The sequence below is a fragment of the Hyperoodon ampullatus genome (assembly GCF_949752795.1).
Source record: "Hyperoodon ampullatus genome assembly, chromosome: 6".
Classification (NCBI taxonomy): domain Eukaryota; kingdom Metazoa; phylum Chordata; class Mammalia; order Artiodactyla; family Ziphiidae; genus Hyperoodon; species Hyperoodon ampullatus.
Window position 1 is genome coordinate 112,449,213 of NC_136919.1, and position 143,860 is coordinate 112,593,072.

General features: G+C 52.3%; 1 protein-coding gene across 3 annotated transcripts; it reads right to left on the minus strand.

Moving 5' to 3' along the window:
• Positions 1–3,212: 3,212 nt before the first annotated feature.
• Positions 3,213–99,408, minus strand: GFRA2 (GDNF family receptor alpha 2; the record flags this gene model as incomplete). Of its 3 annotated transcripts, XM_079705947.1 has the most annotated exons (9): positions 3,213–3,335; positions 4,245–4,298; positions 14,298–14,470; positions 16,642–16,782; positions 17,490–17,599; positions 59,849–60,203; positions 87,829–87,912; positions 93,733–94,047; positions 99,369–99,408. In XM_079705947.1, 9 exons carry the CDS (start codon positions 99,406–99,408, stop codon positions 3,213–3,215), a joined length of 1,395 nt encoding a protein of 464 aa, XP_079562073.1. The 3 variants fall into 3 exon arrangements, with proteins under 3 accessions (XP_079562073.1, XP_079562074.1, XP_079562075.1); XM_079705948.1 differs by lacking the exon at positions 93,733–94,047; XM_079705949.1 differs by lacking the exons at positions 87,829–87,912; positions 93,733–94,047.
• Positions 99,409–143,860: the final 44,452 nt, after the last annotated feature.

A 143,860-nucleotide genomic window follows, 5' to 3' on the forward strand; every position in this document is an offset into this window, starting at 1 on the left:
AAGCTTCCCCAGGGAGGGCAGAAGTATCCCTATAGGGTTTCAGTCTTGACAACATACTAGAGCTTAGAAAACAGGATAAGACAGCCTTGCAGACAGATGCATATCCCAGATCAGCAGTCCCCATGGGGCTGGTGGCAAAAAGAAAATCTCATTTTACAGACTGATGACTCTGCAGTAAAGGCACAGTGGGCCTATACTTCATGTGGATGACTCTCCCCGAAAGAACGCGAAAGTAATTTCAGATCTCTGGTGGCCCCTACCAATCTTGTCTCAATTCCTTTCCTGCTTCTCTCCACTTATCTGTCCCCCTTAGCCTAATTTCAAAGTGTAGGCTCAAATGCCTTAATGTTACCAAGATTCATTCAAACCATTAAACTAACTAGCATTAGGATAGTGAAACTTTATTCTTCCCAGTTTTATTTACATATTTTGAGAGGATCGTGGAGAACAGGAATCATCTCAACCAAAGGAATGAATATTTAATGGTAAACTTTCCTCTCTGTGATACCTGGGTGGGGAGATGTTTTAAGGCAGAGTAAAGCTGCCCAGCCTCTGTTCCTCCTTCATAATGCCACCTCCATTTCCTTTGGGGAAATTTTCTCTCCCCCATGATGCAAGCCAAGGGCTTATCTCCCATGAGGGAGGCCAGACGTGACATACAGCCTCCTCTCCCACCCAAGTGGGGCAGGAGGTAGGCACAAGGCCCCAGCTGAGCCAGCTGGATGACAATGGTTGGTTGTCGTTCATCACAGAGACAGTGGCACGCTGATCCTGTAGACTGTGCTTTCTGTCCCTTCAAATGTCCTTTGGTCCCTGCCCGAGCCTCCCTTGGTCCTCCCATCTCCCACTGACTCTATAAGCCAACTTCTCCCAAAGCCTTCTAAGTGAATCAGTCGTTGCTGTTTGCAAAGAACACGGATTGCCAGCTGAACGCCACAGCTGTTCTATGTTGCTCTACCCACGTAAGGCCAGCGGTGGCTGGGGAAGAGGGCGGGCTGGCTCACTGTCCCTCCATCAGAGGCTGGAACATAGCACACCAACCTCATCACCACCAGGGACCCATGTTCCTAGTGCGTGTGCAGCCAGGAACAAGAGCCACTGGGGGGACCCAGGATTGGGAGAGAGAAGCATCTCATCTCCCAGGGGTGACAGGATGGGATCATGTGCAGCCCTGAAGGTCATGCCGACACAAGGACCATCCCTCCTCCTGGCAGTCTTCCCTCCTCCCTCCTGCTGTGCGCATACTCACGCATACCCTGAACACACACGAGCCCACACTCGCCAGCACGCGGGCACGCACACACACGTGCACGTGCACACACACACACGGCCAGCACACATTCCCCTAGTATTCTCTGAAGGAGAGTCTCTCCAAGAGAATATGGCAGGCCCAATGTCCAGGCAGAGCCTGGGTGGCAAACGGAGAAAAAGAGAAAAAGGATGGACCACAATTGTCTTCCTTCTCTGCTGGGACCCAAGAGGCCAGGTCTCTGCCTTCACAATCACATACCTTAAAAAAACCAGGAGTCCCAGCAGGAAGATACCACCCACCCTACATAAGACAAACTGTGCCGCCTCACAGGGCCACCCAGGCAGCCTTCTAACAAAAACATCCGCAAGATGTGGTGTCAGGTTGTCTCCACCCCCCCATCCCCACGGCTACGTTCATTCTCTTCCAGTTTGGGACCAACGGGGGGCATCGGTGCTAATTGGGAAGGGAGGGAGGCGATGACAGGTGAACAGCCCGCAGGCTCAGCACAGCTGGGACCTCAGCCCCACCGTCTCCTAACAGAGCTCTATCACCCACACCGAGGACACATGACAGACACACGTGTGCACACGCGGACACACACGCTCTCCCAAGGCCCACCAGGAGCCCCCGGGGAAGCAGCCAAGAGTTTGGCACTGGGCCAAGAACAAAATAGGGGCAAAGGCACACCCAGAGTGAGGCAGAAGGCAGACTGCTTCCTAGTACGTTTATTGGAGCCTCTGCTAAGCGTGATATAGATCAGGTACCCTCTTCCGCTGCCCAGTCAACCCGACTGCGGCGGGGACACAGGGAGCCAACCTCCTTTGTTTCCCATTATAGACAACATTATTAAAAAAAATAAACTTTACAATAATACATTTTCGCTCAGCTGTGAGGGTATTGTTTCGTTAGTTTTGTTCCTTAAAAAAAGGAATGGAGGGGGAACCACACGATATATGTATACGGACGTGTATATACATATATGTTGAGAAAGGAGCCGTGTTATGTACATACAGTGTGTGTACGTCTCAGAAATGAGGAAAGAGGAGAGCGAGGCGGAGAGAAAAGAGTTGGAGAGAGCCGCAGAGACCAGAGTGTGGTGCAGGTAGACGGGCCACGGTGGTCTTCTCTGCCCCTCTCAGCGCCAGCCCCTCCCTCCCAAGGGAGAACCACCAAATGGACCCAAGAGAAAACAAGGGAGTGGACAAAAAATCATTTCTCTTTGATTTCAAAACTCCTGCCACCAAGCAGGAAGAATCAGCCTCGAGGTGGTATCCAAGTTTTGCTCCCAACCCCCAACGGGATATCCCAGGCGGGCTGGGCTCCCAAGCCCCCTGGAACTGCCCAGCCTTCCACCATGTGCTACAGTGGAGGTCAAGGGGGCTCAGCACCACAGCCCTCCACAGGTCAGATCCAGCCCTCAGAGAAGGCAGGCGAAATAACCTCCATCCTTGAAGCCAACTGGAGGTGCTGAAGGTACCCAGCTGGACCCCAAGGGGGGCAGCCTTGCTGCTCTGCTGCCCGACGCACCGCCCACCCCCCCGCCAGCCCCCGGCAGGCCCCCGGAGTGGGGAGCTTGAGAAGAGTGGCAACCATCCTGCCCCAGCCCATGTCCCCTAGGCAGTGGGGATGTCATCCTGGTCTCTCATGTCAGCAGGGTCCAGAGAGGAAAACACCAGAAGAAAGTGAAGGGCTTCTCTAGACCCTTGTGCCCTCCTCAGCACTGGGTTTCCCCTGCCAGGGGACCTCTGGGCCAGCTCTTAGGCTGCCCGCCTGCTTGTCTGTTTGGTTTAGAAAAACTTCTCCAGAGAAGAAACCTGGGAGGAGACAGGTTCAGAGACAAGGTGGGAAAAGACATTTTTTTTTTGCAAGGTGTGTGTGTGTCTGTGTGTGTTTCCATTTTGTCAGGCGGGTGTTCTCGTCCGTGTAGCTTTCGGAAATCTCCCAATGCGATTCCCAGAGCCTACAAGGTCAGCTTCAGCATCAGGAAGGAGACAGCGGTCAAGGCAGCCGATGGTCTGGCTCTGTGGGGGCCTGAGTTAGGTTTGACCACCCTTTTACTCCCTGGGATGATATTGGTCGTGAGCTGTGGCCAGGCAGAAGCGGGAACAGAAGCAGAGAGAAGGACAAACGAGTCAGTAGGGCTGGGATCAGGCAAAAAAAAAAAAAAAAAAAAAGACTCTGGAAGTGGAGCACTAAGGCCCCTGCCCTCCTGGTCACCCAGGGGACCCTCTTTCGCAGAGCCAGGCTTCCACGGAGCTGGGCTATGCCTCAGCTGACTACTCGGGGAACAAGGCAGCAGCCCCCAGGGCAACGGGCGGCTCTCCCTGCCTGGCTGACGCAGACCAGCGAGGACGGGGATGGTATAAAGATCTAAAGGAAGAAAGTCCCGGGGTCCACAGGACCTGCTTCTGGAGGGGGGAAGGCGGGGGTGGCGAGGGGAGAAGAGAGAAGCTCCGTTCTCCGGGTTCCTAAGTTTGTGGGAATCCCTCCTCCACTGTGGAGCCTCCGCTGCACACCCCTGTCTGAACTCTCTCTCCTTCTGCAGACTCTTACACTAACTTTACTTCTCCTCTAAGTTATATATATGCTATACATATACATAGTCACAGATCTACTCCTGGGCTGGGGCTCCTTCAAGGAAGGGCCCATGTCCTATGCCATGATTCCACCGCCTCAATGTCACAGAACCAGCACAGAGCAGGCTGCTGCGGACACCTGTGTTAAAGAGTCAGGAAGCCTTGCCAGGACCTCTGCTCAGAGTAGCTTCTTGCGTCTCACCCAAGAGACAAGTAAGGGCCCTGGCTGCAACATCTACACCCACCCACCCTCACCCCCAACAGAGTGAGCACCTTCCCAGGTCCAGGTGGGCTAGAAGCTCAGCCAGCCCAGTCCATGCAATGGAATCTGGGAGCTTCAAGTCCAAGGCTCTCCTGGAAAACAACCCACTCTGGCCCAGCCCCCGGCACCCACCCCCACTCAGGCCCTCACTCACCTCTGTGAAGCACATGCTTAACTCTTTGGAGTTATTGGTCTTCAGCCCCTGCTCCTGTGGGAGAGAAGGCGCTCGTAAGGATGGATCACCCGGGCTGGGTCTCTGGCCGGGCTTTGTCCCGTGACTCAGATGAGACGACACATTCCGTGGCCCTGCCATCCACCCCTGACATCACAGTGTACATGCAGAGGGCACTGGCAGCACAGAGACCTTTGCCCTTCTCTGACACTCTCAGTGGTTAGGGCTCTTGAAGAAGCGAGTTCTAACTCTGCTCTCCAACTTACAGCCTAATAGAGTAATAAGCCGCTCCCGGGTCCGTCTACCATACTCAGAGTTCCTCTTGATGAGGCAGGGACCATGTTTCCTTTCCTTGTATAACAGCAGCTCAATAAATGTTATACTCAGTTACTGTTTGTTAACCATGATTCATTAACATGTCTGTGAATGAATGAATGAATGAATGCCACAGATCAGAACTAGCATCCCAGTGCCAGCTCCAGAAATATCATGAGTCCTCATTGGGCTCATGGGGAAGAGAACTGTGATTGATTAGTGATGTCTGCCACTGGGGCAGGTTAGGCGGACATCTGGCCATGGTGCCAGGTGTTGGCTGTTCCATCCTAAACAGTTGTGTGGCACCTGGGAGCTCTGTGGTCCAGGTGAGGAATGAGGAAGGAAAGCTGGCTTGGTGATGACTCCAGGGTTTTCCACCCCTGGCACAGCCACCTGGATGAGGACCAGAGGGTATGTGTGATAAGCAGCCCTTTGTTGTCATCCTCATAATAGTGATCCATGGGAACCAGCTGGGAGATGCGATGTTTCTAAACTGGCCTCAAATGGCTCTGGCCACCAGAAGCAACTGGGAAGCCCAGGAAATTATGCCTAAACCACTGCTCTTGGCCAGAGGTATTAATGATGCCTTGAACATCACAGGCAATCTACCACCCAGGGCATCTGGTCAGCTAAACAAGGCCCCAGCTGTCACACAAAGGCCCCAGCCAAGAGCAGAGTCACTACCGAAGGTAGAAATGTGATCATGGGGACAATGAGTGCAGCCAAGACAGAATCAAGGACTCAACCAAGGAGGATCCTGTATAAGACCTCAGCACCAGTGACTCTGGGTGCCAAGATCTAGCCCGGCCAAGCCACCAACCTGCATCCCTGCAGAAGGGTGTGTGCTCGGAGGCCCTTGCAGACCCAAGGACTGGATTCCACTGCCCAGGACCAAGTGCAGCTCCAGATAGGGCTGTGGGAGGTCACTGCCTGATGGAGCCTGCCCACCCCACCTCAGAGGCTGCGCTGTCACCATTAGCTTACACCTGACTGCCCCCCACCATCCTCACTCGGTCACATCCCTGAGCAACTCCCAGCCCCAGCTGGGTCCCCACCTATGACATCCTGTAGCCTGTCAGGGTCTGTGCCACGCAGCCCAGCACCTATATTTCCTGGCAGGCTTTCCAGCTCTAACTGTTGCAGGTACAGCAGCTGTGTCTCCGCCCCCTCCAGGGTCCCTGTCTTCTCCCTGGCGCCCCCTCCCACAGTGCTCACTAAACAGGAGGCTGTGTGGAATCACAGGCAGACAGCTGGGGATCCCAGTCCTCACGCCCTTACCTCAACCAAGAAGCTCCATTTTGACTTGTTTTATATGTTGGAGTTATATACAGAATTATTTTTAAAAATAGTCTGTGCTTTAAAAATAAATAAGCTTTGAGAAAATAGCTAAACTAGATGACCTGTTGGCCTGACCTTCTGTGACAGGATGCCAGCTCTCAGGGAACCCCGGGTCCTGGACACAGACCTGGACACAACTTAGCCTGGTCAACCACACAGAGAGGAGCCGTGGGGGGAGGAGGTGGGATCTGAACGCTCAGCTCTGGAGCCGCCTGGGACTTGAAAGTCTCCTCTTAAGAGGGAAGACACAGGAGGGGGTGTTGGCAAATATTAGATAGGAAGCGAGAGGAAGAGGAGAAGGAGGAAAAGAATAGAAGTAAGAGGAAATGACAGGAGGGATGAAGTAGAGAAAAAAGGGAAAGACAGCACCCAAGGAGACTGGAGCACCAGGTAGGGACGAGGGGGCGGGGAGGGAGGGAGCATCGGGGGAGGGGAAGGAACAGGAGAGGACCCCTTCATCCCGTCCTCTGACCCATATTATCGTGAGAGAGGGATGCCACCTCCCAGGACCAGGGCCAAAGGAATCCGACCCACTGTGTGCTCTCTGACAGGCCACAGGGACCTGGTGGGGGAAAAGGACTGGGCTCCATGAAGATCAGGACAGGACCTCTCCCCATGCCCCTTTAGTGACCCACCTTGGATCCGTCATCCACAGCACTTGCCCAAGCCCTTCTGAACCAATGGCATTTCCATCTGGCAGGCTCCAGGGCTGACCTGCCACACACTGAACACGTGCTGAGTGGCCAGGTGACACACTGGGCTTCCTCTCACTGTCCTCAAGTACTTCCTTCAAGTGCTACAACATCCAGCTTACAGATTTTTGTCCTCAGAGACCCATCCCAGCCTTTCCTTTTTAGACTGCAGGGTCCTAAGCCTTGGTGCCCATCCCCGTGGAACAGCCCCTTGATCCAAGGAAGGACCCCAGAGGCCAGAGCCCAGGGCTCCAGTCTTGGTTCAGCCACTGACCCCCGGCAAATCCCTTCATCTACTGGCACCTCAGTTTCCTCATCTATAAAATAGCGATAGTCAAGCGAACCTCACGGAAGCACCGTGAGATACATAAGACCGTGCATGTGGCGCAGTAAAGCTCTGGACAAGTATAAACGCCCCTTAATCCCCAAGCATGATGCAGAGCGAAGCAGAGTTTGCATCCAGTAAACTCCCAGGACTGGGGCTGCAGGGTGAGACCCAGGTCAGCTGGTAGCCTGGGGCTATCCTGCTCTACCCTGAGAGCTCAGCAAGCAAAGCCAGGGAGAAGTCTGGGCCCCCAGTGGACCCCTCCACCTGACTTCCAGAAAACACAGAACAGACAGCGAAGAGGAAGTCTGCAGTAATCTCCCCCAACAGCAAGCCCAAGACCTCTCCCCCAGTCCTGGGCACACAGAACAGTGTGGGTGTTTGCCAGTCAGCCAACCTTTTCTGAAAGTGGCAGATGGGGGAAGTGCATAGAGAAAGAGGTTCCACTACCTAATGCCCAGGCCTTAGGCTCCAATTCACCGTCTCCTTCACCATTAACTCCCCCACCCCCCACCATTCCCCGCAGGGTGTTCCAAAGATGAATGAGTCACAGCCCTGCTCACACCCAGATGAGAGAAATAAACATCCACAAGGTCACCTCTACCCCAGTTCAGCAAATGGGAGGGGAAGAGGCTCTGTCTTTCCCAAGCCCCCCACGGTGCAGCTGTCCTCTGAGGTCACACACACCCCAGACCACCCTTGATGCCTATCTCACCCGATTATCTTGGTGGCAGGAAGGGAGGATGGCAGCAAAGACAAGGTTCATCCTTCTAGAAAGTTCTCCCAGAGGGGCCCTTTGCTCAGGAAGTTAGGAGGAAATTATCGTCTTCCTCCTCTTCCTTGCCATCTCTGTCCACACTCCCGAAACTGGGTCTGGCATGTCCAGGTGCCAGGGACCAAGTCCAGTGTTGTCTCTATGGGAAAACCTCTGGCCGGGGCTGGCAGGCCCTCTCCTGTGTCCCCTGCTTCTGTTCCAGGCCCCATCCCCAAATCTCAGTGGCCTGCACACACCCACCCCCAGTAACACACCTCGCCCTCCTCCACTCCCCACCATCCCCTAGTACAACCCCTCTTTTCTTACCTCTGATGACCATCGACTATCACTGACTATTGCAAAAATCTCCTAACAGGTCCCCCAGTCACTCTCCTTCGACAACCAATCTCCACCTGCTGTCAGATTATCTTCCCAAATCACACTTCTCATCACGACATCCCTGTTCAAAAGCCTTCAGCGGCCTCTCCACACTCACCAGTTCAACCTGAAAATTAGCTTTGACTTCCCACCTGCTCCTTCCCATATCAGAGCCCTGCGTTCTCCCAAACGCATGGCCTGTGTTCCTCTAGGTCAGGGGGAGGCAAACATTTCCTGCAAAGGGCCAGAGAGTAACAATTTTAGGCTCTGCCGGCCATAGCATCAGTCCCAACTTAACTGTGCCTGCAGCACGTGGACAATACATAACAATAGGGTGTGGCCCGTGTTCCAATAAAACTTAATTTCTTCAAACAGGCAGCAAGCCAGATTCAGCCGGCAGGACCCGCCCCCCTCCTCAGCGGCCCTGTGCTGTCCTGACTCCCCGTCTCTGCTCCCTCCTCGCCCACCCCTCCCAGTTCTACATCTCTGCATCTCCGTGTCCTCAATTCTCTCTGTTCCTCCAGGCCCAGCAGCAGGGTACACCTGGTCCCTAAGTCCTGTGCTTCCACTGCCAACCCAAAGCCGCCTCCCCGCTCTGCGTCCATAACGGCTTATCCAGCCCCCTGGCGCACCCATCACCCCCTGCCCCGTAATTCTCTGAGCGTGCACCCTGTCCCTCCTGCTGGTATGAGGACCAAGGTACCGGCCTCATATGCTGGTCAGCCTCAGTGCCTGGAACAGAGTGACGTGTGGTAAGAATTTACATTGAATAAATGAGGGAATGCACGGACGGATGAATAAATGAATGACTACAAGGGAGAGCCAGAGGGAGGGAAGAAAAGAAGGAATGCATCAGCCTCTCAAAGCTTTGAAACGAGCCGAATTTGTAAATCAGAAATGTATGCCTAATAGGCATACGGATACACTGACCAGCCTCTGGGTTGCATGCTCTGACAGCTACCGGCCTGCGTGCTGAGTAAGAGACCCGTCCAAGGAACAGGCAGGGGGCTGAGGAGACGGACGTGGCTGCCGGCTGCTGAGCCTGTGGCCAGCATGTGGTGAGGAGGGTTCACGGCAAGCCCTCCAAACTCATTTTTAATTCCCCCAGATGTGATGGGCACTAGCAAGGGGGAGAGCAGAAATTGGCTGGTGGAGACAAGGAAAGCAAAGGAGATTGCGTTACTAGGGCACCGCAGCCCTGCAGAAGGTGATATGACAGGGTCCCGCAAACTGGCCCAGAGCCAGTTTTTTTTTTTCGATACGCGGGCCTCTCACCGTTGTGAGAGCACAGTTTTTTTTTGTTGTTGTTGTTGTGTTGTTTTGTTTTGGGTTTGTTTTTTTTTTTTGCGGTACGCGGGCCTCTCACTGTTGTGGCCTCTCCCGTTGTGGAGCACAGGCTCCGGACGCGCAGGCTCAGCGGCCATGGCTCACGGGCCCAGCTGCTCCGCAGCATGTGGGATCTTCTTGGACCGGGGCATGAACCCCTGTCCCCTGAATCGGCAAGCGGACTCCCAACCACTGCGCCAGCAGGGAAGCCAAGGACACTGGAAACAAGCCAAGTCCAGGGAAAGTGGGAAGCCACTGCCAGTCTGCCCCGCCCACGCTGCACTGCCCCGGTCCAGGCCCCATCTTATGACAAAAGAGCCTTCTAGCCAATCCTCCTGCATCGTCACCTACTTCTTTACCTTCATACCTCACGGCACACAGAGGGCATCCATGAGAGGGAGGAAAGCTGAACAGAGTTGCCTGCGAGTCACAAAACAGACCGTTTTCTAGAACAAAAAGCAGGAAGTTCCCATAAATCCAGGAATCGGGAACTCTGGGCTCTTTCTCTTGACCTGTGTGGAGCACTCCCTCGATGCTAGGCGCTAAGCACTCGGTTATAAGGGCTCCCAAGGGGGGTGATGCGGCCCCTGCCCTCCAGGGATGCTTGTCTGGTGCGGGGAGCAGAACACGTCGTGATGGGGGCTGAAGGGAGGCAAGTGGGAGCCCTAAGCAGGGAGAAGGCAGTTCTGCCAGAGCAGAGTCAGGAGACCACGCAAGAGGTGACATCCAAGGAGGATTCAAAGGCAGAGAGCTGGAAGATAAGGAAGAGAAGGGAAGGAGACGTCCTTTGCCCAGAGGAACTGGTGAGGACAAGGGCCAGCATCTTGCTCAGCCTGGCCCTCGGGCCTACACCAGGGGTGCCTGATGGGCTTCAGAAACAAAGGATCTTAGATGAGGGCACAAGATTGATGGCCTCCTGTAGATTCCTCGCTTTAGGGACCACTGGGAAGGAGGGGGGGAATTCACACAAGGGGTGTGTGTGTGTGTGTGCGTGTGTGTGTGTGTGTGTGTGTAGCAGGGACAGAGGGAGACGCTGTTCTGCAGATTCTGCCACACTTTCTCCAAGTTCCAGAGAGCCCCAGGCTGGCAGGCCCACCCAGAGAGGGGACCACAGCCAGGAACGGAAGCATAGGAGAGCCAGACTCTAGGGAGCGTCAAGGACCACAGACACAGGGCCAACTCGGGGTCTGCCCAGCTCCCGGCTGCTCTCTGGTACCTAAGACACCCACATTTCTGCTCAGCAGCCCCTCGGTGGAGACAAGAGTCCCCCAATTCCAGACCACGCCTCACTGTGGGAAAGTCCTTTGGAGGAGCGGATTTGGAGGAAGAGTCAGCACAGTGCAGCCAGAAGAAAACTGTCCAGGAGCCGGGGGCCGGGGGTGCTGTGGACAAGTCACTGTCCTCACTGGCCTTCCATCCTTTGGGATTTGGGAAGGAGCTCTCAGAGGGCCCATGGATGCTAACATCCCATCACTCATGTGAGGTCCCCACCTGGCTACCATCTCTGGGTCAGTGAAGGAGGTTCCTAAGGCTTCCCCCCGGGTCCACCTGTGGATAAGAAGGGCAGAGGAAAGTGATCTTGCCTTTCTCTCCAGGGGTGTCTGGGGTGTGCGGCCTTCCTCTCCCTCCCTCCCTCCCTCGCTCAGCTCCCTGTCTCTGCCCTCACTCGGAGACTCCCTTCTGTGGCCATGGGTTGCTGTCATTCCCAAGGGCCCCACAAGGGCCACCACAGAGCCCTTCCAAGCTAGCAGAGCTGAGGGAGGGGGCACGGGCTGGGGAGGGACAGACCACCCATATAGCCTCCAGCCAAGCTGAGGGCAGGAACGCGGGCTTATTCCCTCTGCATGCCCAGCACCTGGCACAGAGTAGTAGGTGCTCATTTAAAAGACCGCAATTAGGACTTCCCTGGTGGCGCAGTGGTTAAGAATCCGCCTGCCAATGTAGGGGACACGGGTTCGAGCCCTGGTCCAGGAAGATCCCACATGCCGCAGAGCAACTAAGCTTGTGCGCCACAACTACTGAGCCCACGAGCCACAACTACTGAGCCCATGAGCCACAACTACTGAAGCCCACGCATGCTCCGCAACAAGAGAAGCCACCGCAATGAGAAGCCCGCGCACTGCAAGGAAGAGTAGCCCCCGCTCCCCGCAACTAGAGAAAGCCCACGCACAGCAACGAAGACCCAACACTGCCAAAAATAAAATTAAAATAAAGAAATTTTTAAAAATGAAAGAATAAAAAAAATAGAAGACTGTAATTAAAACAGAATCAGAGGCACTTCCCTTTCAGTTTCTGTAAGAAAGAACAGGGGTATGAGGGTGATGGTGGGTGGGTCCCTCTGAGGGTCTGCTTCTCTTCCATTCCTCCTGGGAGGTCCGCCCCTGCTGTCCCACCCAGAGTGACTTAGTCAACACATCCGAGTGGACGGACCCTGGGGCTAGGCCTGAGGGAGCCCCCTGCCAGACAGCCCTCCAGGATTCAAAACACCTATCACGTGTGTAAGGTTCCTCACGTAAGTCATCTCTCATGCAGATCGTGTGTTAACCCCACTGGAATCAAACCAAGTGTAAGACAAGCCCCCAGATGGTGAGTCTGCAGAAAGCCAGGCTGGGGCTGAAAGAAACCAGGCGATGGTTTAGCAAACCACTGAAGGGAAACAGCGGGGGGGTGGGAAAAAGGGAGTCTGAGTCATCAGGCACTGAGGGGGCTGCGGTGGGCATGAGACCAGGGCTTTGAACTTCTCCACGCCCACAGTGACTCTGTGGGAGTCTTAGGAAGGGTCCACAGCCCCTGCTGAGTGGGCATCTCCCCAGTGAGCCAGCCCCAAGGGGCTGGGGAGGAAGGTTGGCAGTGCCCAGAGGGACCACGCCAGAGCCTGCTCACCTGACAGGTGGCACAGCCCTGACCTGCCGAGCTGCCCGCCACTCTAGCATGAAATTGAGCTGGCAACCGTCTGTGGAGTGGCCCCCGAGCCCCGCCAGCAGCCGCTGAAGCGAGTTGAGTGTAATTAGGAGCCACCCAGGGGTGACACGGGCACCTCAGCCCAAATCAGGAGGGGCGGCCTAATGGAGGGGAGCGGGGCATGGAGGGGCCCACGCTGGGCCTGACCTGAAGGCACTTGGAGGTCAGCTGTTACAGCACAGGGTGCCCACCGGGAAGGGAAGGGGGAGAGGGCTTCCCAACCAGGACAGGCACCAGCAAGGGGTGCCTGGGGTGACCTGGACACCTCTGCCAGGCCCCATCCCTGCTCAGGTCTCATGCCAGCACTCTGAAAGCCCACTGCTCTTCATCTCTGGCTGTATTGAGGTTATATCGACCATCAAAAATTGTATCTATTTGTGAATTCCCTGGCAGTCCAGTGGTTAGGACTCTGCGCTTCCACTGCAGTTGCCCGGTTCGATCCCTGGTTGGGGAATTAAGATCCCTCAAGCCGAGCGGTGCGGCCAAAAAAAAAAAAAAAAATTGTATATTTTTAAGGTGCACAATCCAATATACATAAATATTGTAAAATACTCACCACGAGTCAATCAACACATCCATCACTTCACACTTCTACCATCTTTCATTTTTTTACTTTTTTTTTTTTTGCACTGAGAACACTTAAGGTCTATACAAATTTCAAGTACACAGTACAACACTGTCAACTACAGTCACATCACTGTAACCAGTTCTCCAGGACTTACTCATCTTGCAAGATTGAAACTTCATAGTGAGTGCCCACTGGTGATCCCACGAGCCCGCCCCACTCAGACTGGCGTCTTCATTGCCACAAGCAGCCGGGCCTGTTCCCCCGCCCCCCAAACCTATGCTCACGTTGTGCTCCCACCGACTGGACTCCAGACCCCACCCCTCCTTGGCAATTCCAGCCCCAATTCCTGCCTGAAACATCCCCTTATCCCCACCTGCACACCCTCACTGTTTCCCCCCTCCTCTGTTTTCCCTGATATTCTGCACAAGGTCTTCTTTTAAACTCTTTGTTCTATAGTATGAGTGTGTATATGAGTGTGTGTGAGAGTGTGTGAGAGAGAGTGTGTATGAGTGTGTGGAGGGGGGCTGCGTTCTGATTAGAACCAACATCCTAAGCAAAGAATCTACTGTAGCAAATGGTGTGACAGCATGAGGATAGCTCAGCAGAGAGAAAGGCTGAGTGGGGAGCCCTGTGATGTGTCTCCACAATGCCACCCACATGGTCTCCTCTTGTGGCACTGACCGCAGCCCACATCTGGTGCTTGTTGAACTGTCTGACCCTCGACAAGACCACAAGGACCACAAAACACAGGACTGCATCAGCCTCATTCACCAGTGTCTCCCTAGCATCTCACATAAGACGTCAAACTCAGTGCATGCATGACACACGTTGGATGGATGGATGCATGCATGGATGGATGCATGGATGGACGGATGGACAAACAAATGAAAATCACAGGTTTTGGAATCAGATGTAGGTCTGAAATCTTATTCCACCACTAACCAGCTGTGTGACATTGGGTGTGTCGCCTAACACCCCTGGGCTAGTTTCCTGCGTGTAAAACAAGAATCCTAACAGCGCATGGTGTGAGAATCAATGAAATAGGTAGAGTCTACTAGCGCAGTACCCAGTAATTAGTAGATGGTTAGTAAATGGTAACCATTCCATTTCTCCGGCACCCCCGTGGTATCTAGTACAATCCTGTGACAGAATAGATGTCTGATACTTGCAAGGTGATACTTAGTGAATTAATCATGAAAAACTAGCTCCCATCAGCTCTTCCTACCTCTTGGGTCCTGATCCAAAGGGAGGAACTTGAGTGCCCCATCCCTGGTCCCCAAGCTGTAATTTCCCACCTCGTCTCTGGCATCAGGTGCTTCTCTAAGCCCTCAGACTGCCCCGGCTCCATTTCCCCAGCGGCAGAGCTGCATCCCCTTACCTGGAGAGATGTGCAGGTAGTGATGACGCTGGTCCCCAGGCTGGTGCTATCACTGAGGTCATCTGGCAAAGAAGGCGTTTTCTCTACCCGAGGGGCCTGCGTGGCCTGGAACGAGGGGTTTTTAGGGGACAGGTTCACATCTGTGCCATTGCCAAAGGCCTGGATGGCGTTCCCTGTGGGGAAAGAGAGCAGGGAGACACAGAGAAATCAGGGGCGCCTCCATCACTCTGCCCCTTGCCATCCCAAACTTGACCTTCCCTGTGACAGCCCAGAGCTGGGGGCGGGGTGGAACTCGTCCAAACTAACTTGGCTGAAGCTCCCTTTCAGATAGCTACCAAGGTCTCATATCGAGAGAAGAAAAGAGCAGGTAGTGTATATATGTCCATGCCACTCTCTCACACTACCAGACATAAGGTAGATAGCTAGTGGGAAGCAGCCGCATAGCACAGGGAGATCAGCTGGGTGCTTTGTGACCACCTAGAGGGGTGGGATAGGGAGGGTGGGAGGGAGGGAGACGCAAGAGGGAAGGGATATGGGAATATATGTATATGTATAACTGATTCACTTTGTTATAAAGCAGAAACTAACACACCACTGTAAAGCAATTATACTCCAATAAAAATGTTTTAAAAAAAAGAAAAGAAAAGAGCAGGAAGGAAGTTGAAAAAGAGAAACCGGAATAAAGGAAATGTACTGGATGCGGAATGAAGAGGGAAACAGGAGGAGAAGTGGGGTGTGGGGAGCCGGGAGGCGAGGGGCAGGCAGCGTCCACGCAGTGCCCACCTTCTCTGCGGCATTCAGTATTGCAGACCACCACGCTCACGTGGCCCCCCGACGTAGTCCCCCTCCCCAGGTGGCCTCATCCACCTCCCACTCCGTCAGTTACACTAATCCACTCAGGACCAACTAATGGGACCTCTTGGACAAAACTGCGTCCCCAAGCCAAGAGCCTAAATGAAGCTCCACCTCCAAGTCCCAGGTGCACTTCAAGCTTATCATGTCACCACCTGAACTAGGCACCACTCCTTCCACTGCAACATTGCCTCCCGCTGCGTTTCCAGTCCTGACGGTGACATCTTTCTCCACCCAAGTCCCCCAAGTCAGAAACCTGGGTTACTCAGGACACTTCCCTAACCACCCGCTTGCCATCAACCAAGCCCACCTCCCCACTCCGCCCCCCGCCACTGCTCTGGATCAGTGGGTGCTGTCCTCTCCCGAGAGCGCCTACAACAACCTCTAGTGGACTCCGTGTTGGGTCACCTGTGAGAACCACATCCTTACCCCCACCCGCTCCACACCGGAACCAGAGAGTGAGCCTTCTGAAATCAGATCTGGCCATGGCACCACCTGCCGACAACCCTTCAGCGAGCTTCACACCACCTCCACTACCTGCAGGACCCTAAGATCCAAACGCCTTCAGATCTGCAAGGGCCCTCACCAGGAGGACTCTCTCCACCTGTCCAGGTGACCCTGGGCATCCTTATGCAGTGTGGCAAGGCTAAGTGGTCTGCAGTTCCTGAAACCCACCTCTGCCCAGAGCGGACTAGCAGGCCCTCCCTGCCCCTTCAGCTGACCGGTGGCCAGTGATCCCCACGTGGGTCAGCTTCTGAGATGCCTTCAGGGGGCCCCTCCTCCAGGCTGACTCGGGCAGCCCCACCCTGGGCTTCTGCAGACCCCTCTGCAGACCTCCACCCTAGCACGGTTCCTCCCCCACCCTACCGTGATGGCTGTGACCCCCTGACGGTGCACCTCCTTCAGAGGGTGAGCTGCTCAATGACAAGCACTGTGACTTCCATCTATAACCCCCCAGTGCTGTCAGAAAGGCAGGATGGACAGAAGGACGGAAGGAAGAAAAGAGGGCAGGAAAGGGGGAGGAGATCTCCACGTGGGTGTGGATAGCGAGGGTGTCAGACTAGAAAGATCAGGCAGGCAGAGCTTGTAGCTGACCTTTCCTTCTCTCTAGCCTTCAGATTAGGAGTTTGATGAAACTCCAATGCCAAGGGGAAATCGATCCTTAAAGGGAAAAGTGACAGATGCTAAGACCTCACCACAGGGCTGTGCCTGAAGGAACCTGGCTGAGACTGTCAGGATAACAGACCAGAAACCTTCAGCCTTGACTTGACATAGGTGGAAGGCCTCCAGTGGCCTCCAGGCAGCTCCGGGTGAGTCTCCAAGAGCACAAAACCCATGGTCTCCGCAGGCAACCCCCCTGCTGGAGAAGCCCCGCAGGCATCACTGGCCACTGCCCGGGGGAAGGAGGGAATGGTCAGGCAGAGCTCCAGGGCCCCCGGGGATAGGAGGGCTGGGGGTGGCTGCTGGCTGGGGAGGACGTGGCAGGACTCACGGAGGCACGGGTTCTCAGTGAAATCCCTCAGGAACTTCTCACACTCCTCCTCCATGTTTCCGCTCCCACGACAACTGCACCAGGGGGACACCACGATGCCAGTGGGGCTGGAGTCCACGTAGTTGGGTGTTATATCGAACCCTAGGCAGGGAGAAAGGGAGGCAAAGGAGAGAGGAACAGTAAGGCTTCCCCTCGGGCCCCCAGACCCCAGGCCCATCAGAGAAGAGGCTTCGGACATCCCCCTCCCTCCCATCCACCTGCCCCTCAACACACATATATCCCAGCTCACATTCCAAACCACGGGGGTCAGCAGGGGGCCATGACATAAAGGACAGACCAGGGTGGCAGAGGGGATACCCAGGAGCCCCCCCACCCCCGCACCCGAGAGCACGGGCCCTCGCTTTCTCTTTCGCCAACAAGCAGGGCTTGTGTCCTCCAGTCAGGGAGGCTAAGGCTCTCTCTTGGGTTTGGATCCCAGTGCCAACGTTGACCAGCAGGGTGAACCTGCACAAGTTACTTAGCTTCCCCAAGCCTCAGTTTTCCCATCTGTAAAATGGAGCCCCACCCCCTGCCTAGTAAGGGCTGCCGTGAGATTTAAATAAGACAGTCCACGTAAACTGCTTAGCACAGCGTCTGGATTGTTGCACAATGAATGTTACCCTTTCTTCTTATTTTGGAAGCTTCAAAGGCCCCTGGGGCCTCCTCCCCCATGATAAAGCTCCGGCTCCCATCACAGCAGAGAGGGGCCAGCTCAGGCTGTCCACCCGCCAGCCCTGAGCTGGGCCACGGTCCCTAACTGAGCTTGGGGCAGCCGGAAGCCACCGAGAGCCCGGGTGGGGGCGGCTTACCGATCATGCCGGCGTAGGAGCCCAGACACGCCTGGTAATTGTCGGTGGGGCAGCTGGTGAGCGTCCGGTAGGAGGCACGACAGTTGGCGTGGAAGTCCGCCAGCCGGGACCTGGGGTCAAGAGAAGACCCATCGGACAGCAAGTTAGTCTGGCGGCCCTCCCGCTTCCCCGGCGGCAGAGCGGCTCCTCCACGGCCTCCCAGGGTGGGAAGAAGCCAGGAAGACAGAGAGGAGGAAGATGGAGGGAAAGAAGCTTGGAGGGCTTTAGGCTAGGAGCTCCTTGAGGACAGGACTTCTTGGAGACCCAGGCACCCAGGTTTGGCAAGGCCTGCTCTGAATGGGTCTCTCCGTCGGAGGAACACAGAGGGAACCCGGGTGGGTTTGCTGAGAATGCCTGGGACCCAGGCAGGAAGGCCAGGCCCTGCTTCCTGCTCAACCCACTGCTGGTGACCTTTCCCAAGTCCTCCAACACAGCACCACTGCCACTCACAGAATGAGCACAATAATCCCCGCCCAGACACTTCATAGAATCCATCTGGGGGTCAAAGGGGACAGCCCCCAGGGAGGTTAAAGAAAGAGTCCCCTTAGGACGAGACATCCCCTGGGCATTCCTGACCAATCTCTTTTGCATCAAATCAGAGCAAAGCCTCCCCTGCCGTCCCTCCACCAGCTTCCCCATCCTGCAAAGCAGAATCAGCCTTTTCTTCCCCTGGTGATGTAAGCTGTCATCATCCGTTCCTCTCTGTCAGTGCAGATAAAGCTGCTTTGTAACCACCTGCACACAGCTCTGTGCTCCCCACTCGACCATGAGCTGCCTAAAGGCAGCTGCTGTCTGACCCGGTCTGTCTCCAGCCCCCAGCACCTGGATGCCGAGGTCACAGGGAGCCCAGGACACCCAAGTCCAACCTGCACAGCAATTCCCATTCCTTCTTCTTCCTGCCCTAGCACCCTGGCCCCAGGCTGTTACCATCAATCAGCCCAGGCCACCGCCCACCTCCCCACCCACCGGGGCTTCCTATAGGCGAGCGCACTTTGCCACAAGGTCCTCGCCATCATATCCCGAGTGTCTCACAGCAGCTGCAGGCAGCAAGTACCAAGGTCTCGTTCACTGGTGTTCTCCCGGTGATGGGCACATAGTAGGACCTCGACAATACGGGCTCGGTGAGAACACTACAGTAGCCACAGGAAGGACCAGAACCCAGGCCATCTGCCTCCCTGCCCAAGCCCTTTCCATACCGTGAGATACCTCACAAAGCCATCCCAGAGGTCACCCCGAATTCAGCTCCCTTGCTTCTCCACTGGAACTCTATCTGTATCAGGAAGGAGCAGATAGACAGAAAGACAAGAAGTTGAGAGAGACAAGGACAGCCCTAAGAGGAATGCTCTCAACACAGAGGCGGCTCCTTGGGTCCCACCTGGTTTGCCTGGAGGCCCCACAGTCCCAGGAGAGGGGGTTTAGGAGACCGAGGAAGCTCTCCAGAGTGATTTGACCCCAAAGGGACCTTGAGTGTCCCTGGATCCCTGCAGCCCGCAGAGGCAGCAAGGTGCTGGAGATGGAAGGTGAGCTCCCAGCTGAGAGCTGGGGGCGAGGTCTCACTTCAGCTCCGCCCCATCTTGCTGCGAGACCTCAGATGAGTCCTTGCTTCTTGGGGACTCATTTGCCTTATTTATCCAAGGAATAAAAAGTATTTTCACAGTCAGGGAAGATGAAAAAGTTCTGGAGATGGATGGTGGTAATGGCTGTATAACAATGGGAGTGCACTGAACGCCACTGAGCTGTACATTTAAATATGGTGGAAACGGTCAATTTTAGGTTGTGTGTAATTGACCGCGATAAAAACGTGACTTAAGAAGAGGTCCTTTCACATCCACCTTTTATCACATAATCCTCACAGAAACTTTGCCAAGATCTGCCAAGCAGTTGTTATCACCATCCTCCTTCACAGAGGAGGAAGTTGAGCCTAAGAGAAGCTGAATAACTTGCCCAAGACCCCAGAGCTTCTGAGCAGCGGAGCCCAGACTCCAGCCCAGAACCCCAACAATAGGGCTACCCCTTCCGGCAGGTCCTCCACCCACATCCTGCTCCTCTATAAAAGTATCTTGTCCTCATAGGAAAAGAGAAGGAAAGTGTCTCCGCCCTCCCTCCTGCCCGTAAATCATACCCTCTATCTCCTCACCACCCAGTCCCCAAAACAGGGAAAAGCAGCATTTCCAACCAAGCCCCCAGCCCCTGCAGAATGACACTTGGTCTTGAATGGCCAGACCGGAGTCTGTCCTGCTCCGTGAACTAGCAAATGGATGAAGGTCAATGAGAGATGGTCTCTGCCCACACCCCGGACCTCCAGAGACCTGTCAGGGGGCCAGGAGGGGACACAGACTTAATAGGTAAAGGAGACTGGGAGGCCAACAAACCAAAATCTCTAAGCAGCTATCGTGGGTTGAACTGTGTCACCCAAAGAGCTAGGTCCACATCCTTGGTACCCGTGAACCTGACCTTACTCAGAAATAAGCTCTTTGCAGATGTAACCAAGATGAGGTCACCGTGGATTAGGGTGGGCCCCCAATCCAGTGTCTGGTTTCCTTATAAGAAGAAGAGCAGAGACACAGACACAGAGTGAGAATGCATGTGAAGACCAAGGAAGCATTTGGAGCGAGGCGCCTACAAGTCCAGGAATGCCAAAGATTGCCGGCAACACCAGAAGCTAAGAGGAAGGCATGGAACAGATTCTCCCTTCAAGCCTTCACAGGGAGCACAGTCCTGCCAACACCTTGATTTTGGACTTCTGGCCTCCAGAATTGTGAAAAAATCAGTGCCACCCACTTGTGGCACTCTGTTCCAGCAGCTAGGGAAATGAATACAGCACCTTCAAAGATTTCACTGTTTGTTTTGGCTAAATTTCTCCCTCCAGAAGGAGCCAAGGGGCTGTGGTCAGGCCCTGCAGTGAGGAGGACCATAGGGGTCAGCATGAAGCCACATCCGAGCTCCTGCAGGGTGTGGGGCTGCGAGATGACAAGCAGAGCTGCTAGGGGTCATCTCCTCCCCACCAAAGAGACGTTCTAATAGGATCTCTTAGCCAAAATACAGGAGTCCATTCTAATGTCATTTGATCACACAGAGAGCCCAAGCCCCTCCTACCACCTCCCCAATGCTCACCATCAGTCCAGCCCGTGAAGCCCTGTCTGCCCCTCCAGCCACATGGACTTCATCTACCTCTGTATTCCAGCTACACATATAGTCTGGACCAGTCAATTGCATACTTAATTGCATACAGATTAACTGATATTGCCCTGTTTGCTCTCTCCAACTGGAGCACACATTCCCAAAGTGGCAGACTCTTGTGATTTCTTCATCCATATCCTCCAAACCCCTCTGGGCAAGTGGTAGATATCCATTCATCTTTTCTCCAAATACGTATTGAAGCCCTGCCATGTGACTGACAGAACGAGGAGAACGATGGGAACGGCACGCATGTCAGTGCCATGTCAGGAAGATAATTCCAGCTGATGGGGTCAGGGCTCCACAGAGATCAATGCCGGCTCACCATCCCGGAGGAGCGTGCCACCTGCTGCAGCAGACCTGAGAGCCCAGCTCCAACCTCACGGAAGCTCCGCTCCCCACCCTGCACGCAGGGCCTCACCTCCCTTCTGCAAGGCCGGTTCTCCAATCGCTGACATTAAGAACCTCAAGGGTCTTGCTGTCCTCACCATCCATGAGGCTCCTTAAAATATCACTGGAGGGCTTCCCTGGTGGCGCAGTGGTTGAGAGTCCGCCTGCCGATGCAGGGGACGCGGGTTCATGCCCCGGTCCGGGAAGATCCCACATGCCGCGGAGCAGCAGGGCCCATGAGCCATGGCCGCTGAGCCTGCGTGTCTGGAGCCTGTGCTCCGCAATGGGAGAGGCCACAACAGTGAGAGGCCCGTGTACCGCAAAAAAAAAAAAAAAAAAAAAAAAATCACTGGGTCCCAGGCTGGAGACGGAGGGAACGTGTGAAAATGGGAGTATGATGCCCGCAGAGAGAGACAAGGTCATCCAGAGAGAAGGGGTGGGTAAAGGAAGTAAGCCAGGACACAGAAAGTGAAAGAGTTCCAACACCAGGTGCAGTGGAACAGTGAGACCCCTCAGTGAGGAGGGGAGGGCAGATCCAGCTGCTGGGAGAGACGGGAGCAGCTGTCACACAACCGCATTCAGTCTACGGCTCACCTGCTGTGTGACCTTGGGCAGGCCTGGTGTGTCTCTGTGCTCAGCGTCCCCAGTTATCAAATGGGGTGGGCTGTGCCTGCCTACCTCCCTCACGGGATACGTGGGAGAGCTGGGGCACAGAGTGGAGACACCGTCCTTATCTTTCTTCTCTACCCAGATGTCTCATCCCCAGCACCGTGCTTGCCACAAACAGGGAGTAGTTTTTCCTGTGTCTGATGTAGAAGAAAAATACCTGTTCACCCCTCCGAGGCGGGTCTGGACCCCTCACAAGGCAATGTGAGCCTATCGGGGAGAGACAGCTCCCTCTCTCTCCCCACCAGGCTCCAGAGTCACCCTGCTGGACCGAAATGAACAATGGCCTCCCTGCCCCACGTCATTCTCCATGCCACGCCGAGGACACAGGAGAAGCAGCACAGACCCCTTTGCCAGACCTTGGGCGACCAATGGGGAAAGGCCACCTCGCTCCTGGGAGGCTACAGCCTACGTCCTTTACAGCAGCCCTGTGGCTCTCCTCAGAGCACAGGGTGGGGAGGGAGAGGAGCTAAGGGCAAGGGTGGAGGGAGGGGAGGCAGCCAGGCCTTCTGTTGCCCCATTTCTCTGTCCTCAGCATCCAGGCAGTCTTGGCAAGCCAGAGTGACAAATGGGGCCGCTTAGGAGGACGCCGTGTCCAAGTCTCCAGGAGGCCTTTGCTTGCTCAAGTTCCCTCTGTCCCTTAAGTCACACCAAAGTCCATAGCAGCCGGCTCCCTCCACCGGCAGGCGAGACCAGCGGGGCCAATTTCCTTCAAGCCCATGACACTCTCAACTCCAGCCATGAGTGAGTCAGTCCCGTCCTGGTAGGTACAGTCTCCAAGGCAAATGTTATCCTTTTCATAGTGCACAGTGAGCCAGCTGGGGACCTCGGGCCAGATGCCACTCGTCCCTGCTGACGCCAGGAGGTCCCCAGTCTCTTGGATTCTGTTCTCACTTCCAGGAACAGCCTTTTCCTAGACCAGCCTCATGGCTTCTCAGATTTCTGCCTTGAAGAGCCCCCATAGGAGGGATGGCATAAAAGAAAGCATGAGAGAGAGACAGACAGACAGACAAAGAGAAAAACAGAGAGCCAGCAAGAGAACCAACAATGAACACGAGCCAGGTCCATCTCAGCAAGATGGAGTAAAGACTGCCAAATGAGCTCAGGACAGCAGGTGGATCTGTCCAAAACACACAGACCCTCTTTGGGCTTGTTCCATCAGCAGCTGTAGCCTATTCAATGACAGGAAAGTGGCAAGAGAGGTAGAGAGAGACATCTGACCCCCAGTTTTATTAAACAGTCACCAGATTAAATGCAGGACGTCCATTTAATTTGAATTTCAGATAAACAATGAAGATTTTTTTTAGTATAAGTACATCCCATGCAATATCTGGGATATACTTATACCAAACAGTTTTTCGATGTTTGTCTGGAATTCAAGTTTAACTGGGTAGCCTGTATTTTTATTAGATCTGGCAACCCTATTTGATGGGCAGATGTGTTCCTGAAAGGAAAAAAGAGGCAAAACTGGAAGTGCCAAGGTCAACCCACATAAGCAGAATCATCCAAAACTGGAGGAGTGGGGATGGGAGAGGGTGGACTTCCTATAGCTCAGTGGTTCTTAAAGTGTGGTCCGCAGACCCACAGCATCAGTGTAAAACTGGGGAATTCTTAGAAATGCAAATTTTCCAGATCCCACCCCAGATATAACAGATCTTAAATCTAGGGGCAGGGCCCAGCAATCTTTATTTTAACCAGCCCTCCAGGTGATTCTGATGCAGGTAAAAGTTGGGGTACTGAAGCAAATCTGCACAGGCTTCAGAGCTGGGATTGTGGGAACCCTCCAGACTCCACTCCCTGGTCTCAGCTTTAAATATACCTACGATATAGCCCAGCCCACAGAAGAAAGTAATGCTGCAGGCTGTAGCCCAAGAAGGTTCACAGTTACAAGACTGTGCATGTTTGTACACACACGCGCACACACACACACACACACATTCCTATCCCCATACAAACACAGTTACACTTGGGTACACACCTCTCACTTCTTTTCTTTGGCCTTAGCCAAGAAAGTACAGGTACTTGTTATCAACAAATCTCTCCCTGGGTGCAGATTGTAAACACCTTCCCAAGCACAAAGACCCTTCTCAAATCTGTCTGGCCTAGAATAATACTATGGTAAATTGCTCCCCCGAACTCCAAAGCGTTCCAATGCTGGCCAATATGTGGCTTTAGGGTCTGAAGCTCTTGGCCAAGTTCCCATTTATCAGGTTATACCTGTTATGCTGCTGCCACAGAAACCCATGGCTTTCTACTGGTTTAGAATTGGAGGAGGAGTAAAGGAAGCTAATATTTACTGAGGATACACCGTGTGCCAGTCGTGGTTATCACATTTCACTTTCTGAACAATCCCACAAAGTAGACATATTTCACAGTGAGGACACGGCCGCTCCAAGAGGTAGGTCACACGGTCACACACCCTACAGCCAGCAAAGCAGGGCCAGGCACCTGCCAGTGAGGACAGGGTCTTTCTCTGGCTCTGCTGCCATGACCTGCCCCCACTAACAATGCTTCCAGATGGCTGCCACCAGCACTGCTGCATGCTGATGAACAGGGCACTTGAATATCTTATGGAGGAGAAAAAGGGTTCCCAAGAAATGCAAATTACTCATGATGGTCTTCAGAGACAATTTAGGGGAACACAGAGGAAATGGCTTTCATAGACCCAAGACCCTCTGGAATGGCTTTCCGAGGTCCCCTCCAGTGGCGCAGGGCATGGTTAAGTAGGCTCAATGTTACGTGACACTGAGAAAGGGGAAAATGGATTTACCCCACGTGCCTGTTTTCTGACGCCTCCAGGGCTCCCTGTGGACAGGCTGAGCCCCCGTCCTTTCCTGCCTGTTCCCGAGGACTACCGCCACTGGTCTCATGAAATCAAGAATCCACTTGGCTTCCTTCCCTCCTGTTTATTCTTTAAGTGTACATGGATACTTATTCTTTCTGCCTAGAACAGCAGCTCCCCTTAGGGGGTGGGTTGAGGACTTCCTCCTCAGGCCAGGTAGTTCGTACAGGCTGTCCACCGTGGCACTCCACCATCCGGGGCCACAGGTGGACACGTGACCCAGGCTTGGCCCACCACACAGCTCTCTTCCTGGCCACACTGACTAGTCTAGGTATAAGGAAGTAACACAAGCCAGGCCAAGCAGAACCCTGCCCAGAGACTTTCCTAATGGAGCAAAGAAGAACATTCTTTTCTTTCTGGTTATAAGACACTATGGATGTGAGCCCAGATAAATTGGGACCGTAGATCTAGCCTCGTGGTCACAGTAAGGATAAGCATGCAGCTAACCTGCAGAGAGAAACAGAAACTAGAGACAAGGAGAGACAGAGGGAGACCTATTTGTATGAGTCCTGGAATACGCTCCTGCCCTTTCTTTTTTTTTTTTTTTTTTTTTTTTTTTTTTGCGGTATGTGGGCCTCTCACTGTTGTGGCCTCTCCCGCTGCAGAGCACAGGCTCCGGACACGCAGGCTCAGCGGCCATGGCTCACGGGCCCAGCCGCTCCGTGGCATGTGGGATCCTCCCGGACTGGGGCACGAACCCGCGTCCCCTGCATCAGCAGGCGGACTCTCAACCACTGTGCCACCTGGGAAGCCCTCCTGCCCTTTCTATATTTTATTGGAAGCCAACAGATTCCTTTTTAATTTTTCTTAAGGTAGTTGGGTCTCTGTCACTTAAAACAGAAAAATTCTTGGGAATTCCCTGGCAGTCCAGTGGTTAGGACTCCGCGCTTCCAGTGCAGGGGGCCCAGGTTCTACCCCTGATCAGGGAACTAAGATCCTGCAAGCCACGTGGCACGGCCAAAAAAGAAAAAGAAAAAAAGAAAAATTCTTCACTACTGCTTAGCTTTGCTCTCTGATTTTATCTGATCTTCTTTGTCCAAGTTCAAAGCAAATAAAAAAGGCACACACTGAAAGGGACACACACCAAAAACCAAACCCACAAAGGGTCTATCTAATCCACATGAAAGAGACAGGATCACAGGAACACTTCAGTGGGAGTAACTTGGAAAACCAATGATGGTACAATTCATGAAGGAAGACAGACCTGGCCTTGGATTCTTTCCTAGAGAGGAATGGTTCAGATGGGTAAGCCACAGAAAGCCACATCGCTATTGAAAATGACAAGGACATAGAGGATACCAACATGTGAAAATTTAAACATGAAATCATGTTAAGGGATAAAATGCAGGAGACCAGATACTTTATGCACCCTGGTTACGGAACAGGGGAACATGGTGAGTGTGTGAACTGACACGATCCAGAATTAAATTTCAGAAGATGCTAATAGAATACACTGTTTATTACGTGCTCTTTTAATAAAGCTGCTTTAAGATGGTAATTATTTCTTTACATTTAATGGAATGAGGCCCCAGGAATCCTGCGTTTTTATGAACAATGATTTCTCGAAGGCTTTGGTTAGAGAAAATGTTATTGGTTCCAGAAGCATCAGCAAATGCGACTGACCCTAGATCCCAAAAGAAAGAGGCTGAGAGAGAAAAGTTACCCATCTCAGAGCACTGGCCCCTCACTCCAGGGCAGCTCCGAGTCCTAGGAGCTTGCAGGTGAGAGAGCTTGACGCCACACTGGCAGATGCAGACTGATGCCACACTGGCAAATGCAGGTTAGAACCCTTCTGGACCTGACCAAGAGCTCAAGGCAGACTACTGCAAGGAGAAATGTTTGCTCCCTTTCCCCAGGAGGTCCTGAACTCTGAGAGAACCCCACCCCTCTACAGAAGGAGGCCCACCCGTGAGGTCCAATTTCTGACATCTTGTCATCCTTGTTGGGTCTGAATGTTGGCTCAGCTCTGTGGCCTGGACAAGGTCATTAAACATCTCCAGGTTTCCTCATCTGCAAAACGGAGGTTATAATATACTTACCTCCTCGTACAGCGGGGACGAGGATTGTATGAGCAAATAGATGATGCTGCCCCCTCAACCCCTGCTACACTGTTATCGAGATTAGGGGACTGCTGAGCATGGGACACTGTGTAGAAGGCATGAGCTCTCCCTTCAGGCCAAAGGAGTATAATATCTGTGATCTATTAACAAGCATCTCCTGCATTTACCCCGAGTCACACAAAGTACTTCCACTAACACCACCACACTTTACCCTGACAACAATTCTCTGAAGTTAGCATGATTATCCCCGTTTTACAGGTAAGGAAATAGAGGCATAGAGAGGTTAAGTAACTCACTTAATAACACAGCAGCAAGGCACAAGACTTAGCTTCAAATCTTAGCTCCAAAGCCCGTGGGTCTTCCCCGCCACCCCACTGCCCCCACCCTTACCCAGCCCTCTCTTTTCTCAACCCACTGCTCCCTCCCCTTCTCCCAGCATGTGGCAGCCGCAAAAGGAGAAAGGCTTATTTCTCTTCTGGTGTCATCCGTGGGAATCAGTGAGGTGCTACTTTCCTCCTTGGCCCCCCTTTTTCCATCCAGTCTGGAGCTCACTCAGCATCTCCTCTCTCCTCCCAGTGAGCTATGAGGGCATCCAGAGGAAATGACCTGGAGATGGCTGTGGTTGGAGCCACTGGACCCCAGATGACCAGAAGCAATCAATTAGACCCAGGCCACCATCAAAAGACTGGCATGCAGGCTTCCCTGGTGGCACAGTAGTTGAGAGTCCGCCTGCCGATGCAGGGGACACAGGTTCGTGCCCCGGTCCAGGAGGATCCCACGTGCCGTGGAGCGTCTGGGCCTGTGAGCCATGGCCGCTGAGCCTGCGCGTCTGGAGCCTGGGCTCCGCAATGGGAGAGGCCACAGCAGTGAGAGGCCCGCGTACCGCAAAAAAAAAAAAAAGACTGGCATGCCAACCGGAGTGGCCAACAGAAGCCTGCTTCAGGAGAGGATTGGGAGGGTCTGGATGGGACAGAAGCCAACCCGAGCCCACACGGATCTCCCACCCAGGTCCCAGAGATGGGAGCCAAGGCCACATCCTTCTTCTAGACACCACCATGGGATATAGCCCTTCGTGTTCTCTGAAAACACAGGCAGATGGGCAGATGCCCTTTTCCCCAATTTCCCCCAATCCCTTCACCTAGGTTCCAAACCTATTATTAGCTGGTAAGAGGACAAAAGAATTAAACGTATGCATCATTGGATTTTAATTGAAGGACTGTTCTATTTCATTGAACTGCTAAGTAAGCTGAACAAGAGATTGTGTTTACATAAGCAAACTCAGAGTCACTATAGACTTGCTGTCACGTTAAGTCAATACTTATGAAGGCTCTCTATTTAATTATTCAGTGAGAATTGACTTATTATTGTGTTAAGAGTGTAGTTAGCCTTGAGCTAGGTAGCCAGCCAGCTGAAAGATTTCTTTCAACTTTCTCCAAATGCTGATATGGCTCCTGCTGGTGGTATGAGGTTAGTTTCTTCTCTCTCTCCCTCCCCACTGCCACCCTCCCTGCTGCTCCAGAGCAAAAAGCTCCAGGTCCACCTCCTTTAAGTCCTTTAAGTCAGGGGTAGCAGGTGATCCTGTGGCGGCCAGGAAGCAGGCAAGACCCCCATGGCCAGTGGTCGGCCTCTCACGTGATCTTCCTAACTCCAGGGATTTGTCCTAAGATTCTGACACTTGAAGTCTCATGAGCTAAGTTCAAGCACTTTCAACCTGTATTCTTCCCGTTCCAGAAGCTGAAGACCTTCCCCTCAAAGACCCAGATCACTCCCCACCTTTGCAATTCCCCTCCCTCCCACCTCCACAGAGTGTTTCTCAACCTTCACAATCCATCCAAACCCTATGATTCCACGGCATATTGTTACAGAGATTCAGATAGGCTCTGACATCAAATCATATTTCATAAAACATAACATACAGAGGAAAATCCAGCCTAAACTACAGACCAGTACGAGGGGCACAGTGACTAAAAGCAAAATCCCAGGCCTCAAACAACCTGGGTTCAAGCCCCAGTTCTGCAAATCACAAAGGGGACAAGTTTGAGCAAGTTACCCCACTGTGAGAATCCTCATCCAGAAGAAAGGTCTAGTCATTTCTGGGAAGTGTCACCAAGATTCCTGTACAGCACCTAGAACTGTGTCCAGCACGCTGGCCTCAGCTTTTTGAGGGACTTATTCTGACTCTGGTGACTATGGCCCCACTAATGTCCCCAAAGGAGGACTTCCTGGGTTTCAAGAGCCCGTCATTTGCCACCCTGACCCTCACCCATAATCGGGACCGTGATGACCTCTCCATCTCATTTCTCCCCCTCCTCCTCCTCTCTCTCGCCCAAACCCTCGTAGCAACAGCAAATGGCATGAGTTCCCCAACCGTGATGCTCCCTAGAGCCTCACCCCACAGGCTCCTCCTGCCAGGACTGCCTTCCCCTGACCACACGCTCCTTATCTCCTCTTCCAGTTCACCCTTCCAAACCCAGTTCAGGAGGTGTCGGCGCTTCCAGAAAACTTTCTGAGAATGATGCCTTGCCCCAATTCTGAACGTGTTTCACAAACACCAGTTATTATGTTTTCCCCACCAATCATATCATAATTTATATTTTTTGTATCTGTTTCTCCCATTAAAGTATGAATTCTTTCAGAACAGAAATGACTTTATTCATCTTTGAATCCTCAGTGCCCAGAGTAGTGCCTGACACTGAATACAGAGCCTTTTGGATGGAAGGGGGAAGGGAGGGAGGGAAGAAAGAATGGATGGATGGATGGATGGATGGATGAGTGGATGGATGGATAAGTGGATGGATGGATGAGTGGATGGATGGATGGATGAGTGGATGGATGGATGGATGGATGGATGGATGGATGGATGGATGAGTGGATGGATGGGTAAGTGGATGGATGGATGAGTGGATGGATGGATGGATGAGTGGATGGATGGATGGATGGATGGATGGATGGATGGATGGATGAGTGGATGGATGGGTAAGTGGATGGATGGATGGATGGATGGATGGATGAATGAGTGGATGGATGGATGGATGGATGGATGAATGAGTGGATGGATGGATGGATGGATGGATGGATGGATGGATGGATGAATGAGTGGATGGATGGATGAGTGGATGGATAGATGGATGGATGGATGGATGGATGAGTATATGAGTGGATGGATGGATGAGTGGATGGGTGGATGAGTGGATGGATGGATGGATGGATGAGTGGATGGATGGATGGATGAGTGGATGGATGGATGGATGGATGGATGGATGGATGGATGGATGAGTGGATGGATGGATGGATGGATGGATGAGTGGATGGATGGATGAGTGGATGGATGGATGGATGGATGGATGGATGGATGGATGGATGGATGAATGAGTGGATGGATGGATGAGTGGATGGATAGATGGATGGATGGATGGATGGATGAGTATATGAGTGGATGGATGGATGAGTGGATGGGTGGATGAGTGGATGGATGGATGGATGGATGAGTGGATGGATGGATGGATGAGTGGATGGATGGATGAGTGGATGGATGGATGGATGGATGGATGGATGGATGGATGGATGGATGAGTGGATGGATGGATGGATGGATGGATGAGTGGATGGATGGATGAGTGGATGGATGGATGGACGGATGGATGGATGGATGGATGAGTGGATGGATGGATGGATGGATGGATGAGTGGATGGATGGATGAGTGGATGGATGGATGGATGGATGGATGGATGGATGGATGAGTGGATGGATGGATGGATGGATGGGGACTATATCTGGAGGCACAGAAGATTTTCCGCTAAGCAGGAAAAGAATCAAGAACTCTCCAAACACCTCCCCTTGAAAAATAAAATTACAAGCAGATTTCCAGGTGGCAGCAGGGTAAAATACATCAGGGTCACATTAACTTTGGCACTAAGATAGGTCAGCCCCCCAAAATGCCCTTGGGTGGGTCTGTCTCTGTCCCCTCCTCAGACACTGCCTGGTGGTTGTTAGGAACTTGGAAACGTATCTTTGCTATCTCTGATACCAGCCATTTGCTAAAGGAGGCCCCAGTGGCCTAAAAGAATTAACACAAATCCTTAAGCACCACTCTTAACATGAACAAGTGCCTTGGGGACCCACAGAGGAAAATCCAATGGGTCCCTGTGGAGAAAGGCTGGGTAAACTGTCCATTCTCAAACAAGCGGAAGGGCAAAAGGAATCAGTGTCAGGGTGGAGTATTTGGATCAAAACACCTGCTGCTTATAAGCCGTAAACCCTGGAAACATCACGGTTATTCTTAGTGCCTAAATGGCTCTGACACCTACACAGAAGAGTGTGGAAATGAAACCACATATGCAAAAGTAAACAGTGAAATCACATATGCAAAAGTACTTCCATAAGATAGAATTCACTCTGTACATGTTTATTCTTTTCTCCCTAGGAATGATGCAAAGAGAATAAGTGCAGGGGGCCAGAGCAAGGGACAGGAGGCTGATGTGGCAGAGAGGGAGAGAAGCCTGCATACCGCAGCCTGGCCCCAGCAGGACGCAGGAAGGACCGGGAGTCCGGGTCTGCTCTCACAGAGGACTGGGAGAACCCACACTCCCTCGGGGCCACAGAGGCTGCAGGGGACCTTGGGCCTTCAGCCTGGCCCCCCCGCGTCCTTCTTCCAGGCCTTCTAGAGCCCACTGCATAGACAAATATTTTTCCATTCAGGCAAATATCTGGGCAGCTGTGCCACCACTAGGAGTATTTCTCATTATATAGACTAATGAGAACGCTGTGCTTCCTGGGAGCTATTTATCAAGGCAATATCTATTATAAATGACATTTTCCCTCAACTAACAAAGGATATGAGGCTGGGGAAGCTGGTTAAAAGGAAATGTTTAGCTGATTCCAGAAACCATTCAGAAATTAATGACCCACCCCCTTGCTGGCCGGTGCTCCCTTCTGTGCTCTGCCTTCCACTTGGACCCCTGCCCCTGGCCGCCCACCTCCCACCACCCACCGGAGCCAGCAGGTTGGGGAAGGGGAGTGACGCTGGCTCCAAGGAATATACTGCCTTAGGAGGAGAGTCGAGTCTTAAGCAGCAGCATCACTGAAGCATATAAGACCAGATTATTTGTGGTCCCAACTTGCTGATGCAAGATGAAAAATACAGCAAACTACAGCTGCTGAACTCAGCTTTTTTTCTTTTTCTTCTTTCTCCTTCGCTGAGGTTAGTGTTTTACGAAAAAGGCTTTAAAAATAAAATCTATAAATTGAGGGACTCCAACCTGTCAGCTTAAGGTCAAGCACACAGAACACAGCATCCAGAGAGGAAAGAACTGAATCCGGGCCCTCTGTCTCACCCGCAAGCAGGATGGTCGCTCACATGTGTCCCCACAGGCACGCCCATGTGAAGGCCCTGACACCCTGACGGACGCAGCACACGCAAGGCCACACACACCTCCAGGCAGAACGTCCGCATCCCTCCCAATCACAGGCCCTTTCCCTAAGCCTTGATTCTTGGGCAGGCCCTTCCTGCTTCTACCCTCCAATTCCACAACAGGTGACAACTCCAGGTTGACATCAGAGGGCTGGGAGCCATGCCCCTCCCGTGTGGGTGGTACTTGCACCAACGCTGATTACAGGGAGCTGCAGTCCTGCAATGGGTCCAGTGCCTCCCGTGAGGAGTGGGCTGGATGGAAATCAGAGGGGACACGGCAAACCACTCAGGGAGAGCAAGTGGTCACAAGGTCCCAATGGATTTGTCACCAGCTCTCTGAAAACTTCTACCGTAAATCAATGAAACATCAGAAACTTGGAGCTTCTGAGATTTGAACTGGAGTTTGGCTTCATCCAAGAAGACAAAGTGTGAAGGTAGACTGTTCCATGTGGCAGAAAAAAGATGGTGACTTCTACGTGAAGACATAACACCAGGCAAGGAGTGAGAAGAATCTTAAGTGCTCATCAAGTGTTTGAATGCATTGATCTCAGAATAAGCAGTTCCTCACTGCTTCTACTGAATCTCTCACACATACCCTAAAGGGCTCTGCTAAGGCCAAGGTCCAAGAGATAGTAGACAGGACACAGGAGTACAAGGTACAAAGGGAAGAAAAGCCTGTAAGTGGAAATTGAGACAGGAAGGAGCAGACCCAGGAAGAGAGGAAAGGCCATCATGGCAACAGTGCAACAGAGAGGGAAGTGGACCCAGCAATAGGAAAGGATGAATGAGTAGGTTCTTGAGGCAGAAACAAGAGTAGCATTTGTTCTGGATGCAAAGAACAGAAGCCTTTCCAGGACACCTGGGCAGCCCAGGGCAAAAAGATTCCCCTGAGGGGCCTGCTGTAGGCTGAATGTTTGGTCCCCACAAAATTTATATATTGAAACATAATCCCCAATATGATGGTTTTAGGAGGTGGGGCCTTTGGGAGGTGCTTAGGTCATGATGGAAGAGCCCTTGTGAATAGGATTAGTGCCCTTATAAAAGAGATCCAGAGAGCTTGCCCCTTCCACTTTTGTTGTTATACCCCCTAGTATATGGTATTTCTGTTATAGCAGCTCAAATGGGCTAGGACAGGGTTCACCACCAAGCCCTCATTCTCTCCCATGAGTATAAGGGGCAGGGCTCCCCAGGAGAATTCTGAAGTGAAGGTAGGTTCCCCCCAACTGCTCACTCTGTCCTCTTCCCAGTCGGCTGGAAAGTGGGTTGGCCATAACACCATCGGACATCCAGCACTTCCTGTAAAACACATTCCAGTTCCTGCATCCTGCTCCTGTGGTAGGCATCTGGGGTCAAGGTAGGGGGCAACATCTCAGTGTGTCAGCCAAGGTGGATCCCCACGGCAGCTGGCAGACGGCAGGGGTGACTCAACAGGTATGGCCCCAGTGCAGGGAGTCAAACAGGGCAGGAGAAATGGATGCTGATGGGCACAGTGGGTAGAAAGCTGCAAACTACAGCCCAGACCTACCAGGACACAACAGGGGCCATGTGCCATCAGGGTCTGCTCAAAGAAAGCCACCAGAGGACACCCCATGAGGCACAGAGCCTGAAGACATCAGTCAATCAGGCTGAGGATGTCTGAGCCCAGGCCCCAGGGAGCGGTCCTCCAGCTTCTGGCACAGGAAGGTAATGTGTCCCAGCAAGACAGCCTGACAGTGTCCCCCCATAGATGGTCTTCCATGGGGGCCTGGCATTTTGCAGTGGTCCTTCTTGTTGCCCCTTGGCCTACTAGATGTGTACTGGATGTCCTTACAGGCAACGTGAATTTCATTTGGGTATTGCTGGTGGTGATGTTGGTGTTCAAAAGAAAGAGTAGAACCTACCATTGCACTGGAATGGGGTACAGTGGGTTTTAATATATGGAAATGAATGTGGCAAGAGGAAAGTAGACCAGTTGTCTAGCTGATAGGAAGGCCATCCCTTGAATACCCAGCTGCACTCCTCTGAAGTAATAGGTCTGCAAATAGTAGGTAGATAGACAGGCTGTTGGAAGGCCTTAAGCAGAACCCTTCCAAACCAGGAGGCAAACTGGGAATGGCAATTAGAGATCAGGTGGCTGGTGATCTGCAGGGAAAGGATCTGTAACGGGTGATGACTGACATTTTAATTAAGGTACCCAGGACCCCAAGACAATGGTAAGTCCATGTGCATAGAACTGAACATAAATGAAATAAAAAATAACTATGTTCCGGTGGACATTCAGAAGTTGGCAGAGGATACCCCTGACCCACCCTCTAGGCTCAAATCCAAGTAGCACACATAATGGCATCACACGGAGTGTCATTCCTGGTGGAAGTCTCTGTGGGACACACTCAATGTGTTGACCAGGCTACAATGGCCCGCTGCAAAGGAGCCACAGCCCAGGCACAATCTCTGGACACCAGGCTTCCAGGCTAGGACTTTCTCCCACTCACCCTCATACAGCTGACCTTCTCAAAACCCATCACTTTTGACCCCTCCTGCTCAGAAAGGAAGCAGAGGGAGGCAGCAACAGCCATGAGAGAACACAGGATGCCACCCAAGCTTCCACATTCAGAGCAGAGCCAGCCAGCTCGGAGAAGTTGGGGAGTCAACGATTAATATCAGTTAGTTCATCCCAAAGGAGGTTTCTGAGTTTCTCCCCAAACTGAGACCTCAGAGCTGGGTCACTCCAATCCAGCTCCTGACAAAGACCACGACCTGCAGCCTCGCTCCCACCACCAGGAAACAGGCTGCTGCCACCAGCAACGACACACTCAAGAGGCCGAGAGGCTCCAAGGCAGGCGGCCGGGTGGAAACCTTCACGGAATTCCGATGCCCAGCCCGGGGAGAGCCACAGGGATGCTGAGCCAGCCCACACACTCGGGATCTGAAATCTGCACCATGGAAGCCTGTTTTTTTTAATGCAGTTTATGTTTCCTGTATTTTTATGCAGTTTATGTTTGCTCTAATTATTTCTATTTCAGTCCTGTCTTTGCAATTACTGAGACCTACCAAACTAATAAAAAGTAATAATAGCTAACAATTTTGAGCATTTGCTGTGTGTCTGCTAAGCACCTCTAAAAGCATTAACGTGTTTAATCCTCACAAAATCCCCCACCAGACAGAGAAGGAAACTGAGGCTTGGAGAAATGACTGTGGCATGCCTGGGAAGTGCCACAGCTGGGACTTGAACACTGGCCTGTCTGGGGTGCAAGCCCAAGGCTGCCAGTCCTCTCAGAGCGGCAGAGGGGCCTGGGCCACTGCTCCCATGTGGAAGGGACATCGCCCTCTGGGGTTGGGTATGATGGTGGCAGCAGAATCTAAGAGAGAGGCCCCAAGGTGCGGCCACAGCCACCAGGGCAGATCCAAGTGCTGCCTGACCCTAAACACGCTCTGCCTTTTTTTCCTTCCCCCTCAAGAGTCACTGGGCTTTGTTGCCACGAGGAAGGCTCGCCCCTTACAGACCTACAGCACACCTGCTTTTCTTTTTTTTTTTTTTTTTAATGTTTATTTCTGGCTGCATTGGGTCCTCGTTGCTGTGTGCGGGCTTTCTCTAGTTGCGGCGAGCGGGGGCTACTCTTCGTTGTGGTGCGCGGGCTTCTCATTGCGGTGGCTTCTTTTGTTGTGGAGGACGGGCTCTAGGCATGGGGGCTCAGTAGTTGCGGCGCCTGGGCTCAGTAGTTGTGGCGCCTGGGCTCCGTAGTTGTGGCTTGCAGGCTCGGTAGTCGTGGCACACAGGCTTAGTTGCTCTGCGGCATGTGGGATCTTCCCTGACCAGGGCTCGAACCCACATCCCCTGCATTGGCAGGCGGACTCTTAACCACTGCACCACCAGAGAAGCCCCACACCTGCTTTTCTTGATCTCTGCCCTCAAACTCGTGTCTTTCCCCAGCTCCTGTCTCTGCCTAGGAAACCATAGAACCCCTCACTTACCCCAGAACAGACCCAAGCCCATCCTCTCCCAACCAAGTGCCCTGGAACCCACCATCTTACGGCCTCTCCCCTTCCTCAGAAAGCCCCCTCCCCTTAGCATTTTCCCATCTTTCCAAGCAGCACCTGCCCACTTGAGGTCCCTCCTACCCGCCTCTCATGGGAAATCAACTGTCATGAACTTTGCCAGGGCCCACCAGCCTTGGGGGTCACAATCTTCCTCTAGCTAGGGATGCCCCTGGAGAAGTGTGGGAGACCCTGCCTCGGTGTGTTCGTGCCCCATGGCCCCCACGGCAAGTCACCACAAATCGAGGGGCTTAAAATAAGAGAAATTGGGCTTCCCTGGTGGTGCAGTGGTTGAGAGTCCGCCTGCCGATGCAGGGGACGCTGGTTCGTGCCCCGGTCCGGGAAGATCCCACATGCCGCGGAGTGGCTGGGCCCGTGAGCCATGGCCGCTGAGCCTGCGCGTCCGGAGCCTGTGCTCCGCAACGGGAGAGGCCACAACAGTGAGAGGCCCGCGTACCGCAAAAAAAAAAAAAAAAAAAAAAAAAATAAGAGAAATTATTCTCTCTCAGTTCTGGAAGCTAGAAGCCTGAGATCAAGGTGTCAGCAGGGGCGTGCCTGCTCTGAAGGCAGCAGGAAAGGAGCCTTCCTCATCTCTTCCCGCTGCTGGTGGCTCCAGGCAATCCTCAGCGTTTTTTGGCCTGAAGCTGCGTCGCTCCAGTCTCTCTGCCTCTGTCCTCCTCCCTATATGTCTATGTCTTCTCTCTCCTTCTTATGAGGACACCAGTCATCGCATTTAGGGCCCACTCTAATCCAGCATGGCCTCATCTTAACTAATTACATCTGCCAAGACCCTATTCAAATAAGGCCACATTCTGGGGTTCCAGGTGGACCTTCTGGAATTTGGGAAGGGAGGCTATTAACCCACTTGCACTCATCAATCCCCTCCCCTTTATAGCCGGCACTTGACCTTGCCGCCCCCGACCCCAGCTTGGTTCAGATGCAGGCTGAGACCCTCTTTGTCTGGCCTGAGCAGCCACTCCTCCAGGACCAGGCTTTTGCTCTCCAGGGTCTCAATCTCTGCACGGGAGAGAAGCAGGGCCTCCCCTGCCCATGCTGGGGGCCTTCTCTGGGTAGGTCCTGGGAGAGAGGATTGGGGCCGCTCCAGCACAGTCCCCAGGACCTGCACCGGCAGCCATGATGCCCTGGGGGAGCGATTCCCACTGTGCTCTCCCCCTGGCAAGGACAGCTGTGGGGCCTAGGCCTCACTTCCTCTGGTGCCCAGACTCCAAGCCTGCGTTCCCCAGGGCCAGGCATGCCCCAGCGTGCGAGAGGGCGAGGCCGTGCGGGGTGCTGCACTTGGCAGCAGACTCGCTGTGATGGGAGTCAGCCAGACCCACGCAGGGGTGTTGCCCATCCTTGTCTGGCCACAAGCACCAGCCTCCATGCTGGGCCAAACCCCATCTTCAAGGCTCAGGCCCACCCGTGCATTCCATTCCCACCACAGTGGTCCCTCTGCACTGGCATCCCACTTCCAGCGACTGTGTGGATTCACGGCAAATACTTTGATTGTTTTCCAAAGGATAAACAGACAGGGGTCATTTTAATAGTAAAAAACGCCAGCTGGATATTAAAGCAAAAGTTTTTGGATGCTCCACACAAGCAAATGGCAGATGAGGGCTTCCCTGGTGGCGCAGTGGTTGAGAGTCCGCCTGCCAATGCAGGGGACGAGGGTTCGTGCCCCCATCCGGGAGGATCCCACATGCCGCGGAGCGGCTGGGCCCGTGAGCCATGGCCGCTGAGCCTGCGCGTCCGGAGCCTGTGCTCCGCAACGGGAGAGGCCACAACAGTGAGAGGCCCGTGTACCGCAAAAAAAAAAAAAAAGAAAAACAAATGGCAGATGAACCTGGGCCACTCTCCGGCCCAGGCACACTCCTTCCACCATCAGAAGAATTGTAGAGAACACAGAGAAGGAGAAGACACCAGCAAATAAACTCCTACTCACAGGTGAACCTAAAAAGTGGATTTGTTTGTCAGGCCGCACATCCAGGACCTTCTCTGCAGGCCCCTGTACCAAACCGACTCCAGGCATGGGCCCCAGCAGCGGACCTGGCACCAGGGTGCCTGCAGGTGTCAGTTCTCAAATTTCACAGTGAAGATAATCATCCAGGGAGCTGGGGGAAATTGGATTCCTAGGCCCCAAACCCAGGAAGCTGTCTCAATAGGTTTTAGGGAGGACCTGGGAATCAGCATTTTAATAAGGGCCGCAATTGATGGAGATGGGGGCCCACGGGTCGCATCTGGAGACGCTGCAGAATAACTGTGAAAACACAGCCTCTGGAGCCAGCCCTGCTTCAGGGTCCATCCTATAAGCTGTACAGTCTTGGGCAAGTCACTTAAAATCTCTGGCCCTCAGTGCTCTTATCTGAGCATAGAGAAATAATAGTAGGGTTGTAAAGAGCACTTGAGGCTGAGTGTGACAATTCCTCAGAGTGACAGGCACCTAACACACAAGCACTCCATCAGTGTCACCTGCCTTGGAAGGCCACATCCTTCTGGGCAAGCCTGGTCTCCCTAGGGAATGGCATTCCCAGCGTCAGCGACAAGGGGAAGGGACAGGTCCCCTCCAGCAGCCTTGCCTTCTGGGATCTGGACAAGGAGTCAGGCCTGTGCCCAGGGAAGCAGATGCCAAATGGTGCCTACCACACGGGCAGCCCAAGACCAGAGTACGATGGGGATGGGGGTGGGTAGCCACAGAGAGCGTGGCAGCCCTCGGAAAAACAGACAACCTGGGCTCCGGGTACCCTCCGTGCCTACCTCCCTTTGTCTCCCTTTAGTTAAGTGTCATTAACAGCCGATCCCGGCTGTGCGTGAGGTTTTAGAAAGTGGAGAGGCATCTCCACTGGAGCCTGAGTGTTAAAGGGGAGCAGCGCTGCCCCCACCCCTTCACACTCGGGAAGTGGCAGTGGTCATCCCTGAGAGAGCCCCAAGGGAAGGGTGCCCCAGGAGAGGACAGTGGAGCCCAGGAGATTTCCCCCTTTTCCTGTGGAGAGCCTGGGTTTCGTTATTATTAAAGCCGATGGCAATTTCTTTACAGCGGTAGCACCTACAGTGCAGACACTTTGAGGGAGCGTGCTGATAAAATCCACAGACCACCCATAGGACATCCCTCTCCCATAGGGACACACACTTTCATTCACTCGAGCACCCTCCTCTGAGTACACACTCATTCCCCAAAGAACACACTCGCTCGCATCTGCCTTCCTCCCACTGCCATCACCAAAGGGCATCCTCTGGGTGGAATCACCAGAGGAGGACTCTCTCCTCTTTGCTCTTCGCCACCAGAATTAGGAGGACCCTGCTCTGCCTGGCCCCCATGTTTCTGAGCCTGGGAAGCCCAAATGCCACACAGCACAGCCCACAGGCCTATGGACCTGCTCTCAGACCTGGAAAGCCTAGAATTAGAGATGCAGCACCCAGGATGCTCTGGAGAGCTGATCCGACATCTGCACCCCAACCAGAGAATCCAAGGAGGGGATGGGCCATTGGGCAGAACCCCCCACGTCCTCCCTTGCCAGGAAGAGGGGAGACTGTAAAGCATTTCTCTCGTTCTCAGTGGTTTGGGTGAAGAGGGACCTTCGAGACCAGTGAGCCCTACCGCCTCACTCCAGAAATGAGGAAGCTGCTGTCCAGAGGCCCCTGTTTCAGCTCCTACCTGCACGGCAGAGAGGCAAGAGTCTGGCCTTGCACAGGCATCGAAGTGGAACGCGCTTCCCCCAACAGCTCCGCTGGTCAAGCTGCGCTTCCCTCGGTATTTCTGTCCCTGCACCTCCTCAGGCCACACACACACCGCCTGCATCTTCTCATGCAAACTTACGAATCATAAGACAAAGACACTTTTGACCTCACTGGGTGGCAGGAAGTGTATTGATGCCCTGAGCCCACGGTGCTCCTCTGTCACATACTCCCTCCTCTCCTGCCCAAATCCCAGAAATAAGGCAAGCCACAGTTGATGAAGCACAGAAGTTGGGATATCATTTCATTCACTCCCTTCGCTTTCAGATAAAGGAGCCAAGGCTGAGGGGGTACAGAGCACCTCTGAGGTTTCCCAGACAGATGGGGCCCGTTTGGGGGCAGGACCCGGGAATTCTTGCCCAGGCTCGTCCCTTCCATCAAGCTGCTGACACCACCCCAGCTCACACATCCCTCGTATCTGAAAAGAGGCCCTCACGAATATAAACTGGTTCAGCTACCATGGAAAACATATGGAGGTTTCCTAAAAAGCTAAAAATAGAGTTGCCATATGATCCAGCAAGCCCACTCCTGGGCATAAACCTGGAGAAAACTATAATTTGAAAAAATACATGCACCCCAGGGTTCATTGCTGCACTGTTTACAATGGCCAGGACGTAGAAGCAACCTAAGTGTCCATCGACAGATGAATGGATAAAGAAGATATGGTGTATACACACAGTGGAATATTACTCAGCCATAAAAAAGAATGAAATAATGCCATTTGCAGCAACAAGGATGGACCTAGATATTATCATACTAAGTGAAGTAAGTCAGAAAGAGAAAGACAAATATCATATGATATCGCCTATATGTAGAATCTAAAATATGACACAAATGAACCTATTTACAAAATAGAAACAGACTCACAGACATAGAAAACAAATTTACAATTACCAAAGGGGAAAAGAGGGGAGGGATAAATTAGGAGTTTGGGAGTAACATATACACACTACTATATCTAAAATAGATAACCAAGAAGGACCTACTGTGCGCAGAGGGAACTATAGTCAATATCCTGTGATAAACCATAATGGAAAAGAATATGAAAAAGAATATGTGTATATATATTCTGTGTACACCAGAAACTAACACAGCCTTGTAAGTCAACTATATTTCAATTAAAGTTTTTTTTTAATTTCTGAAAAGAGGCCCTCACCGTGCACTCTCTCTACCTGGTCCTCACAGCACCCTAACTGGGTCAGGCCTTACTGTCACCACCGCTGACTCGGGTGCTTGCAGTGAGACACAGTGCAGAGGCGACAGCTCCAGGATGAGACAATATCCCCTGCTGGTGTGACAACCCTCACCCCTCCAAGGCCCAAACCTCCCTCAACCGAATCCCCAGGCCCACCGTCAGTGATAAAAAAGGTGGAATTGTGCCGTTACCCAAGGTCATCAGGGAAAACTACAGATGATGAAGATTCAGGGATATTCTTTTCAGAAAAAACAGAGTTCGCCTCTCCTTCTCCATCTACGTAGCCAACTCTAATTCCAAAAGGCCTTAATATGCTCTCATGTCCCTTTTCCAAAGTCATCTTAAAATATATTTTTTTAATCTGAAAGGTCCACCATAATAGCACTTTTGTAGGTCACTCCTCAGGCAGCCCTCCAAGGACAAGGAACCCGCCTGCCTGGGGAGTATGGAGTTTGTACACTAAAATAGATATTTTACTCCTAAGAAAATCCTTCATCTCTTTGCTTAAAGTCTAATGGTGCCTAGTGCAGAGATAATCTGAGCACACAGGTAATCTGCTTTTCTGTTCCAGAGAAAACCAGTGAAAGAAAACGGATGACAGAGGGAAACTCCCAGGGGCAGACAGAACCTTCAGCGAGAAGTGACGGCAGACACAGTGAAGGAAACAGAAATACTAGAAAAGCAAAACACAATTACTCAAGATTCACGGTGTCTGAGGCTAATTAGTGTAGGGTCCAACAGTTCTCTGTAAGTCAGTAACACCTGAAGGCATCGCGGACGCCATCTGTGCGAATTAACGGGTAGTTAAGGACAGCACTGTGTCAATAAGAAAAGGTTAAGTTACCTCCTACAATCTCTGTTTAAGGCAAGAAAGAGCATTCAAGAATTCAGCAAGTGGGAAGATCCCACATGCTGCGGAGTGGCTGGGCCCGTGAGCCACGGCCGCTGAGCCTGCGCGTCCGGAGCCTGTGCTCCGCAACGGGAGAGGCCACAACAGTGAGAGGCCCGCGTACCGAAAAAAAAAAAGAATCCAACAAGTATTTCTTGCACCCTCCACTGTGCCAGCCCTAGGCTAGGTGCAGGGGTACGTGGACAGGCCACGTGGCAGCTGCATGCAGGATAACTTGGTGGAGAAGACACCGAAGAACGAGAATTGAAATGATAAAAGGTGCTTTCCCTTCCTCCCCCGACACCCATGTGTCCCTTCTAGAAGGAGAACAGGATTTTGAGGCCGGGAGGCCTGAGCGTGCCTGCCGCTAAGAAGAGGCCTTATCTTCAGAAGCCCCGTGAAAGCAGGCCAAGAGTGGGAGGTGCCAGGGCTGGGTGATGGAGAGGGCAGAGAAGCCCAGTGGGGCAGGAGAGAAAACCATTCCCCAAGCTAGAGGAAACCTGGGCCCCCTGCTCTAGGGCCCACATGAGGGACCCCTGGAGCTGCTGAACAGGGAGGCCCCATGGCCTCGAGGGAAGTCCCTGGTCGGGGGGCTCCCTCTGGGCAAGTCTGGGGTGAGTGGAGATTACAACTGTGGGGTCTCGGGGGTGCCCAGCAGATGCTGAAGGACCCAGCCCCACTGTAAGGCTGGCAGGGGGAGCAATGCCACAGGCGGGCAAGCAGCCTCCTCACCACTGCAGGTTCCCATGCCCTGAGCCTGGATCCCGCATGCCACAGACAAGGGAAGCTCCATTAATGGTATTGCATTTCCTGCCGGCCAGGCTGGGGCAGGGAGAACCTGGAGCCAATTTAGAAAAATCAGGAAATGTGATCTGACCCCAGAGTGTGTTGTAGAGTGAAATCCACACACGTTACAGCTGCAATGCATCCTAAGAAGACCTCTGACGGGGGTCGGGACAAGCGGTGTAGGAGCACAGGGAACAGAAAACGTAACCTCCAGGAAGACAGACACGCTTCAAAGAGATGGTGACCTCAAAGGGTCTCCTAAGATGAACGGGAACTTTCCATTTCATTAGGAGGACGGCCCAGGCAGGGGAGCCGGTCCCTGCAGGACCCCAGAGGCAGGAAAAGCAGAGGGAAGTTACACGTCCAGGGAGGCTGGGGCACAGGCGCCTGGAAGGAGGGCCAGGAAGAGGAGGCTGCGGGTGGGGGTCCGAGGCAGGCGGTCTCAGATCCCAGATTCTTCTGGAACCAGAGGCGGGAGGGCCCTGGGGTTTGAGTGCTTTGAAAAGTTCATTCTGAGGACTTATCTGATGGCTGTTCACTGCCGAGCTATTTGCTTGCAAAAATCCATTTCCAAATGGCCTGCTCATCGGTGAGAAGCTACAAGGACTGTATATCAGGAGCTGCCATCCTCCCGATGGTCCGCAGGTGTCTTGCAGCTTCCTTAGGCTGCAGCCCCTCCTATTCCACCAGACCCAGCCTGCAGGCCCTCACACCCACACCTCGAAATCACCAGGCACCTACCCTGAGCCCAGCCCCCAGCCTGCCCGCAGCCTGAGATCGGGCAGAGGAGGGTCACTTCTCGTTAGAATGAGCAGACTACAACCCCTGCATTTATGCGCGGCCCCTGGTCAGAACCAAGGGAGGAAGCCCACGGTCCCACCACCGAAGCGCCCCCAGCCCCAGCATCCCACACCTGAGGATGTGCCCTTTCAATCCTAGAAGAGAGGAGACAAAGGGAGAGAAAGCCCTGGCCCCTCCCCCATTTCAACCACCACCTGGCAGGTTCTCCCGGGCCCAGCAGGACTCACAGCTGCTGAATTGGGGACCCACTGAAAACCCTGCTCTGGTTAAAATACATCTATCTGCAGCATTCAGAAAATAGCTATCTACAGTATTGCTTTCAGCTATAATGGAAAACTGATGGCTTTTATCTCCCCAACTTTATGACTATTGATGGGATAGAGGCTGAGGTTTGATGACCATTTAATAGCCGACCCTGTGCAGTTAGGAGAGCATCAGAAAGCAATGAAAGCGCTGAGATGATTGTCTGGCAGAGAATTCTCCGCTGAGGTCCAGGAAGCAAAACAACCACCCTCCCCAGGCTCCGACAGGAGAAGAAAATCAAAGTCATCATCATTTCTGTTTCTCCCCCCTCTTTTTTGCCATTGACCTCTGAGAGGTTGATCCAGGGGGGAGGGAGGGCAGTGGGGGACAGGAGCAATGCAATGTGAGCCCTTATGGAGAAAGGGAGGGTAGGAGAGGGGACTCTGGACTGCAGACTCCCAAGATGAGCACCCCACGCCCCGCCCCTTCCAGCCCAGCCTGCACTGCGCCATGGACAAACCAAATGGGATTCTCACAGAACAACAGGGGCTCAGGACTGTCTAACGAGCTTCCTGCAAAGAGCTGGAAGGAAAAGGAAGGAAGCGGAGGTCCGGTCTAGCCCGTGACCCAAATGGTCTTAGACCTCCTGTCCACGGCCAGAAGCCAAAAGCCACCTCCAGGGCTCTGCATGGACTCAAGCATCAAGCCTTCCCTGACAGTCCACCCCTTCCCCCTGTGTGGGGACCTGCCCATCGCTGCCCGCCTCCCTTTCCATGGTACAGGCCAGCACCCTGTGCTGGGGAACACCACAGTTTTAAACATGGTGGGGAGGAGTGTAGGGGAGGGGGATTCTTTGCAGCATTCCAAGTACCATCACGGCGCTTCTCTCATTTCCTGTTCTACGACAGCCCCATGAGGTGGACAGGACAGATTTGATTCTGTCTGTTCTTTTTTGTTTATTTGTTTTTGTTTGCAGTACGCGGGCCTCTCACTGTTGTGGTCTCTCCCGTTGCGGAGCACAGGCTCCGGACGCACAGGCTCAGCGGCCATGGCTCACGGGCCCAGCCACTCCGCAGCCATGTGGGATCTTCCCGGACCGGGGCACGAACCCATGTTCCCTGCATCGGCAGGTGGACTCCCAACCACTGCACCACCAGGGAAGCCCCTGTCTGTTCTTTAAATAAGGAAACTCAGAGATGTTCCAAGTCCTGAGTCTGGGACCCCAGTGTCTGACGCCCTGTCCGGTTAGCCCTCCACCGCGCCAAGCCTCCTCACAGGACAGGACACTGCCCAGGGAGGCCAGACCTGACCTCTTGCCTGAGTCCTGCCACTCCCTAGCTGTGTGACTGTGGGCAAATAACTCCACCTCTCTGGGCCTCAGCGTCTTCATCTCTAAGATGAAATTTTGTGGGGATGAGCTTCAAGCCTGCCTCTAGCTGTTTTGAGGTGGAATTATGTATCCCCCAGGCTCCACCCAGAAACATTTTCAGACACAACACTGTCCTGTTCTGCCCACAGCTGCCACCTCCTCAGACAGCACACCTTCCTCCCATCATGAATCAGGCTGAGGCACACTACAGACAGAGCAACCAACGCCCACCGCCGCTGCCAGCACCCCCTGTTACACATCCTCGAACTAGGGACCCTCCAAGCCACGCCTCCTTCAAGCAGTGCAGGAGGCGGGGTGCTCAGGCCAGTGGGCGGGGATCTCCAGGGCCCTCTCCTCCCCTATCTAGGACCAGTGCAGGTGTTCTGGTTGGTTCTCCCTGAGGCCCCCTTACCGGCTCCACCTCCTTAAAGGCACAGGCCCTGATTAAAGCAACTAGAATACAATTGAGCCTGCAAAAGGAGAAACAGGCAGAAGAGGTAGCCAAGAGGTGGCCAAAGTGCCTCCTCCCCACCCCAGGCGTCTGTGGATGAGTTCCCAGCAGGGGAAAGGAGGAGGCGGGGGTTCCCCAGACCTGTGCACCTGCCCAGCTCTCTTCCCACCCTGTGCATCTTCCAGGAGGTAAGAGCCCACCTCTGCTCCAAGCACAGATCTCCACCTCCTTCCGAGAGCAGCAGGGAGAGCTGGCAGCTTAATGACCTCTGCTGCTGCAGCCTCCATCTTCTGAGCTCACTGGTTACCACCTAGTAGCTACTATTTTTTGATTTCTTAGGGATTTCCAATCGTCTCTGCTGTAACGAGGGGAGAATTAACAAGTTGCAGGCAATGACCCTTGCTTGGTTTACTTAAAACTCCCCCAGAGACACAAACACTTAGGAAAACCGGACGGAGAAAATACGCCACCACCCCAGACCCACCTTCGTTCCAGGCTTGGCCCACCAACCCTCTCCATCCCTCTCCAACGTGGCCCGCAGCCCTGCTCTTGACATTATCAACCAGCTTATTTTTTTATGATGCCAACACACATACAGATTCCTAGAACGTTCCACCTTGGGCATCATCTTTCCTTGTCTTTGGATGGCTGCTAAAGAGGCCTCTGCTTTTTCCGTTCTCAAATTCACTGCTTGGTACAGTCCTCACCCTGCACACCGCCCTGAGAAGTTAGAGGAAACAGACTATCCCCTCCTGAGTGGTCCCTTGGTGGAGAACAACCCAAACCCACAAATGGCAACTACCCAGAAACACGCCCACCCACTGTGAAGATCCCACTTCAGTCCAGTCCTCTGTCCTCCCCTGGACCTCGAGGAAGGCCCAAGTCAGGGATCCAAGAGCTCTCTTGTTGTCTAAGTATCCCCTTCCCTCTGAGGGCCCACGTGTCCCCTACCACGTGGCAGGCTCCGATCCAAACATGAGTTTCCTACATGACAGAATGAATGTACACGTGTAACCACAGCAAGCTCTGCGTGTCACCCACAGGGGAAACGAGACCACCACCCAAACCAGTAAACCTGCGTGTGCGGAGATGTTAAAATTGAAACATTCATATATTTAGAGGAAAAAGAGCTAACAAAACAGCATGTACAGGCTTCCCTGGTGGCGCAGTGGTTGAGAGTCCGCCTGCTGATGCAGGGGACACGGGTTCATGCCCCGGTCTGGGAAGATCCCACATGCCGCGGAGCGGCTAGGCCTGTGAGCCATGGTCGCTGAGCCTGTGTGTCCAGAGCCTGTGCTCCACAACAGGAGAGGCCACAACAGTGAGAGAGGCCCGCGTACCGCAAAAAAAAAAAAAAAAAAAAAAAAAAACAGCATGTACTACATGACATCATTGTTGTTAAAAATATGTGTATGCATATTTTAAAAGCCTGGAAGTATACATTCTCCTAAACGTTCACTTATTTCAGGGTTATTTCAGGGTGTTAGGGCTGCGGATGATCTCTACTTTCTTGAGATGACCTTCCTGTCTTGGCAGAATTATGTTTTCTAGCGAGCACATACAGCTTTTGTCATCAGCAAAAGCAGGAAAGTGAATTTCATTTTGAAAATCAGGAGAAAAAGAAAGAGAGGGGAAGGAGAGGAGGGGGGCAGAGGGAGCCTCCTGGTACCCACAATGCACTGCCTTCACGTGACCCCAAGAGACAGGAGGTTCACGTTACAGCAGCTCAGAAAGGACCTGAAAAGTCCCAAACCTGGCACGCATCTGAGGTCTGGCAAGGGGCCTCCAGCCTCTGCTCCATACCTCTTAGGGGAACTCCCTACCTAACAAGGTGACTCATTCCAGTTTGCAACAAGATCACAGAGTTAGTTACAGGCCGAGGTAGTACTAGGACTGCGGCAGTATTAAGATGTAGTATAACTCCTAATCCGGGACTCTTTTCACAGGCCTCTATTTCTTCCAATTATTGAGCAACAAGTTTGGAGAACCCAGAGTCTGCTGGAATCGGGGACCAACAGGTGGGAGACTGGGACAGGTCATCCCTATCTGCCCAGTGTCTCCCCAGGGCATCTCAAAGCTCCAATCTCTCTCTCTCTCTCTCTCTCTCTCTCTCCCTCTCTCTCACACACACACACATATACACACACATACACACAAACACACACACATAAACACACACATGCACACACACACATAAACACACACAAACACATACACACACACACTCCTCCCACCACTGGCACCTGTGCTGCGAGCAAGACATCCCTCTCTCCTGGGAGTAGCCGTGCCCAGCCCTGCTTCCCCCTCCTGTCCCCTTCTGGAAGCCTCTTTCCCTCCCCAGCTGCGGGACCCCAACTCCACGCCGCCTTCCGTGGTTCTTCCGGCCACACCGCTCCCCTTTTCTGAATGGCTGCAGCACACGGTATAATCCTTACAACATTTAATTAAGCAGGACCTCCTCTTCACATTCAATGTTTCCACAGGTGTGAGCCTTGTCTCCCCAAATGAGCTTACAAGCTCTTTGAAGGAACTAATGTTTACTGTGCGCCTGTGTGCCCGGCCCTAGGCTCAGTGCTTTTCCTGCTTTATTTCACTTAACCCCATAATCTCAATCTCAAGCCCCGGCCTCTCTCCCAAACTCCCACATACACAATTCCACTTGCCTGTTCCAAAGGCTTCCCCAACAAACAAGTTCGAAACCCAAACATCTCCCCTCTATGCCCAGACCTCCTCCTCCCTTCCCTCAGGTAACAGCTTCACCAGCCTGCCGGCCACCAGGCCAGAGACTGCGGTGTCCGCCTGGACTCCTCCCCACTCCCTCACTGTCCACATTCGGCAAGTCCCTGGGAACCGACCTCTGAAGGTCTCAGACCCAGCTCCTCCCCACCCACCCTCTGCCTCAGCCTCCTGATCTCAGGCCCCATCACAGTGGGTCCCCAGCAGGCCTCCAGCCTCTCCCTCCTCTGACCCATTTTACACACAGTGGCTAAAGGGATCTTTCTAAAGCACTAACTGTACTGTGTCACTCTATTGCCTAAAACACTTCATGGCTCCCAATGCCTTCTGGAGAAAATCAGACTCCTTGGCAAAATGCACAAAGGTTTTAGGAGCTGATTCCCCCTTGCCTGGCCGCCCCTTTCAAGACACACATTCCCCCTGCGAGGACCAGAAGGGCTGCCTGCCAGAACAGGCCTGCCTACTTCTCCTTCAAGCTCGGCTCAGATACCTCCTCCAAGCCTCCTTCCCCGACAACCCCTGCCAGCCTTGGGGGCCAGCCCTCCACCTCACAGCCGGCACAGCCTGGGGGCTGCTTGGGCAGGCCGGCAGTTTATCTCAGCATCCTGGCTGCTGAGCATCTAGAAATGGAGCTCCATGGAAGTCCTGGGGAGTGGGTGACCAAGCTTCCATGTGGGCGTAACTATCCTGATTTTGACAAGAAGCACAGAGGCTGCGTGACATTAAAGAACCAGGCAGAGGTCTCACAACTGCCTACGCAAGGATCTGAAGCCGGGGCTGCGACTCCAGCCCCTCTGAAGAACATTTCTGGGGAATCTTTCCTTGAGCACGTCGCACTGCTCAGAGAGCACCTCCGGCCCACCAAAGGCTGAGTGATGGAGAACTCGCACACTCAGGAGGACTCCTGTTGGACCAGCGCAAGGCACCTTGGGCCAGGCAGGGTATGAGCCGCTCTCCCCAAATTTCCCTCTCGCTCCGTTTGAGGATCTTACTGTTCCTTGGTGCTTAATTCAACGCCCTGATTCTACTCTAGGTGGGAGGGTGCCCATGGTGCTCCACTATGCTTACCCACCTCAGAGACCCTGGGATAACAGAGGCATGTGCAGGTCTCCGAGCATTCCCAAAGAGCCCCCAAAAGGGCCCTGAGGAGGACAGCTGGCCCCAGAACACCAGGCTAATGCTACTTAAGAAGCAGGGCAGGATTCCTCACCTCTGTGGGTACCGCCCTGGGAAGACAAAGACCACGTCCTGGCTGGCTACGGGAGAGGTCACATCCCACATCCAGCACGGAGAGGAGGTCCAGTGCAGGTAGCCTGGGGGCACCTCTCAGGCACTGCTCAGCCTGTTCTAGGAATCTCCTCAGTGAAGAAGGCTGAAAAGGCAAGGCTCCTCCTGGAAGCCCCAGAGCCTTCTTCTCTGAGAGGGCAGGCCAGCTAGGTTGCTCAGAAGAGCCCAGAGCTTAGAGAAAGGTCTCTTCCCACATTGTAAAGAGTCTGTTGGCCGTGGCTGGAGAAACCGAGTCTGCAGCATCCATATCGTGGTCCCTGAGAGCCCAGGGAGGACATGGGAGGAGGGGATGCTGAGGTCCTAATCCCACTGCAGTGGATGCACTAGCATCCAAGACCATCAGGCACGTGTGGCCCACACTATGGGCTGTCCCAAGGCTGCATGGTCTCAGGATCCAGACTGACCCTGGCCGAGGGTGTGCTCCCAGGACCTGCAGAGTGCCATGACGGAGCCCCTGGATTGCCCATGCTGGCAGGACCCCCAGCCCACACTTCCCAAAGCCAAGCCAGTGTTGAGTTTTCCTCAGCTATCTCTCCACTGAAGGGACAAATGAGCAACTTCCCTGCACTGGATGGTTCCCTTTCCATGAGGATGTTTCCCAGGAAGCTCTGACCAACCAACTTACAAACATTTCTTTAGCTCTCATCAGGTTTCTTTTTTTTTTTTTTCTTTTCTTTTTTTGGCCATGCCACTTGTGGAATCTTAGTTCCCCGACCAGGGGTTGAACCCAGGCCCTCGACAGTGAAAGCACAGAGTCCTAACCACTGGACCACCAGGAAATTCCCTCTGGTCAGGTTTCTGTAATCACCACTTCATTAAAACTGCTTTTGAAGAGGTCACCAACGCCTTCCACTTTCCCAAATCCAACAGTTACCGATGCAGGGGACACGGGTTCGTGCCCCGGTCCAGGAAGATCCCACATGCCGCAGAGTGGCTGGGCCCGTGAGCCACGGCCGCTGAGCCTGCGCGTCCAGAGCCTGTGCTCCGCAACGGGAGAGGCCACAACAGTGAGAGGCCCGTGTACCGCAAAAAAAAAAAAGAAATCTTTTTTGACTCCTGGGGCGCCATAACAACACCCCCAAACCCTTACCGGGCATTTACAGGGGAGCCAGGCACATTCTCAGGGCCTCCTCTCATGCTGGCCTCTCCCTAGGAGAACCTACATATTCCCCTGGCCTTAACCACCATATATATGTTAATGACCCCCAGAATTTATAACTCCAGTCAAGCTCCAGATAGGAATGTCTCAAAGGCAACTCAAAATTAACATGCCTAGAATGGAACTCCTGATCTATCTCCCCCTCCAAGCCTTCACCATCTCAGAAGGTGGCACCATTGCCCACCAAGTGGCTCAAGCCAGAAGTATGTGAGCTCTCCTCGAGTTCCTCTGTCTCCCTCGCTCCCACATCAAGGTACATCATTTCCATCTCCAAATTATCTCAAATGTACCCACTTATCTCACTCCACACGGCCAACCCCCTGGCCTGGGCTGCCGTCATCTCTGATCTCGTATACGAAAATAACCTCCTCCCTGGTCTCTCCAAGGTCATTCTTGCCTTATCCCTTAATTCTCCACCCAGTAGCCAGTCATCTTTTTATGTCACAGCTTCCATAATGTCACTAGCTGGCTTCTAAGTGTACTCAGAAGAAATCCAAACTCCTTGCCCTGGGCTAGATGGTCCCGTGTGACCTGGCTCTGCCTGCATGTCTCTCCCGAGTCCCCTCTGCCCCAGCCACGCCAGCCCCGTCAATGCCAACGCCAAGGCCAAGTTCCTCTCCTCTCCCCAACTCTTGCGCATGCTACTGCCTCTGAGTGAGATGTTCTTTCTTCTACCTGGCTTACTTCTGGCCCTCGTTCTTCAGGTCTCAGTTTAAATGTCATCTCCTCAGATACACTTTTCCTGACTGCTCTGCCCAAAGAGGTCCTCCCTCCTTCCCCCGTTATACTCTCTTTCTACATCCTGCTCATTTCAAAGATGTTAACCATATACTTGTCTGTTTGCTTGATTATTGTCTATCTCTCCCATCAGACTATAAGATCCAAGGGGTAAGGACCATTTCTACTGTGTTCTCCAGTAAGTATCTCTATCCAGTGTCTAGCGCAGTGCCTGGTACACTATAAATATCTGTTAAATAAATTAATCAACATTATACATATATATGGCAGTACCTATACATAGTATATACATATAAGAATATTAAAAACAGAGACCTAGTTGGGAAGATAAAGTATCAAAGGAAAGCCACATGATTAGTGCCACAGGAAGGATGCAGACGAGTTCTAGAAAGCTTCTTTGGAAGGAGAGGCTAAGAAAGGGCTCAGGGAGATGAGAACCAAACAGGCTTTGAATGAAGTGCAAGTCTAGGTGCTACAAACTGAATGTGTCCCCCCACTCCAAATTGATATGTTGAAACCCTATCCCCCAATGCAATGGTATTTGGAGGTGGAGTCTTTGAGAAGTAATTACGTCATGAGGGTAGTGCCCCCGTGATGGGATTCATGCCCTCATGAAAAGAGGAGGGAACACCCAATCCCTCTTGGCACGCATACAACAAGGAAGCCACGTGAGGAAATTACCCCAAAGAGGGCCCTCGCTGAGAACCCAACCATGCTGGCACCCTGATCTTGGACTACCAGCCTCCAGAATTGTGAGAATAACATGTTTGTTGGTTAAGCCCTCTGGTCTATGGTATTTTGTCAAAGCAGCTCCAGGGGACAAAGACAGTAGCAAAGAGAAAGCCCAGGTCACTGAATGGAAGCAGAAATAATCAAGGAGCCTGGTGAATGAAGTAACATCTGGGTAGCTGAGAGCATGCCCCGCCCTGTGTGAGCAAAAACACACCCAACCCTGACCAACTTGAACTCTGATTCTCTCTGCATAAGCAGCATCCCCACGATGGGTCATTCCTCCTTCCAATCAGCCAGGGATGGAGTGGGTTCTCACACAGAACTCCACCAATGGGAGCCTTAGCTAGGCAAGGGTGCACCTCATCTCTCTGGGGTGTGAGCTTTACGGAGCCCAGGTGCCCAGAGAGCAGCCTGGGTGGTAAAAGGTAAAGGCGCTCTCTACCCAGCCGTGCTGACCTCCCTGTAGCAGCCAGAGCAGAAAGCCGTATAAACCCTATCTTGCAAACTAACTATCTAGGTTGCAGCTTCTCTCTGTGTTTATTCTCCCAGAGCTTTTAGTAATGTTCAACATTCCAGCCTTGTGTCAATTTGCCACAGGAAATTCCAAGAGGAAAAATCTAGGCACCCTTGGCACAGAGTTCAAGGGTAAACAGGGCCTCTACTGAGGCTAGTAGCAGAAGCCAACATGGATCCTCAAGGGGAAGATGGGTCTCAGGGTCTCTGGCAGGGCCGAGGATCCCATGTCCCTCCCCACAGGGTCTCCCCCCACTGCAACCTGGTTAAGTCTTCTTCAGGAGGATGTGACTTCTTTACCCCATGGCACTCCTGGGCACAGCTCTGCTCTGAAGACAGATAGGGCTGCTGCTGGGTTCTGAGCTCTGTTCGAGGCCAGACAGTCCCCTGAACAAAGTTCATCTGTCTGTGGCTCATCTCCCCCAAGAAACAGCTGCTCTCTGGGCCACCAGAGTGACCCAGGGAAGGCCTGGTAGGGAGCAGTGCAGAACTGGGATTTCAAGAGAACTTGAATGGAAATGCTATCATCTAGTTCATTGTGTGGTTCCATTCCCATTGCAGAGACAATCACCACAGTGTCCAGTCACTGGACTGTGAGTCCCCTGAGGGCAAGGGCCTCTGCCTACTTCATTAACTCTCTAATCTCAACACGAGGCCTGGCCCAGAGTGGATCATCAACAAACAGTGGTCAAATGAATAAAGGAATGGCCCCGAGACCCCCATTCCTCCTGCTACTGGTGAACCACTGGTCCCAGGAATGACTAGCTGGGTTCTAGCGGGGCACCCATTCTGCCCCTTCCATGCCAGTGGCAGACATCACTAATCAATCACAGCTCTCTTTGCTATTGAGCCAGGAGGCAGATTCACAATCCTTCAGACAGCCAATCCAAGTTGGCCATCTAGAGATGGCAGAGATTCTTAAGTTTGGGGAGGTCAAAGAATGCTTCAAGAATCTAATGAAAGCAACAAGTTTCTCTTTAGAATATACACGCAAAACTTTACATCTGATTTCGAGATATTCAAGATCCTCTCCTTTAAAAGAAGTAAAGGCTTGGAAGCCCCAAGCCTGTACTCAAATAATCATTTGCTGCCATTTAGAGATAATCTGCTGAAAACATCAGCCAACAGGTTCTAGAGTCCAAAAGAAGCTGAGGGACAGCTCCTAGGAGCAAAGAATCAAACCCAGACCTGTCCACCCACACTGCCTACAGACACCAGACACGCTCCAAGCTAGGCAAGGGTGGGGAGGGGGCTTGCTGAAGGGATGCCTCCCCGCTCCCTGCAGACAGTTGAGAGGGGAGACACCAACCCCTCTGCCTTCCCAGCAATCCTCTCCGACAAGGACAGCGTCCACGGCACAAAGGAGCCCAGGCAGCCAGGGTAGTCCCAGGCTGGAATCTATTTATGTATATCCTCAGCACCCAAAGGTTAACTTACAGCCCGAGATATGGCACAGGGCCAGCACCGAGTTATTTATATCCTCTTGGCCAACCAAGAGGAACAGGGCATTTTAGGGGGCCTCTCCAAATGAGGCCTGGAGGGACACAGTTTACAATATAACACAATCATCACACACACACACACACACACACACACACACACACACACACACTATCTGGACCATCCTTGCAATGAGTGTAAGCTGAGAAAGTATAAACCAAAAGATTCCGTTTAAAAAAGAAGTAGGTCATGGCCCACTGGGGGGCTGGGGTGAGAGAAATTAGCCAAATTCCATAGAATCATTCCAAGAGATTCTCCAGGCTTTCCAGACTCCATATCAGAAGGCTTTTAAAGGAAAAGCTTCTCCTGGTCCTAAATCCACAGCCCTAAAGGCCTGTGGGGTGTGAACCAGACGAAGGCAGAAGGCAGGGCATGGGCTCCCGGAGTGCAACTTCAAGAAGAGTCAGACCCACGGCTTGAGCAGGAAGCTTCCACTCTCAGAGGTTCCCTGCCTTGGTCCCTGACCCCAAACTGATCCTGGTCCAAAGAGCAGGAGGAGGGTTCGGAAATGCTCCCAATACCCCCAAGCCCCAAAAGAAAACACCCTTGTTTAACCAAAGCTTCTTCAAACCCCTGTGCTTTGTGCTTAGTAACATTCGAAAGAGCACAGCAGAGTCTGTTAAATATCCCACGGGGCTGTACAAGGCCTGCTGCTAGGTGCGCTGCACAGCACGTCTTGCTTTGATGTAGTGCCGTGTGGCGGGGGTCTGGCAGAGCTGTCCCTCAAGGAGTCCTGGGCCAAGATTCATTCGGGGAGAAGCCTGGGCATAGCCGGGCCAACTCCCCCAGCTGAAGGGCAAGGAGGGCCAGGCAGGCCCAGTGAGGTGCAAACTGGGCACTGTAGCCCCGGAGCGTGGAGCGTGTTCTAGGAGAGGCCTGCAGACAAGGGCCTCATTCCCAAAGAGTCAGCCCAGAGAGGCTCTCCCGGGACCCCCATCAAGGCCAGCTCCATCCACTAAAGTATCCAGGACAGGAAGACTTGGGGGGTCCCCCGTTCCTGCTCCAAACACCATGGCACTGGACCCTCCCATTTTCACAGTCAAGATTTCCACCTGTGGTGGCCACCCTGGTAGGCAGAAACCTGGAGGAAACCAAGGTCAGGAAGGAAGGGAGAGCGCCCCTTCCTGGGCATAGTGGAGAACTGCCTCCCCAGCCACCCATCCCCTCCCGGGCTCCTCCATGGACCACAGAGACAGGGTCCAGGCGTCAGTAAGTCAAGCCCGCAGGAGCATGGAAGGAAGTCAGCTCCTCTCCCTCAAATCTGCCCTTCCACATCATCTACCCTCACGAGGGATCTCTGGCCATTTCCTCTTGTAGCAAGGGCTCACCTCTCTAGGAATATGACCTCAAGTGGAGGCGCAGATGGAGAAGGCAGATGGGAAAGCTGCTTGTGATAGACTCAGATCCAAAGACCGGGAAGGGTCCTTGGAAAATGGGCAGCATCCTTGTTTGATCAGTGAAGAAGCAGCCCGGGCACGCAGAATGAAATGGTCCATCCAGGATCACGCGGAAGACCAGGGGCAGGGTGAACACAGAAGCCAGGTCTCGTAGCTGCGGGGTTACCATGGCAAACACCTCCACCCACCTGCCACTCTGCATCACAGGCAGAGCTTCCCAAGGACACTTGGCCACTCTGTAACAAACCCCCAGGTCCTGCCAGACTCACCCTACACTCGGGTTCTGCCCTCACCCCTCGTCTCCCCACTTGCAGGACCATACTTTAAATCTGCATGGGGATGGGAGCCGGGTGGGATGGGAGTTGGGGGAGATGCATTAGAGGAACTCCCTTGTTCTAGACCAGGAGCTCAGCCGGCCACATCCAGGAGCACCTGGAACTTCCTACGCGAGACCCAACTCAATAATCCAGACACAGCACTGTCCGTGAGTCCCATGGTTGCTGTTATTTTTTTTTAAGATTTTTTTTGATGTGGACCAATTTTAAAGACTTTATTGAATTTGTTACAATATTGCTTCCGTTTTATGTTTTGGTTTTTTTGGCCGCGAGGCACGTGGGATCTTAGCTCCCCAACCAGGGATCGAACCCGCACCCCCTGCATTAGAAGGTGAAGTCTTAACCGCTGGACCGCCAGGGAAGTCCCACTGTTGTTTAAATTTACATCAGGATGCATGGCACTCACAGGCTTGGCTCGGCACCTCTCAGAAAACTGTCAGCCCTTAGGTCCTGGGACACCTCATTCTTGACCCTCCCATACTTAGTTTTGTTTAAACACCCTCTCTACCACGTGAAGCTTCTGCCCCAGCTCTCCTGTTCCAAACTCCGCCCCCCATCTCCAAACAAACAAAAACCCCTCTGGCTCTTTGAACAGACACAGATGTTCTACAGGCTCTTTGAACAGACACAGATGCTCCACAGGCCACCAAATCCACCCTGCTCCACGCTCTCCAGTCTCCTTAGGAGCTGCACATGTTGTCCTCCCTTAAAACACCACTAATAACGGGTGTTCACAAGGCTGCTCTGGCTCAGGACCCCTGCAGAGACGTCCACCTGAGGTTTGATGCCGGGCAGTGGTGCACCTGGCCTTGGTCCTGACACCCTGGCTTGTGGTCACTGAGCCTAGACTCAGGCTGGCCCTCCAGCCCCTCCAGTCCCTCATCCATCCTGTCACCCCACATACACCGTTTGTTGTGCAGCCTGACCAGGTCAGTTTAGCATTTAGGACAAGGAGAAATGCATTTCCATCCAAGAACTAATAGGCTCCTTCCATCACGTTTGGGGAGTGACATGGCCCATCCAGTCTTGGCTTTCTCTCAACTCTTGGGAAGCTGAGCTCCAGCCCAGGAACCCCACCAGACTCCTGACTTCCTTTTGTGGGCCCTCAGTTTCTCTTTTTTTTTTTTTTTTTTGCCTTTTTCTTTTGGCTGCGTTGGGTCTTCATTGCTGCATTCGGGCTTTCTCTAGTTGCGGCGAGTGGGGGCCACTTCGTTGTGGTGCACGGGCTTCTCATTGCAGTGGCTTATCTTTGTCGCGGAGCACGGGCTCTAGGCGAGCGGGCTTCAATAGTTGCAGCTCGCAGGCTCAGTAGTTGCAGCACGTGGGCTCAGTAGTTGTGGCACGCGGGCTCTAGAGCGCAGGCTCAGTAGTTGTGGCGCACGGGCTTAGCTGCTCTGTGGCATGTGGGATCTTCCCGGACCAGGGCTCAAACCCGTCCATGTCCCCTGCATTGGCAGGTGGATTCTTAACCACAGCACCACCAGGGAAGTCCCTGGGTTTCTACTTTTAACCATCCTCTTGTAGTGAGCATATTTTATTTGAAATCATCCCCATTGTTTTTGTAAGCGATAAGGTATGTTTCTTTAAGTAAGCAAAAGAGAAAAGCCCACTTTCTTCAGGCTTTCCCAGCCCTGCAGGCATCAGCCCTTCTCCGAACTCCAGCTCATTTTCCAAACCAAGGTAGTGCCTCCCCTTCAGCCACACAGGCCCTGAGCTCCCTTCCCTCTGCAGCCCCATCCTCCAGTCCCCGCCACAACCCCCAACCCCATTTCTCCACTCCAACCTCTTTACTGAGCTCCAGGCCCACAGGTCCAAATGCCCCAGACATTGCAACGGGGGTGGCAATGGTCCCCCCCGCACCGCCATCTCAGATGCTGCGCACCCCCATTGCTGAATGATCCATCACCCCAGAATTATTCACCCAGTAAGCATGGTGGCCACCATCCATGTATCCATTCAAGTAATGTTCATGGAGCACTCGCCATGCGTCAGGCTCTATGTGCAGGACAGGTGCGAAGTAAACAAAACAGAAATGCCTCTCCCTCCAGGGAACTTTCAACCAGTCCCCAGTCCTGTCAAGTCTACTTACCAATCATTTCTGAACTGATACACTTCTCCCCGTGCTCACAGCCACTACCTTAGTCCAGGCCAGTGTGCTACACTGGGAGGAAAGCCCTGGAGATCGGATCCAGCTCTCAAATGCATGAGCTGTGTGACCTTGGGCAAGTTACTTTCTACGACTCTGATCATTTGACAGATACAGACGATAACAGTACCTACCTCGTAGCCTTGTTGCAAGGATTAATGAGATAAACCATATAATAGACCAGTGTCTGGGGTACAGTAAGCAATCTCTGCTTATCTGTGTGATTGCAATCCCTGTCTCCCTAGCAGCCTCACCTCTGGCCTTCCCACCCCGTGGCCCACACTCCACGTGCACCCACCACCTGCAGGTGCCCATAACCACAGGCTCTCTCCTACCCTCCAGCCTTTGCGTATTCTTTCCCCACATACAAATAACACAACAAATAATTCTGTGCAAAAGATGTTTCTCCCTCATCCATACATCCATCTAACAGCTGCCCTCCAACAACATGTGGCCCCATTACATGTCCCTTTTATTTGCATGCCAGACTCATTCCCTGGCTTTCTCCTTCTCATGCTCCAAGGTTCAGCTCAAGGCCCCGTCCTCTGGAGCCCCAGGCTGAGGCAGATGCCCTTCTCCTGTGCACCCTCCTCTGGGAGCCCACAGCCCTCAGCCCACTGCATTGGGATCCCTGCTCCCCTTGTCTGTCTCCCTTCTGGGTGCTCCTTGGAGAGCGTCGTGTTCACCTCTGCATGCCTAAGCCTTAGAACCATGCACTGGATGCAAGAGAGGTTCAATAAATGGTTAATAACAAACGAGAAAAACAGAAGAATCACAGAGGCAAATTTCAACTCACTGTAACAAAACAAACCTTCCAAACAATTAGGCACTTATTAAGCAATTACTTTACGCCAAACTCTGTGCTAAGCTTTAACACACATGTCATCTAATCCTCACAATAATGCTGTGCCTTTTTATTCCCATTTCATGGGTGAAGGGATGGACACTCAGGACATTTTTTAAAACCTGCTCCAAATCACACAGCTAGTAAGTGGAAAAGTCAGGATTCAAACCCAGGACCGTCAGAGTCCCCATGCTCCACCCAGCACTATACGAGCTCAGCTGTCAGTGTGGAAGGAGCTGCCTCTGGGATGTGCAAGAGCCCTTCCATGACGGCCACAGGACCTCACTGGGATAAGGGGTGGGCTTCCTTTAGAAGTGGACCTAAAGTAGGCTTCCCTGGTGGCGCAGTGGTTGAGAGTCCGCCTGCCGATGCAGGGGACGCGGGTTCGTGCCCCGGTCTGGGAAGATCCCACATGCCACGGAGCGGCTGGGCCCGTGAGCCATGGCTGCTGAGCCTGCGCGTCCGGAGCCTGTGCCCCGCAACGGGAGAGGCCACAACAGTGAGAAGCCTGCGTACCGCAAAAAAAAAAAAAAAAAGTGGACCTAAAGTCACTGAAGGTCCCTTCTTACTCCAGGCTCTAGGGTCTATGATGTTAAATTAGGAGCTCCTAGGGTGGTTCATCTTGGTTTCCCCCATGGTGCTTAGCCTGAAGCTGGGCACAGAGCGGGCAAATGATAAACCTGTACTGAATAAATGAATGGACAGCTGAATGAACGGATGAATAGATGGATGGATGGATGGATGAAGGAAGGAAGGGAAGGACGAATGAATGAATGAATGACAATTCGCTTTGCACATGTCCGGGTCACCCTCTCTTCCGGGCTCAAGATCCTAACCCAGCGAACTCGGGAATGTCGAGCAGGCAGAGTACCCCAGCCGACTCCCTTCGGAGCTGCGGCGGCCCCTACCTGCACAGGTGGTCCGTCCGGCACAGGCTGCGGAGGTCCAGGCAGTTGGGCTTCTCCTTGTCCTCGTAGGAGCAGCTGGGCAGGATGGTCTGGCGGCGGCGCTCGGCGCACGCCTGGTCCTGGCAGGAGCAAAAGAGCATGCGGTAGGTATACTCGCTGGGCACGCGGTCAAAGAACTGGCGCAGGGCCTTGTGGCACTTGCGGCGGTTGCAGCGCTCAGTGGGCGAGATCTCGCGGTTGCAGATGGAGATGTAGGAGGAGCGCAGCTTCTTGCAGTTGTCGTTCAGGTTGCAGGCTTTGGCGGCATCCAGGCAGTGGTTGCTCTTGGCGCTGACTGCCGGGTCTGCCCCTGTCCCTGGAGGGAAGGAAGGCGGCAGTCAGCCCGTGCTGGGGACACCCCCCAGGGTCACTGTGCTCTCTGACTCGGCTTGCTCATCTGTGAAATGGGGATCACTTAGCAGCCCTCCAGCCTAAGGCTGTGATGAAGATCAAGTGAGTTAATATGCGGGTCCACTGAGCAAGCTGTATGTACGGTGCACTTTTAGGATGACAGCTATTAAACCAAAGTCTTATTTAAAACTTATTTCAAAAACAGTATGAAGATTCCTTTAAAAAGCTAAAAATAGAGCTACCAAATGATCCAGCTATCCCACTCCTGGGCATATAACCAGAGAAGACGAAAACTCTAATTTGAAAAGATACATGCACCCTAATGTTCAGAGCAGTGCTATTTACAATAGCCAAGACATGGAAACAACCTAAGTGTCCATCAACAGATGATTGGATAAAGAAGATGTGGTGTATATATACAATGGAATACTACTCAGCGATAAAAAAGAATGAAATAATGCCATTTGCAGCAACATGGATGGACCTACAGATTATCATACTAAGTGACGAAAGTCAGAGGAAGACAAATATTATATGATATCACTTATATGTGGAATCTAAAAAATAATACAAATGGGCTTCCCTGGTGGAGCAGTGGTTGAGAGTCCACCTGCCGATGCAGGGGACATGGGTTCGTGCCCCGGTCCGGGAAGATCCCACATGCCACGGAGCGGCTGGGCCTGTGAGCCATGGCCACTGAGCCTGCACGTCCTGAGCCTGTGCTCTGCAACGGGATAGGCCACAGCAGTGAGAGGCCCGCGTACCGCAAAAAAAAAAAAAAAAAAAAGACCTCACAAATCTAGCTAGGACACGAAGAGGCAGAACAGCAGAACAATTAAGACTGGGCGTCCTACAACGGAGGCATCTGCATCGATTACTCATCCTGCTGCTTATCAGCTGTATGGCCTTGGGCAAGTGGCTGGGCTTTCCTTCGCCTCAGTCTCCCTGTCTGGAAAATAGTACCTACTTCATAGCGCTGCTGTGAGCATGAATGAGCTCATTTTTCTCTCTCTCTCTCCCTCGTGATACTTTTGCCCTACTAGATCATCCCCATCTGCTATTACATTGCCCATCTTTAAGGGAAAAAATGAACTTCTTGTGACCACACGCCCACTGCTAAACTACCACCCTATCTTTCTGCTCCTCTTTAAAGCAGAACCCCTCAAACGAGTCATCTATACTAGTAGTCACTTTCTCCCCTCCTGTTCTTTCCTGGACCCACGGAAGCCTGGCATTTGCCTCCTTCCTTGGCAGTGATCAGAGACCCTGGGGGTTCCTCCTCCCCTGCCCATCGTCACACTGGACACAACTGGTGGCTCCCTCAGCCCCTCTTTTCTCACAGCCTTCCTGTTGCCTCCCTGGGCTCTCCCTCCAGGCCCGCTTCGCTGGTTCCATCTTCTCCACCAGGGCTCAGCCCCCTTTCCTCTATATGCACCCACTCCCCAGGGCCCTCCACTCATGCATGGCCTTACACACCATCAATACGCTGTCTACTCCCAAATTTATATCCCCAGCCAGCGCAGGGACCTCCGCTCTGAACCCCAGACTCATGTCCAGCTGCCTGCCCACCAACTCTACCTGAAAGGCTGTCACTCGTGTCTCAAACCACACCCCACGTTCTCCCAAGGCTGCCCCTCACCCCGGGTCTTCCTCATCCCTCTGAAAATAACTCCAGCCTTCCGGTAGCTCAGGCCAAAAATCTTGGCCCTCCCTTGACTGCTCTCTTATCCACAGCAGAAAGAACTGGGAGAACACACCCAGAATCCAGCCACTCTCACTACCACCACTGCCCCCACCTCGGTCCAAGCCATTGTCACTGTGTACTGGTAAAGGCCTCCTTCCCAGTCTCCCTGCTCTGTCCTTTTGCCTCTCACCCACAACAATCTTCTCTCATCACAGCTGGAGTGAACCTTCTAGAACCTAAGGCAGAGATAATGCTCCTGGGCCCCAAAGCTTGCAGTGGCTTCCCCATCTCATTCAGAGGCCTTGGCAGGGTCCACAAGGCTCTTTATGTGTGCTGTCCAATATGGCAGCTATTACCTCATGTGGCCATTGAACTTGAAATGGAGCTAGCCCGAAAAGAGATGTGCACACCAGATTTTGAAATATTAATAAGAAAAAATAATAATGTAAAGCATTTCATTTCAAACAATGTTTTACCTGATTACACATTGAAATGATAATATTTTAGATATATTGTGTTAAACAAAAGTATTATTAATTTCACTTGCTTCTTTTTAACTTTTTTAATGCACCTATCAGAAATTTTAGAATTGGTGGGGGGGCATAAATTGAGAGACTGGTATTGACTTATACACACTACTATATATAAAATAGATAACTAATAAGGACCTAATGTGTAGCACAGGGAACTCTGCTCAATAGCCTCTAATGACCGATATGGGACAAGAATCTAAAAAACAGTATGAGATTGGTTCAAGATGGTGGAGGAGAAGGACGTGCACTCACTCCCTCTTGCGAGAGCACCGGAATCACAACTAACTGCTGAACAATCATCAAAAGGAAGACACTGGGGCCTCCCTGGTGGCGCAGTGGTTGAGAGTCCACCTGCCGATGCAGGGGATACGGGTTCGTGCCCCGGTCCGGGAGGATCCCATGTGCCGCGGAGCGGCTGGGCCCGTGAGCCATGGCCGCTGAGTCTGCGCGTCCGGAGCCTGTGCTCCGCAACGGGAGAGGCCACAACAGTGAGAGGCCCACGTACCGCAAAAAAAAAAAAAAAAAAAAAAAAAAGGAAGACACTGGAACTCACCAGAAAAGATACCCCACATCCAAAGACAAAGGAGAAGCCACAATGAGATGGTAGGAGGGGCACAATCACAATAAAATCAAATCCTATAACGGCTGGGTGGGTGACTCACAAACTTGAGAACACTTATACCACAGAAGTCCACCCACTGAAGTGAAGGCTCTGAGCCCCATGTCAGGCTTCCCAACCTGGGGGTCCAGCAATGGGAGGAGGAATTCCTAGAAAATCAGACTTTGAAGGCTAGCAGGATTTGACTGCAGGACTCCGACAGGACTGGGGCAAACAGACACTCCACTCTTGGAGGGCACACACAAAGTATTGTGCACACTGGGACCCAGGGGAAGCAGCAGTGACCCCATAGGAGACTGAACCAGACCTACCTTCTAGTGTTGGAAGGTCTCCTGCAGAGGCAGGTGGTGGCTGTGTCTCACCGCGAGGACAAGGACACTGGCAGCAGAAAGTCTCGGAAGTACTCCTTGGGGGGAGCTCCCCCAGAGTCTACCATTAGCCCCACCAAAGAGCCGGGTAGTCTCCAGAGTTGGGTTGCCTCCGGCCAAACAAGCAACAGGGAGGGAACCCAGCCTCAACCATCAGCAGACAAGCAGATTAAAGTTTTACTGAGCTCTGCCCACCAGAGCAACACCTAGCTCTACCCACCACCAGTCCCTCCCATCAGGAAACTTGCACAGGCCTCTTAGATAGCCTCACCCACCAGAGTGTGGACAGCAGAAGCAAGAAGAACTACAATCCTGCAGCCTGTGGAACAAAAATCACATTCACAGAAAGATAGACAAGATGAAAAGGCAGAGGGCTATGTACCAGATGAAGGAACAAGATAAAACCCCAGAAAAACAACTAAATGAAGCGGAGATAGGCAACCTTCCAGAAAAAGATTCAGAATAATGGTAGTGAAGATGATCCAGGACCTCAGAAGAAGAATGGAGGCAAAGATCAAGAAGGTGCAAGAAATGTTTAACAAAAATCTAGAAGAATTCAAGAACAAACAAACATATGAACAATACAATAACTGAAATGAAAAATACACTAGAAGGAATCAATAACAGAATAACTGAGGCAGAAGAATGGATAAGTGATCTGGAACACAGAATGGTAGAATTCACTGCCACGGAACAGAATAAAGAAAAAGGAATGAAAAGAAATGAAGACAGCCTAAGTGACCTCTGGGACAACATTAAACACAACAACATTCGCATTATACGGGTCCCAGAAGAAGAGAGAGAGAAAGGACCCAAGAAAATATTTGAAGAGATTATAGTCAAAAACTTCCCTAACATGGGAAAGGAAATAGCCCCCCAAGTCCGGGAAGAACAGAGAGTCCAATAAAGGATAAACCCAAGGAGAAACACGCCAAAACACATGGTAATCAAATTGACAAAACTTAAAGACAAAGAAAAATTATTGAAAGCAACAAGGGAAAAATGACAAATAACATACAAGGGAACTCCCATAAGGTTAACAGCTGATTTCTCAGTAGACACTCTACAAGCCAGAAGGGAGTGGCATGATATATTTAAAGTGATGAAAGGGAAGAACCTACAACCAAGATTACTCTACCCGGCAAAGGATCTCATTCAGATTCGACGGAGAAATCAAAAGCTTTACAGACGAGCAAAAGCTAAGAGAATTCAGCACCACCAATCCAGCTCTTCAACAAATGCTAAAGGAAGTTCTCTAAGTGGGAAACACAAGAGAAGAAAAGGACTTACAAAAACAAACCCAAAACAATTCAGAAAATGGTAATAGGAACATACGTATCAATTATTACCTTAAACGTTAATGGATTAAATGCTCCAATCAAAAGACACAGGCTCGCTGAATGGATACAGAAACAAGACCCATATATATGCTGTCTACAAGAGACCCACTTCAGACCTAGGGACACATACAGACTGAAAGTGAGGGGATGGAAAAAGATATTCCATGCAAATGGAAATCAAAAGAAAGCTGGAGTAGCAATACTCATATCAGATAAAATAGAGAATAAAGAATGTTAAATGTTTAAAATAAAGAATGTTACAAGAGACAAGGAAGGACACTACATAATGATCAAGGGATCAATCAAAGAAGAAGATATAACAATTATAAGTATATATGCACCCAACATAGGAGTACCTCAATATATAAGGCAACAGCTAACAGCTATAAAGGAGGAAATCAACAGTAACACAATAATAGTGGGGGACTTTAACACCTCACTTACACCAATGGACAGATCATCCAAACAGAAAATTAATAAGGAAACACAAGCTTTAAATGACACCACAGACCAGATAGATTTAATTGATATTTATAAGACATTCCATCCAAAAACAGCAGATTACACTTTCTTCTCAAGTGCATACGGAACATTCTCCAGGATAGATCACATCTTGGGTCACAAATCAAGGCTCAGTAAATTTAAGAAAGTTGAACTCATATCAAGCATCTTTTCTGACCACAATGCTATGAGATTAGAAATCAATTACAGGGAAAAAAACATAAAAAACACAAATACATGGATGCTAAACAATACGTTACTAAATAACCAAGAGATCACTGCAGAAATCAAAGAGGAAATCAAAAACTACCTTGAGACCAATTACAATGAAAACACAATGATCCAAAATCTATGGGATGCAGCAAAAGCAGTTCTAAGAGGGATGTTTATAGCAATACAAGCCTACCTCAAGAAACAAGAAAAATCTCAAATAAACAATCGAACCTTATACCTAAAGGAACTAGAGAAAGAAGAACAAACAAAACCCAAAGTTGGTACAAGGAAAGAAATCATAAAGATCAGAGCAGAAATAAATGAAATAGAAACAAAGAAAACAATAGCAAAGATCAATAAAACTAAAAGCTGGTTCTTTGAGAAGATTAACAAAATTGATAACCTATTAGCCAAACTCATCAAGAAAAAGAGGGAGAGGACTCAAATCAATAAAAATAGAAATGAAAAAGGAGAAGTTACAGCAGACACCGCAGAAATACAAAGCATCCTAAAAGACTACTACAAGCAACTTTATGTCAATAAAATGGACAACCTGGAAGAAATGGATGAATTCTTAGAAAGGTATAACCTTACAAGACTGAACCAGGAAGAAATAGAAAATATGAACAGACCAATCACAAGTATTGAAATTGAAACTGTGATTAAAAATCTTCCAACAAACAAAAGTCCAGGACCAGATGGCTTCACAGGTGAATTCTATGAAACATTTAGAGAAGAGCTAACACCCATCCTTCTCAAACACTTCCAAAAAATTGCAGAGGAAGGAACACTCCCAAACTCATTCTACGAGGCCACCATCACCCTGATACCAAAACCAGACAAAGACACTACAAAAAGAGAAAATTACAGACCAATATCACTGATGAATATAGATGCAAAAATCCTCAACAAAATACTACAAACAGAATCCAACAACAAATTAAAAGGATCATACACTGTGATCAAGTGGGATTTATCTCAGGGATGCAAGGATTCTTCAATATATGCAAATCAATCAATGTGATACACCATATTAACAAACTGAAGAATAAAAACCATATGATGATCTCAATAGATGCAGAAAAAGCTTTTGACAAAATTCAACACCCATTTATGATAAAAACTCTCCAGAAAGTGGGCATAGAGGGAACCTACCTCAACATAATAAAGGCCATATATGACAAACCTACAGCAAACATCATTCTCAATGGTGGAAAACTGAAAGCATTTCCACTAAGATCAGGAACAAGACAAGGATGTCCACTCTCAGCACTATTATTCAACATAGTTTTGGAAGTCCTAGCCACGGCAATCAGAGAAGAAAAAGAAATAAAAGGAATCCAAATCAGAAATGAAGAAGTAAAGCTGTCACTCTTTGCAGATGACATGATACTATACACAGAGAATCCTAAAGATGCCACCAGAAAACTACTAGAGCTAATCAGTGAATTTGGTAAAGTTGCAGGATACGAAATTAATGCACAAAAATCTCTTGCATTCCTATACACTACTGATGAAAAATCTGAAAGAGAAATTAAGGAAACACTCCCATTTACCATTGCAACAAAAATACCTAGGAATAAACCTACCTAGGGAGACAAAAGACGTTTATGCAGAAAACTATAAGACACTGTTGAAAGAAATTAAAGATGATACAAACAGATGGAGAGAGATACCATGTTCTTGGATTGGAAGAATGAATATTGTGAAAATGACTATACTACCCAAAGCAATCTACAGATTCAATGCAATCCCTATCAAATTACCAATGGCATTCTTTACAGAACTAGAACAAAAAATCTTAAAATTTGTATGGAGACACAAAAGACCCTGAATAGCCAAAGCAGTCTTGAGGGAAAAAAACAGAGCTGGAGGAATCAGACTCCCTGACTTCAGACTATACTACAAAGCTACAGTAAACAAGACAATATGGTACTGACACAAAAACAGAAATATAGATCAATGGAACAGGATAGAAAGCCCAGAGATAAGCCCATGCACCTATGGTCAACTAACCTATGACAAAGGAGGCAAGGATATACAATGGAGAAAAGACAGTCTCTTCAATAAGTGGTGCTGGGAAAATTGGACAGCTACATGTAAAAGAATGAAATTAGAACATGCCCTAACACCATACACAAAAATAAACTCAAAATGGATTAGAGACCTAACTGTTAGACCGGACATTATAAAACTCTTAGAGGAAAACATAGGAAGAACACTCTTTGACATAAATCACAGCAAGATCTTTTTGATCCACCTCCTAGAGTAATGGAAATAAAAACAAAAATAAACAAATGGGACCTAATGAAACTTAAAAGCTTTTGCAAAGCAAAGGAAACTCCAAACAAGACGAAAAGACAACCTGCAGAATGGGGGAAAATATTTGTAAATGAATCAATGGACAAAGGATTAATCTTCAAAATATATAAACAGCTCATGTAGCTCAATATTAAAAAAAACAAACAACCCAATCCAAAAATGGGCAGAAGACATAAATAGACATTTCTCCAAAGAAGACATACAGATGGCCAAGAAGCACATGAAAAGCTGCTCAACATCACTAATTATTAGAGAAATTTAAATCAAAACTACAATGAGGTATCACCTCACACTGGTGAGAATGGGCATCATCAGAAAATCTACAAACAACAAATGCTGGAGAGGGTGTGGAGAAAAGGGAACCCTCTTGCACTGTTGGTGGGAATGTAAATTGATACAGCCACTATGGAGAACAGTATGGAGGTTCCTTAAAAAACTAAAAATAGAACTACCATATGACCCAGCAATCCCACTACTGGGTATATACCCAGAGAAAACCATAATTCAAAAAGACACTTGCACCCCAATGTTCACTGCAGCAGTATTTACAATAGCCAGGTCATGGAAGCAACCTAAATGCCCATTGACAGATGAATGGATAAAGAAGATGTGGTATATATATACAATGGAATATTACTCAGCCATAAAAAGGAACAAAACTGGGTCATTTGTAGAGACGTGGATGAATCTAGAGACTGTCATACAGAGTGAAGTAATTCAGAAAGAGAAAAACAAATATCGTATATTAACGCATATATGTGGAACCTAGAAAAATGGTACAGATGAACCGGTTTGCAGGGCAGAAATAGAGACACAGATGTAGAGAAAAAAACGTATGGACACCAAGGGGGAAAAGTGGTGGGGGAGGGGGGTGTGTGATGAGTTGGGAGATTGAGATTGACATACAGACACTCATATGTATCAAATGGATAACTAATAAGAACCTGCTGTATAAAAAAATAAATAAGATTCTAGAATTCAAAAAACATAAAGTAAAAAAGAGTAGATACATGTATATGTATAACTGATTCACTTTGCAGTACACCTGAAACTAACACAACACTGTAAATCAACTCTAATAAAAATTTTAGAAAAGGAAAGAAATTTTAGAATTGCATGTATGTGACTCCTAACATACTTCCATTAGCCAGCACTGCCATATACGACCTCACTTCCTACTCATCCCCCCTGTTCACTTACTCCCTTCCAGCCACACTGGCCTCCTTACTCTTCCTGGAGCATGCCAATCATGACCCGACCTCTGGGCCTTCGCACTTGCTGATTTCTGCCTAGAAAGCTCTCCCCCACCCCCATGACCACACAGCTCCTTTCCTCAACTTCTTTCAGGTCTCTGCTCAATGTTACCTCATCTGTGAGTCCTTCCTGACCACCCTCTACATAATAACAAGTCACTCCCTTCACCCCCTACTCTGATCTCTTTTCCCCAGATTACACATCACCATCTGCCATCGTATACACTTCTTTAGTCATTTGTATTTTTCTACCAAATATAAGCTCCATGAAAGCAGGGGTTTTGTCAGTTGTACTCACTGCTGATTCCATAGGTGCCAGTGTCTGATACATAGTGAATGCTGTATCCGTATTTGATGAGTGAAAAAATAAATGTATTTAGTACAGTATCCAGTCCATAATAAGTGTTCAAAAAATGTTGGCTAATATTATTAAGGAAGCCAAAAATGACACACGGCCAGCAACATCAGTCAGTACAAGACCACGTGCACTCAAGCATCAATGTGGGGTCCAGCCCGAAAGTGTTCAGAAGTGAAACTAGGGGGGCGATCATCGAAGACTGAACCATCACCCCAATATCCTACCCAGACAACAACAGCCCTATGAAGGCAGAAAGAGAAAAGTTCCCTCCCTTCTTATAAAAATAAAAGGGGAATCAGGGCAGAAAGGGAATCAAGGTTCGTTTTCCTACCCATTCAATTAACAAATCTTTGAGGGTCCACCATGTGCCAGACACTTCCCCAGACACGTGGCTGGGGTCAAGGCTGAGGTGATGCTGATGTGCTGGGGAGGTCAGGGCACTGCCTGTAGGAGCCAAGAGGAAAGCATCCTGCCCAGACCAGGGGGTCCCAGAAGCAGCAACAGCTCTCCTGCAACCTACATGATGAGGGAGAGGAAGCAAAAAGAGTGGAAAGAGGGTCCCAGGCAGAGAGAAGAACAGCAAGGTCAGAGGTTGGAAGGAGCCGACAGCAATCCAGCGTGCCTGGATATGCAGCCTGGAAGAGGGACCACCAGAGACGATGCTGGGGAGCCATGCAAGAGCTTTCAGCCATGGGGCAGGATGGGGGGGCGAGGCACGTGGCCTCCCAAGGGGTTCTCTGAGCAGCTGCCAAGCCACTCTGCCCGGGCCAGGCGAGGACCCAAGGACGCCTGTCTACAGGAAGGCTATTCTAAGCCACCACTTCCATGGGAGGCTCTCCCAGACCAGCCAGGGTGCTCTTTCCCATTCAGTGCACCTGTCAGGACGCTGGCTGGTGGAAGCGAACCGTCAAGCAGCCTGGGGCTGAGGTGGAGGAGAGCAAGGACATGAGGGGCCCCAGAGAGGAGCAGGGTGACAACCTCCAATGAACAGCAGCTAATTTAGGCCCACGGCGGCTCTCAGGTTCCAGGTGCAGCTTCCCGCTCCCCTCAGTATGTTCCCGAGCTAATGTGGTGTAATTACAGCCTCAGCAGCTTCCATTTGGAGCTTGAATAGTGAAAGCTTTTGCTAAGGGGGTGGGAAATGTAAACCCCTGGGCCAAAACTTGGTAAATTTCCTAGGAAATACACACACACGCACACGCACACGCACACGCACACACACACACAAAAGGTGGCGAAAGTAACAGCAATTGCCTACTTACGAGGAAGATGCCCCTTCTGATTCTCCCGGAGTGGGTAGAGAGGCCAGTGGGCCGATGATGGGGCCCCGCTCCACCGTGGAGAAAGGCCCAGGACTGGCCTGCTCTGGCTCCCCCAGTAAGTGAGGAAGCCCGTGCTGGGGCAGGCAGGCCTGGGACAGCCTCTTCCCAGCCCATCCACTGCCTCTGCATCTGCACTAAGGCGCCTCTCCCTTGGGTCCAGAAGGCTTTGTTATCCTTTTCAAGAGTCCCCACTGGGGAGGAAAAAGGATGTGCTGGATTGCAAACACCAGCCCAGTGTGGGCCGCAGCCCCTGAACTAAAATATCCAAACAGCAGGGAGGGAGGCCCCTGCTAGCCCACCGCCACCCTGCCCCATCCCTACACAGACCACACAGCACCTTTGAGGGATTCAGGAGCAAGGGATTCCTCCCAGGCCTCGGCCAGCCCGCTCTCCAGGCCTGCTGAGAAGAGCACAGATGGGCCAAGGAGTAAATGGTAACAGCTGCTCAAAGGAGAGGGAGGTGGGATTTAACCATGCTTGGCACCTCCCAAAACCTCCGTGGACTCATCCTCCCAGCTCCAGCCCCTGGGGACAAGGAGGGGCCAGCTGTAGAGGGACTGCCTCACCCCAGCCAAGCCTCACCCACCTCCCCCCTTCCCTCCTGGGGTGCCACCCCAAGCCAATGACCATCTGTCTTTAAATCTTCAAAATGATATCCTTGAATATTTTCTTTTATAGAGCTAGGTTTACCAAACCGCAGTCACCTGGGTACCACCTATATCGTTTTGGCCATATTACCAGTACCACCTGTGCCAATATTTAATTAATTTTTTCTTTAAATCCCTTAATTCTTATATTAAATGCAATGTTTAAATTTCTTCAACAGACTCACTTTTTTTTTTTTTTTTTTTTTTCGTGGTACGTGGGCCTCTCACTGCCGCGGCCTCTCCCGCCCGCTGCGGAGCACAGGCTCCGGACGCGCAGGCTCAGCGGCCATGGCCCACGGGCCCAGCCGCTCAGCAGCATGTGGGATCCTCCCGGAACAGGGCACAAACCCGTGTCCCCTGCATCGGCAGGCAGACTCCCAACCACTGCGCCACCTGGGAAGCCCCAGACTCACTTTTTAAATTTTTCAGTACCTACCTAGATTTGTCCTGGCTGATAACATCCATGTTAGTTCTGAATTTTTCCAAGACGTGTTAAAATGCACTACTGTTCAAATTCAAATATTTATTCCTATGCCCATCTCCCATTCTGGCAACAGTGTACATGCCCTTGAAGGGAAGTAACTGATTTAAACGTGAAGTTCTTAAACTTTGGTGCATTTGTGACTCGCTCGAACTGCCTGTTACCCACAGATGCTCAGTCCCACCCAGACCGTCCCAGTCGAGAGCTCTGTGGCTGGCACCCAGGAATCTGGATTTCATAAGCTCCCCATGATTCTGAGGGTGCCTTCCAAAGCTGGAGAACCAGCGGCTCAGAGGAGAAGCAGAGGTGCCCCTGGCCTGGTCCCCCAACACGCACACACCCCATCCAGCCCACAGTCAATCGACCAAGCCCATCCTCAGCAGAAGGGAGTTGATGGGCCTCTGCTGTCACCAGAGCAGGTCCCCTGGGGGCTTCACTACCCCACCGCCCGCCCCGAACTGAGAGGCCCATCAAGGTAGACCTTCCAACCACAAAGCAGGCCTTTCCCTGGAGGAGCAAAAATAAGATGCTCTCCTTTCCACAAGGCTTCCAAAGCAATAGGGCTTGAATTTTTCATCTCTTCCTTCTGGCCTTCCAGGAAACTGCCACGCTTGTCACTTGTCCCTAATCCTGCTTCTGGCCATGTCCACCCTCAAGCTGACCCTGGGCCCCTAGGCCATGCTCTGCAGCTTGGCCACTAAAGTGGAAGTCAGAAACCTGGGCCCTAATTCTGTTTCTACCTCTCCCAAGTGTGTGAAACCCCCAACAAAGCCTGACCCTCTCTGGGTCTCATTTCCTCACCTGAAAAATGACAGGTGTTTTTTTTTTTTAAATAAATTTATTTATTTTATTTATTTATTTTTGGCTACTTTGGTTCTTCGTTTGCTGTGCACGGGCTTTCCCTAGTTGTGGCGAGCGGGGGCTACTCTTCATTGCGGTGCGCGGACTACTCTTCATTGCGGTGTGCGGGCTTCTCATTGCAGTGGCTTGTCTTGTTGCGGAGCACGGGCTCTAGGCGCGCGGCCTTCAGTAGTTGTGACACGTGGGCTCAGTAGTTGTGGCTCATGGGCTCCAGAGCACAGGCTCAGTAGTTGTGGCACGCGGGCTCTAGAGCACAGGCTCAGTAGTTGTGGCACACGGGCTTAGTTGCTCCGTGGCATGTGGGATCTTCCCGGAGCAGGGCTCGAACCCGTGTCCCCTGCATTGGCAGGCGGATTCTTAACCGCTGCGCCACCAGGGAAGCCCAAAATGACAGGTTTTGAACTATATGGCTTTCTAGGAAGTTCTGTGACTCTCCTGTCTACTCCCATCCCCCCCACACACACCACTGCAGGACTCTGTGAGCTGGAGGGAATAAGGAAGCTCCCTTGTCCCACCCTGCAAACTCAACAGCATGTGTGCACATCTCAACACGCACACACACACCAGGGCTCACAAGGCACAGCTCCACATCCCGGTCAGTCAAACAGCTGTCAGCCAACAGCTATTTTCACGTGCTGACCACATGCCCCAGAAATCCAGCCGTGAGCTGAAAAGACAGAGTCCCTGCCCTCCAGGGGCTTTTATTCTATTGAGAGAAAGACTGGTAATAAACACACGAACAAATAAATAAGGCAATTTAAAGTGCTATGAAGAAAATCAAATAAACGGAATTCAGAAGAGAATGAGGGATGAGGGAGGCCCTGTCCTAGGAGGTGCCATCCAAGCTGAGAAAGAATGATGGGCAGAAGTGAAACATGCAAAAAAAAAAAAAAAAGAAAAATCCAAGGTAAGGGAATCCCAAGCAAAAGGAAGAGCAGGTACAGAGGTCCTGAGACAGACATGAGCGTGGTGTGTTTATAGGCAAAAGGAAGGGGAAGTGGCTGGAGTTTCCGAAACGAAATGAAAGTAAGAGGGAGAGGAAGCCAGAAGGACAGTCAGCAGAGATCATGTGGGACCTCGCAGAGCAGGGTAAGAACTTCAGAGTTTATTCTAAGACGCAAAGCACTTAGAGGATTTCAAGGATGGGAGTCACCCGACCTCATGTACTTTGGCTGACAGATGGAAGACCGAGTTCCCATGAAGGGGAGGGGGCTAAAAAGGAGACCAGTTACAGGCTGTTGCCGTAGCAGGCTTGGGGAGAATGGTGACTGCAAAGATGTCCAAAAACGAGCGTATTCTGCATATAATTTAGAGATAAAGCCAACAGGATGGGTTGGATACTGAATGGAAAGAAGGAGAGAAATCAAGAAACATGCCTAGGTTTTTGGCCTGAGCACCCAGCGGATGGTGGAATCATTTTTGTGAAACAGGCAAAACTTAGAAAAAGGAGAGGCAGAAAAAAATGTTTTCAACTGAAGTTTGAGATGCCTATGAGATGTCCACATGGACATGTTGAAAGGCAAGAGGATAAATGAGTCTGGAGTTCAGAAGAGAGGTCTGAGCTAGTGATAAAACAGCATGACTGACATTGGAGGCTATTTAAAGCCACATAACTACATGAGGTAGCTGAGGTTGAGGATGAAAATAAAGAAGAAGAAGTGGGTCAGGCCAGAGCTCCAGGTGCCATCATTTAGTGGAGACTGGGGAGGAGCGGACCGTGAGTGGTGGACAATCAGGAGATGCTGGTGTCATGGAAACCAAGACAAGAGTTTCAAAAAGGAGGACAGTCAACTGAGTCCAGATAATTAGGGGCACAAGGGTGAGCAGAGAGGCACTCAACAATGAGATGTAGACTAAACAAACTCTAAACAGGGCTGGATGGAAGGCAGGAAGGGTGAGGAGGAAGAGGGAGCGGCAAGGAGAAGAGATTCCAAGAGATTCCACCTGGGGGCCCCGTCTTCCCTGCTGGGTTGCAGCCACCCTGACCATTACCTCCATGCTTCTTGCCCTGTGGGGCCACCCATGACCAGCTCTCCCTCGAGATTCATTAACTTTTACAACAGTCAATTACTGAGCACCCACTACATGTGGAACACTGCTGGAGAAATGAACAAAACTGACAAAACTCCTCTCTTCCTAGAGCTTACATTCAGGTGTGAACATGAGATTATAATCAAGTTAACAAAGGGAAACTTTCCCTTTGGCCTGAGGCTTACCCTGCAGGCTTCACGAGCAGCCCTGCCCATCCTGCTTGGGGCTGCGCTGGTGATGAAGAGCAGGGACTCCCAGCCTTCTCTGGGGAGTTAGAGGACCCGGCTGGGCCACTGACTAGCAGAGCAAGCGTGCACAGGTAACGCAACCTCTTTCAGCCTCATTTAACTCATCTGCAAAATGAAGATACAACACCCACCCTGCCTACACACAGGACTGCGCTGAAGATTACAAGGGATAATGTGGACACAAATGCCACAAGCGGTTTCCAGCCCATAGCACATGTGCAATAAATGCTTGTTTAAGAATGTGGTCCCTGCTGTTGGTGGGAATGTAAATTGGTGCAGCCACTGTGGAAAATAGTATGGAGGTTTCTCAAAAAACTGAAAATAGAACTACCATATGATCCAGTAATTCCACTCCTGGGTATATGTCCAAAAAAAAAGTAAAAACGCTAATTCAAAAAGATATATGCACCGATGTTCATAGCAGCATTGTTTGTGATTGCCAAGATATGGAAGCAACCTAAGTGTCCATCGACATATGAGTGGCTAAAGAAGATGTGGGGTGTGTGTGTGTGTGTGTGTGTGTGTGTGTGTGTGTGTGTATACACATACATACATACATATATACAATGGAATACTACTCAGCCATAAAAAAGAATGAAATTTTGCCATTTGCAGTAACATGGATGGACTTGGAGGACATTAAGCCAAGTGAAATAAGTCAGACAGAAAGACAAACACTGTATAATATCACTTATATGTAGAATCTTAAAAATACAGCAAACTAGTGAATATAACAAATAGGAAGCAGACTCACAGATATAGAGAACAAACTAGTGGTTATGGGGGGGAGGGGCAATAGAAGGATAGGGGAGTGAGAGGTACAAACTGTTGTGTATAAGATAGGCTCAAGGGCTTCCCTGGTGGCGCAGTGGTTGAGAGTCCACCCGCCAATTCAGGGGACGCGGGTTCGTGCCCCGGTCCAGGAAGATCCCACATGCCACGGAGCGGCTAGGCCCGTGAGCCATGGCCGCTGAGCCTGCGCGTCCGGAGCCTGTGCCCCGCAACAGGGGAGGCCACAACAGTGAGAGGCCCGCGTACCGCAAAAAAAAAAAAAAAAAAAAAGATAGGCTCAAGAATGTATTGTACAACATGGGGAATATAGCCAATATTATATAATAACTGTAAATGGAAACTAACCTTTAAAATTTGTACAAAATATTTTTTTTGATTTTTTTTAAAAGAATGTGTTCCCTGGCTAGAAAGACCCTCCCCTCCATCTCTCCGTTTTCATGCGGCCCTGCTAGAATTGGCCTGTCCCATGTGCCTGTCACTCCAGCCACACGCATCACATACCAAGAGCCAAAAGGGTTCCCAGTCTCCCTGTTGGTGAGCAAGAGAAGGGCTTCAGAGCTCCCTCTGCTTATCCAAGAAGCCTAAGAGAGCAGGACCTCAAAGATCTTTCTCACTTCTGGGCCCCTGCACCACCAGGAGCTGTGGCTGGTGGCCGGAAGCCCCACGCCATCCAGCATGAGGTGAAAGCTCAACTTCCCCGAGAGATGACCGGCCAAGCCCAAAATGCCCTCCTGCCAGGGCTCTGCTGTCACTCAAGGCCCATGGACCCAATGGGAGCCCAGCCTTTATCCCCACTGCTCTGGTGCCTGCCCTCCTCAAACCGGCCCCAGCAGTCTTAGTCCAGGCTCCCTAACGTCCTCAACTTTCTGTCAGAACTTTCCCCTAACCTCTACCCCACGTAGCACGCGGCCACCCCAGCGCTCTCCAGGGCCCCTGCATTTTTGGAAGCAGGCCAACCCACCAAAAGTCAATTTGATGAATGGCAAATTCACTGCAAATCAATTCAAAAAAATCAGTTGCTGGGCTTCCCTGGTGGTGTAGTGGTTAAGAGTCCGCCTGCCAATGCAGGGGACGTGGGTTCGTGCCCCAGCCCAGGAAGATCCCACATGCCGCAGAGCGGCTGGGCCCGTGAGCCATGGCCGCTGGGCCTGCGCGTCCGGAGCCTGTGCTCTGCAACGGGAGAGGCCACAACAGTGAAAGGTCCGCGTACCGCAAAAAAAAAAAAAAAAAAAAAGCTTTTGAATATCATTTTATATTTTGACAGATTTTAAGCACTTTCAGAATTTTCTCCAATTCTGCAAAAGGCATATGCGTCTTGATTTTGTGTTTCTAGCAATTAAAAATTAAAACTTCATTCAGTATTTCACATTTGAAGGGACTTTGTAAGCCACTTTTGAAGGCTCTCTGTACTTTTAAATATAGTCTTGGTGTGATTTTTTTTTTTAATATTTAAGATTTTTACCATTCTCATACCAATTCCCACAATGGCTTATCAGCTTTAATTCTGAATTTATAACAATTAAAAACCAAAATTGAGGCATTTCATATTGATGTGGTTCACCTTAATCCTTCGTCAGCCTTTTTTTGTGTGTGTGTGATGAACGAAGGTAGGACTGGAAGCCCCAATCGTAAGCTAAATTTTTTTACTGATTACAAAATATACTTTATTGCTCTAGGAAGTCTACATCAACTCCTGATGCTTAAATTCCAAAAAACTGAACATATCTTAAAATACAGCAATGAAGACCATTTGCAAGAATCTTCAGAAGCTATGAAAACCATTCAAATGTGAATTTCTAAAAGCTTTACAAATGATAAAAAGAAACAAGTTTTGGCAGATTCATAAATCCAGTAAAATCAGAGATTTGGTCATTTAGCACACTGATTTTGGAAGAAGTGACCATTGGGCAGCTCCGGGCCCAGAGGTGGTGGGAGTCCTGCTTCCTCCGCAGGGTCATTTCTGGGCCATTTCTCCTCCTGTGGGACTCCCTACTCCTCCTTGGCACTGTCATCTACGGACCCCATCGCTCCCCGCTGCCCTCTCTCAAGAATGATCTCCCATCCAGCTCACTGTCCTCCCTTCCTCCTCTTCCCAAGCATCCCGCCCAGGGGCTCCCCCTCCACACTCGCCTCCCTGCCTGCGGAGCTCCCCTCCCCCACCTGACTTGGCTGCCCTTTCCTCACTGGCCCTGGTCTCAGCCTCCTCTGCTAGCGCTTCCTCTCTGTGTGAAGAGCCCCAGCCTCCCTCTCTGTCTATACTCTCCCTAGGTGACCTCATGGTTCCATGACTGTAAATACCATCTATATGCTAACGATTCTCAACCTATATATCAACCCTGACCTCTCCCAGGGCTCCAGGCTTACATCCGACTGCCTACCTGGCATTTCCAGGTGGAGGTTTAACTAGCATCTCAAGACCCACGTGGTTGAAAGAGAACGCTGGAGCTCAGCTCCCGCCCCCAACCTGCTCCTTCCCTCATCTTCTCCATCCTAGTAAACAGTGGCACCATTGTGTTCAAGCCTAAATTAGCAGTCATCCTTAACTCCAGCCCCACAACAGATCCCAGCTCCTCGTGTCCTCTCCTCTCCCGCCGTCGTAGGACGTGGACCACTGTCACAGTTCTTAGCCACTCTCCCGGCCCCTGATCCACTCCCCCACAGCACAAGAGCAATCTTTTCCAAAGCATAAATCACACAGGGCTACTCTAGTATCTAAAATCCTCAAAGGTTTCTCATTACTCTTGAAAAGAAACCCAAACCCCTTAACTCACCTGCAGCATCTCAGGGATCTGGCCCCTGCCTGCCTCTGTGGCCACCTCCCAAATCACCACCTCCACCTCATCACTGTCCCAGCCTGTGGCCTTCCCTAAGCCCCGCCCTCCACCACCCGCATCCCCACCTAAGGGCCTTTCCCCAGCTGTTCCCTCTGCCATTCCCAGGCCTTCCCATGGCTGGATCCTTCCCGGGAGTCATACTTCGGCATTGCCAATCCAGAGTAGCCACCAGGCACCTCTGCCCATCATTCTATTTTAATCCTTGCTTAGCATTCATCACTATCTTACTTTTTATGTTTGAGTATTTGTTGGCTTGTTTGGTTTTTCTGTCTTAGGCTAATCGAACGTAAGCTCCACTAGAGCAACAAGACTCCTCTGTCTTGTCCACTGAGGTATCCTCAGCACCTAGATCAGGGGATGGCATGCAAGGGATGCTTCGTGAATCTGAGGGATGGACTCACACACACGCCATTTCTGCAGAGAGAGTACCTAAGCGTCCAGAGTCCAATGACGTAAACTCCAGACTGTAGGAGGCCGAGAAACACACACATAAGGTTCAGTCTGCTATTTTTTGTTGATCAGGAGAAGGACGGCCCTCCATCCCTCAGTATTCACCCCTGACCACTGTTCCCAGGACTTCCCTAAGAGGTCAGAGAGAGGCCGAGGGCAGCACTTGTTCCCCGAGGGAAGGGCCACACACACCCCACTTTCCCACTCAGGCCTCTCCATCCCTGCCTCCTTCCCCTCCTTCCCTCTCCACATGCAGAAGGAGGCCACTGCCAAAAGCCCATAAACACACATCACCCGACACACACACACCACACACACACACATCACCCGAAACACACACACCACACACACACACATCACCCCACACACACATCACCCCACACACACATATAACACTCCACACACACACCACACACATACACACACACACACATCACCCCACACACACATCTAACACTCCACACACACACACCACACACACACATACATACCGCCCATGTGTGTACCACACACACTTATACTCCCTACCTACACACTACACACACATACACACTTGACCCCAGTCAGATCTGTTCCTTTCTCTACACACTCATGGGCTTAAAAGAACACGTTGACAGAAAGAGAAGAATAAATACCGTATGCTAACACATATATATGGAATCTAAAAAAAAAAAAAGGTTCTGAAGAACCTAGGGGCAGGACAGGAATAAAGATGCAGACAGAGAATGGACTTGAGGACATAGGGAGGGGGAAGGGTAAGCTGGGAGGAAGTGAGAGAGTGGCATGGACATATATACACTACCAAATGTAAAACAGATAGCTAGCGGGAAGCAGCCACATAGCACAGGGAGATCAGCTTGGTGCTTTGTCATCACCTAGAGGGGTGGGATAGGGAGGGTGGGAGGGAGACGCAAGAGGGAGGCGATATGGGGATATGTGTATACGTATAGCTGATTCACTTTGTTATGCAGCAGAAACTAACACACCATTGTAAAGCAATTATACTCCAATAAAGATGTTAAAAAAAAAAAGAACACGTTGGGAGGAGCATTCCCAGAACAGTTACTCAAATCCTACCTTCCACCCAGATAAATGAGGTGAGCATGGCACCTGGCTGAGCCAGGAGGAGCATGCCTGGGGCGGGCCGGGGTGGGGCGGGCAGACCAGAGCCTGGCAGAGCCACCTCAGGAGCCATGAAAGAGCTGGCAGACCCAGCCCAGAACTGCCCACACACGCACATAGACCCCCGCTGCTGGCAGAGCCTGTCTATCCACCCAAGGGGAAGCAAGTAGGTGCCCCTAGAAGAATCTATTTGAAGGGAACCAGAAATACCTTCCCCCACCGCAAGACCTCACTCCAACCATGGCACCTGAACTTCTACCAGTAAAAAGCCTCTTTGGGGTTAAATTTTGTTCTCTCCTGGTTGTTGTTGTTTTTATTCATCGCAATTTCTTCCTTGGACATGAAGACAACCAAACATGAAGCCACCGACACCCTGCTCACGCCTTCTGCGAGCAAATCCTTCTCCTGGCTGGGGGAGCCCGGGGAGGGGGGCACGGAGAAGAGGAAATGAAAGGGAAGAGGGGAAGCGCTTGGTGCCCCTGATGGAGCAGCTGGCGTCCTCCTGTGGGTCCCAACTGCTGACCAGCGCGGCCAGGGTCACGGGTCACCTGGCCCACCGTCCCCACTTCTCCCTGTCCCCATAGTCCCTCCCCCCACCCCACACCCTCTCCTGGGCCATCAGACAATTCCTCCCTGAAACGGGGGGTGTAAGAGGTGACAGCGCTGCAGCTAAGGCCCAATTTTCATTGACACTCAGAGTCTCTGACAGCTGTTAGAAGAAGAATGTGATTTTGAAATTTAAATAACATGCTTCTGCATTCAGCTCAAGGAGACAACCTGAGGATAAGCAGTTTATCGCCCGAGCCACCATGCAGGTGGCAGGGAGACAGGCTGCCTGCTTCCTCCACGCCTCCCCTGCCCTCTGTCCCCAAAGCCCCACCGCCTCGTCACAGGGGCCGCCTCAGAGTGGGGTCTCTGAGAGGCACCAGCCGACCTGCTGGACCTCGCTCGCCATCTTCTGCTCAGCAACCCCAGGGAAGGAGGGGCTGGGGGCACAAAGGCTCGGCAGCCCCTCAGCGGAGCCAGGGAAGGGAGGGGGGCTCCCTGGGCACCCAGCGGAGTTAAGCCAAGCCCAACCCTCTCCCGGCCCCTACATGGCCACTCAGGCGACCTTCACAGGGGACTGGCTCGTGAGCCCGGGGCTAAGCTCCTCCCCGACCCAAGGGCAGCTCAGCCCCTCTCCATAGACCCAGCCCCAGAGCCAGGCTGTCACACTGAGCTCTGTCCCGGAGACTTCCTGGGCAGGAGTCCCAAGGGAGGAGACCCCAGAGACGCCAATCTCCCATCTGCCACAAGGTCTCTAGTCACTGTCATCTGAGCCCACCAGGCCCAGAAGGTATGCGGTTCCTGCTGAGCCTGGCCGGGCCTCCGAGCCATGATGCTATGATGCTGCCGGGAATGTCATTCCCAGATCCCACTCTCTCCTCTTCCGAGACTTTGCTGATTTTCCCCAGGCACAGCCTATTGCTGCCTCCCTTGAGCTCTCAGGGTTACTCTACCACCATTGACAAACCACCCAGCGGGCGTCTAAGTGGTGTCCGCCTGCCCCACAAGCCAGTAAGGACACGGTCTGGTGCCTTTCAAAGCAGCATCTTAGGTAGCGTCTGTACCACACAGAGATCCGTCCCCAGCCCTACCTCTTCCACGAAGCCCTTGTGAGCTTTCCTTTCCTTCTCTAAACCTCAGGGCCACCTGACAGGTGGCCCACACAGGATGCCTCAGACTTGCCTGGAGCTCTTAGCCACCCTGCCTTGTACAGCCCTAACGGCTCACACTAAACCACTAGCTGCCCCAGCCCCTGACAGCGTCACCTCTGGCCACCACCTAGGGTGCTCCTGGGCTCCGGCGCCCTGTGGGGAGCCATGCACACATCATCACCCATCCTTGCAGGGCTCCATTTTACAGATGAGAAAAATGAGGTTCAGAGTCAAGTGACCCACCCTGTGGTCAACCAGCTGGTAGGGCAGGACCAGGATTCAAACTAGGACCAGCAGGCCTCCAAGTCCACGACCGCCCTCTAGTCCAGGATCCTCCACGGATTGGGGTCAGGAGCACAGCACAGCACTAGACACCCAGGGGAACACAGGGAGAGGCGTGGGTGCAGTGACACAGAGACCAACGCCCACAATCAGAGGGTGGGCGCTGTAATAAGAACCAAGTGCAAGGGCACAGAGTGAGAGGGTGGTGTCCCTCAGGGGCAATCTGCAAGGCTTCTTGGCAGGGGTAGGGTTCCCTCCTCTCCTGAACCCCCAAAAAGGGGACCACTGGAGCCTCCAACTAGAACATCCCCGGGCCTCTCCTGGCTCCATCCAAGCAAGATGGCCCACCCCAGAGGCTTGCGGCCAACTGAGGCTGTTGCCACCCATCGCTTCTTCCTCCAACCCACAAAAGGCCCGAGCCCAGGCCTCTCGCCAGCCTCCCTGTGTCCCCACCCAGTCGCAATGCAGCTAAGGCCACAGAGGCTCAGCAGTAGCCCCAGGGACCTACTGTCCCCTGCAAATCACCCCGTCACCTCCCACTGCAGCCCCCACCCAACACTAGCATGGGTGGAAGGCAGCCTCACGTCACCAAAAGCCATGCAACCATCTCCCAGATGCAGGCTCCAGGCCGGCCCTACCCCAGCCAGCCAATGGCCTTTGGAGAAATCACTGCACAGTCAGTTCTAAGAAGTTACATGTTTTAGTGCAACGTGCCAGGCACTGGACCAGGCACCTACCTGCATTTTCTCATTTAGTCCTTACAAGACCCAAGCAGGTAGGTTTTGCTATCAGTCCCGTGTTGTATAAGAAGAAACCCGGGCTTGGAGGTGAGGCCCCTGCCTGAGGTACACACTGGGCAGCGATAGAAGCAGGACTGAATCCCAGTCTAGTCCATCCCTTCCCTTGGGGCCTCAGTTTCCCTTTTTGTCAGGTAAGGGGTGAGCTCAGATGATCTCCAAGTTCCCCTCCAGCTAGACAAAAGACAAGACATGTTTGCATAAATATGCTCCATACCCATGTATCTCCAATGCCTGCATCGGATGCCCAAGGCCCTGGAGGCCCCCAGCCTCACCAGAAATGCAGAGGCAGCACTCGCTGACAGCCCGGCTCACACCACCTGCCTGCCGCTTCTCCCAGTCCCTGAGGCGCAGCCCAGCAGGGAGGGAAACCACTGTCTGGCCCTCCCAGGCCTTTCATCCTCACTCTGATGGTTTCACCCCACATGGATGGAGCAGTTCCCTTCCCTCGCTGTCCACATCACCCCTCACAACCTCTCTCTGCCTGAATCATCTCTTCTTTCCCTAAGAAGCCTTTCTCTCCTCTCTCCACTTTGTTCCATCCTCTCCTGCCTCCCAGATGGGACCAGCTGGGATTCAGTATTCACAGGGTCACAGGCGCTTGGGGAGGGAGGGACTCCACCCAAGGGACCCCTCTAGAGGAGCACCCTCGGCAGAGAGGATGGCTGTCACTTTGCCTGCATCCATCCTCATGGACTCCTCTGTATCGACCAGACCAGTAGCCATCCCCTTCTCCTTTTACAAATGTAGCACTATAGCTCAGAAAGGCCTAACAGGGCTTCCCTGGTGGCGCAGTGGTTGAGAGTCCGCCTGCCGATGCAGGGGACACGGGTTCGTGCCCTGGTCCGGGAAGATCCCACATGCCGCAGAGCGGCTGGGCCCATGAGCCATGACCGCTGAGCCTGCGCGTCCGGAGCCTGTGCTCCACAACGGGAGAGGCCACAACAGTGAGAGGCCCACATGCCGCAAAAAAAAAAAAGGCCCAACAAGGCCTCCAGAAACACTCCGTTTCCTGTTTCCAAGGGCAGTTTAAATTGCTAGAAACAGGACAAACCTCATTACAAACCTCATTTCTTCTCCGTGAAATCTCCCTTCCCGTCTACAAGGCTAGGGCAGGACATCTGGATCCTTCCAACAACCCTGTCCCCTCTGTTCAGGGCAGAGCCAGACTGCTCCCCTCCCGGCCTTGGACTTGGGATTAACTGGACACCAGGAATCCCAGACCCAGTCACTGATCCCAGCGCCTGTCTCTGAACTGGGCAGACAAGAGGGGAGGACTCGCCCTTCCCCCAGGGCCTCGGCATCAGAGGGTGTTGGGGGAATCCGGGCAGCTTTCTTTGCCAACAGAATCCCAGCTGGGCTTTCGAAGAAGCCCAACAGAGACAGCAGGCCAGAGGGAAAGAAGAACACACGTTCCAGGAGGCCCCGAATTCTCAGACAGTAGCAACTCGGCCCCAAAGATACAAGAGCACCCTTCTCCAAGTCCCTGGGCCCCGACTGGGGGTAGTGCGGCCTAGAGGAGCCTCCGTGGCCCACACCACAGCCTTTCCACACAGAGATGGTGGGGGGGACATCATACAGCCACATGTAAGTGTGTAGAAGTGGGGAGGGACTCCATATAATCCTGCAGGGCAGATTGCTATCATCCTGGGGCATCAGGGCAGGATCTGGGGTCCCCCAGACCAGGCTTTCCCAGGCAGCGAGCCACAGGTGGGTGATACATGTGCCCAGATATTGACCCCTCAGCCCGCAGGGCAGCCAGGCAAGGGCCTGTGACCACCTGAGCTCCAAGCTACTGTGCTCTTCCTAGATACCAAACAACACAGCCGTTGTCTGTGCGCCTCGATGGGGAAAAGGCTGCCCTAAGCTCACCTCTTCCTTCTTCAGAAAAGAAATGTAAGGTCTGGAGCAGGGAAGTGACCTGCCCAAGCCTATCAGCTCATCTGTGGCAGAGAATGAGCTGGAATCAGGGTCCCGGCTCCCCATCCAGCCTTCTTTCAGCTGTGTGCTCCCCACCATGGCCCACTTGGTTTCTTGGTGGCTGGGCCAGGGCCTCCCCACCCAGCTATGTACCAGAGTTTCCTCAAATAGAGCCGCCCATGCAGCAACTCGAGGGCTGCTCTGGGTGGAGCGGGGTCAGCAGGGGCAATGTGAGGGAGCCTTGCCCTCACTGTGGGGAGTGGTCCCCAGAGCCCAGGGATCTACGGTCGTGTGGGGCCCAGCTCCATCTGAGCAGCAGGTAAAGGATGCTGATTCAGTGAGCTGCAGACCAGTAATCTCCTCGTTTGTCTTGTCCCACAGAGTGTCAAGTCCATTACGGAAAGATTTTCTGCCAGGAAGATACTTAGTGTCAGTCCAGGAAGCAGCAGGGGACTGAGCTCAGGTGCGGACGTCTGACCTTCAACCTTCAGGGGGCGAGCCAAAGCCATTTCTTCACTGGAGGTAAACCCAGTGGCTCCTGCCCAGGCAGTAGCACCTGAGCTCATGGTAGGGTGGGAAATGGGTATGTCGGGCCGCTGGGGTTTCCCCATCACAGCGTCCACGCGCAAACCATCTCCTCAGTCTGCTGGAGCCCCCTAGCACTGTCTCAAAAGGAGTGGCCCACAACTAATCAGGAAATGTGAGAATCAGAATGTCTGTGTTAGGAGGGGCCTCAGTCAGTCAATCACCCAGTTCAGCCCTGTGGGATGGGCAAGGCTTATCACTGCATCATCACAGTGCCACAGGCAGAAGCAGGATGGGAACCTCAGCCATCACCACACTGCGGGGTATGATGATGAGAGCCCAGGGCAGGCCACTCAATGCACAGACCATCTTCGAAGTCACCATTCCAGCCACCACTAACCCTGCCCACCACCAGGGCCCAAGGGTATGTCCAGATGGTCACCCTTTGGCCAGTGCCTCCCTTCTCATGGGGCCCAGGATTTCTCCCACCAGTACATGTGTATCATCCTATCTCAATCCCTTAGAGCATGCTTTCTCAATGGGAGAGGAGGGTATCACCCCCAAGGGAGCAAAAACGGGCTCCTGGGTAGGCAAAAAAAAACGTAGATATTACAATGGTTTGTGGCCCTCCAAAACTCAACCCTATCTGACAAATTTTTAATACTTGGCATTTACTATGGACTAAATTGTGTCCCCTCCCCCAAATTCATATGCTGAAGCCCTAAACCCCCAATGTGACTGTATTTGAAGATAGGGCTTTTAGGAGGTAATTAAGGTTAAATCAGGTCATAAGGGTGGGGCCATAATCCAGTAGGACTAGTGTCCTTATAAGAAGAGGAAGAGACCTCTCTCTCTCTCTCTCTCTCTCTCTCTACCCCCTCTCTCTTCTCTCTCTTCCCTCTAACTCCCCACTCCAATCCCCCACTTCCTTCCCACCCATTCCCATCCCTACCCTGTAAGGACACAGTGAGAAGGCTGATGTCTGCAAACCAGGAAGAGAGCCCTCACAAGAAACCAAACCTTCCAGACCTTGATCTTGGACTTCCAGCCTCCAGAACTGTGAGATAATAGACTTCTGTCATTTAAGCCATCCAGTCTATGGTATTCTGTTATGGCAGCCCAAGCAGACTAAGACAGTATTTCTCTAGTTAGAGAGAATTAACTTTTCTCCGTAGAGGGGCAACAATGAAAACAAAGAAAAAGTTTGAGAAACACTGTCCTAGAGAGTCCTTCATTGGAAAGGGCTTAGGGTCTCACTGGAGAATCTTTCATTTCACAGTCTAGAGTAGTTCTTCTCAACTTGCAGTGACTGTGCCCCCAGGGGACATTTGGCAGTGTCTGGAGACACACTGGGTTGTCACAACTTGGGGGACTGCTACTAGTGTCCAGTAGGTAGAGGCCAGGGATGCTGCTAAACATCTTACAGTGCACAGGACGGCTCCTGCCATGGAGAGAATTACCCAGGTCAATGTCAATAATGTTGCTGTTGAGAAACCCTGGCTTAGAGCAAAAGAAACTTCGGAAGGTTTTCCAAGTGGCTGGAAGCCTGAGGTCTGGGGCCCGCGAGCAAGCCCACCCTGGCCCCCTTTAAGCAGCACTGGTGACTCCAGGAAGCTCATCCCAGCCCCAAGAGTTCCCAAAACTGGAAGGTCCTCCCTAGTGCCCAAGCAGGGGCAGGCTGCCCTGGGTCACCCAAAGGCCAGAGGGAACAAGGCCAAGAAGAAAGAACCAAAAAACTCACTGGGCTCCTATACACAGACCACGGCAAGCAAAGCTAGAGCTCATGTGGGTCTTCTCACTCCCCAGGCAGGCCAAGGCGGGAGTGGCCAGAGAGCAGAGGCTTTCCTCAGCGGGATTCAAGAAGCAGAACCCCCAGGGGAGAGGGGGATTTCAGAGCAGAATGGACGATGATGATGATGGGAACGCCGACCACCACGGCTAACGGCTCCCACGCACCCGGCAGCATGCTGAGCCCTGGACAGCCATTGGTTCACTCTGACCTCATGACCATCCAACGAGGTAGGTACTCTCCCCTCTGCACCAGAGAGGAAACTGAGGCATAGAGAGGTCGAGTAACTTGCCCAAAGTAGAACAGCCGGAAAGGACCCAGCCAGGCAGGACAGGTGACGAAATGGGAGAGCAAGACCACGTTTCAGATTCAAGATCTCCTGCACGGCAAGCTCATTCTAGGCAATTCCAGTAAATGCTTTATGCCACACACAACCTTGTGGGTGGGTGTTACGGTTCCCTCTTTACAGATGAAGACCCCAGGCTCAGAGGCGTTCAGGGGCCTGCTGGCGAGCCAATACCTGAGCCAAGCCCCGAGGCCTGATCTACCACCCACGAGGACCGGAGCAGGTCTGGTGAGGCCCCAGCATGAGCCCACTCACCTGAGAAGATTGAAGCAAGCCTGAAGATGTCCGAGAGGCGGGCGGTCACTGGCTCGTAGGGTGAGGCTTCATAAAACTCCTCACCTAGAAGAGAGAACCGTGTCAGGCCCAGGCTCACATCCTGCCCAAAGTGCTGCACAGGGCAGGTTAGGAATGGAATGCTGCACATTTCACAGTGAGCAAGGTACTTCTCTCCAACCAGAGCAGGTCAGAACTGCCTAATACATCTCCCTTGTGACCTCTCTTCATGTCCCGGCCTCTTCTAAGGACTCCCGAATGCTTCTGGAAAGAAGGCACGGGGAGCTGGAACCCTGTGGAAGGCCAGGTACAAATCCCAGGATCTGAAGCCAAAGGACCCTCCTCCTACAACTTCCTCATTTCACAGGGGAGGGCTCTGAGGTGGCCCAGAGAGGCGAAGCAACCTGCCTGAGATCACACAGCTACTCACGGCGGAGCTTGAGCTGGACTCCAGCCTCACACCAGCATTCTCTCCCATCACAGCAGGCTGGCTCTGCTCAGACTTAAGGGGATAGGATTTCCCCTTTGCTTCCCACCATGCCACCAGGAGAATCTGACTGGCTGAAGGTCTGCTGGTGGTAGGCCTGACTGCGGCTCCTGTCTGCCTGACTCCCGACCTGTCTTCCCCTCCACCTGCTGCTTCTCAGCCCTCTCCTCCAGGCTCCGGGGTGCACCAGAGGCTCGGGGAACAGAAAAGCAAGCGAGTGACAGGAGATAAATGACACAAAGCTGCCCTGGAGACCCACCACCACCTCAGCGGGACTCCAGCCTCCTCTGCCAATGCCTCGGCAGCAAAGGAAATATCCTCTTGAGACATGACGGCGAGGAGAAATCAATGGATAATCACTCAGACTGTGTGTGTGTGTGTTGAGCGGGCGGGGGAGACAGATGATGACCACAGCCTCACACACTGATTTCCCGTCCACCCGGGGCCCAGCGCCACGGGCAAGTACCCCCGCCTAAAGAGGAGCACGTGGGGCAGCACCCCTGGGGGCCACCTGCGGGAGGGAGCTGGCCTCCAGAAGAGGAGCCTTGGAATCTGCTTGCAAGGGGCTCGTTCAGCCAGGCCCCCAAAGTCACCCACAGGCTAGCCCTCAGGGCTTATCCAGCCCTCCGCTGGGCCACGGACCAGGCATCTGTCTGCTATACCAGGCAGACACCCCAGAGAAGGGTACAGACCCCCAAAGGATGTGGAGGAAGAGCATGCCCCCTGGAGAAGCAGCCCCACCCTTCACTGTACCTCACAGGAGCACCTTAGGCCCTGCCACACCCAGCACACAGGGCACCTTACGCACAGGCGGTGCCCACTGGTACCGGCCAACGGACCTAACCCAAAGGTTAGTCTTTCCTTCAGGCCTGTCTCCAATCCCACCTACCCCCGGGGCATGCAGGGTCATCGCAGGCCTACATGATCTCAGTATCCTCCACTCTACCCACCGGCACAGGAGAAACTCCCTGTGGTCGGGTTACCAGCCATGCTATCTGCTGCAGCCAAACAACACCAGAGTTTAGGAAGCACTTTTGTAATAAAGATGATGTTGTATTGTGCTGCCTTCGTGCCAGCACTATTAGAAGTGCTTTAGATGTACTAACTCATTTAATCCTCTTAATTTCTCTAGGGGGTAGGCACTATTATTCTCCCTATTTTACTGATAAGGAACTGGGGCACAGAGACACTGAGGTACTTGCTCGAGGTCACACAGCTGGTAAGTGGCAAAGCCTGGTTTCAAACCCAGGAAGTTGGCTCCAGAGTCCAAGTTCTTAACCATTATGAATACTGTCTCCAAAAATAAAAAGTGTTATTGAAACCAAATTGTTCTTCAACAAGTACTACTGTTGCTTCACTTTTCACAGAGCAGTCTTCTGTGGGCTGGACTGCTCCCCCAGAGCAGGGCCTGTCTGTCCCTATAGCATCTGGCATAGCACCGTGCCTGGGTATGGATAGGCTAGTACGATTGACTAGGAGGGGACAGGGGATGGATCTCGGGGGGAAAAGAGCCTCTTCCATGACCGGGTGGGAGGGGCCCGTCCTATTTAACTCAACTTCCATCTCCTGCTCCTGTAGCGGAATTCACCAGCGGGAAATCCGAGAACTGCCTGGCAGCCAGACTGAAGCCAAATCCAGGATGTCAGATTCCAGGGCCACGACCTGGGAGATGACAAGTAGGAGCGGCCTCGGCACTTCACGTTTGCAGGACCAGGATGACCCTGAACTTCAGCATCACCTTTGGGGAAGGCAAGAAGCCTGGTCCCCTGTGCAGCCAACAGTGACAGCCCCACCGTGTAAATACTGGTGGTTACGGGGGTGGTGATGGCAGAGAGGAAGCCGGGCTCAAGGCCACAGCTCTCCCCCAGGGCAGTGGAAAGGGGTCCGGATAAGGAGTCGGGGGCCTGGTCCCACCAGCTGCTTGCTGTGTGCCCTGGGAAGCCCCCGACTCGCCTCCCTGCATCTCAGCTTCCCCGCCAGAATGATCTCGAGGCCCTTTGCGGTTGGGACTGTCCAGGAGCTCGGCAGAGGCCACAGTCCTGCCACCGCCAGCTCTGCCCACACGCTGAGAGCCTCAGTCTGCACAGCGAGCTCAGCCTCAGGTAGAGGCAGAAGGTGGAGCCGAGTCTCCGGGGAATCGCAGCAGGAGAAGCCAGAATCTAAGTGCAAACCCACATGGGTCTCTCCTCTCCGTGATCCCCCCACCCCGGCCCAAGCCAGGTTATTAAGAGTCTTAAGGAATAGGGAGGGTGTGCCTGTAGCCTCCCCAGGAGACCACTCAGCCCACACCAGGAATAGCCCCCTCTCAGGAAGATCCTGTCCCTCAGAGGAACACCACCTGCTGTTAAAAGGCCTCTGGGTTCCTCTGGTCAGCCCTGGACGGAAACCACCTCTGGCCCCAAGACCCAGGGGGAGGGGACTGTGCAATCTGCAAGGGGTGGGGGGCAGGGTTCTGAGGAAGGAGAAAAGCAGGGGTCTGCCTTTCTAGAGTGGGACCAGGGGAAGGGTCCCCCAGCCTGTACACGCCAGCACAGGGACCACGGCTTCCCCAGTGCTTTCACCCTCTGAAGCACACAGTAGGTGCTTAACAGATATTTGTTGAGCAAATGAACCAACAAACCATCTCAAGCCTTGGAACGGGGAGAGTTTACAGTCAGGCCCTCCTGGGCTGAAAGGGCCTTGAAGACACAGCAGAGGGCAGCATAAAATGCACATTATGCTTCTTCTTGTCATCAAAGTGCCTCATGGTCCCAGCTCCGAGCAAGGTCCCCGGAGCCCTGATGCGGTGATGCCCACAGAGCCAGTCCCATGGGAAGGTTCTCAGGCGGCCCACCCAACTCTCTAGCCGGCAGCTCTTCCATCCCTTTCCTGTCCATTCTGCACCCACAGCAAGCCCACCCACCTTCTGCCCAGTTTCCCTCGGGTTGAAACTGAAGGCTGTCGGAAAGAAAGCAAGACCCTAAACAACCCAGCTGGCTGAATCGGGGCCTTTAATGTTCTGGGCACAGAGTCAGCCGATGTGGCGGGCGGGGACACAGCTCCTTGTCTCACGGAGAACAGAGGGCCCGTCTCTGTGGCCGGCTCCCTCTCTTTGCTAACTTCTAGTTCTAGGACTCCAGCATTGCTAGCAACGGAAGAAGTGACTGCCCGATTCATGAGCAATTCCTTTGTTACCAGTGGTGGTAATGCTATTAATAATTCCATGCCCGCTTATTCCTATTTTCAGGGCACATTTGAACCCTCGGGGCCACTGCTCAGGAACCTCTCCATATCCAGGCCCCACCCCTGGGCCCAGTTTTCTCCTCCCCCTCCAGCAGCTGGAGGTGGGGCTGCCCCTCAGATCCTAGGCTGACGCCTCCCCTCCCCCAAGGGCACAGATCCCCAGAGCACCCCACTCTCTTCTTCACCTCAGCCTCTCCATCGCTACTAGCCTACCTTAGAATTTAAACTGCTCGGCTCTCTCGCATCTTTAAAAACAAAAGTCATCCTCTGTTCTTCTCCCATCTTCACACCAAACTTCAAGAAGTTGGCCACACTCATCATTCCTCTCTCCCCCGCTCCCAGACACCCCCTAAGCAGGCTTCTGCTCCCAGCAGCCACCTAAGGCGCTCACCCCGAGGGCATCAGGGACCCTTTCCACCCCTCTCCTGCTGGGCCTAAAGTCTTAGAGGCTGGTGACCCTCCTTCCTCTGAGAGCGAGCCCCTCCCGAGGTACCCTACTGTCCCTCTTACCTCACCCCCAGAGCCTCCTTAGTCATCCTTGCAGCCCATCTTTAAATGGCAGTGGTCCTGGGGGGCTCTCCTCCCAATGTGACTGCACCCACTCCCTCGGCCCCAGTTACCACCTGCAGTCTGCTGGCGACTTCTAAATCCCTATGTCCAGTCGCTCTTCCTCACGTACCCCCCAGCCCTGCGTGCCCAGCTGTCTGTAGGGTGGGGCCGATGAGAGGCCCACACCCCAGAACAAATTCACATCGCCCAGCCCTCCCCCCACTCACTACCTTCACTGTGATCAGCCACATCACCCACCCAGCTGCCCAAGACCGAAAACTGGGGGCCCCCTGACCCCTCTGACCCTTCACCAAGACCTGTGGATTCTACCTCCCGGACGGCTCTTAGATCCGTCTTTCCTGCCACTGTCCTCATCCAGCCACCATCATGCCTGGCCTGTATCACAGCAGTGGCCTCCGAACAGTCGCTCCAATCTACTCTCTTCATTGGAACCACGTGAACTTTGTCCTGAAGCACATATCCACGTGTAAAACCTTCCAAGGGATCCGTACCCCTCCCACCTCTCCTCCCCCATCCCCACTTCCACCCGCCTCTACCACACTGAGTTACCCGCAGGTCTGCAAGCGAGTCCCACTAACCTGAGTTACCCGCAGGCCTTTGCCCAAGCTCTCCCTCCACCTGCCATACTCCCCCCATACACCTTCACCAGGTAACTGCAGCTCGTTCTTGAATCTCAGCTTGGAGGCTGCCTCTTCCAGGAAGGCGCTTTAGATTTTGTAAGAAGGGGTTTGATGCCCCTGCTTGGTGCTGCCGCAGCACCCAGTGCCTTCCACTCACATCACCAAATGACAGATAACTGTCACCAAATAACTTCTCTGCATGCCCCCCCACCCCCGAACCATGGGCTCCACGAAGGCAGAGGCTGCCTCAGCTGTTCTCAACTGTTGCCACAATGCCTAGCAGCCGGTAAACTCTCAACAAACAGTTGCTGAATTAATAAGTGAATGCCTGACCCCGGTGGCCAGCAAATCCTCCACACCCCAGTCTGGAGGGGGAGGAAATGGGGAAGGTGGCTGTCCGGGGAAAGGCTTACAGGTTCTGCCTCGGGCCTTGGAGGCGGGCTTGCCCAGGGCTGTGGGACCTGCCGCCCACACGCCGCTCAGAGCTCTGTTGAAGGTGCCTAGGCCAGGCCTGGGGTCAGGAAGCCACCTGAAGGGCAGGCCTCCTGGGAGCAAGAAGGCAGGAGTGGGCAGCGGGGAGCGTCAAGGGCTGGTTTGGTCTCGTGCAGACCTCACAGCTCCGCCTTCACGCCGCCTACGCCTTCTCACCCCTCTGTTCTCACCTGTCCATCCACCTGGGCACCCTCGCCTCACCTTCTCTCGTCACCACTGCACACGGCCGTCCAACCAGCCCCGGTTCACCTCCCCTCCCACCACCCCACCGTCTCTCCTCCCCACCTCCTCCTTCGTCTCTCTCTCCAACAAGAGCTGCCCTCCTAGGCTGGGCAGCTACCTCCTCTGGGTTCTAGGCTCCCTGGAAGGTGGAGAGAGAGAGAGAGCTGTGGCCACTCCGCCCCGTTACCAAGCCCTCCCGCTGAACCTGGGCCCCAGGAGGCTCTCCCGTCACCCCATCCCCAGCGTGCCTCCCACTGAGGCGGGCGGACTTACCCTCGGTCAGCCCCAGGTGGATGCTCCAGTAGATCTGCAAGCACTGCAGCTCCTTCTTCATGCCCCGCTTGCAGCGGCAGTCGTACAGCGGGCTCTCCTGCAGCACCTCCAGGGCCGCCTGGCACTCCTTGTTGGCCAGCATGGTGTTGCGGTCCCGGCCGGCCAGGCACTGGCGCAGCGTGCGGTAGCGGGAGCTGCAGTTGGATTCGGCCGCGCACAGCTCATTGGCCCGGACACAGTCCACGGGGGGGCGCCAGCCGTGGAGCTCGGGGCCCTGCGGGGAGGAAGGGCTGGCCAAAGAGCGGAGGGTCTCGTCTGGGTGGTGGGGAGGGAAGACAAGCACGAATGAGGGCCGCAGTCTCCGACCCCAGAGGCAGGCCTGGGGGCTTGGGCCCTTCTGGGAAAGTCACACCCATTCTACTCGGCACAGCAAGGCCGACTCAAGGCTGCCTTCCCCAACAGACAGCAGGTCGGAGGAAGGGCTGCTAAAGCGTCCCAGGAGTCCACCATCTCTCCTCAGACCCAAAGGAGAAAAGCTGCCCTCTGCCCTGGTCCTACCAGACTCTCTTCTGGTTCCACTCCGTGGCCCTGGGCCCAGGAGCACAGAAAAGCCAGAGGCCCCAGCAAGACCACAGACAGTCTAAGATGCCAGGAGTTGGCGGCTGCAGGGCCTCCTGGGGTGGGCCGAGGGGGCATCTCACTTTCAGAGCACCCAGACCTCTTCCCAGCAACCTCGAGTCCAGCCAGAGGTCCATCCAAGACACCAGACTAAACCTTGAAAGCAGCAGCAGGTGCTTTAACTCTCACAGCCTCTTAGAGGCCAGAGTCAGCCCCTGCATTCTACCCTGGGGAAACTGAGGCCCAAAGAAGGGAGATGAAAACTCGAGGTCACACGCAGGCCGAAAAGACCCCTCTAACCCCCCCAGTCTATCCATTCTGAGTCCCCAGACTTCCCGAGGAGACAGGGAGAGACAAGCATGACCCCTTGGTCTGAGCCCAGAGGGAGGCGCTCCTCCGGGGGGCTCAGCCCTCCACACCTTTCTGTCCCACAGTGCAGCCAGAGACAGAAAACGTCCCCTGCGGACAAGTTCCACCCCAGACCCCGCCAAAGTAAGTGCTGCAGACCCAGGAACTCCATCCCACCACACCCCCCACCCACACACACCTCCCTCTCTCTCTCTCTCTCCATCGGGCTGTCTCTCTCCCTTTCTCTCCCCTATTTCTTTCTCTCTTTCCTTCGTCTCCTCCCCACCCTCCCCTGAAACCCTCTCCCCTCTGTCTCCCCTTTTTTTTCTTCTTTCCAGAAGCCAAATAACAAGTCAACTGCAAGCTGACCCTGGCCTCACACACAGCCCCTCGCCTCCCCAATGATGAACAAGCAGGAATCAGTCCACCCTCCTCATCCACGGCCTCAAGGGTCCAAACCCACGGTCCTCGGAAGGGAAGAGGTCAAGGAAGGAGATTCGGAGGGGAAGGGCAGGGAAAGAAAGGGCCGCTTGGTCCTTTCAAAAGCAAGCTCCCGGGCTTCCCTGGTGGCGCAGTGGTTGGGAGTCCACCTGCTGATGCAGGGGACATGGGTTCGTGCCCCGGTCCGGGAGGATCCCACATGCCGCGGAGCGGCTGGGCCCGTGAGCCATGGCCGCTGAGCCTGCGCGTCCGGAGCCTGTGCTCCGCAGCGGGAGAGGCCACAACAGTGAGAGGCCCGCGTACCCCCCCCCCGCCAAATAAAAGCAAGCTCCCAAAACGGCTTCCTCTGGCCACAGACCTCCTCCCGGTCTCCCGGTCCTCTCCAAGCCCCTCACTCAGATCCTGCCCCACAGAAAACCATACCATGGCCCAAAGCCAACACTGGCTTTTCCAAGACCCGAGGAGTGCTCTGGAGGGGGCTTCCTCCACTCCATCCTGCCCCAAAACATAAAAAGATCCTAGGGAGAAGTCCCCCCCCACCCCCACCCCCCGTCCCCAACCCCACAGAATCCCCTCCACCTCTACCCAGAACTGCCACTTCTCACTCCTTTCCCCAGGGAGGCCCTGCTCAGGGGGCAGCTACCACAGGGAGACAGCGACACCTAGAGGCAGAGTGCTGCACCGCGAGCCTGTCACTCCTGACTGAGTGCCGAGGGGAAAGGAATCAAGGAATGGGCTCCTGGAGCGCCAGGCCTACCCCACTAGGAGAGCAAGGGGTGGGCCTGGGTTGGAGAAGCCCTCAGGGTCCAGAGCAAAAGACTTGCCTTCTCCTCCTGACCACACCTCTGCCTCAGGACAGGAGGAGCTGAAGGCTGTGGTCAAGCTGAGACAAGACCATTGAAGAAACCAGCATGGAATGTGGTCATGGACAGTGGGGCATCTGCCCAGGTGTGGGTGGAGAAGTGTCCTCCGACCGAGCCCAGGAAGCAGCTTTACTGCCCGGCTTCAGCAAATTCCTGGGTCTCTGAGCAGGACTCAGCTGTATCTGGGCCACCCAGGAGCAGCTGTGTTGACCCAGCCTCACTGGTACCTGCTGCCCCACCTAGCCAGCCAGGTAGCCAGCCTGCTGGAGCCTCAAGACCGGCCCAGCCCTGGGCCTTCCACTGACTCCGCTCACCCCAGCATCCCAGCAGGCATTTCCCCTTCCCCATTGGCATCACCTGAGGCTGCACTGTCAGAGGTAAAATGAGAAAGGGGCATCCTACCCAGGCTTAAAGGTCAGGACCTTAGCCTAGGGAACTGGGACAATAAGGAGACTTCCTCCCTGCCCTACAGGTGAGGTCTAGAGCCCCAAGGGATGATCCTTATAGAATCCTGGGCTTCCCTCATCCTGCCAGCTCCCAGGCAGGGAGATGCTCTGTAGGAGGGCCGGTGCATCTTCCGACCAAACTCCCTGACTCTTCTAGTCGGAGTCATGACCCCCAGAACCAATCAAGCCCAGCCAGAGAAAGAAGTCATGGCAACTCGGTGCCTCTGACCAAGAATTCTAGGAGCATAAATGTTGGAAGGTATCCTGGTGATGTTTCCAAATTCTAGATCAGGAGAAAACTCAGATCCCTCAAGGAAAGCAAAGACATGCAGAAGAGCTTTTAAAGACACAGAAGGACTGAGAAACCACACAGAACTACAGCCACCCTCGTGCATCAAATGCCCCACAAGAGCTAGAATGCCAGTGAGAGGTGGGCCCTCTGACCAGTCCTGATCCCCACCCCCATCTCATTTTCTCCCTGAGCTTGTCAACACTGGAGGTCAGGCAGGCTGGGCCAGAAAGGCCTCTCCAGCCCCAGACCTCACTAGAACCTTGGGAGGGGCACACCAAAGGCCCCTGCTCCTAGGAACATGCTTCACTCTACCTCCCCCCACTGAAAATGCCCACCACCTCTCAAGCTCCAGACAAGCCTCTCCCCCAAGTGGAATTTCCAACGAACTCCCAACTGTGGGTTCCTTGACAGGAAAGGGCCCTGGGGCTGAAATGTCCTTAGCACCAACCTATCCCTTGTTCTCGACTGGCCTAACCCAGAGCCTTTCAATGTCCTGTGGTCACTCAGTTAACCCCACACCCCAGCTTTGGAAAGGGGCTTCTCATGGGAAGAGAACTGAAAGGCTGTGACCAAAGAGGATACCGACAGCACCCTGCTCTCAACTCCCCACACACTAGGGTCACAGACACCTGGGAGGACATCTCTGAACGGGCCCCCTACACATGCACAGGAGAACAGTCTCTCCTCAGGCTACTCAGCTGGGACAAGCCTGCCTGCAGCCTGTGGGGGGCTGGGCCTGGAGGTGACTGACAGGCTGGCACTGCTCTCCTCCACTGGGGGACGGAGACCTCAGAAGGTGCCCACATCTGGAAGACCTGCCGGCCCAGGGTGTGTGCAGCTCAGGAGCAAGCAATCTGGCTGCTTTTCCTGAAATACAATTTTCTTTTCTTCTTAGCCCTGCTCATTCTTGGCCCCAAAAAGCTGCGTTTTTTAACCAGCAGTAGGAGAAAAGGTCAGGTTTTGTAATAGCCCCTTCAGAGAGAGAGCGTTGCCGGGAAAGGCCACAGGAGCACAGTAGGCCAGGAGCACCGACCCAGCCTCCTCCCTCAGCCCCTCCCACCCCGAGAAAGCTGCCTGGAGAAAAGCCACCTCTGGCTCGGGAGGTCGGACAGTGAAGGCCACACCCTAGAGCTCGGCCTGGCCCCCTGGGGAACTCATGCCTGTGGGAGGGGGAAGAGGAGGGAACCGGCAAAGGGCCCAGGCCCCAACCAACATCGATGGGACTGGAAGCCCCCGTCCTAGGCAGGACACTTCTTAGACACCCCCCACAAGTGTTTCCGGGATCAGCACCTACGTCCCCAGGCCTTCCCCGCTCCCTTCCTCCAGGAGGGAAAGGGTGCCCTCGTGACCCATCTGGGCAACCTGGCTCACCGCTGGCTTCACAGCAGCCCAGGGTGGCAGGAGCAGCACCCACAATGAAGCAGATGTGTGCTCCTTCAGAGCGCGCGCTCACACGCGCTCACACACACACACACACACACACACACACCCCGTTAGCCTGCTCCCTCTCTGGAGCACCTACTGGGGCAGCAGCCTTGCCTGGGACTCCTGGTTAGCACACAGCCTTGCAAAACCCACTTTTCCTCACCTCCACCCCCAAGAAGGCTCCCTCTATACCCCTGTTTCCCAAGATTTTGTGTAGCATAAAAAGGGGACGAGGGGTTGGTAATTCGGGGTGCGAAAGACACTGCCGGGGTTCAGGGGCACCAGGCAGCCCTGCTCGCTGCCCTTGGGGGAGTGGGCTTACAGAATGAGCAGTGGTCTTTGTTCAGTCCAGGATTCTCCCCTCACCCCTCTCCTTCTTCACCCAAGAAAGCAAACTTTGGCCTCCCTCCCATCTCTTCCCACCAGCCATGGGGTCCCCTGCCCCAGAGGTGGCAAAGGGAAGGCACTGAACAGCGGCTAGAAACACTCCACTCCCGCCCACCCACCTGGCTCGAGTCTGGGCGCGAGGGAGGGCAAACGGTGGGGAGAAACTTGAAAAGTGTTCCAGGGAGTGGAGCCGCTAGGAAGGGATTCAGAGAGTGGGAAGCGGGGTGCATTTTCCAGAGGTTGATTGGCAGGTGGGGGATGGCTGCCAGGGCTGCCCCCACAGATGTTCAACCGGGAGCTCCTGGAGAAACCCATGCCCTCTACCACGATCGACTCAGGAAGCCGCCGGGAAAGGTGCGACTGGCATGATTTTCCTTTCCACGACACTGAGCCTCTCCCCTCCCTTCTCTCTTCCAGATCAAGAGTTGGATTTTTTTTTTCCTTAAGTTGCCGCAATTTGAACCCATTATTTTGAGGGAAATGAGCGCTATCACTGCGTGTGAGTGAGCGAGTGTGTGTCTGCGTGCGTGTGCGCGGGGATGCTCTGGGTGTTCTAAGTCTCCTTGCCAATCCCCCGCGTAACCAGCCAGCCGCGGCTCCCGTCCCTCCGCCCGCATCCTCGCCGCCGGCCCTGCTCGGTTCCTCTACGCCCGGGCCCGGCTCGCCCCGCCGCGCGCTCTCCCTGCCTCTCCGTCCCCCGCCAGCGCCCCGCTCGCCCCCCGCGTTCACGGCTGCTCGCCAGCGCTCGAACGCACTGCCCGCGCAGCCCCCGAGGCTCCGGCGGACACGCTGCCCTCGCCACCCGCAGATACTCACCTAAAAAGAAGAAGAGGCAGAAGGCGTTTGCCAAGATCATGTTAAATAAATCCCACAGTTTTTTGTTTTTCTTTCTCCCTTGGATTAAAAAATAACAACAACAACAATAATAATAATAGCCAAGCAGTGATAATCAGCCCCAAATCCAATGCGGAGATCCCAGCTAGTCCACCCGATGAAGATCCTGAGTCCTGCGATGCTCGCCCCTGGCTGGAGGGGGTAGTGGAATGGAGGGCGGTGGGCGGCCTCTCGACGCCCCCTTTGCCCACTAAAATCAAATATACACGTATTCGGATGTGTGTCTGCTTTCCAAGCCCACAGCCGGTCCTCAGGTCTGCCCTCCCCTCAGCTCATCCGGAAAGGCGCGAGTCCCCACGGGTCCGATTCCCCTGCGCTTCCCGGGAGGGGACTGGGGAGGTGGGGGAGAAGCGATCTGAGAGCGAAGGGCTGGAAGGAAGCGGCGAGGGTGGGGGTCAGAATAAAGCGCAAATAAGAAAGAAATCCACCGACGGGTGTAAGCGCCTAGGAACAAACCAGCGGGAGCTTCGAGGACCAGAGACCGGAGTCGCTTCTTTCGCACAAGACGACGGAATGATTTTTTTAAAATCTTCTCCCGCTAACCCTTGCTCGTGTCACTTTTTTCTAATGTAATTCCAGCGACCGTGTGTCTCTGCGTGCGTGTGTCTTTCTCTCTCCTCTCCCTCCCTCTCCTCTCCCCGGCTCTCGCTCTTTTTGCTCCCGCTCTCTCCGGCTCTCCCTCGCTCTCCTCTCCCTCCCCCTTCTCCCTCTCCCTGCTCCTCCCTCCGCCCGCCCCCTTCCCCCTTTGCGGCTCCTTCGCCGGGGCTGTCGCGCCCGCGCCCCTCTTCTCCGCCCGGGGCTCGGCGCTCGGGCTCCCAGGCGCTGGCGGCGCGAGGCGCGGGCGCGCAGCGGAGCAGCGACACTCTGCAGCGGCGGCGGCGACAAGGCGGTGGCGGTGGCGCCGGGGAACGAGGGCCGAGAGGAGAGCTCCGCCGCTGTCTCCCTCTGGTCTGCCGCCCGCCCTTCCCCGGAGTGACCTGCAGCCTTGCCGGAAACTGACCGGCTCCCCCGGCAAAGGCTCGGGCTCCAACCCAAACCCACCAAAGCCTCCGCACCCTCCTCCTCCCCCCGCCGCGCGCCAATCCCCCACTGCCCCCGCGCCCCGGCCACCGGCTCACGGAGGCCTGGAGAGGCTCAGCGGAGGCCCGAGAGCGTGGAGTGCCGGGCGCCCGAGCCATCCCGGGGGTGTGGGGGGAAGGGCGCTAGAAAAAAAACCCGCTTGGTGGCTAGGGTCTGGGCAGGGGGCTGCACCAGCCGCGGGGGTATGCGTCCTTCGGCCAGCGAGCCGAGGCAGAGCGTCTTCCCGAAAGCGCTAGGGAGAAGAAGGATCCCCTCCGGAGCCAGCCCCCAGCGTCCCGGCGCAGCCTGCCTGCCCCTGTCGAGCCCCGCGTACGCATACACCTGTGCTCTCCGCGCGGAGCTCGAGAACTTTCCCCCGCACGCCCGCGGCGCGCTCGACCCCTATACGCCCCAGCGTCGCGGCCCTTCGAGACTGCCCTTCCCCACCGGTCTCCCTCCTCCGGTGCGGGAAGAAGTCTGCCGAGCCGGGGCGGCCTGAGCCCCTCATCGGAGGCCGGCGAACCTCCCCGAACTGCGCTGGAGGGATTGGGGAGGGGGACTCGCACCCCACCCCGGCGGGAGCGCCCCGGGACCGACCCTCCGCGCCAGGCTCGGCGGCCGGCGCTAGGCTGCGAGCTGGGCTCCGGGGAGTTCTCCCGAGGCAGCAGGCAGTTCCCCGCTTCCGAGGCTCTGGGTGGGGTCCCCTCCCCCTTCCGGGAAGGGGGCGATTGATCCATCTGTCCACGGGCCGGGCTCACGGGCGTGCGTTAGTCACGGCATTTACAGTAAACGCTCAGAAGCACCAAAAAGGAAGCATCTGGCTGGGATAGGGCTGAAGGAGAGGTGAGACTGCTGACACGTTCCGACAAGAGGGGGCGAGACGGTGGGCTGTGGACACGCGCGGGCACACCCAGGCACCCCGGGCACCCCAGTTTCACGCTGCCATCTGACACATCCTCAGCTGCGTTAGAGCTGCCCAGCATCCCTCGGCTCCCGCGCACGCATTAGCTCTGCGCGCGCACCCGAAGTGTCGGGGCGTGGTACACACAGTGCCTCGTAAAGTTTCCGCGCTACCCAAAACCGGATCTGGGCTGGATCGAAGGTGTAGGTGTTAGTGCATTTTAAGATGCGTTTTTAAATGAACAAGACTCTGGAAAAGAGTAAATGCTAGAAATGGACCTGGGCGCGAAGGCAGGGGTCACTTACAAAACCTGCAGCCTAGCCTTCGCTAGTGGAAAAGCTAGAGGGAGCAACTTCCGTCTTGCGGATTCAGGCGGGAACGCGGCTTCTCCAGCCTTGGAAGCGCAGAGCTGAGGGTCTCCTCCAAACGCCTCACATATGCCCCATCCTGGGGCATCAGCGCTCACTCCATCCTGTCACCCTGCCATTGAGTGGTGCCCGCTTGGAGGCGTGGCCCTAGAAGGTGAGTGGAGAACCTGGGCCAGGAAGGCTTGGGCATTGGAGCTGGGGAAAGTCCCCTCGGGCTGTCCTCCCTGCCATTCCTCTGAGCCTCTTCAGTTCTAGGAAAGGACTTCACATTTTCACTCCGAAAGCTGGGAGACTTAAGGAACCGGCTTCAGAAAAGTTTAGGTTAAGGGTTGAAAACCTGATAGGAATTATACTCTTGGATCAGAGGCTGGAGGCTGGGAGACTGGTGTGAATAAATGTTCCCCCTCTCCTCTCCTACTTCCTGGGCCTTCTGGCTGCGCAAAGGCCCTCCACCACTCCCACATTTCCGTATCCCTCTTCGGATTTTTCCTCTCCCAAGGCCCTACTCCAGGCTCCAAAATTGCTGCTAGGCACATCTCTCTACCTCCCCCACCTCAAAAACAATTTCTATAACCTTCTTTTAATTCTGGCTGGGCATAAGAAGGAAAATTCTCTGAAGCATATATGGGAGCTTTGCTGAGAAAGCAGTGATGAACACCCAGGGTGGGGGGTGCCCATTGATTTCCCATGGTGGCAACGGGGGAATCTAGTAGCAGGAGGTGAGTGCCTGAGATCCTTCGGGGACTCCAGATCCCAGAGTCGTCACAAGGACAGTGGACAACACCAGCCAGGCCAACATTCACCTTGTTGTGGCCATGAGGCCCTCTGACCTTGGGCCCTTTCTTCCCTCCAGTCTATACAAGCATCTCCCACTACACCTCACTCTCTGCTGACCCACCTTCCACCTGAACTGCCCTTAGATATGGCAGAGTCCAAGTGTCACCCCATGATTTCCCAAGAATCTCCCATATGCACGCACCCCTGCCCCATGCCAGGTTCTGCAGAGGAAACGCAGATGGACATGTGCTAGCCATAGGCAATTTAATCTCTCTGAACCTCAGTTATCTCATCTATAAAATGGGGATTTTTTTAAAAAACCCAACCTTGTCTAGATGAGTTGAGATACTGTACACAGAGCAGCTACTCAAATGCCTGACTCTTAGAAAGTTGTTCGTAAAACGTCACCCCTTTCCTCCAGGATCCAGAAGAATTCAGAACCTATGACAAGCCATAAACACCAAAGTGGCAAATGAAAACCAGAGATAAAAGGCTATGGGGCTTCAAGGGAAATAGAGACAGCTTTGTAGAGGGTCAAGAGAGAGACTCTCAGGAGGTGTAAACAGCTGCCCTTAGGTTCACGGATACACGTTCACACACCCTTCCTCAGACTTTAAAGGCCCATCCCAGGTGAGCTCATGGGTAGATGAGTCTCCTGCCCACCCAAGATGGCCCCTCCGCCATCACAGATCCGGAAGTTATAATGTGCAGGGAGAGGGAGAAAGGACACTCGGGCCGTTAGTTTCTTCCCCTTCCCTCTTCTCTCTAGGTCTAGTCCTCTGGTGGAGTGGACTCTCTGGAGGGGAAGAACAGTAGGGAAGCAGAAGGACTAGTGGAAGGGGGGAGGATTGCAGGCCCACCCGAGGATGCACGCATGCGCACACGCACTCTCATTAGCCACACGGTTCAACGGACCAGACTTGTGCTACTCCCAGCAGAATCTCATCCCCTCTTTTCCTTCTGTGGAGCAAAGAACGCTGAGGATTCCCTTGCCCCAGAGAGAAAAATCCAACCAGGAATAAAAAGAAGGAGGTGCAACTAAGATGTGTCAGAAACCATGGAGCTGGCAAGCAGAGGTGCCCTCAGCCATGGGACAGCAGCTGACCCAGGGCCTCCCACAAGCCATCAACCAGCACAAACTTACTGGATTACAAGGGCTGTGGGGAATACGGTCCTGAGCAGGACTGCCCCTGCCATGGAAGCGTGCACAGGTAGAGTTAGATCGGGTACCCATGAAAAGAGCGAGCAGCCCAAAGGCACATTGGGGCCAAGTGAGAGAAAGGAGAGGTTAGTACCCGTGGGCTTCAGGAGGACTCACAGGGGGACGTAGGATTCGAGATGGACCTGGAAGGATGGTAGAGTTTGGCAGAGCACAGAGGAGGGCACGCTGGGGAGGGGACAGCATAGGTCAAGCACAGGGGTAAGAAAGGTTTGAGGAACAGTCCAAGCATTGGGAGGAACAAAGGGCACAGGTGGGGAGGGGCCTGACAGAGAAGATCTGGAGGGTCCGATCGGGAGGTGCGGTGGAGGACAAGCATTGAAGGCTTAGCCCTTGTTCCCCTAGGAGCCACTGAAGGTGTTCGAACAGGCCAGTGGCATGAGAACAGTGTTTTAGAAGATTGATCTGACAACTCCATGAAGGATGGAGACAAGAGGTGAGTTAGGAAGCGATGTTAACAGCCTCAGCCTGAAATAATGAGGGTCCAAAAAACAGGAAGTAGTGGTGGGCCTGAACACAAGGAGAGGGTGGTCAGAGGCTCTATAAAGATGAATTGGCAAGATGTGATAGATTCAACACAGGGGACAAGGAAGAGGGGAATTACCTTCTACTCACACAGTGACCAGCCAGGGGACAGCCCTGACTTCTCAGACTTTGTCATTGGAAAAAATAATTAAGGTAGCCAACTTTATGGCAAGATACATGTTGATATTCCTTTAATTTTTAGAATAACTCTATGGGGTAGTTACTGTTAATAGCCCCAATTTACAAATGAGAAAACTAAGTCAAAAAAAAAAAAAAAGGTGATATAACTTGCCTAAGGTCATATTTTAAGGGCAGAACCAGGATTTGAACTCTGGCAGTTGGGATCCAAGGCCCCACCCTGCTAACCTCTATGCCCTGAATAAATAAGCAAAGTAACAGCTCTCCAGGCCATAAATTTTCATGTCCCAATTCAGAACATCTTAAATACCCCCTTTCTCCCTGCCCTGTCCAGCAACAGAGTAAAGAAATCATGAGAATTGAAATTTCTTTTTTATCTTTCCCATGGCCTCGTCTGGCCTAATCCTTGGAGTTCAAATCTAAAGCCTAGAAAGGATCCTGTCTTACCATGGCACATGCCACAGTGTCCAACTTAGCGCCCTGGGCCTGAGTCATGATCATCCATGAGCTTTCCCAGGCCCGTTCCAGCCCCGTCCCTTCTCCTAATGGCAGGCTGACCCACTCACCAACCTTCCCTCCCCACAGAGGCCACTCCAGATCCCTGAGGCCCAGCCTGGCCAGGGTGAACTAGTCTGGGAATGGAGACCAGCAGGGATTTAACTAAAGCTTCTGATTCCCAAAGAGTGAGCAGGGCTGCTGGGGCAGGGTGGGTGGGACCAGGCTAGGAGGAAAGAAATGCATACCGCAGTCAGGGGCATTGATTTCTCTAATTGATTTCGGTCTGTGTTCCCGTGCTTCATCATTCTCTTTAGAGGTAGGCACCAGCAAGAGGTGGGAATCTGGCTTTACTTAGCCTCTCCCCAGGGCCTCAGAGACCTCTCTGCAGCTGCACCCATGCCAGAGAAGCCCCCCTAGCCCCAGGGTAGCCCATTAGAAGGGGAGAAAGCTGCTGCTGCAGCGGGGATGCAGGGATGCAGATGGGGAGTCACTCGGTCAGGAAGCTGTCAATACCACCTTATGCAGATATAGCACGTCACAGTTTCACAACTTCTTTCTCCCAGATCTTGAAGCCCTCTCACCAACCCCCCTCCCTCTGGGAAGAAGGCGTGGCCAAATCAGCATCCCTTCCAAGTGAACAAACTCAGGCTTGAAGATGGCCTATGACGTGGCCCAGGTTACAGTGCAGCCAGCCAAGTGGCAGAGCCAGGACTGGAAAGGAGGCCCTCCCACACCCTGGTCTCGTAAGCTTTCACCTTCGGACAGAGAAACCAAGCATCCAGCCAGCTGGGGCTCCAGGGCTCTCTGCTGCTTTCTCCCATGCAGGAGATCATGGAGGAAAGGGAGAGGCACCCAGCAGTTTTTGGCTCTTCTTTTCATCTGGGACAAGTCTGGGAAGGGCTTTTTCTCTAAACTCCTCTTTCCCCAAAAGTCACAGGCATCCTGAGAAAACTGAAGCCCCACACCTCCCCTGCCACCTTCACAACTCCCCAGTGGCAGCAGGAGCTGAGCTGGTAAACAGCCCTTCTGATGAGCTACTGTCAGCTTAAAATATCCCAGCTACTGTCGAAGCCTCCTCCCCACTGGCCCTGGCTACGCTGCCCTCAGCTGATGCTGGCCCCATCCCGGCCGTGCCCCAGCGTTTCTCCTCGTGCCAGCACTGCACTTGGCAGACCCCAACTGCCTTCTCTCCGGAGCATGCCACCTCCCCAGCTCTGAGGCGCTGGTGATCTGCCAGGTTACCCAAGGTCAGAGGCAGAAGCCAGGGGAAGGGGCAGTGATTGCTTCTGCTAAGCTGTGGGGAGCCGGTTCCTGCTGCCTGGAGCCCCCCAGGAGAGCTCTCAGCCCCAGCGGCTCCCCACAGGGACAGTGTCTTTATTTACCTAAGCCTGGCAAGGTGGGTGGAGCATCAGAGCTGGGTCTGAGATGGACTGTCACTTGAAGGGCCCAGCTTGGTCTCCAGGGACTGGAAGGCAGCTCACAAGGGGCTCTGGACAGAAAATGGGGACCAGAATGTCCCTCTTGGAGCAGATACGGCTTCCTTAGGCCCAACCTAGAGTTTGGCCAGATGAGCACGTTTACCTGCGTGCCCACCTCCCTCACCCCAATCTCTTGTCCTGGGAACTTCTTTTCCCATCATCCAGAAGGTTGTTTCCTTCTCCTCACTGTCCCCAGGTACTAGTGCTTTCCTGTTATCCTATCTCTGTTACTGCTCCCAGGGGGAGGGGTAATGTTTAACCAGAAAGAATGAATTCCAATCATCATCAGCCCTCAGGCTCTTAGGGTTGGAAGGAACCTTCCTTGACAACAATAATAAACAGCCAACGAGTGCATAGCACTCAACAACTCACAAAGCTTTTTTCTATAAATTCATCTCTCTTAGGCCTCCCAAACAGCCTCCTGAGGTGGGCATTTCTCAGACGAGAAAACCTAAAGTCAAGGCACCCAGTGACTTGTCCGTGATCACGGTGAGTGGCTGACCTAGGACTTGAACCCAGTCCTGACGGATTTCAAACTCCCTTATTTGGGAAGTGGTCTTTGCTTAAACGTTTCAGGAAAATAAAATCAAAATAAAATCCTTTTAATTACAAAAACTAAGACAATTTCACAGAAACACTTCCCAGGACAGGGTACTCCCGGGGCCCCCATTCCCTGATTCCAGACAGCTTGGATATTTGAGTTGTTCCTTTGCCTCCCATAACTCCACCTCCACACAGGTGGGAAGCGTGAGGGAGTCTCCCAGAAATCCCTCAGACCGCACACGTCCCTGGACAGCCAGCTGCCCGTTGGCAGGCCTGCGTGGATGGCGTCTGCCTACAGCAGAGCAGGCCGAGTCCGCTTCTGTCAAAGCCATCAGGTGCAGTCCCCACCTCCTACTCCACAGCCCAAGTCATCACACCCCCAAAGCAGACTCCGTGGGGAATGGGCCACTCCCCGGGGTCCAGGCACCCGCTGCCTCCCTATTCCAAAATGGGTGAGTCCCTGCTCCTTGGAGAGTCCGGGGCTGGCTTCACTAGAGGGTCTGCACTGCTGATAGCAGTGTGCGCTTCAGGATTCTGCAATCGTCCTGGCCCTAGGGTGGGTCCCATTTCTTCATATTCTTGCTACCTGACTCCTGGGATGACACCCCAACTGGCAAATGTGGCATTTTGGTTTTTTGGGGGGTTTGGGGGGCTTTGGGGTTTTTTTTTTTTTAACATCTTTATTGGAGTATAATTGCTTCACAATGGTGTGTTAGTTTCTGCTTTATAACAAAGTGAATCAGTTATACATATACATATGTCCCCATATCTCTTCCCTCTTGCATCTCCCTCCCTCCCACCCTCCCTATCCCACCCCTCTAGGTGGTCACAAAGCACCAAGCTGATCTCCCTGTGCTATGCGGCTGCTTCCCACTAGCTACCTATTTTACATTTGGTAGTGTATATATGTCCATGCCACTCTCTCACTTTGTCACAGCTTACCCTTCCCCCTCCCCGTGTCCTCAGGTCCATTCTCTAGTAGGTCTGTGTCTTTATTCCCGTCTTGCCCCTAGGTTCTTCTGACCTTTTTTTTTTTCTTTTTCTAGATTCCATATATATGTGTTAGCATACAGTATTTGTTTTTCTCTTTCTGACTTACTTCACTCTGCATGACAGTCTCTAGGTCCATCCACCTCACTACAAATAACTCAGTTTCGTTTCTTTTTATGGCTGAGTAATACTCCATTGTATATATGTGCCACATCTTCTTTATCCATTCATCTGTTGATGGACACTTAGGTTGCTTCCATGTCCTGGCTACTGTAAATAGAGCTGCAATGAACATTTTGGTACATGACTCTTTTTGAATTATGGTTTTCTCAGGGTATATGCCCAGTAGTGGGATTGCTGGGTCGTATGGTAGTTCTATTTTCAGTTTTTTAAGGAACCTCCATACTGTTCTCCATAGTGGCTGTATCGATTTACATTCCCACCAACAGTGCAAGAGGGTTCCCTTTTCTAAGTGTGGCATTTTGGAATGAGGGTCCAACTAGGGTTCAAGTTCCACTTTTGACCTGGGCTTGCTGGCAGCCCAGGAAGGAGTTCAGTACTGTAGCACCATGCACGTAGTCAGTGCTCAGTATGGGTTTCCACACTGCAAGAAAGAACAAAAGGAAGAGGAAGGCTGAGCTCTGTGCTATTGGAATCTCTGTCCTCTCCTTGTCTCTGTCTCCATGCTAACTCCCCAACTCATCTTCCACCAGTGCACCCCATGGATTGAGGGAGCAAAGTGTCCTCGAGGTCTAGCCTCCAGCTCTGCCCCCAGCTACACATGTGACCTTAGGTCCCCTGGAATGATGATTCCCACACCCTGCCAGCCTCACAAGGAAGAAGGAAGATCAAATGAGACGCTGAACAAGGCAGTGCTTGGAAATGTATGCGGTGCAGCGCTCTGCAGATGCAGGCAGCAGCCATTCTGTTTGGGGGCAGCCCACACCCCAGGGAGATGTCTGGGGTCACTCTCTCCCACCTGCTTCAGGGACGAGCAGCCCACGCCCCAAGCACTGCTGGGACAGCTCTTGCTGCTCTAGTGACTTGGAAACAAGGTAAAGAGGAACATTCCCATTTCACAGATGGGAAAACTGAGGCCTCCAGAGCTCGGCACCTACCACACACTGTCAAAAATGCCTACTTCTTGTCTATACTCCTCATTGACCCAAAGCTCTATGTAGACAGGACCTATGTCTTCTTCATCCATATATCATCAGAGGCTGGCACAGCAAGTGCTCGTTGAATGAATGAATGGATGGATGAACCAATGATTCCTCTCACCTGACATAACCTTAGTACAGAGACTCGGGCTGGCATCGCTGACCTGGTTCAAAGCACTTATCCCCTGTCACTGGACTCACTGGAGTAAATGACCCATATATGAATATTTCTCTTTCCTCTTATTCTGTTTTTCTTAGAAAAATTGATAAATCTGACCAGAGGATTTTTTGGCCATTTAAGTTCTTTTCATTCACACTAGATTGGCTTATACTCTTCAAAGTCTAATTCTGCAAAGAGTTAGTACATTACTGGAAGTCAGACTCGTTAGAATTCTCAATCTACACAGTGAACTGCCTGGCTCTTACTTGAGAGTGTGTGAGTCCCCTACCCCCTGACACGCCGCCCAGTGACCCCAGTAATTGTTCAGTCTGAAAACTAAACCTTGGTCCTCCCCCAGCCTGACCCCACTGAAGCCAGTGGCAGGGGTACAGCCCACAGAGAATAGACCACAGTGCTGGGAACTCGGGGCTCCCCCAAGAAGGAGTTTCTGAACAGAAGAAAGAGTAGAGCTGAGCTCCAACCCCAGGTGGTCAGTGCCCCTGGTCACCTCTGGCCCCCTGGTGTCCCTGTTGCAGGGTGACCCCTGATGGGGGAACCCCAGTGTCCAAGCTTGCCTTCCGCCACATCCAACTAGTTTCCCGTTTCCTCTCAGCCAGCTGCCACTTTGCAAGGCAGTCTGATAACCCATCCTAAGCCAAAAGATAATCTATGTATTTGAAGAGTTGCCAGTGCATCATTGCATTTTCCAGAACTAGCAAAACTGATAATGATCTGTTTTTGGTCATCAGTGCCAATCAATCAATCACTGAATTCTTTAATACCTTCTTGGTACTCCTCTCTGACGCATATGCATTTTAAAGAAATATGAACAGAGAGACAGGACTTAACGCGAAGTAAAGGCTCTCTAGTAGCAGAAATGAGGCACCAGGAGAAGGAGATTCAAATGAGAATCCGAGAAGATGAATCTGCATCTGTGGCATGTCAGCCACTCCCCTCTCTTCACTGGGGCAGATGCTGTTAATTGATTGCAGCTAAGACTTAATGCGACGCACCAGGCAGCCATAACCAGTCACTTGAGTCGGCACATGAGTTCAGCTAATCCACTTGCAAGTGTGGCTCCATGAATTCTGAATGCCCTCCGGTTCTAAGATCTGGGGTTTGGGCAGGTACCTGGGAAGCTGCTCCCTCCGCCCTTCAAATCACACTCGGGGCTGACCCCCATGTATGCCCAGCCGTGCCAGGAGTGTCCCATGGGGGTGTCCAAAAGGCTTTTCAAAAGAGAGAAAACTTCCTACTCCCTGAAGGAGGACAAGGAAGGGGTGTGTTGGAGCAGAACTATTGTGCCGAGAAAAACCATCAGTCCCTGTTGGAATCTGATCCCTAATACAAAAGCGCTTCCAGGGGCTTCCCTGGTGGTACAGTGGTTGAGAGTCCGCCTGCCGATGCAGGGGACACGGGTTCGTGCCCCGGTCCGGGAAGATCCCACATGCCGCGGAGCGGCTGGGCCCGTGAGCCGTGGCCGCTGGGCCTGCGCGTCCGGAGCCTGTGCTCCGCAACGGGAGAGACCACAACAGTGAGAGGCCCGCGTACCGCAAAAAAAGAAAAAGTGCTTCCAACCTCCCATCAGTCCTGAGGGAGGGGGCATTTCTCCCTGAGGTGCTGCTCGGTCCCTACCGGACCACCACACCCAGAAGCTCCATCCCTCTCTCTCCTGGCTCCTGGGTCTGACTCAGGCCACCTGAGGATGAGAAAGGGCCTCCCCTCCGGCCTCCCCCACTGGAGAAGCCAGGAGTCGGGGGGGCCACAGGGCGTGCCTGATGTTGTGTCCCTTAATGACACGACAAAAGCACTTAAATGGGCTGCACAAGTGCCACACCAAGCCGGCTGCCCCAGCCCCGGGGCAGGAGACAGGGGATGCAGGCAGCCAGAGGGCACACGTTCCCCACCTCACACACTCCATCCCAGACCCCTGCTTTCAGAATTCAAGTTACAGTTTCCTTTCCTGCCTCCCCACACCTGCTTCTTCCTTCCCGTTGGTTCAAGAGGACACTCTATTGAGCACCTGCTATGCTCCCGGTACCATCCTGCTGCTGAGGGTACAGCAGACAAGGCTCCTCCCCTGGGAGCCCCCCCAAGTCCTCTCCTGGACACACTACCTTGGGCCAGCCAGGCCCTTCTCCAGTTAGGACACCACCACGTGGGCCTCCTTACTGGCCTTTGGAAATAGGAAATGCAAAAGTAGTGGAATGCCTCACCCTGGCCCATACGATCTCATTTGATCCTCAAAAGAGCCTGTGCACAAACAGGCAGGTCAGGCTCTCCAGTCAGAAGGAGGCTGGTTGGCTCTGCCACTTACCAGCTGTGTGACCTTGGGAAAGTCCTTTAACCGAGATGCGCCTCCAGAGGGGGACAGTAGGCCTCCCTGTCTCCCTCACACAACCGGTGGTCCATGAGCCATCATTAAAGCACCTGCTGCAATAGACACAGACAAACCAAATCGACGAGGCGCTGCCTCTGTCTTAGATAAGACGGTATCAAAGAGCTTCCAGCCTGGCTGGGGGAGGCAGATGGACAAGCAAATAAGTGCAACAGAGTTTGGAAGCTACGGTGTAGAATTAGGGTATAGTGGGGAGGGGGGTTGATTTAAAACTGGATATGTATAGAAATGGGGATTTTAGAGCTGTCAATGCATAAAGAAATAACACTAAGCTCTTAGCAGGGGCATTCCCATCTATGTAATTGTTCCAAGGATCAAACACGATGGTTGGTGTGAGCCTGCTCTGTAATAAACTGTGGAAAGCTGTCCAGGGCAAGGTATTATACTATTAATGTAAAATGTCATACTTCACCCCACCAAGACGGGTCGTATTGGTTAAGAGAGGCTATGCTACAGCCAAAAAAACAGCTGCAGAGTCTCTGAGGGTTACGCCACCAAGGTTTACTTCTTCTTCATGCAACGTGCTCCGTGTAGGTTGGCAGGGGGTTCTGCTCCACACAGCTGCTCAGGGATCCAGACTGACCGACGGGCTGACATCTTCCATCTCCCGGAACACAAGGCATTCTCAGTCACGGAGGCTGGAGGAGAGAGAGCTGGAGTGTGGAGAGCCAGGAAGAGTGATGGGTGTCCCTTTCACCCACAACCCATTGGCCAGAACCAATTACGTGGTACTGTCTAACAGCACTGGGACTGGTCGATGTGGGGGAACAGATGGGATGTCTAGTGGGCATCAATGTCTTTATCACAGGGGGCAAAGGAAACCTCTCTCCATCTTGGGTGTTGGGCTAATCAGGGAGTCCTTTAGGGAACTCTGTGTCTGGTCCCCTAGGGGCCAAGCAGTCTCAGGGGGATGGGACTGGGCCTGAATTCTACCCATCTCCAGAGTGACTAGCCATGGCAGAGAACTCAGGGACAACCACAATATTTGACTTATGTCAGTGACTCAGATAAGCCCAGAGTTAATAATAATCATAGTTAACATTTATTGAGCACCTACTATGCGCTAAGTCTAGAGCACCTAAGTTGTTTCATTTAAGCCTCACGATAACCCAGGAAAGTAAATGGTATTGTTAGCCCCAGTTGATATATGAAGATAATAGAGGAGTCCAGAGCTCTTCATACTCTTCAGTGAGTAAAATAACAGAGCAGGAAGTTGAATGCAGAACTACCCTGTCTCCAAAAACCACTCACTTTACCACCAAGCTATACTGTCTCCCACTGTAGTCCCAAGATCTGGATTCTCCCTGGGTATATGACCTCTGGTAAGTCAGCTCACCTCTCTGAACCTCAACTTCCTCATCTGTAAAACGGGATTAATAGAAATACATTATCTCATGGGATTGTTGAGAGAATCAAAAGATTATCTCAATTATCTTAGAGAAAAGAGTTTTTGTCAACTATACACTTCTCTGCTGTTACATGACCAAAAAATAGCTGTGGATTAGACACCTCTGTGGGACCAGGCAAGAGTCTGAAGAAAGATCACACCTGCTGGATGGGGTTAAAGCAGGACAGATCCCTTATTCCCCGAGGAATCTTGCTGACACACTCGAAACAGCCCCAGCCAACCAGCCAACTACAACTAGGTATAGACCTTCCTTGCCTCTTCCTCTGGCCCCAGGCTCCCTTTGGCAACCCTGCTACAGCTTCATATTTGTTTATCTTTCCTGCAGAGGTTTCTGCAATATTTCTCCCAAGTGGGACAGCTACATCAATAAGTTCCACTGCATCAGGAATGTAATGAAGAGCAGAGTGTCTGGCTTGCTGGCTGGGGCTTCTGGTCCAGTGCACAAGGCACTGTGTCACACACACACACCCCTCCCCCCTCGACAGTTTGGCCCGTTATGCCCTCGCCGGCGCTTTTCCCCTTCTCCAGCCTCTAATTCCATTCTGCCCCAGGACCCCGGCTCCAGCCTGCTTGGTCCGCACATCCATCCCCCAAAGTGCTGACCAGAGATCCTACCCTTCCCCAGCCTGGAGCTTTCTGTCAAGACATTTCCTCCACCTAGAATATCCTCCCATCATCTCTGCCTGTCAGATTCTCTCCGATAACACACAAAAGAGTCAACAACAACAACAACAAAAAAGAGTCAACAGCGGTTATCTCTGGCTGATGAGATTACAGATTATCTTTATATTTTTCTTTCCAGTTTTCTCTCTTCAGAGATTTGGGGGAATGAGCACATGTTATTTTTACACTCAGAAAAGCACAATGAAGTCATGCTTCAAGTCCCTGCCCTCCTGCAAGGCACACCCCTCACCCTAGCACACAGCTATCTTTCTCCCCTGAAATCCTATAGCTCTCAGCCCTATCACAAATTGTTTTGTACTCGAGTTAATTTACTGCCTGTGAATGTCTGATACCCACAACCAAATCGTAAACGCCGTGAACGCAGGGACACGTCAACCGCATCTGCCCTCCCCTGCATAGCCCTTTGCATACATCAGGGCCCCAGGCACACACGAAGTTGTGAATGAGACTTAGCGATTTCCAGGGACATCCTGGAAAAGTATACCAGGGACGGCTCTGGTATACTTTACATTGGCTTGGGCTTGTGGCGGGAGGCGGGTGAGATCATTGGAAGTTAGAATGAAGGGGCATTGGAGTGTGTATAACCCAATGGCCTGAATTTATACAGACTTTCTGACAGTGAATTTGCCCACTAATAGGACTTTATTACTCCCACCACATGAGCAGCCAAATTAAGGCCTGGAGAGGTAAAGCCATGTGGCTCAAGAGTCTAGAACCCACATATCCTGTCGCCCAGCCCACGCCTTAACCACTAAACCACAGCTGCCACTCCAAGATCTTATTAATAGCCATTTCTCCCCCCAGTCAGCAGCTGGACATGGCTTGCCAGGTTAATAATTTGCTCATTAGGCGCCTAATGAATTACTTGTTAATTGCTAACTTGATGCACAGCCAGCAGTCCCCATCTGCCTGGAGAAATGGCAGCAAATAACCATAGAAGGGCCGGCCAAGCTCCGGCCTCTGGAGAGCAGGAGTTTTCAGCCTGAGAGGCTGGTGGCAGTGGTTCCCAGGGGAAAAGCCTGTCTTGGCCAGTCGCCTGGAGCACTGAGAAGTCCCCAGGGAGTGGCACTCTCCGGGTAAGCCAGCACAGACAGGGCACCTCTTGCTGGACCGATAAGTTCCCTGCAAATGTTCAGGGCTGCCCAGATCTTCATCCCCCATCTTTCAAGCCTCCTCTCCACAAGACTTCCCCTAATGATTTTCTTATATTTTCATTTTCTCTGAGCTTCCACCACTTGAAGTCAGCACTATTCAATTTAAACGTCACATCATGTTTTGTCTGAGTATCGGTCTTGTCGCCCCATCTTAAAGGCTGCTGCAATATCCCTATTGGACTCCAAGCTTCCTGAGAGCAGAAACCACATCTTTCTTGTTCATCTTCGTATCTGCTGTACGAATAGTGACCAACTTAATAAGTATTTATTAAAGGAGTGAATAATTTACACTTGCCTGGATAAATGTGTACTAGTCTGCTAAGGCTGCCATGACTAAATACCACACACTGGGTGGCTTCAATAACAGAAATTCATTGTCTCACAAATCTGGAGGCTGGAGGTCCACGATCAAGGTGTTGGCAGGTTTGGTTCTCCTGGGGCCCCTCTCTTTGGCTTGTAAACGGCCGCCTTCTCACTGTGTCCTCACGTGGCCTTTCCTCTGAGTGTGAGCATCCCTGGTGTCTCTCTGTGTGTCCAAATTTCTTCTTATAAGGACACCCTTCCAAGATTGGATTAAGGCCCACCCTAACAGCCTCATTTTAACTTAATCACCTCTTTGAAGGTAATTATCTCCAAACACAGTCACATTCTGAGACAGTGGGGGTCAGGACTCCAACACAGGAATTTGGAGATGGACACAATTCAGCCCAAAACAATTTCCCACCCCATAATGCCTACCTCAGTGCTAGGCATGTATTAAAGAGTCATTACATGCTCCAAAGTTGATAGGCCTTCCATTTTCTCTGCAGGAAGGGCTCACCTCTGTGACCTGGGTTCGCAGTCCTGCTCAGATGCCAGAAAAACTCCATGGTGGAATATCGAAGGCAAACCCTCTTGGTCATGTTGGCTCCCAAATCCTCATAGCTCTGTTATTTTTGAAATCATTTTAGAGCAGCACTGAATAAAGATGATGATTTTTCACATTTGCATAGCAATTTTTTCTTATCAGAGCACGTACTCGTGTGATCCTTCCAGCATTGCTGTGAGGAAGAAGAGGGTTATGACGTCCATCTTACTGGCAAATAATTGAAATGGGAAGGAATTAATAAACTTTCCCAAGTCATGACTTTCACTCCCAGGTCCCTTCCTAGGAACCCCTGTAGGACGGGCCTCGGTCATTTCCTTCTCTGTGTCTCAACACCCGGCCTGGTGCCAGGCACGGAGAGGATGCTCAGGGGATGTTTGCCATTAACAACAGTGGAGCTGCTGGTAGAGCCTTGATCCACAGTGGAAAGAGGCTGACGAATCAGTACTGACTACCACCACCCACCCCCGCCCAAACACCCTCAGGAGAAACCAGCTCGAGGGCCAAGTAGATGGCCAGCTTCAGTGTCTGAGGTTCCCATGCCAGCCTGCTTTTCAGATAAGACCCTGAAGGCCAAGGTTAAATCGAACATGATTCTGGGAAATAATATATCTATTATCACTTTCACACTGCTCCCAGCGACGATAAGGAAAATGTGTTTATGGTACAATTGCAAAATGATTTCACATATTATTTATTTTTATCCCTTTATATCGCAGGTGTTTTTAGAAGCTCTCTCAAATTCATTGCAGAGTGAAGCAGGGGATACATTTTTAAAATGCACTATTGCATTTCGTCCTCAGAACAAAGCTTCAAAGAGGATGAGAAGGATATTACACCCATTTGGCAGAGAAGTAAAGCAAGGCAGAGAGAGGTCAAGTATTTGCCCAAAGTTGAACAAGGAGCAGCGGGCCTGACTCAGACTATCTGTCCTTTCCTTGGTATCACTGGATCGATGTGGGAAGAACTCTGAGGAAATGGACCAGGAGAGGTCCCTTCTGAGGGCAGGAGGCAAAGAGAAAACTTTGCACCAGCAGGTACCAGATTCTATCTGCAGGTGTATCATCTTTGGCAGACACAGAGTTTTTAAACACTTTGAATGATTTCAACTGAGGTGCAGACTCCCCAGCCCCACACAGGCCGCACCACATCAATCCCCGCTGTCCACAGTTATGTTGCCATCCGGATGCTAATGGCTTTTGAGTTTGTACCCCGTTTAGCCTGTGAACAGCAGCCTTGCAGTGGGCTTCCTTGGGCAGGCCAGTGGATGTTTGGGATGGGAGACATCTTTAGGTACTAGACTCAGGAAGGGGAGTGGGGGAACAGCCAATGCAAACTGCATCCCCCGTCACCCAGCAACAGAATGCTGCCACAGTCAGGCAGACCCTGAACCAGGTGATGGGATCTGGCGCCTTAAAGCCTCCAGAGGCTGCTTACCCTACAGTCCTGGGCATAACTGGACCACATTTTTTACCCTCCTTGATCATCCTCCAACACATGGTGTGACATAGTCAACAAAATAAACCAGCCGAGGTCTCTCATCAGCTCAGTCAACCAGGAGAAGTTGTGAGCCTCACAATCTCCATCAAAAAACCAACACAAGAAGCACATAGCCCATGACACAACAGTCCCACTGCTGCCTCCCTGCTGGCTTTTTCTCTGATGAACACAGGTGCCCCAAACCCAAACAGGCTCCCTGCTGTGGTGTAAAACTCTGGACTCCTGTGTAAATGATCTAAAACATACAGTCCTTCTCCAGCCCTCTTCACCAGGTACGTCTGTCTCTAGCTTGGGTGTGGTCAGCCTCCCTCCCTCTCCCCTCCTCCCTTAATTGGTCTGGAGCTTTAGAGTTGCTCTTTTGTGTCACACTGATGTCCCCAATCTCTTCAAGTCCTTCCCTTCCCCAGGCAGAGTCCATCCTAAGCATTTGCTGCCAACATAGGTCAAAGTCTATGACCACTTGGTGCCAACTCCTTGGCACACTGAGGATGCAAAAGGAGTGGCCTGGGCGTGGGGCAGGAGCATGACAGGTCCCAGTGGGATGGGGGGAAAGGGAGGCATCCAAGGGGCTGCCGCTCAGAGACCCCCTCTCAGCAGCCCTGCAGCACTGCCAAGGACCCAGGAGAATGCCATCGGGAGAGTGGGCTGCGGGCATTCAGTGGAGCCAATGGTGTTGGTGGGAATGTCAGCCACAGAGGCCAAATTCTCTGGGACTCTGTGGCACAAAAAGGAGGCGGTGCAGGACCAAGGCCCCGGCTCCTGGAAAGGGGCCCCAGGAATGAGGTGAGAGATGCACTCAGACACGCCTAGTACTTCTTGTGCCCTGGGTACCAGTCTTGGTGGGACTGGGGGGATCTCCCAGCAACCAGGCAACCCCCGTGGAGAAGGGAAACCTGGAAAGCACCTGCCTCTGCCAGGACCTCAGGGGAGGGGGGTGCCTCTTGATGGCCTTGCAGAAATATTTGACACTCCTGCCCTTTCCAGAAAATCCATTTTCAAATCCCACTGTCTTGGGAACAGGACAGTGGCTGGACTGGCCTCTCAAGCCCCCAGGAGAGAGGGGGAGATGTGGGCAGAGAGCAGGACAGACCCAAACCCCCAAGCTGGGCCAGAACAGAACATGCACTTGCAGCCACCTCCTTGGAGGCCACCAGGGCCCCTGTGGAGTGTCCCTCTGCTCTCTCGGCCTCATGTCTGCCCTGGAACAGAAGGCAGAGCTGGCCTCCCTCTGAGGCAGCATCACAGCTGGTCCACAGCTCAGCCAGTGCTGCAGGAGGTCCCAACCGAGGCAGGGTCTTCCCTGCAGCTATAATCCCTTCTAAATTCCCAAGCCAGGAGACCTTAACTGTCCACTTTTCCTGCTGTTAGAGAACTTGGGGCGGGTTTCCCCAGGCTGGATCAGCCAGATAACTGAGTGCTCTTCCCAGGACTAAACCCCAAAGAATGTCTCCACAGGGCTTCCCTGGTGGCTCAGTGGTTGAGAATCTGCCTGCTAATGCAGGGGACATGGGTTCGAGCCCTGGTCTGGGAAGATCCCACATGCCGCAGAGCAACTGGGCCCGTGAGCCACAACTACTGAGCCTGCGCGTCTGGAGCCTGTGCTCCGCAACAAGAGAGGCCATGACAGTGAGAGGCCCGTGCACTGCGATGAAGAGTGGCCCCCGCTTGCCACAACTAGAGAAAGCCCTTGCACAGAAACAAAGACCCAACACAGCCAAAAATAAAAATAAATAAATTAAAAGAAGGCTCAACATTAAAAAAAAAAAAAAAAAAAAAAAAAAGCATGTCTCCACTAACCAAACTCTAAGCAAACTCATGGGCAGGGCCCGAGCGTGTGGAGTCTCCCCAGTCCCCTGTCCACCTGGGGTGATTGGTGGGCTCAGGGAGCGGCCCTTAATATTCCCAAAGTCCTGGGCCCCTTGTCACAGGTTCTTCAGATGCCAGAAACCCTGGGGTCCTCCTGCGTACAAAGCCGCCCCCTCCACGCGCCCCCAAAGGCTGTCCTAACAGCTGCATTCCAGGAGTGAACAGAGATCTGCCCCTCCACTCCCACCCCTAAGACACTCATTGCAGAGTCTGCCTTAGCTTCTTTTGTTTTCTTTCACTTTTAAAAAAATTAATTACAGATTCACAGGAAGTTGTAAAAAATAGCACAGATGCGTCTCATAGACCCTTCATGCAGTTTCCCCTAACGATTACCATTTACATAACTCTCTTACAGTATCCAAACCAGGAAACTGACTCAGTACAACTACAGTGCATGCCACTTTCTCACAGGTGCAGATTCACACAACCACCACTGCAACCGAGATACAGAACCGTTCTGTTGCCACAAAGGCCCCGCCTCTTCCTCCTCCCCCTCACCTGCCCAGCCCCAGGTTGTCACTAATTGTTTTCTATCTCTGTTAAGTGTATCACTTCTGGTCTTTGCCCCACTGAGCTAGTGCCCATTGGGAAACACCTCCTCACCTGCCTGGTCCACTCCCCCACAGGTGAGTTCTCCAAAGCAGCTGCTCTCTGCTGCCCCCATCAGGCAGTCTGCCACTCAAGTGTCCCAGCCCCAGGATTTTAATTTGAAATTCTCCCAAGTCATGCTTCTCCATACTGTACCGACATAATTCATTTGTATTACCTAAATATAGAGCTTAATATTTGTCCCTGTTAAATTTCATCTTGTTTGTTTCAGGCATCATTTAAGCCTATCAGGATGTTTTCAAACCCTCAGCTATCTCTCTGGACCTCAATTATCCCTTCTAACTGTCATCTAAAAATTTAATAATCCTGCTCTCTGTGTCTTCACCCACGTCATAGATGAAGTGGTTGAACTGAACAGGGTTTAGAACTGAGTTTTGTGGCACAATACTAGAAACCCCCTTCTAAACTGAGACTTGAGATTTAATCAATCCCCTTTAGGGAACAATTTTTCAGCATCTGTAGGTCCCCCCAAGTGCATATCAACTGGACTTCATTTTTTCATTTATTCACAAGGCTGCCACAGATGATTTTACACTGTCTGCTCAAGGGTTGACCAACCCAAGTAGCTAAGCCTCATCAGCCCCTCAGTATAAAATGTGTGCTCACATTTCCTTTCATACCCAAGTTACGACGCCTTTTGAGTCCTTACTCACTTAACTAAGGTTCCGATTCCCAAATATTCCCAAGAATACCCAGGATTGTGTACATTTATCTAAAACACAGCCCTCCTCAAGGCTACCTGGCTGCTTTACCTGCAAAGAAACTGGAAACCCAGGGACCAGTTCTGCTCCCTGGCCTTGTTGTAGACCTCTGCCTGATTTGTGGAGGCAAAGATGGCTTTCTAAGGTGAGAGGGAGGACATCAAATCTGCTCAGGACCCAAGTTTTGCACCTGTAATTGGAAGTATGCAGCTTTTCCCCAGAATCACCAGGGTCCTGGGCCACTAGGGCTCCAGAGCTGTCCCCCACATCCCTGACTGATGGTCCTGGAGGCCTGGCCCCAGGCCCGATTCCCCCTGCCTTACCGGTGAGTTTCCACCCGTGGAGCCATGCTATTCTTTCCTGCCTGCTGGCCTCAGTGGCAGCCATCCAATACATCAATGTGGACATGGGGTCCCGTTCCCCATCTCTGTGAGGACCCCTCTGCTCCTGTGTATGTTCAGGATAAAAATAGAGACTTGGGGCTTCCCTGGTGGCGCAGTGGTTGAGAGTCCGCCTGCTGATGCAGGGGACACGGGTTCATGTCCTGGTCCGGGAAGATCGCACATGCTGCGGAGCGGCTGGGCCCATGAGCCATGGCCGCTGAGCCTGCGCATCTGGAGCCTGTGCTCCGCAACGGGAGAGGCCACAGCAGTGAGAGGTCCGCGTACCGCAAAAAAAAAAAAAAAAAAAAGGGCTTCCCTGGTGGCGCAGTGGTTGGGAGTCCGCCTGCCAATGCGGGGGACGCGGGTTCGTGCCCCGGTCCGGGAGGATCCCGCATGCTGCAGAGTGGCTGGGCCCGTGAGCCATGGCCGCTGGGCCTGCGCGTCCGGAGCCTGTGCTCCGCGACGGGAGAGGCCTCAGCAGTGAGGGGCCCGCATACAGCAAAAAAAAAAAAAAAAAAAAATAGAGACTTAAGAGAGGTACCATCAACAAGGCCACCCCATACCTAAGTCCCAGGTGCACATGGACAATATCAGGAGAAGGGTGACCCCCACCCATCACCCTCGGCTGAGCAGAAGCGCCCTGTGCCACACTGCCGATCAATCTAACAGCTGTCAAAAAGAGGAAAGAAGGTGGGTTGATCTACTTTGTTCTAAGTGAACTCAGGCTGGCTTCTAGCAATCACCTTTCTTTTCTAAGAACTCACGAATCAAAAATTTCAGGTATCTGTTTTAGAATTTTGCCAAGAATCCACACTGAAAATACTGAATAATCATTTCCAGAATCAGGAAAGGTTTCAGGCTATCTGGGGCCTGATGAATGAGATCCTTAAGTGGAAGCCAGGCTTCCCCAAGCCCTGCCAGTTGTTCCTTCCCCTCTCACTCACCATCATGATCACACACATGCACACGTGCACACATGCATGTGCACACACGCACATGCACCCATGAGACACACACCCCCACACACACCAGACTACACTCAGAGGACAGACAGCCTAACACAGACATGCCATCCGGCACAAAGACACCCAAAGTCAACGTTCCTGACTCTTCCCCATCTTTTCATCTCATTCAGAACTGCTCTGTCTTCTGTCCATCACCCCCGCCCTCCCCCTTCATATCTCTATAATTGTGACTGTGGCTGAGGAGCTGCGTGATGGCAGGGAAAGGGGAACCAGGTGCACGGGAAAGTGCTCAGGCGGGCTCTGACCCATGCCGCGCACACACCTCCATCTGGCAGTGGCCGCCCTCCCTGCGTGGGGAGTTGGTGGAGCGTTGGGGAGTTGATGGAGCGTTGACTGCCAGTCCACTAATGTCCTTGTCTGCGGACGCTGCAAAGACACAGTTTTCCGTGGAGGAATTCTAAGTCTTAGACTCAAGTCTTCTCAGAAGTATAGTACTTAAAGTTGAGAAGAGCAGCATGCCAGGGCCCCTCCTTAACCTGTCATTTCTGGGCTGATGACGGGGATCCAACTTCAAGGTCACTCTGTCCTCCTCCCAGATGTCCTCTCTCTTTCCTTCCTGCCCCTCTCTCCTCTCCAAGCCAGGCCTCAGACAGCCAAGGGCCCAGCCTTCCCCGGTCACCAATGAGAGGCCAACCAGGTCCCCTAGAATGGCAGGAGCCTTCAAAAAGCAGCTCTTGGGAGGCCGCTGAGTCTTCCTGGGCTGGTCGTCTAGGTCTCTTGGGGTCTGGGGCTGTGTCAGAGACAATGTCAGAACTGGAAGAGACCTCAATACCATCAGAACCTGCTAATTCCACAAAGGAGGAAACTGAGGCTCCAAAGAGAGAAGTAACTTGCTCAAGTTCAGCTGGATAGTCACAGGGTCAGAAAGAGGGCTCAATTCTCCTGACTCCTGGTTTACTTCACTACCTCAGGGCCATTGATTGAAGCCAGGCACTGTGCTAGGGTCTTTAGATAAATTATTTCTAATTTTGAGAAAATGGAGTGATTTGCCCAAGGTCACATAAATCGAAAATGGTAGATGAGAAATTCAAGCTCATTACCCCATTCCTTCTCATAAATAGCTATCAAGGGAAGACAGAAGCAAGTCTAAGTAGGTTTGTGAACACAAGAGTGTTTCTCTCTCTCCAATGGGAGAAGTCCCGAAAGCTATGCCCCGACTATGAGGCTCCACTGATAACATTCAACTCAACATGTCCCTCACAGTAAGGACCACATGTGGCCAAAAGTCATCAAAGGTGGGGTCAGGAAGGAGAGATGCACCTGAATACAAGAGACGAGAAAGGACACATGGGAGAAGGTGTGCCCGGAGGTTGACCTTCCACGAGGAGGATCTGGAATGTCAGATGGAAGCAGGGAGAACCCTGGAATTGATGGAATCTCAAGGCAGACTTAGTAAGACCATACGCCTCCCTTGGGTATGGTGGCTCTTCGTAAAGGAAACAGAAGGAACACAGATTCCCAGTCTAGCTCCCAGACGTCTGCCCACTCCATCCCCGTTTTCCATCCCCTGCCTCCTGGATTGACAGGAGGATTGCTCAGACCTCAGAGAAAGTGCTGGGATCGTTTTGCTGCTGGGGCACTGGCTCCGTACACCACACACCTACCCAAGCTCTTGGGAAGTTAAGAGGTTTTGCAGAAAGAAGTCAGAGGAGAGGTAGTAGAGGGGAGGGAGCCGAAGGTGGCTGTCTGTGAGCCCGACACAACCTGGGGATGGCCCGAGGGGATGACCCGTCATGGACTTAGGCACGTCCCCGAAACTTTCGCGGGTGGTGGGGCACTGCTTTCTCAGCTCTCTCCATGAAGTGAAACAATTGCCATGTCATCATCAGTTGAGTTATACCAACTTTCTCATCGTTTTTCTTTGCAAAACGAGGATGATAATAGCATGCACCACACAGGTTGGTTGTGAGGATTAAATAAGACACAAAGCACCAGCTATAGTGGCTGGCACATAATGAGCACACAATAAATGTTAGATTTGTATTATTGTTTTTATTTCTAGCTTGATGAAAAATGTATTATTTTTACACTGCTATAAAACTAAGAAAACCACAAGTTAGGTCCCACAAATTTCATTGCCAAAATCATGTATTTGGACAGTTCTATTACATTTGTGTTATTTAAACAAAAATTTACCTTCTCGAGCAAGTGGAGAGGAAAGTGTTCCCTCTACCACCCCAGGGCAGTGCTCATGCTCATAAAATACACTTCTTCATTTCAAGGTGGTTTCTGACTGCTCCTCGTCATATGCTCACAGTATAATTCTGAGGTCAGTGGGGCAGACATTGTTACACTTCCTTTATTAGATGCTGAAACTCATGGTAAAGAGAGTTTGTCGCTGGACCTAAAGCCAGGTCCCTGATGTCCCACTCAGCCCACAGTCCCAAAACACTGAACACAGATAGCTCAGCAGACTGCTTGCCTGTCTACCACAGCAGGCACAGGGGGTTCTATTTATGACCTGCCCCTGCCCTTTGCTGAGTCCTGCAGCTGTCTCAGGCTTCAGCCCAATCCGACGGGACCCTCACCTGGAAATGAAATGTTCAGAATCTTGAGGAGTCTGGAATCGTATGCAAAGATGCTAAGACTGCTCTTTTAAAAGGAGCATGGGGCTTCCCTGGTGGTGCAGTGGTTGAGAGTCCGCCTGCCGATGCAGGGGACACGAGTTTGTGCCCCGTTCCGGGAAAATCCCACGTACCGCGGAGCGGCTGGGCCCTTGAGCTATGGCCACTGAGCCTGCACGTCCAGAGCCTGTGCTCCGCAACGGGAGAGGCCGCAACAGTGAGAGGCCTGTGTACAGCAAAAAAAAAAAAAAAAAAAAAAAAAATGAAGCATAATACAGATCCCACAGGGGCTTCTGGTTCCAGCCCTACCATTGCCAGCTCCACCACCAGCCCCTACTCCTGTTCACAACTAATCCTTTTCCTTGCCTAGCCTGTTTCCAGAAAGATGGCCAGGCTTACACTGGTATTATTGCTTTGAGGGGGGTCACAGCTGGTACATGTTCTGATTGGTCAAAGCCCATGTTCCTCCAGGTATCAGAGCTATTCTAGGTATTAGCTATTTTGAATATCACCCCTGCCTGTTTCCATATTTCCCATTATTCCCTTTTTCCCACTCTCCAACAGGTAGGCTGACCACCATTCACCAAACATCTAGGCTCATCCTCCAAGGCTTTGCTCAACCTTCTTTCCTAGAAAGACCTTCCCTTACTAATCCAGCTCCTGCCCACCCTCATGGATTCCAGTCAAGGGCCTTTTCCTACAGGAAGCCCTCCTAGACCATCCCAGCCCACAGTGTTTACCACCACTTTCTAGCTCCCTAAAGGCTCTATTGCGTAGGCTGTTGTTTTTTTTTTTTTTCAAACTGCAGGTTGTATAGCCTTAAGGGTCATGGAAATCAATTATGTGGGTCACAATGAGCATTCTTTAACAAAATTGAAAAGAATACAAAATATCAGAATATATTGCCAGTGATAGGTATTGAAGCTGGCATACCCATGTACGTATACATATATATATGTGTTGCATACGGATGTAAAGTAAGATCTGTTTCTCAGGGGAAGGTGCAGGTGAGGACACGGTGCCCAGGAACACTGCCCAGCTGCCCCTGCCCAAGAGCGTGCTCCCCAGCCTGGGCTCACAGGCTCCAGGACCCCGGTGGAGGCGGCAACAGAAAAAAAAATGTTTCACTCTGAGTTGCAGTGAAAACTTTTTTAAAAATATTGGATATTAATGCTTTTCATCCTCAATAGAACCACGAACCTAGAATCTGCCTAACTTCTCCACCAGAGATGCCAGGAGTGAGGCCGTCAAGAAGGGAAGCGGGGGAGCTAAGCTGGAGCCTCTCCCACCCGGGAGAGAAAACGTGAACTGGCAAAACATGGTCAGAACTGTCCACCACCTGGCGTGAGTGACCCGACGACATGCTAAAGAGGGTAGGGCCTCGGCACCCCCAACTTACCTCTCTCCCTAGCACCTAGAACTAAATAGCAGGAGTTCAAAAGTAAGCGTTAGTGAATAGATGGCGCAGGTTAGGCTAGATTACTCTGATAACAAAAGAAAAAACTCCATGGCTTGATGTGGTTTGTTTCCTAATCATGAAAAGCCTGTTCCTGGGTAGCTGTCCTCCAGACAGGAGCTCAGATATCTGGGCTGCTTGCATCATATCATACTGCCTGCTGCATTAACGCATGGATTCCAGGTAACTGTGGCAGGAAAGAGAGAGCTGGAGGGCTGCACACAGTGACACGTCACTTCCCCCCTCCCAGCCATTGGCCGGGCCTTGTCATATAGCTCCCACCGAACTGCCAGGAGGATGGGAAACACAGAGAAGCACACAGATACCTGGTGAGCAGTCAACGTCTCTACCACGACACTGTGTGACCCCCTTTGCCTTGTTGCTTAACTACGCTTCCCCATCTGTCCCGTTATTCATTCCACTGGGCTCTGGATGTCTGCTCTCAAGTAAGTACTGTGCCGACCTCTGGAAACACAGAGATGACTAAGATGATGCTCTAGTTTGGATCACCCCAGAAGCAGACCCTGAGCCAGGGACCAGAGCACACTGGCCAACTTGAGGGGATGCAGGAAACACCAGCTGCGAAGAGGGAAGTGATGCAGGAGACGCATTTTATTAAGCCAGCTACCTGGGTGGGTGTCTGAGATCAACTCCATGGAGAAGCTCTGGAAAACAGAGTGACGCACATCTCAAAACGATCCCCGCTTGAGGGTTAGGGAGCTCAGCTATTTCACAACCCATTCCCATAAGCCAGTTATGAAATCCTCATCCCCTTGCTGGATGCTTGGTCTTCCAGGCTCTCCTGCACCTAGCAGTGGTCATGTAACCCCGTTCTGGCCAGTGGGAAGTAAAAGGAGATCTGCGGGCGAGGGTTTCGGGGCAGCATGTGCTCTCTTGCACCAAAGGGCAGATGCATGTGCTTCTGGCCCTTCCTCTCCTCTTGCCCTGAAGGCAAAGGTGATGCCTTAAGCCAGCATAGGCATCTTGCGACCATCAGGTGTTGAGGAGGAAGACAAAACGCTGACAAGCAAAGCATGGCGGTGTGGAAAGGGAGAAGGGACTTGGAACTCGGACAGCATCACTGAACAGCCAAACAGTGTCTGGCAACTGCCTGTCTTCTTGTCATGTGAGAAGTATAAGGTCCTCCAGACTTAAGCCCCATCTACCCCAGCACCCTCTACTTGCAGCCCAATGCAATCCTAACCAACCCAAGTGGGAGACTTCAGACAGAGGGAACTTTGTGCACATCTAAGTCACGCGTGGGGCTGGTGAGAGGTCTGGATTGGCTGGAGGATGGCGTGTGTGTTACAGACTGGAGGGGAAGAGGCTGCAGAGGAAGGTTAAGAATAGCATATCAAAGGTCCACGTTGCCATGCAAAGGGATTCAGTGGAGAGGTTTACGGAGCCCCGCACAAAGACGTGAGATGATCATTTGTGGTTTAGAAAATAACTGTATCGATCATACAAAGGGGAAAGGAATAAATTAGGAGTTTGGGATTAACGTATACACACTACTCTATATAAAATAGATAATCTACAAGGACCTATGTAGAGCACAAGAACTCTACTCAATATTCTGCAATAACCTATATGGGAAAAGAATCTGAAAAAGAATGGATATATGTATATGTATAACTGAATCACTTTGCTGTACACCTGAAACAAACACAACATTGTAAATCAACTATACTCCAATATAAAATAGAAATTAAATTAAAAAATTTTTTAAATCATACAGAGGAAGAACTCTCAGCCCCTTAAAGACATAGATGATCTCCTGTGGGTGGCGTCCAGTACTGTCTTGCATTCTCTGCAATTTCTGATACAGTTGCCACTTAATACTTACTGAACTGAATTGAAACGAAGTTACCCTAATTACTTTCCTGCGACACACTGCTTCCATCAATTGCTAAAGCCATTCAGGCAGGTTTCAGGTGTGTTTCTGGCCCTGCCACTAACCCAGTTTTAGAGGCAGTTTAAGACCTTGGCCGTGTCACTTCCTGCTCCGGGCCTCAGCATCCTCACCTGCACAAGGAAAGTGTAGAACTTAGTCTCACTTTCTTGAATAATCCTGGGGACCTTGACAGACTGCATGCAGCAACCAGGACAGGTGTCTGAGCTTCCCCCTCTTTATTTCCACAGAACGGGCAGGAGAGGTTGGTGGGACAGCTTTATCCAGGCCCTTAGCCACCGAGTGCTGAGCAGAGAAAATAGGTCAATAGCTATGCCATTCCAAACCTGATTTACGAAAGAAAAACTACAGATCGAATACACATATTTCTATAGGTCTCTGATCTCAGTTTGGTTTTTTATATATAACATATATCCAAGTTCTGGCGGGGGGGTTGTTTTTTCACTCTTCCAACTATTATTTCAAAACCAAAGATGAAGGGAGGGAGAAAATCAAATATTTTCTCATGTGGCATTCAAACAGTGATCAATTAACCCCCCAAATTAGGTTCGTACCAGGGAGACCCACAAAGAGAAGGCGTTAGACTTCATGCTCACACACCTATCAGCACTCCAGTCCTAAATTATATTTGACATTTAATTAAAACCCCAAGGCAGTGAAGTCAAGAGCTGAACTACTACATTTCTAGAAAAGGAGCTGCTCTTTAGGATGGATTCATTTATCTCCTGTCACCAAAGGCATCAACATCCCACCATCACCACCACCACACCCCGCCCCCGACCACTACGGGAGAAATACAGTGACAGGAGGAAGGGACCTCCCCCTCCCTTCACCTCCCCCACACACTCCCTCAGACTCTGCACCTGTAAGGATAGAGCTGGTCCTTCCCAGGTCCCTGGCCATCTAGAGCCGACGTCCCTCCTGGACACTCACCCACACTCCAGCCCCAATTCCCCACTCATTTCCTTTCCTAGAGACAGCATTTCTCCCTGTCCAAGGACGTGAAGGTTTTCAGCATTGAGCATTTTTCCTTTTCCCCTTCCCTCTCTCCCTCCTTCCTTTCCTCCCTTCCTCCCTCCTCCCTCCCTCCTTCCTCCTTCCTTCTTTCCTGGCTCCACATTCTAGGGCTGTGCTAAATGTGATGGAGACAAAGACCCATAAGACTCAACTCCTGATCTTTTGCCCCTGGAAATTTTTTTTTTTTTTTTTTGGTTGCACTGGGTCTTAGTTGCGGCAGGCGGGCTCCTTAGTTGTGGCGTGTGAACTCTTACTTGCGGCATGCATGTGGGATCTAGTTCCCTGAGCAGGGATCAAACCCAGGCTCCCTGCATCGGGATCGTGCAATCTTTTTTTTTTTTTTTTTTTTTTTTTTTTTTTTTTTTTTGCGGTAGGCGGGCCTCTCACTGTTGTGGCCTCTCCCCTTGCGGAGCACAGGCTCCGGAGCACAGGCTCAGCGGCCATGGCTCACGGGCCCAGCCGCTCCGCGGCATGTGGGATCTTCCCAGACCGGGGCACGAACCCGTGTCCCCTGCATCGGCAGGCGGACTCTCAACCACTGCGCCACCAGGGAAGCCCGGGATCGTGCAATCTTAACCACTGCACCGCCAGGGAAGTCGCTCAACTCCCGATCTTTTGGTGGAAGCAAGGGAACTCAGGGCATGCTGAGGGTCTGCACTGCACAGAATGAGACAATGTGTAGTTCATGTCAATGGTCAACAAGGGCTTTGAGTCGGAGGGGAGGAAGGGGAGACCCAGGCGGGCAGGAAGGCCTTCTTCTTGGAGGAGCCCGGGCTTGTGCTGGGCCTTAAATACGATGACATCTAGGAAGACAGCAGGAAGAGGAGAGGCATTCCAAGCAGAGAGAACAGCACATGCAGGGGTCTGGACACAAGAAATAGTGAGAATGCCTTTCTGCCTAAAGAGAAAAGAGGGTCCGTGAAAGGGGTAGAGAAGCTGGAGTGGGAGAAGCCTGTTGATAATAGGAAGGGTGGGTGTGGGGTCTGGACTTCCTCTGGAATCCGATAGGCCCTGCAGGGACTCCGTGTTGGAACGCTACAGCAGGCTGAGACTGTGCTGCTTTCCGACTTTGCTGGGGATTGTGTAGCCTTGGGCAGGATGCTTCCTTTTTGAGCAGAATTTTCTTCTCTCTGTGAAGTGAGGAACATCACCCTCATCCCTGCTTCCTCCCAACCTACCTTTCGGGACCAGGTCAATGACAAATGGTATCACGTGCCAGGTTGGGGACATAGGGAGGGTCCCCGGACTCTTCTTCCACAGGTTTAGGTATCAGACCAAATGGTGCTTCCCTAAATCAGATCACAAACCCAGCACGGGAACAGGACACATTAGCAATGATTCAAATGCACAGAAATCTCACTCTGCTAACAACAAAGCATTCCATAACCTCTTGACTCGCCTGGCTCACAACTTCATCCTCAGAAGCTTTAGGAGGTAACAAAGGCAGCAGCCCTCTCAGACTTAATTCTGATCCACCGAGAAGAAATTACTGAGTAGTGGAAATGACAGAAGCCATGAACAGAGGCACAGAAGCTTAGAGGAAAGTAAACGTGTCATCTTAGCATTCAGAGCAGCCCAGAAAGAGAACACTGGTGCAGAGACTTTTGGAAAGTCTTTGGTGCAAAGAGAACACTGCTGCAGACTTTTGGAAGTCTAATTTCAAGTCATTCAGAGAAAAGGTGGCTATAATTCTGTGACCAGAGACTCCAAAGGGGGAGACAGCTCAAGAAAGATGGGAAACAATTCCTGGAGACAAGATGCTCACTACGTGACTGCAAAATATTCCAGTGGGCAAGAGAGGAGAGAGAAATCTAAAGAACACAAAAAGAATTTTGGGTGCACTAGAAGCTCTCTGGCTTCAGCAAGAAAGCAGAATTACTAAGCTCCTACCTCCTTCTGCATCAAGGAGGATGATCTTTGCCCTGAAAATCCAGCTTTAGGGTTTCCCTGGTGGCGCAGTGGTTGAGAGTCCGCCTGCCAATGCAGGGGACACGGGTTCGTGCCCCGGTCCAGGAAGATCCCATATGCCGCGGAGCGGCTGGGCCCGTGAGCCATGGCCGCTGAGCCTGCGCGTCCGGAGCCTGTGCTCCGCAACGGGAGAGGCCACAGCAGTGACAGGCCCACGTACCACACAAAAAAAAGAAAATCCAGTTTTAGTCACATCACTCCTGGCTCTACAATGTTCCGTGACCCCCTCTTTCACTGTGAACGGCCTACCTGAAGTGGACCTGGCTTCCCCTCCCAGCCTCAGCTCCACCCCACCACCTCACTGCCACATCCGATGCCCTGGCCAAGGGTCAGCAGGCTACAGCCCACAGGCCAAACAAAGCTCACTGCCTGTTTTTGTACATCCCACAAGCTAAGAATGGTTTTCACATTTTTTTAATGGTGTGGAAAAATTGAAAAAAAAATACTTCCTGTTGGTGGGAATGTAAATTGGTACAGCCACTATGGAGAACAGTATGGAGGTTCCTTAAAAAACTAAAAATAGAACTACCATATGATCCAGCAATCCCACTCCTGAGCATATATCCAAAAAAGACAAAAACTCTAATTTGAAAAGATGCATGCACCCCAATGTTCATAGCAGCACTATTTACAGTAGTCAAGATATGGAAGCAACCTAGTATCCATCAACAGATAAATGGATAAAGAAGATGTATATATTCTATATATATACAATGGAATATTACTTAGCCATAAAAAAGAATGAAATAATGCCATTTGCAGCAACATGGATGGGCCTAGAGATTATCATACTAAGTGAAGAAAAGTCGGACAGAGGAAGACAGATATCATATGATATCACTTATATGTGGAATCTAAAAAAATGATATAAGTGAACTTATTTACAAAGCAGAAACAGACTCACAGACATAGTAAATAAGCTTATGGTTACCAAAGGGGAAAGAGGAGGGAGGGGTAAATTAGGAGTTTGGGATTAACAGATACACACGACTATATGTAAAATAGGTAAACAACAAGGGCCTACTGTAAAGCACAGGGAACTATATTCAGTATCTTGTAATAACCTATAATGGAGCAGAATCTGAAATACAACATATATATATATATATATATATATATATATATATATATATATATATAATTGAATCACTTTGCTGTACACCTAAAACTAGCACAACATTATAAATCAACTATACTTCAATAAAAAAGAATAGGGCTTCCCTGGTGGCGCAGTGGTTGAGAGTCCGCCTGCCGATGCAGGGGACACGGATTCGTGCCCCGGTCCGGGAAGATCCCACGTGCCGCGGAGCGGCTGGGCCCGTGAGCCATGGCCGCTGAGCCTGCGCGTCCGGAGCCTGTGCTCCGCAACGGGAGAGGCCACAGCAGTGACAGGCCTGCGTACCGCAAAAATAAAAAAGAATAATACTTCATGACGTGAAAATAATACAAAATTCGAATTTCAATGTTCATAAATAAAGTTGTATTGGCACACAGTCAGACTCATTCATGTACAGACTGCTTGTATCGGTTTGCTAGGGCTGCCAAAACCACAAACTGTACCACAGACTGGGGAGCTTAAACAGCAGACATTTATTATCTTACAGTTCTGGAGGCTGGAGGTCTGGGATCAAGGTGTCAACAGGACTGGTTTCTCCTGAGGCCTCTCTCCTTGGCTTGTGGACAGCCGTCTTCTCCCTGTGTCCTCACATTGCCTTCCCTCTGAACACATCCGTGTCCTAATCTCCTCTTCTTATAAAAACACCAGTCATATTGGATCAAGCCCCACCCAGGGACCTCATTTTAACTTAATCACGGCTTAAAGACTCTATCTCCAAATACATTCACCTTCTGAGATACTGGGCGTTAGGACTTCAACAAATAGATCTCGGGGGACACAAGTCAGCCTATAACTCTGCCTGTGGCTGCTTTTGCGCTACAACAGAATTAGTTGTGACAGAGACCATGTGGTCCCCAAAGACTATTCCAGGCAGACTTTTACTGTCTGTGGATTATTTACTATACAGCCCTCTACAGAAAAAGATTACCAACACCCCCCAAGACAATCTGTGCTTGCTAAAGATCCTCCCAATACCACACCTCCCTTTCTTATTGCTGATCTGAGTTCCTGCTGAAACTTACACGCCCTCTCATTTTCACTGATAAAGCCCTTCCTATTCTTCAAGACACCAGCACGGGCAATGAGTTTGTGTGTGACCACTCCCGGGGGCATTTGCATTCAAGCCAAAGAAATGAATCCCTCATGAGATAACTTTCAGGTACTCAGACACACTGAACAGGAGGACAGCAGCACCACCCACGTTCCACACGTTCCACACGAGGGTGGGTGTGAGGGCTGGAGGTCTGGCACCACAGAGTCTGCATAAGGAACAGGAGACATGGCTGGGACTTAGATGTGGATGCAGCTGGCATCACTCTGGGAATGGGTGGGTCTGAGGAATGAGCTTTAGAGACACAGTGGGAAGAAAAGGTAGCAGAAGATTCTAGGCCAGAGAGCTCTAAAAGGTTAGGTATCAGAGGAGAGAAGAGGGGCAGCTGGAAGAGGAGGAAAGCCAGGTGACAGGGACTGGGAAGGGGGCTTGGAGAGAGCACAGGGGCACCTTGGCATCCCCTGGAGACCGGTCCCTGCGGCACAGAGTTTCCCGGCGCCCTGAGGGAGATGCTGGCATGGAAGGGAAGTGGCATGGAGAAATGAGTCAGGGACCTGGGGTTCTCATGCCACCAGGTTGCGTTACAGGGCAGGTTGACTGGGCACGAGTCTGTAAAGGACACAAAAACGTCAATGGGATAAAGAAGTAAATTAGTACCAAATAACTCGGGTCTCTCCACATGGCTTCTTCAGTAACCTGGTCCCCACTCCCAGTGAAACAGACAGTCTTGGGTAGGAACCCCCAAACACTCCTCTCGGGCACCAACTCCAACCCCACTAAAAAAGGGTGGGATGGATATTTCCCAAAGCCTGTCTGTAGCACACCAAACATATAACCTGCCTGGATATGTACATAAGTGGTCCAGGCCCAGGCTCCAGCTCTACCAAGCATTAGTGTGTGACCTCAGACAGCTGCATCCCTCCCTCAGCCTCAGCATCCTCATCAGAAACACAAAGGGCTGGGTCAGGCCCTTCCAGGAGTAATATTCTGGGAGGGGAAGGCTGAGAGAGATTGGACATAATGGGGGCCCTGTGGCGGCCTGACAGGTGTGGGGAGGGCTGGGGGGAGCAAGAGAGAGTGCCAGTTGGATGCAGCCCAGAAACCCTCACTGTGGCTTGTTTGCTTTGAAAGCTTGATACGGGAGTGATGCTGAGGGGAAAGACAGTGACTTTGCAAACGGGGCTACTGGCAGACAGAGGGTGCGCTTAGCAGGCTGAGCTCACTTGTATGTGTGCGCGTGCACACACACACACACACACACACACACACACACACTCAGCTGGTGCACACTTGTCTTGAATGTGCCATCCCAGCTGAGGGGGAAGGAAGGGGCTTGGCAAGGAGCTGTGGAGAAGGAAACGACAGAGGGAGATCAGGAGAGCCTGTTCTGCTTCAGTCCTGCACAAAGCCATGTAACTTTCCCCATTTTATAGAGAGAGAAACTGAGGCAGCCCTCAGGAGACTAGCCTCTTACAGAAGAAGGCGGACGAAGGACGGAAGCCTCAGGCACTGACAGTCGTCTGGGTGGGTCTCACTTGGACTGAAAGGCAGTCCTCCCTCGGAAACACAAAGGGCTGGGTCAGGAGATTGGTAAATGAAGATGGCTCAGATGGAGGGTGTGATGGAAAACATCTCACCCTTTCTAGAGGAAAAAGCCACAACGAAAGAGAGCTGCCATCAGCAGGGAGGAAAGAGCAACATTCTGGGCACTGAGGCCTACGGTCAAGTAAATGGTCCCACAGCTTCATCTCCTGGCCCCTCCTTGGTGTCTGCTTCCATGGGCCCAACTTCTAGGAGGCGCCTTCTAGGGTGACTCAAGCCCTCATCTCTGTATTCCTACTCCTCAATTTAGGGCACTATCCTCTTGACTCCCAGACGTACTCCAGGCCTCACTCGCCAAAGTCCCCCTCCACAGGGATGTCTCAGTCCCTCACAAACTTCTCTCAAAATGAGACTCATACCCATCTTGTTAATTCTGCTCCTTCCGTGCCACGGAATGGAGTCCAGGAGCCGCTGGGGGTTTGGAAGGGACCAGCCTTCTTGCTTGTAGACGTTGAGTCCTGTCCTAAGTTAGGACCACAGGGAGGGAGTAAGGGTGGAAATCACACAACTAATTCTTACAGAACAACTGGCCTGGGCTTTACTACTCTATCGGGGTGAGAATTTCCCATCCAAGGTGAAACTCTGCTTTATCGGGCTCAGGCTCTACTCAGGAAGTGGCCTCGAGGGATGACTTGTGGGAGTGAACACACTGGGGGTGGTTGTTCTCCCACACTCTCATCCCAAAACATCCTTAATTTCCTCTAATATCATGTCATGGAGCCATCAGCACCCACAAAGTAGATGAAACTCTGAGTGGACCCATTTATAATTCCAGAAGGGCTGCTCTCAGGGGTGACACGCTCCATCCACTAGCTTTCTGTCTGGCATAAAACTGCCTCCATCAGCTCCCTGGGGCCCCTTATTCACCCCTTGTACTTGGATTCAGCATGTCCTCTCGGGCAAAGGCAAGGAGTGAGAGACTGAATTCTCTGGCCAGCCCTGCTGCCATGAGTTCAGTGTGGAGGACCCCAGTAGGCCTCAGGGGTCTCCAGTGGGGAGTGCAGTGGGCCCCAAACTGCCCTTGGGGAAGAAGATCCCACCAGCCTTCACTGCCTGTCATGTCCCTTGTTCTAAACAGAAGAATTCCTGGCTGCATGAGTTTCCTGCAGCTGCTGTAACAAATGACCCCAAACTAGGTAGCAGAAAACAAAAGAAATTTTCTCAGCAGTCCAAAAATCAAGGTGTCAGCAGGGCTGTGCTCCTTCCAAAGGCTCTAGGAGAGAATCCTTCCTTGCCTCTTCTAGTTTCTGTGGCTCCTGGCATTCCTTGGCTTGTGGTAGCATCACTCTAATCTCTGCCTCTGTCTTCACATGGCCTTCTCTGTGTCCCTGTCTCAAATCTCCCTGTCCTATCTCTTATAAGGACACCAAACATTGGATTTAGGGCCCATCCTAAAGCCAGGATGACCTTATCTCGAGATCCCTAACTGCAGCTGCAAAGACCCTATTTCCAAATAAGGTCACCTTCCTGGATATCAAGGGTTAGGACTTGGATACATCTTTTGGGAGGACACGGTTCATCCCACTATACTGGTTCACTGGGCATTCTCTTGAAGGTGATCTCCTCTACCCAGCTTTGAGGTCTAGACTCTCCTATGAGTTATTCAAGGGTCCCCATCCTACTTACCCTGCCCCATTCCATGTGGTCCCCACAGCATTCGCCCATAGCAGTCTACTCCCTTCCCCCACTCAGTGTCCTCATTCTTGTTAATAAGCCCCACTCAAGCTGTCCCCCTACCCGAGCTGTCCCCCCTTCTTCCCCCTGGGTCCCGCCTCAGAGCCTTCCCCGGCCACTCCAGCCCCTGAGGGATGGTGGGGAAGGAAGGACCTGGCCCCAAGGCCCTAAGCACTGGCTCTGTCACTTACCAGCTGCTTGAGCTTAGACACGCCTCTCAATGTCTCTGGGCCTCAGTTTCCCCACCTGAAGATGGAGACAATCCCTTCCTCACGGATTGGTAAGGAGTAAATGGCACAATACACATGAGAGATTCTGTCACCCAGTAAATGTTTGTCCTCTAGTTATTTGACCTTCCCTTCTCTGACCAATTCCATTGACGGCCAGCACTGCCCTGCAGCATTGGCTTCTCATCTTCCCAGGTTAACCTTCTTGAGGAAAGGGACAGGATTTGAGTCTTCTCTGGAGTGTCTCACAGTACCTGGCATAGACTTTAGTCAGTAGAGATCTGATGCCTGGGATAAACTCCACGGCAACACCCAGACATCTGTATTTCAGACCAGAGAGGCAGCCTCGGTCTGGATCCCAGGCCCAGCATCCCTCTGGTCACCTCCCTGGTCTACCTACCCCCAGACCTCACATCTCATAGGAGAGGGAGGGCCGGCCTGGCTCCTGCAGGCAGCAGCCAGATGGGATGCAGTAATGGAATGAGAAGCACTGAGATCAAATTCCACAGTGATTAAGGTGAGAGGACAAACTCCAGAGGCCAACTGTTGGTGTAATTAGGGCGAAAAGCGAATCACGGCAGGCTGAGAACCCCGAGGCCAGAGAGGCCGGGCCCATCCCCGTTCCAGGAGGACCCCTGTGGTCAGCCAGGTCGAAGGAGATGGCTCTCCATTAGGTCCTGGCAGGGAAGGGCGAGTGGGCTGCTGCTCTGCATCAGCTGGGTAGAGTGCCTGAGTGGATGTGACATAATTGAATGAGGCCTATACATCCTGCACCCCGCGCGGGGGAATTAGCAGTCCGACCCTCGCCTGTGGAGACCGCGTTCCGCCCTCATCTGCCTGCATGGCTCCATTTGATGGCCGCCTGGCTGGGTAGGGGGTGGGGGGTGGCCTGGAAGGGGCTCTGGCCAGGCTGTGGAAGGCAAGGAGGGGCAGAGGGAGATGGGCAGGGAGAGAGGGCTCAGCCAGGGATGTCCCAGAAGAGGGGGCCGTGGGGAGGAGGCAGGGGCAGGAGGGAGCCCTGGGGTGTTTGCCAGACCGTCAAACGGATGGCAAGGTGAGATAACCAGAGTGAGGAGGGAGGATGGGGCTGGAGGGACCGGGGAGGGATGGAGACAGACAGAGAGTGGGAGACGAGGGCAAGATAGGCAGGGAGATAACATGACAGCAGCCAAAGATAGAGAGATGAGCTGAGCCATGGAGGGGAAGAAAGGGGCAGATAAAAAGCTTAGTGAGAAAGACGAAGGACGGACAGCCGGAAGAACTTCGTGGAACACGGGGCTGGGCCCCCTCCTGCAGTAACAGCAAGATTTCTTTTTTCCTCTGGGCTCTCACTGTGTGCCCAGCACGGGTCTAAATGCTCCACGTTGCCTCATTTCTTTCTTTTTTTTCTTTTTTTTTTTTTTGCGGCACGCGAGCCTCTCACTGCTGTGGCCTCTCCCATTGCGGAGCACAGGCTCCGGACGCGCAGGCTCAGCGGCCATGGCTCACGGGCCCAGCTGCTCCGCAGCATGTGGGATCTTCCCGGACCGGGGCACGAACCCGTGTCCCCTGCAGCGGCAGGTGGACTCTCAACCACCGCGCCACCAGGGAAGACTCTTACCTCCTTTCTTCCTCGCAATACACTATCTTACAGGTGAAGAACCCAGAGTTGGAGAGGACAGGTTACCTGCCCAAGGAGACCCACCTAGACACAAAGGAGCCAGATGTGAACGCAGGTGGAGCCTGACTTCATGCCCCTGCCCCTCACCACCACACTAGCAGGGGCCCCTCCTGGGTTCAGCCCCAGTGAATCTGTCCCAGGCTAGGGCTCCCCCGGCTGGCCAGATACAGAAGATGTCCTGGTGGCTGTAGGCGTGGACAGCAGTCAGGAGACTGTGTCTTTTTCACCTTTCCTGGTCTCTGTCCCCTTCTCCTGAGACCCCTGGCACTCCCCCTTGCCATCGGTGGAGGCCCCTCCAACTCTCAGCTGACCATCAGTAGATCTCCAAAGTGTGGACTGATGTCATTTTAAGGTATGGCCTCTGCCAGGGGGGCTCAGGGAGTAATAAGAGAGACATTTGAAGGACAGGAAGAGTTCCCTGTAACCTTTAGTAACCCAACATGGGTAGATTCCTCCTATACTTACTCATCAAGCTAGTTCTGGCTGTGTGACCTCTGTCCGGGCGGGGAGAAAAGATGTCTGGAGACCTGCTACCTGTTGCTTTTGTGCTCCTCCCCCACTCACCACCGCCCATGGAAAATTCCCAGCCACAGGCACAAGCTTGGAAAGCTCTGCCAGCCAGACCCACCCAACCTCTCCCCAGAAGCAGGGGCAGCCTTGCTTCTGGTAGGAACCACTGAGCACTCCTGGAAAGAGCTCAGCTGTCCTCCCTGGCTGCCCTCAGCCAGGGTTCAGAGGGCCCCAGTCCAGGACAATCCCCAGCTGCCTAGTTGCTAGGCGCTCGCTGACTCCGCCAGACCTCCATGAGGGTCTGGCAAGGGCCCCCTGCCCCGCCCAGCACCTTCCCAGGCCCCTGTGGGGAAAGACAGTGGGGTTGCCCGTTTCAGCTCACAGACAGCTCTGCCAAGGGACCCTGAAGGGAGGTGAGAGCCGTTCACCTCCACGGGCAGTAGCTTCCTAACAGCAAAGCTGGGATGCTCGGTGCCCAGGAAGGAGGTGCTGAGCCCTCCTCCTACCTCGGCTCTGGCGCAGCAATGGAGAGACAGCAAATCAGCTTCTCCACTCTGCCTGCAGGAAGTGGACTGGCAAGGAAGGCAGGGGGAGAGGCATGGAGGAAAGGAGAGGAAGCAAGAAGAGGAAGGCAGGAAAGAGACTGGAGAAGAGACACCAGTGATAGAATTCACAGCTGAAGGGATGACTTCATCCAAGCCCCTACTTTTACCCATAAGGACCCAGTTAGGTGAAGGGACTCACCCAAGGTCACCCAGCTAGTCCCGATACTGGATGGGGTCCTCCCAGAGCACTCTCATCGTCACATCCCGATGTATGACTCCAAGAGGAAGCTCATGGCTTAATTACCAAGGGGCCAGGAGTCTAACTCTGCCCTAGGAACCAAAAAGCCATGTCTCCTCTCCTGCCCAAAAAGCCTCCATGGCCTCCCCAACCAAGGCTGCCTCCCGAGCCTGGTAGTCAGTGCCCTCCCCACCTGGTCCAACCTCTTCTCCATTTTGCCTCCCACTAATGCTCCCCACATATCCCTGATCGAGCTAACCCCCTGCAGTATGGTGACAACCTGTACTCTCCCATGTTGGCTCACTCTGGAATCCCCTTCACTTCAGTGTTAGCCTCAGGTGTCAACTACTTTGGGAGGCCTTCCTTGAGGCTCCTGGGCCTCAGGAAGCTGTCCCTGTCCTGTACTACCATGCCACATTTTGGTACCTCTTTTACGGAGGAAGGAAAGTAACATTTATTGAGATTTAGCTCTACCTTCAATACGCCTGGTATCATTATCTCTACTTTACAAATGAAGAAACAGATTCAGAGAAGTTAAGTAACTTACCCAAGATCACACAGCTAACTATTAAATGAATGATGGAGGCAGAAATCAAATCTAAAGCTAACTCTAAAACCCTGTTGTGCTTTGTATTATTGCTGCTGTATACTGCTCATTCACAACCTCTTGTGCAGTAAGTTCCTTCATGTAGGAGCTATGCCTTCTTATCTCTTATGTCTAGCTAATCTAGTAGAGTGTTTGGTTTATAATTGGCACTCCAAATAACCATTTTTAGGATGGATAGATGAATGGGTGGATAGATGGATGGATGGATAAGTGGGTGGGTGAATGGATGGATGGATGGATGGATGGATGGATGGATAGATGAGTGGGTGGGTGGATGATGGATGGATAGATGAGTGGATGGAAGGATGGATGGACAGATGGATGGACAGATGAGTGGGGGGGTAGATGGGTGGATGGATGACAGAAGAGTATAACATCTCCATATAACATCTGCAGAGTGGGGTTTGCACACCACCCCAGGGATCATAATCAGCCACCAGAAACATCTCAACAGAGTCTTAGGAAAGAAGTGATGATGGGGGCGCCACCTTGGAACCTAGTGGGTGGAAAGTTGCTATACTACCAGGGCAGGAGAAGGCCACTTCAGCAAGTGGCAAGGATTCTTAGACTTGAAACATCAGCACTGAACTCGAATATCCTTAGAGATAATGAGGTCCAACCTCTCATCATCCCTCCCCTCTCATTTTGCAGATGAATAAATTGATGCTCAGGGAGAGGAAATGACAAGCAATACCACAAAGCTAAGGTGATCCTAGGCACTCAGTTTCTATAGCAACAAAGTGACTTTTGTATTATACAAGAGGGCAGTCATTTGGATGAATTAGATGATATTCAGTGCTGTGCCCTGATCACAGGAACCTCTTCTTGGAGACCCTTTGTGAAGGGACCGTGGAAAGGTGTGATACAAGGGAAGTCCCTGACGGCCAGGACAATCGACCACCAAGCCCAGGGCACTGAAAGGGGCTGCATCTTCTCCCTGCTGGCATCCTTGCCCAGCCCAAAGGGGGCTTGGCAGTGCAGCCCCCTTAGGCTACCACATGTGACCCCAAGTCTTGGACTGCATGGGAAGGACTCTTGATCTACTCCACCTGCCTCCATCTTCAGAGGCTACTACAACCCCCAGGCCACATCAGCTTCTCCAGGCCACCCTCGGTCCAGCCTCTGGGCAACTGCCCTGGGGCGGGACAAAGGGACCCTCTCTCTTGGGCTGTCGTTATACTCTGCCCTTTGTTCCAGGGGACACGGGCAGTGTGTCCAGACACATTTGTGGTGCTTGTTTGGGCCCCCATGATGGGTAAACTGAGGCACTGTGCAGCACTGGGCCATTTGTTCAGGCTCACCCAGGAAACAGAGACACAACCATGACTCCAGGGCCCCTCAGTCCCAGCCAACCCAACCCTGCCCGCCCCCTGGGTCTCGGCAAACCCCAGAGGCACAGCTGAGCTGAAAGAAAATTCTCCCTGAGAGACGATATCTGCCCTCCTTCTTCTTGTATTCCAGATCCACATCCTCCTATTTACTAATTTTCATTTCTGAGTGCTCATGGGCCCCTTGAAGGAGCTTCACACGGAATTCCCTAAAAATCCCAAGAAGAAGGGGAACATCTGGGGAGGGCAACAGAGGCACAGGGAGGGAGACGATGGGGCTCAGAGTAAATTATCAGGGCCTGTAAATGTCCACAGAGCCTGTTAGGAGCATAACAAGAGGGGCCACGAGACAGGCCCACCCCCGGCCTCCCTCCATCCCCCAGCTGCCCTCATGGTGGCAATAAAGTCTTCAGAGACACAGGGCTGGGTTTTAAGCTCCATGCAAACCCTTGATCCATCCCCCTCCCCCAATGAGAAGAAACAGCAGCACTGTCACCCCCCACCCTTCATCCTGGCCCAAATGAGATCCAGAGGCCAAGCACTGCTACCCGGATCAAATTCCACTGGGGAGAGTTCTCTCTTCCTCCCTCTGCTCTGCCCACACACCTCCTTCTAACCCCTCCCCCCTCCCATTCCACTCCTGGAGAGGCCAACGGAGACAAAAGTTGCAGCCCAGGTATCTGAAAGGCCCTGGCTCTCAGGGGCGGGTGGAGGGGACTGGAGATCCACTTGCCTGGCTGACCCAGAACTGATCCGAGGGGCACTTTAAAACCTCAGGGTCTGGTGAACAGAGCCCCCCCCAGGAGCACCTGAGATGCGATTTCTAACTCTGCTTCTGCCACTCCCGAGCTGTGTGACTTCCAACAAATCCTGTCCCCCTCTGGGCCTCAGTTTCTTTATCTGTGTAATGAGTGAGCTCAGGGGTTGCTGCTGAGGAAACAAGGGGAGGACTTAGCAAGGGGACTGTGGCCCCTCACCTCATCCTGAACCGGAACAGCCCTGCTCTTATCTCTTTTATCTGGAAGGTTTCAGCTAAGATTTCACTTGAAAAAAAGGTTTGGTGATTGTAAAAAAAAAAAAAATGCAGTTTAAATCCATTGGCCTAGAAATGACCTCTGTGATTCCTTTCTTCTATCTCATTCTGTGATTCAATCTATGCAAATGCATTTTTTACAGCTGCCCCAACCTGGATTTCACGCTTTCTTGCCAGTGGTCCCTACAAGACAGTCGTAGTCACCAGGCCTCGTGTCTTGATTTGAGTTCAGAAAGTAGGTCCCCCGAGCCTCTGGCTGGGTGTATAAGACATAGGTCCCACCTTAAGGTTCAGGAAACAGGTTTCCCCCTGAAAAGATAAACAACCCAGCCAGGACACCTGTGCCAAGTGTGGAGTGAGTACTTCAGCCAAGAAGGGTTGCAGGGCATCCAGGATGCAGAGGTGACCGGGGCTTCCCAGATACATGAGAATACCAAGAAGGGATTACACTGGGTATATGCGGGGGGCTCAGCAAATGGACTAATCAGGCTTCAGGGGTGAGCAGGGAGGTAAGATGTCAAGAGTCAGAATACCTGGGCTTAACTCTGATTCTGTCACCGACTTGCCATGTGACTTGGGCAAGCCATTTACATTCTTAGCCTCAATTTCCCCATCAGTGTAAACAGCACCTAGGATTCTACCCAGCTCCCCGTGATTCTCTCCTGCACCTACCCCAGGCTCGTTCCTAGAGGTGGCCTTGGTCATGGGGGAAGGGCAAGGGAGGAATCCGAGGCCTGATAGGTCAGACTGAAACCCACCAACTGGGGAGCAAACATAGAACCCAGGCCTGGCTGCCCTGTTTCTGCGTCTGCCCAACCCTGCAAGTCAGGAGGGGGCAAGAGGAGCGGGGGAGAGAGGAAAGACGGGATGAAGGAGGACCACATCCCACCCTTTGCCTCTCCAGGTGCATCAGCCAGGCTGGAGCCTGCTTTCAGCCTACTTTCTGAACTCAAATCAAGACACGAGGCCTGGTGACTACGACTGTCTTGTAGGGACCACTGGCAAGAAAGCGTGAAATCCAGGTTGGGGCAGCTGTAAAAAATGCATTTGCATAGATTGAATCACAGAATGAGATAGAAGAAAGGAATCACAGAGGTCATTTCTAGGCCAATGGATTGGACCTAGTGCTGCTCCAAAGGGAGAACAACTAATGAATATTCATAGTCCCCAGAGGCCTCATTTGCATCATCCAAATCCCCAAATACCGCGAGGATCAGCGGTCTCTGTCCTCGCTGGCTGCCCCTCTCGTTGAATAGGAGAGCCTGCCCAACTAATCATCATCACTCCTGCAACCCGTCCACCTCCTTCACCTCCTCTCGTCCTGGCCTGTGCCGTGTGCCCTGACCCAGGCCCTCCCCAAGGTGCCAGGCATGTGTCAGACCCTCCACGGCCAAGGAACCCCCTCCACCCCCCAAGCTGAGCAAGCAAGGAGGTCTGAGCCAGTTGGGTGGGCTGCCAGACCCCGTGAAGCAGGACAAACAATCCCAGGGGATGAG